Source organism: Myotis myotis, unplaced genomic scaffold (genome assembly GCF_014108235.1).
Source record: "Myotis myotis isolate mMyoMyo1 unplaced genomic scaffold, mMyoMyo1.p scaffold_m19_p_8, whole genome shotgun sequence".
Lineage (NCBI taxonomy): Eukaryota > Metazoa > Chordata > Mammalia > Chiroptera > Vespertilionidae > Myotis > Myotis myotis.
In genome coordinates this window covers 35070412-35192906 of record NW_023416390.1, presented here as the reverse complement: position 1 = coordinate 35192906, position 122495 = coordinate 35070412, and the positions used below count along the sequence as shown (strand labels likewise).

General features: G+C 53.8%; 4 protein-coding genes and 1 long non-coding RNA gene across 12 annotated transcripts; 1 reads left to right on the top strand and 4 right to left on the bottom strand.

The window, feature by feature from the left end:
* Nucleotides 1-9829: 9829 nt before the first annotated feature.
* KLHL30 (kelch like family member 30) lies at nucleotides 9830-22953 on the bottom strand. Its single transcript, XM_036320643.1, has 8 exons — nucleotides 22860-22953; nucleotides 20475-21287; nucleotides 19120-19255; nucleotides 17303-17389; nucleotides 16691-16846; nucleotides 15261-15449; nucleotides 14408-14553; nucleotides 9830-12918 (listed from the first exon to the last, which is right to left on the bottom strand). The coding sequence occupies exons 2-8, from the start codon at nucleotides 21246-21248 to the stop codon at nucleotides 12667-12669; spliced, it is 1740 nt and encodes a 579-aa protein (XP_036176536.1). The 5' UTR covers nucleotides 21249-21287; nucleotides 22860-22953; the 3' UTR covers nucleotides 9830-12666.
* A 90-nt stretch (nucleotides 22954-23043) lies between these two features.
* Nucleotides 23044-27024, top strand: LOC118661944. Of its 2 annotated transcripts, none has more exons than XR_004969540.1 (3): nucleotides 23044-23166; nucleotides 24553-24687; nucleotides 25708-27024. It is a non-coding gene; the product is annotated as an uncharacterized LOC118661944 (long non-coding RNA). The 2 variants fall into 2 exon arrangements; XR_004969539.1 differs by having other exon boundaries at nucleotides 25027-27024.
* Nucleotides 27025-27360: 336 nt separating this feature from the next.
* Nucleotides 27361-52052, bottom strand: ESPNL (espin like). Of its 2 annotated transcripts, XM_036320707.1 has the most exons (10): nucleotides 51506-52052; nucleotides 50197-50387; nucleotides 48951-49137; nucleotides 46629-46811; nucleotides 42917-43048; nucleotides 33116-33227; nucleotides 32073-32176; nucleotides 31691-31885; nucleotides 30305-30324; nucleotides 27361-30246 (listed from the first exon to the last, which is right to left on the bottom strand). In XM_036320707.1, exons 1-10 carry the CDS (start codon nucleotides 51797-51799, stop codon nucleotides 28653-28655), a joined length of 3012 nt encoding a protein of 1003 aa, XP_036176600.1. In that variant the 5' UTR covers nucleotides 51800-52052; the 3' UTR covers nucleotides 27361-28652. The 2 variants fall into 2 exon arrangements, with proteins under 2 accessions (XP_036176600.1, XP_036176599.1); XM_036320706.1 differs by lacking the exon at nucleotides 30305-30324 and having other exon boundaries at nucleotides 27361-30260; nucleotides 32064-32176.
* Nucleotides 52053-53650: 1598 nt separating this feature from the next.
* Nucleotides 53651-76408, bottom strand: SCLY (selenocysteine lyase). 4 transcript variants are annotated; one of them, XR_004969160.1, is made up of 13 exons: nucleotides 76134-76408; nucleotides 71491-71603; nucleotides 68173-68273; nucleotides 66837-67017; nucleotides 62828-62955; nucleotides 62457-62621; nucleotides 61431-61537; nucleotides 58771-58807; nucleotides 57244-57327; nucleotides 56721-56823; nucleotides 55542-55617; nucleotides 54602-54804; nucleotides 54089-54226 (listed from the first exon to the last, which is right to left on the bottom strand). XR_004969160.1 is itself a non-coding variant. In XM_036318764.1 (12 exons), exons 1-12 carry the CDS (start codon nucleotides 76220-76222, stop codon nucleotides 54073-54075), a joined length of 1338 nt encoding a protein of 445 aa, XP_036174657.1. In that variant the 5' UTR covers nucleotides 76223-76406; the 3' UTR covers nucleotides 53651-54072. The 4 variants fall into 4 exon arrangements, 3 of the variants coding, with proteins under 3 accessions (XP_036174657.1, XP_036174658.1, XP_036174659.1); XM_036318764.1 differs by lacking the exon at nucleotides 54602-54804 and having other exon boundaries at nucleotides 53651-54226; nucleotides 76134-76406; XM_036318765.1 differs by lacking the exons at nucleotides 54602-54804; nucleotides 76134-76408 and having other exon boundaries at nucleotides 53651-54226; nucleotides 68173-68269.
* Nucleotides 76409-78300: 1892 nt separating this feature from the next.
* Nucleotides 78301-114615, bottom strand: UBE2F (ubiquitin conjugating enzyme E2 F (putative)). 3 transcript variants are annotated; one of them, XM_036318768.1, is made up of 10 exons: nucleotides 114463-114615; nucleotides 109559-109692; nucleotides 99943-99972; nucleotides 96582-96647; nucleotides 91042-91109; nucleotides 88721-88791; nucleotides 87064-87121; nucleotides 84437-84469; nucleotides 82010-82072; nucleotides 78301-79559 (listed from the first exon to the last, which is right to left on the bottom strand). In XM_036318768.1, exons 2-10 carry the CDS (start codon nucleotides 109674-109676, stop codon nucleotides 79509-79511), a joined length of 558 nt encoding a protein of 185 aa, XP_036174661.1. In that variant the 5' UTR covers nucleotides 109677-109692; nucleotides 114463-114615; the 3' UTR covers nucleotides 78301-79508. The 3 variants fall into 3 exon arrangements, with proteins under 3 accessions (XP_036174661.1, XP_036174662.1, XP_036174660.1); XM_036318769.1 differs by lacking the exon at nucleotides 114463-114615 and adding an exon at nucleotides 113938-114101; XM_036318767.1 differs by lacking the exon at nucleotides 114463-114615 and adding an exon at nucleotides 112887-113398.
* Nucleotides 114616-122495: the final 7880 nt, after the last annotated feature.

Genomic DNA, 122495 nt, shown 5'->3' with positions numbered 1-122495 from the left:
TATTGACTTCTTACAGAGAGGAAGGGAGAGGGACAGATAGTTAGAAACATCGATGAGAGAGAAACATCGATCAGCTGCCTCCTGCACACTCCCCACTGGGTATGTGCCTGCAACCAAGGTACATGCCCTTGACTGGAATCAAACCCGGGACCCCTGAGTCGGCAGGTCGATGATCCATCCATTGAGCCAAATTGGTCAGGGCTATTTTTTATTTTATTTTATTTTTTAACTGATTTCAGAGAGGAAGGGAGAAGGAGAGAGAGAAATAGAAACATCAATGATGAGAGAGAACCATTGATTGGCCGCCTCCAGCACACCCCCAATTGGGGATTGAGCCCACAACCCAGGCATGTGCCCTTGATCAGAATCAAATCCAGGACCCTTCAGTCCGCAGACTGACGTTCTATCCACTGAGCCAAACCAGCTAGGGCGAATGTCTCTTTTTAATAAGGTTGGTTCATGTGCCCTTCATTTAGATGCATAAGCAACCAGTAACTGTTTTACAAGGAGAAAGTGTATGTTTACCAAAAGTGGTAGATATCAGGTCGAGGAGCATCATAAAGAGAGCTTTTGGCCGAGGGAGATTAAAAGTGTCTGAAAATTTACCTAGCTGAATTGTAATTGTACCATTGGTACATTCCACTAATCCAGAGGACTAGGGCTATAGGCACAGTGAAAATGCTGTAGAATAGGCCAAATGTTATAGGTGGGTTGCCCAGTGAATGAGTCTCTTCCGTCAGTGTAACTCAGAGGGAATTCCCCAATTGGACATTATTTTTTTTCAATAGCAATTTATCTACTGTTAGGACTGTTGCTCTCCTGCAAGGGAATGCCTCAACCCAGAAAAAATATGCAAATCATAACTAGTACATATTTGTATCACTGAAGTGGTGGCATTTGGATAAAATCCAATCATCATACCTCACATGGAAGTGGGAAATGTCCTTGGGACCTGTAGATTTGACAGACAGAGGATCTGCTATACACTTTACCAGCTACAGCGGGAGGAGGTTTTTAGTAATATTATTTATTCCATGAAATCATCAATGAGTTAGCTTATGTACAAGTTGAAGTTTAGGGAGTCGGGCCCCTATAGGTAAGATTGTTTTCTGATTGGGTCCAAACCATATCTGTTTGTCTGGCTTGAAGTTTCCCCCTTTTTGTTGCCATGCCCTCTTTCTTTCTTCTGCAGTCGTCTGTTAACTGTGAACAGCCTTTCACTTATTTAACAGGCAGAAGAAGCATTCTTGGGTCTGGGTAACTTATCTGTTCAATGCTGTGTGTAGCTGCATGATTTCCTTTTGCTTCAGAAAGTCCTGCCATTTTGAATAATTGCCAACTGTCTCATTTACTGTATGACATCTAATAATTCTGTAAGTCTTTCTGCATTCTGTATAGGCTGACCCAAGGAAGACAAGAAGCCTCGCGGCTTCCACAATATTCCAAAGTCATAAGCTACAGCAAAAACATAGCTACCATCAGTGTCAATATTGGCTATTTATTTGGCCAATTAACAAGCCTAAGTTGGAACAATTAATTCAGCTTGCTGGGCAGATCTCATTCAAGTAAATAAGAACCTTCCACCATGTCCACATGGAAGTTATTGCATATCCAGCTCAGTAACACCCCTGCCCGTCTTTCAAAGATCCATCTGTAACCAAATTAAGTCAGTATTATCAATAGGAGTTTCCTGTAAACCATTCCAAAGCAAGAAGGTAGTTAATAAGCAAAACACAATAGTAGATGCTCACCCTGCAAAGAAGGTAGTAAAGTTGCTGGGTTAAAACTGTGACATCGAGTTAAAGTACTATTAGGTGCAGAGAGCAGGAGAACTTCATGAGAAGCCCATCAGCTAACTCAGGAATCTGAGTGTGATGGGAGCTCAGTCGAGATTCAGCCAGTGGAACATCAATGAAGGGGAGCTCGTAAGTATCTCTGGTTTGTTTACCTAACACGTCTACAGCAGAGCTGGTCACCATGCAGGGAGGGAGCCCTTTGGCTGCCGAGTCTAGCTGTTGACTGTGATAGCCTTCTGGTCTATGATGATCTCCATGTTTTTGTTATTTTCATGTAACAAGGAAGAACGTTTATAGGTAAGTTGTCCCAGAGCATTAGGTAGTTCTTCCTCTGGAGCAGTGGTTCTCAACCTTCCTAATGCCGCGACCCTTTAATACAGTTCCTCATGTTGTGGTGACCCCCAACCATAAAATTATTTTCGTTGCTACTTCATAACTGTAATTTTGCTACTGTTAAGAATCGTAATGTAAATAAATATCTGATATGCAGGATGTATTTTCATTGTTACAAATTGAACATAATTAAAGCACAATGATTAATCATAAAAACAATATGTAATTATATATGTTTTCCGATGGTCTTAGGCGACCTCTGTGAAAGGGTCATTCGACCTCCAAAGGGGTTGCGCGACCCAAAGGTTGAGAACCGCTGCTCTGGAGCTTCTTCAGCTTGTTTCCTTCTGGGTCCTGGTTGTCTTGAGGGGTACCCTCTGTCACCTCCACATAGATTCTTAGTCACCTAAGAATACCCAAAACTCAAACTGGAGGCAGTAAATGCCCCTTATTTTTAGAGCTGAACAAACTCAGGTTCTCATTTATCTCCCAGAGGTTTTGTTCAGACCTCTCAGTAAGCAATTCCAACTGAAAAGCCAAAATTAAAAAAACAGCCAGCCACCTTTATTTTTCTCCTCCTGTCCCTGACTCATCTCAACCCTTAAGCTTTAGTTCACCTTGAGAATTTTTTTTTTTTTTTTTTTTTAAAGAATAGCCCAGGGCCTCCTACCTTAAAGCAAGGAGGTTCAGAATTCCAAGAAAAGCTCACCCAGGCCCTAGCTGGTTTGGCTCAGTGGCTAGAGCATCAACCTGCGGACTAAAGGGTCCTGGGTACGATTCTGGTCAAGGGTTGTTCATGCCTGGGTTGTGGGCTCGATCCCCAGTGTGGGGTGAGCAGGAGGCAGCCAATCAATGATTCTCTCACATTATTGATGTTTCTATCTCTCTCTCCCTCTCTGAAATTAATAAAAAAATATTTTAAAAATAAATAAGTAAATAAATAAAAAATGAGCAAAGGACTCAAGTAAACATTAAAAAAAAAAAAAAAAAAAAGCCCTGACCGGTTTGGCTCAGTGGATAGAGCATCAGCCTGTGGACTCATGGGTCCCGGGTTCGATTCTGGTCAAGGGCATGTACCTTGGTTTCGAGCACAGCCGCAGTAGGAGATGTGCAGGAGGCAGCTGATCGATGTTTCTCTCTCATCGATGTTTCTAACTCTCTATCCTTCTCCCTTCCTCTCTGTAAAAAATCAATAAAATATATTTTTTTTTAAAAAAAAAAAAGCTCACCCAGGTTCACCCATGCAAACAGGGAGCAGGTAGGGCACAATGGATCCAAGTTGGATCCACAGGGTGGTTCTGGGTGGGTTTCTGTGGAGCTTTGGGAACTACTCCAAGTGTTGATGTAAGAAACGTCCAAACCTATAGATAACTTTTATGAGTTTATTTGAGCCAAAATGATGACTGTTGCTGGGAAGCAAGATCTCAACAGATTGAGAAAATTCTTTGAAAAAAATGACAGTTTTACAGCTTATTTTATACGTTAGGATTAAAGGAGAAGACCTAAAGAAGGTTACATTAACTCCATTAGTGGTAAATTGAGGGATGGGAGAAAGCAAATCAGGGAAATCTCTGGGATTGGAAAAAGTAAAACAGAGAGACACATAATTCTTTTACGTGAGGGGCGGGTACAGGATCGTTAACTTTACACATTTACAGCACAGGGAGATAGATGTATGCAGAAACAATGAAGAATTCTGTCTCTTGTTCTGCTGGGAAGTTGTGCTCTGAAGGGTCTAGAAAAAGGAGATTACTCTGATAGTTCAAAGATATATAATCTTAGATGCAAAAAGATAATAGATGGGCTCAGTTCAAGTAAAGATTGACCTTTGTCAAGGAAGCTACAGCCTAGGACGTGACCGTGGCCATGATTTCTCTTAGTTCAGACCATCCTATGCGGTCACTTTCGGTCTCTGGTCTCTGAGTTAGTAGGGACACCATGCTGGCCTCCCTTGAGCTTGTCAGGTTTAGTATGTGGCCCCTTTCGACCACAATGCCCACTGCCTGTCCATCCCCCCTCCCCCAAGGTGATGGCATGAGGGCAGCACTCTGGGCTCTCTGCCCCCCGCCCCCCCGCCCCCGCCACGGGCTCCAGCACCCAGTGGCCACACAGTGCACTTGGTTCAAGCGCTGGGCAAGGCACAGCCGAGGAAGGCACCTCCTGCGGTCCTGCCATCCACACCCGGGCACGATGTTGACCTCTTCTGAGAAGACAAGGGCCTCACCCTGTCTTACTTCACAGAGGGCAGCACCTGTGACGAAAAGCAGGTGGCCCTGCTCCACAGCCTGGGGCAGGAGCCGTGGGTGATGCTGGGTCCCAGGGAATCTGGCATCACCCACAGCCTCTGCCGCTGAGCCCCTCACGCCCTGCCCCAGGGGTGGCTTCCTGTCCCAGATGGGCAAACAGGAAGTGCTCTCACTGTAGAAAAGCCTGGTCTTAGGTGTTCATTGTCCCTTGTGATCCCAACTCTCCACCTGTGGGATGTGGGGTGATGATAGTTTTTTGGGGTGGGGGTGTTTAAGGAAGAAACTACCCTGCCGGGCCTGAAAACGTGTGTCCCCGGGTGCCGTGCGTCCCACGGCTCCCCAAGGACGCCTTTCAAAGCAAATTTGGATCCCAGAGCAGTTCTGTCTTTGCCTGTTTAGCAATGAAAAAAATTACCCGGGGAATGAAAACAATTGAAATGCCATGAGAAACATGGCTTGTGTAACTTTTACTTGACACAGTCTGTGCACTCACTTCACCCGCACACATTCAGCAGTTTGATGACAATCAGGACATTTGCTCCCAAGTCTTCAGAGGGTGTCGGTGGAAAGCCCTCCAAACAGGAAGGATTCCTTGGTGGCTTCTCGTTTCCGGCCGCACGAGGAAGGCTGTCGGGAAGCCTGGTGTTGGACGTGTAATGACGTGTTTGTGTGTGTGGGGCATGTGCTTCTGTGTTGAGTATTAACATTTTGTTCACTTTCCTTCATTTGGGGAGACTTTATCTGGGACCAGAGGTCACTGAGGGTGGGATTCTCTTGGCTGAAACCTGCAATGGTCCGGGAGAGTGGGGCTCCTTCGCCCAGGAGATGCTGCTCTGGGAAGGGCCACACCCAGCACCTCATCCCTTTTCACAGGCCCCAGGGATGAGCCCAGGGAGGTGGGGGCTCGTCCAGGGACACACAGCCTGGGCTCAGACCAAGGCCATGGCCACATCTTCACAGACACGCAGTCTGCCCTTTAGGGCCCTTCCTATTCCAGCTGGTGTGAGATATGAGCTAGAGGATCAGCTCGAAGGTATTTATTTTGTATTTATTTTTATTTTTAAGTATATTCTTATTCATTTCAGAGATGCAGGGAGAGTGAGAGAGATAGGAACATCAATGATGAGAGAGAATATTTGATGGGCTGCCTCCTGCACACCCCCTCTTGGGGCTCAAGCACACAACCTGGGCATGTGCCCTGGACAGGGATCGAACTGTGACCTCTTGGTTCATAGGTCGATGCTCAACCACTGAGCCATACCAGCCAGGCAAAGTTATTCATTTATTTTAAAAAATTTTTATTGATTTTTAGAGAGAGAGGAAGGGAGAGGAAGAGAAAGAAACATTGATGTGAGAGAGATATAATAATTGGCTGCCTCTGCACACACCCTCCTGGGGATTGAGCCCACAACTCTGAGCAGGAATCGAACTGGCAACTTTTCGGTGCACAGTGATGCCCAACCAACTGGGCCACCCAGGCCAGGGCAGCTCAAAGGTTATTGAGAAAATATGGCCCTGCCTTTTCCCTAAGAAGCAGGTGCCCCATGTTTGGGATTTCCTTCTGCGGGCAGCTGGGAAAACACGTGTGCCTGGCCATTCTTAAACCCAGAGCCTCCCCCCGCTGGGAGGGGTGGGACTCCACTCGAGCAGCCTAGCGTGGCAGAGGAAAGGGGCTCTGCTCGTGGCCGGCCTCTCGGGGAGCTCCTTGGAGTCTCGGTCTCCCTGCCGAGAGCTAGGGTTGATGCACACGAGCCCTCGGGCCTGCTCTCGGGTGAGCTGGGTTCACGGTGGGTGCTGTGTGGGGCCATGAGTGAGGCCTGCGTGGCTTCTGGGCTGCTGAGCGGTGCAGGTCCCTGGGCTAGGCCGTCAGCACCACGTCACGGGGGTGTCTTCACACAGGGTCCAGGCCATGGGGGCCATGGCAGAGCATGTTCTGAGCCGAGGCCAGACCCAGCTGTGCGTCTGTTCAGCAAGCCGGATCCTTGCATGGCCATCTGGAGCAAAGGTTGTGTGTGGCTTTGAGGAGGCACATGTAGGCCCTCCCAGACTCAATTTGCTGGTCTGTAAAGTGGGCATGATAATAGCTGGTGGTCCGGAACCCTTGTCTGGGGACCACTCATAAATGAGGTGTGAGCTGACACAGCCAAGGCCAGGAGGAAGGAGGTGGCAATACTCACCCCCAGCACGGAGGCCGGATGCTTGGGGAGCCGCTTCTGGGATTCTGGCCACAGGGGCACGAGGCACGCTGCTCTCGGGGTCAGATGCCATTTGGGCTAACCTGCACCCTGGGAAGGTTAGGCTCAGACTCTGCCCCCTTGGTGACACCGGAAATGTGTGGGGACAGAGAGACCCAATTTGAGGCACATGTGATCCTCAAGATGTTTGTGTGACATCATTTCCACCTGACAGTGGGGGGCTGTGGCTGCCTGAAGGCGGCACTGAGGACCGGAGCCGTTGCCATGTGAAAACAGAGATTTTCCCAAACAGTGAACAATCCTGGTGATGTCACAGGCCTACGGAGGACCCAAATCAAATTGGTTCTGGTGCTGGGCAGCGCCTGTAACACTATCTGAGGTGACGACACAGCCTGGCCCGGGGCAGGAGAGTTCGGAGGGCGGGGGCCTCCAGGTGGGCCTCTGTGTGTTTCTGGGGTCATGTATCTAAAACCACGCCTGTCAGAGGAGGCTAGGGCTTAGCAAAGAATCACCCAACCAGATGACCCCCGAAACAGGATTTCAATGGCACTAGATGCCCCTCCCCACAGCAGCCCACGGGGCCACAGTGGGGGCAACACGGGGGATGAACAGATCCCAAGGCGGGGGTGCTGAGCGAGGGGCCTCCCCCACATGCCTTCGTGCCTGGCTGAAACCTAATCCTCATTCTTGGCCTCATGTCACGGCCTCAGCCCTGGCGGCCCTGCGGCCTGACGCAGTCAAGCTGTTTCCGCTCTCCTTTCTTCCTCCAAGGGAGGACCTTTGTGGGTGAAGTCATGGGAATAAAAGCTCCCTTTGCCCCCAAATGGTGGGAGCCTGAAGCCGACTTGTTGTGTGGCCTCCCTCCTGGTGTCCAGGCAGCCGACCATTGCTGTTTGCCAGAGCCCTCCCCACAGGTGACATCATCTAATTCTCAGATCATGTGAGTGTCCCCCTTGCTCAGATGAGGACACCGAGGCTCAAGTCTGCACTGGTCCAAGGTCCCAACGCCACCCAGTGAAACCTCGTCCAGGTCCGGCCCCCACACCTTGAGGTCAGACTCAGCTAATCCAGACTCAGCTAAGTCAGTGCACTTTGACTCAGTTCCCGCTGTTGTCAGGTGCAAGGTCAGCTGCTAGGAGCCAGCCCCTGCCGGACAGGTCCTCAGGCACGCTTACTTTTTCCACTTCTGCCTAGTGTGTCCCTTGGGTTATTTTCTGCAAATGTTATTGTGATAGGCAGTTAGATTGATATGGACTGAGTAAGGACAATGAACCGAGAAGGTCACCAGGGCAGAAAGCCCCAGGTGCCTAGTAAGGGGCAAGACTGGGAAAACAAGAACCTCGTCCCCAGGTAACCTTCCCTCCCCCAGCATGCGGTTTAGACCCTGACCCTTTCCTCCCTAGAATAACACCTAGGCCTCAGCTGTATTTCAGCTCCAGGACAGGAAAAGCAGCAAAACCAGACAAGCTACACCTTGGCTGCCTCAGGACCAGCATTGACTGATGATCCCCTGCCCTGGGGGCTGATCGATCAGAGGAGACCATGACCCTGTAAGGACACACCTGGGAAGCTGATGAATATTGTATTGAGACCCTCCCCTGAGACCTCCCCTAAGATTCCCACCTGCAAGAGAGATAAATACCCTCTGTGCCAGGGGAGCACGCCCGTGCCTCTCCCTTCCCCCTTCATCCCTGGACGGGACCCCATGAGACCTGCAACCAGGGGAGCAATGGGCATCGGCAGCTCACCCCAGGATTATCCCCAACCTGTCTCCCAGCCCCTCTTTCCTCTGACCTCCCAGGGGCCAAAGCAGCCCGGCCAGGCTCTCTTGTGGCTTCTTCTATGCTAGACCCGTCCTTGTTTCCCTTCCCCAGCTTTCATAAACGTTCCACCTAAGTGTGCGTTTGCTGCGGCAATAACTTCTTCCTTCCTTTGCTGCACTTTGTCTCTTGACTGAAATCTTTCCTTCAGGACAGGAAATGAGGTCTCATTGTCTCACCGGTAACATTATCCTGCTTCTAATAGATTAATTTAAAAAATTACACTTTAGTTCACCTTTCAATTTAATGCAAAAGGGTAGATATCCATGACTATATTTACCTATTTGGCAAGAATCAAATTATTATTATTTTTTAATTATCAGAGAATGAGTAATATTTAAAAAATATATTTTTATTGATTTCAGAGAGAGAGAGAGAGAGAGAGAGAGAGAGAGAGAGAGAGAGAAACACCAATGATGATAAAGAATCATTGATAGGCTGCCTCCTGTATGCCCCCTACTGAGGATTGAGCTGGCAACCCAGGCATGTGCCCTGACTGGGAATCAAACCATGACCTCCTGGTTCATAGGTTGATGCTCAACCCCTGAGCCACACCAGCTGGGCAAGAATCAAATTCTTAAATGTGATCGTGGCTCACCTGGGAACCAAAGGGAACTGAGCCCAAGTTGGCCGTGACCAAAATCACTCCAGCCCCTGGTCCTGAGAAGCCCTGGGGGCTCCTGGTGTTCATTCCACACAGGGAAGAACTTGCTCCACGAAGGCCTCACCACAGTCCATGTCATGCTTCACTCATCAGCTTCATGCCTGGCCGCCCTTCTGTGCCTGGTGCTGGGGCTCAGGAGAATCCACAGCAGCCACGCTTTGCTTCAGGCGAGTGTCCCGCACTGGGAGCGATGATGAGTGACACAGCCCGGGAGCGGGAGCATCCTCACCTCGTCTGTGGCTCGGACCACCCACTCAGGATCCGCTCACAGGTTCCAGGTCAGTACCGTCATCCCTCACCTAACGTCTCTGGCAGGTTCCAGGACTTCACTAACATAGACAAGAGGCAAGTTCGCACGGCATCTCATCAACACTGTAACGGAATGACACTGAATGAAACCTTATTCAAAACCTGCTGCCCGGCTGGTGTGGCTCAATGGTTGAGTGGTGACCTATGAACCAGGAGATCATGGTTTGATTCCTGGTCAGGGTATATGCCCTGATTGCAGGCTGGGTCCCCAGCAGGGGGTGTGCAGGAGGCTGATCTGTGATTCTCTCTCTCTTTTTTTTTAAAATATATTTTATTGATTTTTTACAGAGAGGAAGGGAGAGAGATAGAGAGCTAGAAACATCGATGAGAGAGAAACATCGATCAGCTGCCTCCTGCACATCCCCCACCGGGGACGTGCCCGCAACCCAGGTACATGCCCCTGACCGGAATCGAACCCGGGACCCTCCAGTCCGCAGGCCGACGCTCTATCCACTGAGCCAAACCAGCTTCGGCATGTGATTCTCTCTCATCATGGATGTTTCTCTCTCTCTCTCTCTCTTCATTCCTCTCTGAAATCAATGAAAAGAATTTTTTTTAAAAAGAACCTGTTGTAGTCAGTTTCCACTGGGCCAACTGGTTGATCTACCAAGTGGAGCAGTGCTTGAAATTGACTACAGCGAACTGTCATGTGACCAGTTCATTTAATTACAAACATTTTCATGGGAGGGTCAACTGCCTGATTCTAGCAATCACTGTCCCTGCCTAGTCCAGGGAAGGTGCTCAGTAAAAGGGTCCTGTCTGGGATGTCCTAGAAAACCCAAGTCAGATGGAAGTGGTTGGAAACATCCCCAGGCCCTGACTCACTGGGACCTTAAGGGAGCTGAGCCCAAGGAGGCTATGCTGAGCCTGGCTACGGAGGACATCGTGTGGTCACTGAAGATTGGGGTCTGCTGGGCGGGTGGTGGTGCCTCAGTTTACCCAACGTTGTCTGTGGGAAAGACAGCACGCACGCACCTGGCGGACATGAGCACCCTGGTGCTGGGGAGGTGGTTTCCCCGCCTCACCCTCGTGGGCCTGAGAATTTGGTGGGCTTTTGCACGTGTTCCAAGGTTGTCCACCCGCCTTTCTGGAAGTCCGCAGTAGCCCCAAACCTTGCATCCCTAGGACTTTGATACGGGAAGAGGATGGCTTGGCCTGCTCTGTGGTGCTCCTTGTGTGAATCACACCTGTCCCGTCACACGAGCACCTTGTGAGGGTGTGGTGGTATGTTACAAAGCTTCCACGGCCCGAGGCACCCTGGCCACCCTCCCCCGCCTGCTGGCCGCTACGCACAGTGTCAGTGGCCTGTCTTCCCTCTGATTCTGGTTGGGTTTGGTCGGGGAGGCGCTATGGAGAGACTGGGGGGCAAACATGAGAGTGAGGTTGGGTCCCTATTTTGCCTCTTCCTCCCGCTGGGCTGCAGGTGGCAGTGGGCAGTGGTGCGTTCCTTTAGCAAAGGCCCAGCTCCTGGCAGCCCTCTCTGCCCTTGTGCCTGGGGCAGAGGGTGGTGACAGCTCCGCTAGCCTGGGAGGCTTTCCAGCTCTTGCCCTTCATTAACCCTCTCCCATTGGTCAATTTGAGGCGTCACATGTTTCCCCCAGGGACCCTGAAGGACATAATTGGTCTGATCCAGCCCCCAAATAAGGGCAGCTCAGCCAATCAGAAGAGGGCTCCCACCCCGGGTATTGTCCCCATTGCTGAGGATGTGCAGGAGCAGAAAGCAAGTCCAATTCCAGGACACCAGCCCTTCACAGACCCGTTTGTGATCAAAGCAAGTCCATTTCGACCTCTGAGTCTTTGTTTTGAAACAGCGCTTGGCTGAGCACCTTCAATAACTAGAAAATGTTTCACAGAATTTTCATACAGAGAGATTCCAGGGTCCCAGAAACCTTCACCCTCATTTTCACCCACACTGCCAGCTGAATAGGGGTCCTGGGTCTGGGGCTGGTGTTCCTTTGGGAGCAGACTCCCAGGAGGCCCCTTGGTGTCTGGGGCCTGAGGGCAAACTCATTCACCGCAAGAAATGGGCATGAGAAGTCAGGTCTGGGAGCAAAGTGGGTCTGATCCTTGAAGCTGGGGGCCCAGGGACCCTCCCTCAGAACCAGGATGCTGGGGGCACCTCTGGTCCCCGGTGGGGTTCAAGGAGGAGCCCATGGGTTGGCCCTGGAGAGGAACCCCAGGCCAGAGGGAGAGATGCTGGAACTACCAGGGCCTCGGCTAGGCTGTCTGGGGCTGGAGCAAGCTGGGCCCAGGACCCAGACCTGCAGGCCTGTGACCCTGACAGAGCCAGTAACGAAGCTGGAGGGCTACTCAGCACCCAGTGAGAGCCCTTCACTGTCCCCTTGGTGACAGGCCTCATTCAGGATAAGAGGGAGCAGGGACCTGACCACCTGAGCTCTGCTATTTGCTGGCAGTAGGAGCCCGCCGGGCGCTGCCTTGCTCAGGAGGCTGGCAGGCAGCAGGCCACAAATGTGCCGAGAGGCTCCCCAGACGTCCCCACAGGATCCCTGCCCCCGGCCCCACTCCCTGCATCCCACCCCACATGGCCTCCTGCTGGGGACTTCCATTCTGAGGAAGAGCCTTTGGATGCAAACCACCCCAAGAAATAGAAATCCTGGCCAGAGAGCACCCCTCCTGCTCACCCCTGAGAAGGCTTTGCTGACCTCCCCGGAGCCCCTGTGCAGGTAGAGGACCCCCTCTCCTGTCCCCCGCACACGACTCCTTCCTCCAGTGCCTGAGTAGGTGCTGCCCTCCCAGGGGCGCAGCACAGAAAAACTGAGCGGGGTCCTCCTTTGTCCTCAGAAGCAGCCTTTGGGAAACAGGTGCCAACAAGCAGAGGCCGAGAAGTGGATGGGGGGGCAAGCCAGCAGCCACCTGAGCTGCCAGTGGGCCCTGGAGCTGGAGCTGCTGGCCGTGGTCACACAGCTGGGGGCCAGGCTGCCCACCCTCCCCAGCGGCTCCAGCGCCCGGGCCACTCTGTGTCACCCCTCGTTTGTGCACCTTCCTCTCCAGGGCCAGCCCATTGAGTTCTCAATGCTTCCCGGACCCTTGCTCCTTCCTCTGAGGTCTCAGACACCCCTGTGGGCCAGGGAGCTGCTTCTCCTTCTCTTTGGGCATCAGAGTCCCAGCCGGGGCCATGGGTTAGCTCAGAGTTGGTGTGGTGGCCGCGGAGACCAAAACCATGTCCCTCTGATGTCCCTGGTGCCCTGAGTCCAGCCCCCGCTGAGTGAACAAACAAGCAAAACTAAACGGGGTGCTCCCATGGGGGTCAGCTGGCTGCCTCTGGGGGTGCCGGGGAGCCGCTCAGTGCTCCTGGATGGGGCTGAAGGGCTGGGTCCACTTGGAGACGTCCAGGAAGACGGTGGAGGCGCAGTGGTAGAGCCAGAGGCGGGGCAGGGCGCCGTGGCGGATCCAGGCGTCCCTCCTAGGGTCGTAGGCCTCCATCTCCACATGGTAGTCACCATCCATGCCCTGCCAGCGGCCCCCCGTCAAGTACAGTGCATCACCCAGCGGCACCAGCGCGCCATTCTCGTGCAGGCTATGCAGGGACTGCACCTGTGGGTGGTCAGTGGTCAGTGTCCAGTGGGTGGCCAGAGTGTGGTGACCAGGGGATGTGCAGAGAGGATGTCAGCACCCCGCCCAACGTCCCGCCCAGGACATCAGCACACCTGGGACCTGGGATGTCACTCTGGCTCCCTGTGACGCTCTTTCCCCTCCAGCTCCTTCTGTGGGGAGTCCCCACTACCCGCCTCCCTCCGGCTCCCAGCCCAGGGTGATGTTTCCAGCCCCCTAGTGCTCCCCGGGGCCCAAATCTGCTAATTTCTGGAAGCTGGGGTGAGGGGGCGGGGAGTCCTGAGCCTGGAGCTGCCTCCAGGGTGAGGTCTGGGCTGAGACTCTGATTCTCAGCTGCTCTCTTGAAGGGGACAGATGTGGCCTCAGCCTCAGACACATGTGTGGGGCCACGTGCTCCATGGGCCCTTCACTTGGCCCCTGCACACCTGGCCTTGGCCCATGGCTTCAGGAGTGTCCTGGGTAGGGGTGTGGGTCAGGGCCAGCAGGCGCCTAAGATCCAAGAGAGATGTGGGCGCTCCTGGAAGAGCCCGGATGGCAGTAAGGAGAGGTTTGTCTGTGGCCTGCCCCTGAAGGCAGTGATGGGTGGTTATTCTCTCCCCCCGCCCCCCCCCCCCCGCCCCGCTACCCACCTCGGGCCTGGAGAGGGCAAGTGCCACTACATGGCCGGGGCCCTGCCCAGAGCAGTGGCGTGAGCCGAGGCCCAGTTGAGCGGACCCGGGAAGAAAGCCCTGCCTGGCAGCGTGTGCCCTGCACCTGCTGTGCCACTGTAATGGGGCCTCTGGTCAGCTGAGCACTGACGCCAGGGGACAGCTGTGGGCAGTGGGATCGCGGAGGCCCTGTGTGGCCAGGCCTGGGGCGGCTGCAGGAAGCAGAGCCACCTCCTGGGGCTCCAGGGACTGGGGATCTCAGGGCAGGTGGAGGGCCCAGCACTGACTAGTGCTGAGGCCACGGCGGGCTCCGGGCACTGCCCTCCTTCTCCAGAAGAAACAGGAGAAGGGTCAGGGCTCTGGTGCCCCCAAGGGTGAGTCTCCAGATGCCCATTTCCCACTCCCTGCCCTGGGCCAGTGGCAGAAGAGAAGGGGGTGCTAAGAAGCTGGCTGCTCCCACCCACCCACCGCTCAGGAATCTGCACCCTGGCTTGACTACCTCTGTGGACGGAGACTCCCCCCCTCTTGGGCCTGGCCCTCAGTGTGGCAGAAGCACTTCTGGCTGAGCCTGGTTTTGCGCCCAACAAGGAGGACAGGCCGCCCCATGCTGGGGTCAGAGCACTCAGAGTGACCAGTACTCCTCCCCACCCCCTGTCCTTGGCTCTCCCATCTCACGGTCTCAGCCCAGGCGCTGGGTCTCATCTCCCCTTCACTGTCCTCCCCTGTGGGGACACCCCCAGGTCCCGCTGTCCACAGGCCTGCTCTCTGTGGTGTCCGGGTTCTGGGGGGTGGGGGTCACACTGGGAGGCAAGGCTGAGGCCCACCTTCTGCCACAGGTTGGCCCCGGGGTCGTACACGTAGACCTTCTTGGTGTTGTCACCGACCAGGTAGAGCGCCCCCTGCAGAGCCGCACAGCGAGGCGAAGACAGGTACTTGGGGAGGAAGGGCGAGGCGATCATACTCCAGGCTTCTGTGGGGACACAGGGTCTGAGGCTCCTCCAAGTCAGCACCCCCTCTGAGCTGGCGAGTGAGCCCGTGCATGGGAGGTGGGGTCCACAGACCCGAGCCCACTGCTCGCACCTCACTTTCTCTGGACAGGTGGAGGGGTGTGGGGGGCTTGCGGGAGGGGCTCAGGGGCAGGAGGCCCTCAGAGCCTCATCCTCAGGTCCTGAGCAGGGCCTTGGTCTGGCGGCCACCCCACCCTCACCGGCACCCTGGGCCTCTCCTCCCTCTTTCCCCGTCTCCTTGGTCTGGGAGCCTGGGGTCCCACCTGACCCTGGGTCCAGCTGATCTCTTGTGGGACCCTCACACCCACCCTGCAGAATGGGTCCTAGAACATGTCCACTGTCCAGGGGACAGAACAGGGGGTGAGAGATTGGGCGGGAAGGGCCACTGAGCCAGAGACGGCCCAGCTGGAGCCAAACTCTGTCCCAAAGCGCAGAGACCGAGCTGCTGCCACTGGGCCTGGTGGGTCCAGGCCACTGCTCCGGCCCATGAGGCCAGTTCCAGGCAGATACAGCCACCAGACAGCTTCCCAGATCTGGGGCTGGGCGTCCCTGTCACTGCCCTGGCCACTCTGCCTCCAGCCCCCCTGGCCGCTAGTTGGGTGGGGCTGTTGCTCTGTGCAGGTGACCCCTCGTTTCCCCCCTGGGCCCCACGTGTTCGCTGGTTCCCCACCTGTGACGGGGTTGTAGCACTGCAGGGCCAGTGCGTTGTACTTGCAGGCGCTGGAGCCCACCAGGTAGAGCCGGCCCTGGCAGCTGGCCGCGGAGAAGTTACTGACGTACTTCAGGGCCGGGCTGACAGGTGTCCAGGTGTCTGTGTAGGGGTCGTAGCTCTCCACCTCCACTACGTCCAGGGTGGTGCCTGTGAGGGCGGGACAGGGCTGCAGGGGGCGGGGCCAAGGGCAGGTTCCCGGAAATGCAGGGCTTGGGCTTTGTAGAGAGGCAGGGACCGCCCTGCGTGCCCCAGGAGGGGAGGGGAGTGGGAAGCATGGCCTCATAGACAGATGCCTTTCCTCCATCTCAGAGGGAAGTGAGGTCCGAGAGGTGAGGGCACCTGCCCAAGGCCACATGACCAAGAAGTGGCATGGGAGGTGGGCACCCGTAGGCAGGAATTCCTACCTCCAGGATGGTAACGGGGCCTCGCAGTAAAGCCCAGCCACTCCCGACCCCTCAGAGCCCGGCACAGTGGAGAGGTGCTGGTGGGAGCCCCCAGGAGGCTGGCCCCCAGGCCTCTCATCGTGGGGGCTGTAGGTAGCCCCCACCCCAGCCCCGCAGAGCCTGGGGGTGGTGATGACTGGGCTCTGCACTGGGTGGCAGGGCCAGCCTGGGGACCCCGAGTTCCTGGGGCTCCGGACCTGTGCATGCCCTTTGCTCTTGGGCTGAGCATGACAGGCTCTGAGGGACGAGGGGCTGGCCAGCACAGGAGGAATTCGGAGTGGCCTCGGGGCCAGTGGGTCCCCTACAGAGGCCTTGGGAAACTTGCTCAACAAATGCATTTTGTTTTTCAATATTCATCCAACCACACGTGTCTCCGGGGTGACTCTGAGGGGGCTCTGGTAGGAAGGAGTTAAGGTGGGTGCCCATCCTCGGGCTGGGCCTGGTGGGGCAAAGGTGACAGACAGCAAAGGGACCCATTGTGGATCCCCGTACTGGGGAGGGGACCCCGACCTGAGGTTCTGGGATGGGAGTAGCTCTCTCTGCTGGCAGCTGGAGGCCAGCCCTTCAAGGGTCTCCTTCTGGGGACTGACTCATCCTGTTTCCTGGGTCCCTGGAGTGCATCAGAGTCACCCGGCGCTGGCTACCGCAGGCCTGAGCCTCATTCCAGGATGTCCAGTGGCACAGCCCAGGGGGAATTCTGCTGCCCAGCCTGCCCGGAAGCCCTGGCGTGGGTCCTGTTTACCCCAGACGGTGAGCTCCTGAGGCAGGAGCGGGGCAGTGCCCTTGTCGTCCCTGGGGCCAGCATGGGGGCTCTCTGGTCCCAGGTGAGGGCATGGGGGTGGGGAGCCATTGTTGCAGGATTGAGAGGCCACCAGGCTGCAGAGAGGTGGGGAGGGGCTCAGAGGAGCAGGAGGCAGCCTGGGGCGATGGGACGGGCAGCCTTACCACCGATGACGTAGATCTCCCCGTTGAGCGCCGAGCTGGCGTGGTTTGTGCGGGCCTTCAGCATGGGCGCCACCGGCCTCCAGGCTGCCTCCTTCATGGGGAAGCACCAGGCCTGGGTGGTTGACCAGGTGTCTGTCTTGGTGCCCCGAGAGCCACCTGCCAGGAGAGGTTCTGTCCCTTAGGTGCCCGTCAGCCTGGGGTCTCTGAGCCCGTGGAAACTGGGCATCCAGGGTCCTGCTCCCTTCTCCCCAGGCCAGGCCTCCGTGCTGCCAGACCCCGGGCTGGGTGGGACCATGGCGGCACAGCTAGCTGGGTGGCTCGGGCAGGTCCCTCCTGCTCCACAAACGGGCGCAAGATCAGTGGTTCAACCCCCCACCCTGGAAGCTCTGCGATATGAGAGGCAGTGACCCCTTCCCATCACACGGTGCCGTCTTGGGAGGACCCGGCTGCGGAGCATGGCAAGGCCACCTGGGGTGCGCGTCAGGCAGGGACTGTTCCCTGCACCCACGTGTGGCCCTAAAATGCCCTTGTTTTCACCCCATGAAAAGCTCTGGAAGAGTCTTGACTAAACCGTGGGATCCCACCAAGCGAAGGGGGGCCCCGTCTGCCCACCTGTGACGTAGACGCTGTTGTTCAGCGCAGCCAGGGAGAAGCCCCACTTGTGGAAGTCGGGGAAGTCTGGGAGCGGCGTCCACCTCTCTGGCAGGAGGAGAGGCAGGGTCAGCATGCCTCCGCCCCTCACACCTCCTCTGCTCCCTGGCGCAGAGTCATCCCCTCACCAGCAAAACGGTAAGGGGGTCTCCGCTGCCGCAGAAGTGGGGGCCACCCCAGGGGGTGGGGTCCGAGGCGGCCCTGGTGCTCCATGTGCATTGCCAGGCCCGGCTCCTGGTGGCCCCTGGAGCCTGGCACCCAGACAGTCACAGCACGGCCCCAGGGTGAGCCGAGAGGCGGCCAGGCTCCAGACGCTGCTCTCACACGACCCTGCAGTTGACCCCACTGACCCCAAATGGACCTTTTGGTCTGGTCCCACCTCAGTCAGAGGGGTGATGGGTTAAAGGGCCTGTTCTCTAGTCGCTAGTGGGTTATAACAGAAACATCATTCATTCCCGAATTCCTCACGCATTTGCCTTGAGCCCCTCCTGTGCTCACGTGAGCCGGGGCACGCAGGGGACCAGACGTGGGCCTGCATTGGGCAGAGTGGCCCACACCCAGCTCTCATGCACCAGCTGTGTGGCCTGGGGAAGCCTGGCCTCAGTTTCTTCATCTGTGGAATGGGGATAATTCCCGGCTCCCAGGGATGGGGGGACAACATGAGATGCCGTGTGTCTGTCACACAGCCACTGCTCAGCCAAAGGTAGCTTTTAGGACAGAGGAAGGCACCTGAGTCAGACCTGCCTTCGTGGAGCTACATGAGGTCAGCTGAGGCAAGGATTGCTTTGAGAAGATAAAGATGAGACAATAAAGGTGGGAATATTTAAGACCTATAAGTGGACACATTTTGGGTTTTTAGAGAAGGCTGTGGGAGAGACAACCTTGGGGATGTCCCTTGGAAAAGTCTGTTTATTGTTGACAACAGTTTTCAGAACACGCAGAACTTCGGGCCTTGCTGGGCAGGGGCTGTGTGCCCTCCTGACTCATGTCTGTGCCACCCCATGGGGATTGCCCAGGAGTCAGTCACCAGGCCTTTGCCTGCCAGCATCCCCCCTGCCACCCTCCCAGTGGGATCCGAGGGACAGCTGCTTCGGGGCTGAGCCAGCCGAGCTCATTTTCTGATGTCAGGCCCGAAATCCCCTCTCGTCAGCCCCTGACCTGGGACAGCCGGCCCCAAGCCCGCCAGCCACTGACGCCATGGGGGTGTCTGGGGACCTGCCCAGCAGCCCCGGGACACCAGCCAGCCTGCATCAGTGTTGCCCAAAGATCTGCCTGGGCCAATGTGCCCTCCCCACCCCCCCTCAGGAGAGGCACATCCAAAGGGCAGGGCTGGACCCTGTGCAAAGGAGCCCATTTCACAGATGAGGAAACCGAGACCCAGGGAGGTAAAGTGACCTGCTCAGAGGCTGCAATTAGAATCCCATTCGGGCAGATCCAGAACCTGAGTGCTCACCCCCCAGGCTGCCTGCACCCCACCCTGAGGCCACAGGGGCACTGAAGGCACAGGGCACCAAGAGGAAGCAGCTGCCAGGTCACCCATCTCATACCGTGTGGTCTGGGCAGCAGAACCCCTTATTGGGGTCCCATGGCCTAAAAGACAAAACCAAGGGCTTTGGCCGAAGGGAGAGGGACTTGCAGTGCCCCCCACTGTCAGCTTCCCCTCCCCCAGTCTCGCCCACAGCCGAGGCCCAGGCACGCCCAGCATGGGCCTGTTGTCTGTGAACCTCACAAGGGCTCCTATCGGTGGCAGGCGGAGCTCTGGACGCTGGAGTACTCACTGGCTTTGGTGTTGTAGAAAGCGAAGTTCTCGAGATGGGGGGCGGGCTCCTCGGCGCCCTCCTCAGCCTCCTCCAGGGCCCGGCCGCCCACCACCACCAGGACCTCCTCCAGCTGCTGGGGCAGGGCAGGCAGTGCCTGTGGGCCAGGAGGGTGCAGTCAGAGGGAAGGGTGGCGGCTGTCCCTGCGTTGGCAGGCCTTGGCGGTGTTTTCTGAGGCAGGTAAGTAGCCTTGACATTTGGGGACAGGGGTCCACAGGTGTGTTTCTGTGTTGGTGCACATGTGTGGGTGAGTAAGGTTCAGTGTGTAGGCCTCTGTGTGTGTGCCCATGTATGTGCGTGCTCATGTGTGTGCCCATGTGTGTTCCCGTGCACATGTGTGTGCATGTGCCCATGTGTGTGCATGTGCCCATGTGTGTGCATGTGCCCATGTGTGCATGTGCCCATGTGCATGCCCATGTATGTGCGTGTGCCCGTGCATGTGCCCATTGTGTGCATGTGCCCATGTGTGTGTGTGTGCCCATATGTGTGGTGACTGCATCAAAGCACAGAACAGCGAGAGGTAGGGCAGCTGCCCCTGTGACCTGAGCGTGAGAGCAGCTCTCCTTCCAGTGGCCACCACGCACCTGCCAGAGGTGTTCCTGCACCCACCTTTGGAACTGACCCCAGGCTGTCCCCAAGCCCCCAGATAAGCCTCCCCCTGCACCTGGAGCCCTGCTCTCCTGGGCCCCCATGTGCACACCCAACTCAGATAGCCCTGGCAGGTGAGAAATGCTGAAATGGCCCCACCCTAGTTGGTAAGTAGCCACTGTCCAGAGCTCCCAGGATCTAAGGGTTCCACTGGCTCTCTGGCCCCTCCTATGGCTGCCCGAACCTCCCTCCACCAGCAATTACAAGGCGACTACCTCACGGGACAGGGCCCCCAGCTGGCTCTACCCCGGGGCGGCCTTTGTGCCTGGCGGTACAGGGCCACCTCACACCTCATCCCTGGCCTGAGCACGGTTTTGTCTCCAGACTTGGTTGCTGAGACATCCTCTGGAGCAAGGCCTGAGCAAGCAGCAGGTGGACTTGTCGGCTCCCTGTCCCAGCCACACCCTGGCCTGTCACTTCATCAGGACCTGCCCTGCCTGCCAGCCCCACTGCCAGCAGGATAGGAAATTGCAGCCATGAAAGCTCGAGCAGCTTCCTAGGGGGCAGGTGGTAGCCGGCTGCCATGCCTGCCTGTGTTCCTGCTCCCCTTCTCCTTACATTTGACACCCATGGGCACAATCTGTACTTGGGGGTGCGTGGTACACTCTCCATCCCCATGCAGGTGGAGTGTGTGAGCTTCCCCTCCCTGCTCCCCCTTCCCCACTCACCCCATCATGGCCCTGGGACAGGGCTGCTTGACACGCCTCCGACTCCAGGATGAGTGGCTCTGTGGCCAGCAGCTGCTGCACGCAGGGCCTGGGCACGGCGTCCAGGCGCACCAAGCTGAGCAGCTCGGGCAGGTGGGCGGCCCGGGCCTGTGGGTCGTGGCGCACCCAGCGCAGCAGGGCCTCCAGCCGGCTTTGTTCTGGCTGCACCTGCAGCAGGTCGCTGGCCAGACAGGTGGCCAGCCGGTCTTGGGACAGCTGCAGGAACTCGTCCTCCTGTGCCACCGCCTCAAAGTTCTCCCGTAGGAAGGCCCAGGCCTTGGCCACCACGCCCAGCAGCCCCTGCTGCTCCCCGAACTCACAGATGCCCAGGCAGTTGGTGGCGTCCAGCTGCTGCTGCAGGTACCGGCCGCAGACCTTCTGCACGGCGGGGAAGTGGAGGCGCGCGGCCGTGCGTGTCAGGGCCTCCACGTTGGCCTGGGTGATGGTCAGCCGGCCCGTGTACACGAAGTCCACCAGCTGCCCCACCACGGCAGCCTCCACGTCCCACAGCTCCACGCGGGCCGCGAAGCTCTCGGCAAAGTCGCCTGCGAACATGGCGTGGAAGTAGGGGCTGCTGAGCGCCAGGAGGCCGCGGTGGCAAGGCAGCTCCCGGCCGCCCACCAGCAGCGTGACGTCGGCCAGTTTGGGCTGAGAGCGCAGCCGCTGCAGCCCGTCCAGCATGTCCTGGGCGTGCGAGGGCAGGTGGAAGTCCAGGTCGTCCACGTTCCGAACCATGACTGCGGAGCCAACGCGGCCAGCCCCCGGAAGAAGCTCCTGGGGCGAGAAGGAAGCGGGTGAGCTGGGGCGGGTGGTCTCATTCACACCAGCCCTTCCCACCCTCCACCTGGCGGCTTCCCCTGCTCCGGAACCGCATGGCTGGGGAGGGCGTTGGGGACATGGAGAGGCTTCCTGCCCCGCCCTCCCTGGTCACACGGAGCCTCGCCCGGCTACGATCCTGCTGGTGTCCTGGGGGAGCCATGGCTGTCTCTGGCCCCAGCTTCCTCATCTGCAGGTGGAGAGGCTGATGGTGGAGGGCTTGTGTGGTCAGTCCCTGCAGGAGCTCCCACTGACAGGCCCCCGTGCGCTTGGCCACATCCCAAGGGTGGCTCACGCCTTCGCCACACAGACCTGCCTGTGGGGTGCATGCTCTTAGCATCCCTTTTACAGATGAGGAAACTGAGACACAGAGTAGCACTTGTTTATGGTCACACCGCAGGAAGTGGGGGAGCCAGACTGGGGAACCCCTGCTGAACCCCCAGGTTCCCGCCGTCTCGGGTATAGATTGGTAAAGACAAAACCAGGTGAACTTCCTGGAGTGGGATGTCACAGCCCAGTGTTCGTCCGAGTCAGCAAATCCGCTTCTGGGCTTATTTAGTTATGCGCATGTTGATTTATGTTCTTCTGATATTTAACTCTAAGAAAGCCTCCCCAGAGAAGGAAACAGTTTGCATGGAGGCTTTCTTCCAGAGTTACCCACAGCTGCAAGGAGCTGCACCCCAGAGAAACAGTCTGTCCACCAGGGGGCGCCTTCCGCAGCCGTCGTCCCTGGGGACAAAGCCCCAGAAACAGAAGCTGGGAACTATGCAGGCCTGTGGGGTGGGGAGGCCTTGCTGAGCTGACGGTCCCTCCCCTCCCCGCTGGTGCCCCTCCCCATCCTACAGAGCAGGGACGGACCCAGGGAACCCACCTGGGGTCCTGAGCACCTTCTTGGGCTCATGCCGGGACAGGACGGGTCAGCGGGCCCTGCCTGATACCATCCCCTCCCTAACCCCCAGGGAGGCCCTCTGGCTGGTGATGGCAGCTCTGCCCTCTGAAGGGGGGTGAGCTGGAGATTAGTGGGCCAGCCGCTGTCCCCAGGCCTTGCATTCCTGTCATTGTTGGGTTCCTTTGGCCCACTGCTACCATGACGGGCCCCGGGGGCGGGAGTGCCCAACCAACATTCCTGTGGGGCCAGAGCATGGTCTGCTGACACCTGCCACCCGGCAGTAACAGCTCAGGGTGGGGCTTCTGGAGGGTCCCAGCGCCTCAACCGGTGCCTGTCCGGGCCAGGGGTGAGGTGGGCTGAGCAGGCAGGGCAGCAAAGGAAGGGCCTTAATCCAGCTCCAGCCGAATGCGGGGCGCTGTGGCCCTGGCTGCAGTTGGGGTGTGGTCCAGCCTCCCCCTTGCTGGGCACAGAGGAAAGTCTGAGTCCCCACCCCACCTGGAGGGCCGGGCTTGACCATGATCTGGAGTCTCTCAAAGTGTCCAGCACTGTGATTGCCAAGCCCACGGACGTTGCCACCGTAACCCACTATCTCCCAGTCCCCCTCCCCTCCTGCCCGCCCGCTCCAGAGCCCCCGGACCTACCTCTCAGTGGGCCCCTGCACCCCGTTGCGGAGGACTCGGCCGAGAATAGGACTGGCCAGCTGGCCGAGGGGCATGGAGGGCCTGCTGGGCTGAGTGGCCACGTGGGGCCGAAAGGGTATTTTTAGCCTCTGTCTGCATTGGAAGGGGCGGGGGGGGGGGGGCAGGCGGTGAGGGATGGGCCGGTGGGGGGAGGAGATCGGTGTGGTCTCCGCCTGGGCTGTCCACTCTGAAAGCCCAAAGGAGCCTCATCACGGCAGCAAGGCCGAGGCCTCTGGGACCAGGGGCCGGGACGGAGAGCAGGACGGGGGTGAGTCTGGGCTTCAGCCCTCCCTGTGGGCTGACTGAGGGCTGCGGCTCCCTCCTCCTTCCTTGTCTGGGAGATGGACAGTGAGCCTGTGCTGGGGACCCAGGGGGGCACCCAGAGGCCCCAGCTCGGCTGACGGCACTCGCTCCTCCACGGTTCCTGACAGGCACCTACGTGCCTCTTGCTCTCTGCCAAGCGGGACGGAGGGCTGGTCACAAGAAAGGCAGTTGGTCAGCAAAGGCTTCCACACGGGAGTCCCTGGTGGCAGCGGGGCCGTCTCGGTGGCGAGGGTGGGGAGGGATTCCCCAGTGCCCCTCCAGGCTTGTGGCGGGGACGCGGGATCCTGAGACCTTGACCCCATTGTATCATGGCCTTGGCCTCGGGGCTGCCGTGGTGTCTTTACTAGTGTGAGAGCCGAAGAGGGCCGAGAAATGGGTCATCTCAAATCCAGCAGCAGGGCCTCGCGGCAGTGCTGGTACACACGGTCACGGTCACGGGGGGTCACGGGGGCCTCGCATCGAGGCCGCCTGCGTTCTGGCTGGGACACCGAGAGGGGTCTCCGAAATTTCTCAGAGCAAAGCTTCTGAGCCGAGGGCCTGCAGGGACCTGTCAGCCCCCCCTTCCTTCCCAAAGGCCTCACTAACACAACCGTTTCTGGGTGTGAGGGGCCACGCCAGGTTGGGCCAAGTCTGACAGAGGCCTCCCAATGTCCACTAGGGACTGGCCGATGCTCTTTTTAAAAAAATATGTTTTTATTGATTTGAGAGAGAGAGGAAGGGAGAGGGATAGAAACATCGATTGGCTGTCTCCCACACTGGGGATCAAGCCCGCAACCCGGGCGTGTGCCCTGACCAGGAATTGAACCAGCGACCTCTTGGTTTATGGGTCAACACTCAACCACTGAGCCACGCCAGGCGGGCTGGCTGATGCTCTTATAGTGCCGAGGGGCCTATGGCCCGCAGGGGGACAGCCCTCACTCCTGGCAATGTTAGGTAATTTCTCCAGGGGAGCGTGGGTCTCCTGCCCCACCGGCACGGCTGCTGGCCCTGCTGCCTGCTGAGGAGATGGTTGTGAGCTCTCAGGGTGCGTGCCGTCCAGTGGGAGGCACAGCTGCTCCACAACGACTGCAATGAGTGATTAGCTAACACATGTTCCCTGGGCGCGTCTACACTCGCTCACTCACAGGTTTCCTGGATCTATGCTGCCCTCCTCAGCCCAGCACGGCCCAGCGCAGACTACCCAAACTCAGCCCAGCGCAGCCCAGCCATAGCCCTGGACAGTTTCAGGACTCCCCCCAGCCTTGGGCATTAGCATGGAAGGGGATGGTGGTGGAGCGGAAACAGAGAACTCAGTGTGTGCCGGCACCACCCCTCACCTCCCTGTTTGCAGGCAGAACACCAGGGCTAACGCTGGAGGAAGTGAGGACAGGGTTCTGATGAGAGGTTGCTGTCACCAGAGCCGCCCAGCTTGGGCACTAAATGGAGACCTTCCCGGGACATGGAGGCCCAGCCCCTTGAATGACAGGTCAGTTTGGGAAACTCGATACCAGGGCTCAAACCAGATCCTCATCAACAGATCACCACTCGGTGGTGCCCATTTTTAAAAATACGTTGCTGGTTTCTTTTCATGACAAAAACCACACATGCTTATTGTGGAGAATTTGGAAAACACAGAAAAATATAAAGCAGAAAATGCAGCCAGTCAGACAACCCCGTTAACACAGTGGCCCCTGCCCTTTCCGCCTTCCTCTGTCATTAGAGTGGCTGCGGGCAGGTGCCTGAGCCCGGCGTGGTCACTAACGTCGCAAGCACTGCTGATGGGAGCGGTCTTTGGAAAGCCTGATTTTAACTCTCATCCTCATAGGGACCCACCACACCTTAGGAAGCTGGAGGCGCTGTCCAGTCACCTCACTGAACAGATTCGATTGGGTGCATAGTGCCACCTCTGATTACTTCCTGGGGGAGATTCGGAGAGCGAGACCACCAAGTTAAGTGTGCTCACCTTGCAGCCCAGGGTCGCCCCGTGTGGGCGAGTGACGCACTGTCTCGCGGGAGGTATCACTGTCCCTGTGCTTGTCTGGCGCCTGCATGCCGTGAGCCTCTCCTGGCGCAACCAGGCCCTCCCACCCCCTCTGCCGGCGTCTTACGGCCTTATTTGCTCAGGGTATCTTATTCCGTCTGGGATTTATTTGGGGCACGGGGCCATAGGTCATCCCCCCCAATTAGCTGACAACGTCCTCGGGACTATTATGGACACTCCCTTCTTTCCCGAGGACGTGCTGCAGCATGTGTATCTCAGGGCAGAGCCTTCTGGGGGAGGTGTCTCACCTTCCTCTGGTCTGTGGATCCGAGGGACTGTTTTCTGGGGTCAGAACCAGCTGGTTGGACGGACGATTGCTCCATAATTACGATCTCTTCCCATCTGAAATTTCCTTGTCGGTTGTATGTGTTTGTTGCTGTGGCATAACAAATGACCCCACAGCCTAGTGTCTTAAAACAACAAACATTAATGATCTCTCACAGTTTGTGGGTGGTTCTCCTTCAGGATCTCTTTGCTGGCACCAAGCAGGCACCGAAGGCTGGACGGGGCCGGTGGCCTCCGTTCCTCACACACGGGCCTCTGCACAGGGCTGCTCCCAGAACGGCAGAGGTTTCCCCGGAGACGGGAGCAGCGAAGGTGGGAGTCTTGAGACCTACTTGATATCAAGACTGGGAAGGTCACTTCTGCCCTGACCAGGAATCGAACTGCTCATAAGTCTACGCTCAACTACCAAGCCAGGCTAGCCGGACCCTTGGTTGATTCTTCTGCGTGCCCTGACCAGGGACCAAATCTACCACCCTGGTGTATTAGGATGACGCTCTAACCACTGCACACCCGGCTAGGGCAGCTGGGGCCTTCTTGGGGAAAGGTGGGCTTGTGTTGAACCCGCGCATCGGTGCACAGGTGCCGGGTTCATCCGGCCACGAGGAGGGATATTCTCTCACTGCCTCTGGCAGTGGTTTTCTTCTATGCGCCCTGCACACGCTTACGGCCAGCGAGAGCACAGGGCTCCCTCTCTCCCGTGTGTTTCTAACTCACCGGGAAGCCCTGGGGTTCACCTTGTTCTGGGTCTGGTCACCTCACTGACGTCTGCCGTGTGGGCAGGGGCTCTGAGGTCTGCAGACGGGCCCTATCGGGCCAGTGTCTGCTGCAGGGGACCCTGCTCCCCACACAAGAGCTGCTAGTGGGCCGGGGCTCAGGCTGCTGAGCATCAGAGTCACCTGGAACGTTGTGAAAAGCACCAGCTCTCCCAGCACCAGCCGAGGCCGAGGGGCTCAGAACGGGCGGGGCTGCCCCAGAACAACACGTTCATATAAACCCCCAGGAAGCAGGGTGTCTACTGAGGCGCTTTCTCCCTCCTTCCAGGCCGCAAACCTGGGTGTGAGCCTCCACTTCACCCCTCTCCTGGCAGCCCACCCCGACCCCATGTCCTCCCAGAACCCAGGATGCTGTGAGGCACCCCCTGCTGGCCTTGGTCCAAACCCCTGCTGGGAAACTTCGGTCCAGAGGCGGAGGGACTTGCCCCAGGACACAGCGAGTGGGCAGGGATGTCCCAGTGAGGTGTCCTGGGCCCTGCCCAGTGCTCTCCTGAGCACCTGAGCCAGAAGACCACCTCTGCGGCCAGGCCTTGTCCACCACCCCCCACATCCTGGCCCCTCTGTTGCCCGGCCCTTAGAACAACGAGTTCCTGCAGGCAGCACAGGGATGGAGTCATCGAATGCCCACGTTTCCTGGGATCCCCCCCCCCCCGGGGCTCACGCAGCCCCAGGCAGCTCCCATCTGGTTCCATCAGACATGCTTTGGGGCCAAGAGCTGGGAAGCAGCGTGGAGGTGTTTGTGGGAGCCCAGGGTTGGCGCTCTGCTCATTGGAACCTGCTCCTTGAATAATGACCTCAGGTGGGCAAGTGTCACTGTGGTCTCAGGACAGAGCCCTCCCCCCCCCCCCCCACACACACAGGACCTCAGTCTGCCCTGACTGTGACCCTGGGAGGGCAGGTCAGTGCTGCACCCGTTTGCAGAGGAGGAAGCGGAGGCTCTGCGGGGTAAGGATGGTGACGCCGAGATGAGGACTCGGGTCCTGGTGCCCACCCAGAGCTGGGACCCGCTCTGGGCACAGGCCGCTCTCCCCGGGGCAGCAAGCACAGCGTGAAGACCAGCCAGGAATGGGAGTCTTTATTCAGCAAATCTGTGTCCTCTTTCCGGGCCTGGCAGCCTTGGCCGCCCAACACTCCGACGACATCTCCCAGGTGTCTCTCCCTGTGGGACCCCGAGTGGGCTGGCTGGGAGGGCTGTTCCATCCGACTCGTCTGCTGTGCTTGTCGGTCAGGGGCCTGGCTGCAGGGAGGTGGCAGCCAGAGGAAGTCCTGAGGCCCCTCCCCACACACCGCCTATTGGGGCTGTGGAAGAGCTGCAGGAAACCCTCCCCAAGTCCCCTGGGCAAACCCCACAGCCTGGGCCCATCATCCTGCTGCCCTGGGGCCCGGACAAACCATTCGGGGCTCGTCCGCACCACCTGTTTATGAGATGCTCTGTTCACCAGAGGCTCCCTGGGGGGACCTACCCCCTTTCTCAGCTTCTCACGGAGAAGGGTGTGAGTGACACCTGGGCGGCCACAGGAGAGGCTGAACCTCATCGCGGCCAGGCTACTGTGCCCTCTGCCCCCCACAAGTTCTCTGGATCTGGCAGCTCACCTTTGAGGGCGGGGCAGTGCCCCTCTCTGCTCAGAGCCCTTTTCAGCCACTGCCTGCATCACAGCCGTCCCTGCTGCCTGGGCCACGTGGCGTGGGCGGGGCTGTCAACCTGAGGACAGGAGCCCCACAGGGAACCAGGCCCCCTGGGACTCCCGGGGTGGGTGCGTGTGTCGGCGGGTGGCTGCGGGTGACCGGTATGCACCCGTGTGAGCACCTCCCTGAGCCGGGGAATTCCGAGGGCAGTTCTGACAGGAAGGCCTCTGCCATTGGCTCCTGTTCTCTCCACCCTCCACCCCCCAGCTCCTCTCGCATTTCCCAGAAAGAGAGGCCAGGGGACGTGGAGGGGCAGCCTGAGCTCAGCAGCAGAAACCGAGGCCGGACCCTGCAGGGCCACCAGCCCCGGAGAAACCGAGGGGCAGGACACGCAGGCACTGGGAGGAGGACCCACGAGAACATGGGCTGGCATCCAGGTGCGCAGGGGACAGTCGGGCAGAGGGACCTGGGGCTGGGACAGGAGTTGGTCAACTTTGGGGCCGAAGGAGAGCAGAGCGGAGAGGCCTCTTTGGGCCGGTGGTGAGAAGGATTCTGAGGCTGAGCCCAGAGCCGAGGAGGAAGGATTCAGGGCAGGCCTGGAGGGCGCTAGCACGCTGAGTGTCTGCCTGCCTGGCGGGCTCACCTGGCCACCAGGTGGATGAAAAAGGACAAGAGGAGAGAGAACCGAAACCACCCCAGGGCCCTCGGAAGGGGCTGCCGGCCCTCTCAATCTCCGAAGCTGAACATCTCGGCTTCTTTCTCCTTCCAGAAGGCGAAGCTTCGGTCGATGTAACCGCAGATGTCCTCGCTGTTGAAGCTGCCCCGCTGGGAGCCGGACCCCAGCCGCTGAGCTGCGGGCTCGGGGCCGCCACTGGGGCTGGTGGTGTGGGGCGGGGGCCCGAGAGGGGTCAGGCCTGACTTGCGGCCAGGCTCAGCGTCCCAGGCGGGACTGCGGTTGGCGCCGAAGAAGCGGGCTTTGATGTCCTCGAAGCCATCGGTCCAGGCCCGGCGGCCGGAGGCCACCTCGTCGGTCACGGCCTTGTGGAAGGCCCGCGCGGCCTCCCAGCCGTGGGCGCCCAGGTGCTCGAAGACCTCGAAGCAGAGCAGGTGGCGCATCTTTCTCTCCTCGGCGGGCAGGTCGCACTCCAGGAGCTGGAAGTAGCCCAGCATGAAGAGGTCCAGCGTGAGGCTGCCGTAGGGCACGGGCGCCCCGTCCACGTGGGGCAGGAACTGCTCGGGAGACAGGAGGCCCTGGGGCCGCCGGCTCAGCCGCCGCAGCTGCCGGGCGGGCACGTGCGCCAGGATGGCCTTCCAGTTGCCCAGCAGGTGGGTGATGATGGTCCGCTGCTGCCATAGGTGGCCCAGCCGAGGGCCCTCGCTGGGCGGCAGGGAGGGCGGCGGAGGAGCCCTGGCCACCACCTGCCCTCGCGGCCCAGCGCGGCGGGCCTCCAGGGTCCGGCAGGCAGCCGTCTTGAGCGCGGGCGTGTAGGCCGACTTCTTCCAGTGGCTGAGGAACAGCATGACGATGCGCTCCTTCCGCAGGTTGGCCAGGTCAGGGCTGTGCCCGGCACCCGCCTCCGACGGGGCCTCCTCACAGCTGATGCCTGAGTCGCTGGCCTCCTCGGTGTCGCCCGGCCCGGGCTCCCCTCCGATCGGGCTGCCCCGGGGCTGCGGGGGGGCGGGCCAGCAGCCTCTGGGGCACTGCCCAGGCGGGGCCCCTGCCTCACAGGGTCCGAGGTTTGGGATGCAGGGCAGGCAGGGGGCCGACTCGAAGTTGCCACGGAGCGTCCGCACAGACACCCCGCACTCCTGGATCTCACGCTGGGCCTCGCTCTGTGGGGGGCTGGCCGGGGCCTCCCTGCTGGCCTCTTGGGGGGGCTGCACGGCCGGTTTCTCCTCACCCTGCACCAGCCCGTTCATGCCCTTCAGCAGCAGCGACATGCTTCGCACCAGCCGTGCCACATGGCTGCACCAGAAGGGCAGGGGCTGCCCGCCGGGCACGGCCTCCACGGCCACCTCAGGGCCCGAGGGCTCGGGCGCCGGGCCGGGGGCTTCCTCACCCTCCAGCCCTGGTGCCCGGGGCAGGAAGTGGCTGTTGACGGTGATGCTAACCAGGGGCTCGGGCAGCAGGGCCTGCAGCTCTGCCGCCAGCTGGCCCAGCTGGCTCTCGTACTCCTGGCAGCGCCTTCGCAGCTGCAGGTCGGCGATCTGCTTCTCCAGGTACACCAGGTCGTCCTCCGTCAGCAGCTCCCCGAAGGGGCCCAGGATGGCCTGGTGGGTCTGCGAGTACCGCCAGGCTGCCTGCTCCGTGGGGCCCGCGCTCCCGCTGTCCTCCTGGGCACAGGGAGGGCCGGTCAGCGGGTGCTGGGAGGGCATGCTCCTTCCTGCTGGACTCAAGCTCCCTGAGGTGGCCTGCTCCCGGTGCCCCTGGGGAGCCCAGCCCTGGACACCAGCTGGCTCTTGCCTGGACTGAAGCTCAGGGCAGTCTCCCAGCCCTGTGGGGGCCCAGCCTTCCCCTTCAAAGAAGGTGGGTGTCTGTTCTGCCTAATCTCTCCCCCTCATCTGCCCAATGTTTAATGCAAGGATCTCTCTCCTCAGAGCCCTCCTGCTCCTCCCGCCAAACTCCAGAGCCTTCTGTGATGGAGGGCGGCCTTGGAGGGCAGCAGCCTCAGCCACTCTGCTCTGGGTTCTCCCGATGGTTCACCCCAGAACCCCTGTCCCTCCCTGCCCCAGTGCTCACAGTCTTCGGGGGACAGACACGGAGGGACCCTGAGCTGGGCTCCCTCTGGGTCCAGGCCGGGCCTCTTGATTACCTCTCAGAACCCCTGGGGGAGGCGCCCATTTCACAGGTGAGCTACCGCCTGGCTGTCAAGAGGCCTAAACTATCTGGTGCCAGGCACGCTCTGCACCAGGTTCTGAGAGCCAGTCAGTGGGTATTTAGCTCAGGAGCCCGTGGGCAGGGAGGGGCCACGGTTCTGGGAGGGGCTTTGACGTTTATTTCCTGTTAATGAACTGAAATAGCCGCACGTGACGGGTATTATTGTTCTGCAGGGGCTGCTCCACGGCAAGGGGTGCAGAGCACCTCATTCAGACAAAACCGTGTCCCTCCAGGGTAGGCCTCTAGGACCACTGTCCACACGGCAGGCAGAGGGAGCCTGCCCAAGTCCACCTCAAACCACAGCCCTTCTCTGCTCAGATTCTCTTTTCTTTTTTAATCCTCACCAGGGGATAGTTTCCCATTGATTTTCAGACAGAGTGGAAGGGAGGGAGGAGACAGGGAGAGAGAAACATCGATGTGAGAGTGACACACTAAACCTAGCCTGACCAGGGCCAGAGACCGAACATGCAACCCCAACCGAGGTATGTGCCCTGTATGGACCCGTGGAATGAACCCGTGACCCTTGGGTCCGCGGGCGGACGCTCTAACCACTGAGCAACCGGCCACGGCTCCGCTCAGACTTCCAAAGGCTCCCCTGAGGCCTTGCAGCGAGAGGTCCTGTAATATCTGCTGTCCCTTCTCTGACCTCACCTCTGCCCATTGTCCCTCATTCGCTCCACTCCTGCCTCCTCCTGGTCCTCCCTTGGGCCAACCCATTCTGCCTCAGGACCCCACCTTCCATGTTCACCTGCCAGGACAAAGCTCCCGCCCAGCCCCTACCCTGCCCCTGCCCCTGCCCCCGCCCCCACCCGTCCTCTATCCTCTGGCTCCACCCCTCCCCTCCTGGCTCCGCCCCTCTCTCCCCATCCCACTGGCCCAGCCCCACCTGAGCTTCCCGGGCAGGGTCCGCGCCCAGGCGTGCCTGCAGCTTCCGCACCATCACCTGCCGCTTCCACTCGGGGATGGGCCGGCCACGCTCATCACGCGTGGGCACCAGCCCGTCGAGGTCGCCAGAGGGCAGTCCATCCAGCTGTAGTGCGGCCAGGCCCTGGGGGGTATCCCCGGCCGCTGTCTCTGCCCCCTGTGCGAACAAGAGCAGGTAATTCAGGTGGGGAATCGCTGGGTGAGAGGCAAGGAGAGATTCCTCCAGCTCTGCTGTGTCTGGCCGGGAAGAAGTTGCTCAGAGTAAGCCATGCAGACGGGCAAACAAGTTTGCAGAACAGAGATGGGAGACAGAGATGTGGATGGTGAGGACGCACCGTAGTGACAGCCATGGCGCTGGTGCTGATCCCCAGGGGGGCTGCGTGGGTCATCTGCTCCCTTGGAAGAGGCTGGTCAGGCTGGCCAGGCCAGGCGGGGCTGAGAGACGCTGCTGCTGGGTGGAAGGGGAATCTGGAGTCAGAGGGGCTTCCAGGGCAGGGGCCTGGGGAGCAGAGACCTGGGACCTGGGGTAGAGCTGGCCTCCCTGAAGGATATTGGATTTGGAGCCAAAGATCCAACTAGCCCCGCTTCTCCCAGAAGCACCCAGGGGCGTGCACAGGCCTCCAGAGGCTGGCTGGTTGGAGAGCCTGCATTTTATTGTGATGGTACCATTCCGCGGCCAGTTCTCACCCTCTCCCCAGTCCTGCTACAGCCAGTGGTCTGGGGACCTGATGCCGCCCATTGAGCCACAAAGCCTGTCCTGTCCCACCCTCAATGCCCTGAACCCACACAGAGGCACACACCAGGGCCCCACCCTGATGAGAAACACATTCTGCGTCACCCCCGGGCCACACAGCCCTGCCTGGCGACAATGTACCCCATGAACTGCTGCCGCCTCGCTACGTAGGGGCCTGCGAACATTTCTCAGCCGCTCCGTTCCATTTTGATACATGCAGGTCCGGGTGGGGGAGCAGTGTAAGGACCGTGTCCCTGTCCCTGCGGGTGCCGGACAGCACAGCAGCATGTCTGTAGGGGATTCCCCTCGGACTACGGAGGCCCAGAGAGGGAGGGGGCTGCCCATCACCACACAGGCAGGGCAGTCAGGCCCCAGGGGCCCAGAGCTCACAGAGGGACCCTGACTGGGCAGGAGGCTGTTTAATTGGTCTCACTTTAAAACAACAAAGACAACAAAGGAAACCTGGAAGAAGCTGGGGGTTGGTCAGTGGGAGGGGGTGACCCCAACCAGGTCCTAAGTATCCTGAGCACAGTTGCCTGGAGTCAGCTACCCCGCCTCCCCTTCCCCCCTCAAAGGCCCTCGGGGGTGAGGCCAGCAGTGCCCACTCCTGGCACCCACGGCCCAGGCCCGTGCTCCCTGGAGAAGTGTACTCACAGGTGGGGCTCCTGAGACCTGAGCCCCCTCTTCCATCCTCTGGGGAGCGCCTCGCAGCCGACAGTGGAGGAGGGGGGAATGGTGGGGGTGGGGGTGTCATCAGGAGCAGCACCTGGAGGTGGACAGACCTGGTCAGCGGGAGGCCCAGGTGAAGGTGCGGGGTGTCCAGGCTACTCTGGCCCATCTCGTGCATCTTAGAAAGGCCTGGGGGGGGGGGGTCAAGTGTCCCTCCAGGTTCTGCCCCCATGTCTCTCCACTCCCTCCACACCGGGTGACCAGGGCTCCCAAACACTCCCCCACTTGTCTGAGTGCCACCACTCAGTGTGCCCCCCAATGCCTCCACCACCACCACCACCACCACCACCAGGGAATCCCTATCTCAAGGCCCAGCTCATGGGCTCCCTCTAGAGCAGCGGTTCTCAACCTGTGGGTCACAACCCCTTTGGAGGTCGAATGACCCTTTCACAGGGGTCGCCTAAGACCATCGGAAAACACATATATGATTACATATTGTTTTTGTGATTAATCACTATGCTTTAATTATGTTCAATTTGTAACAATGAAATTGGGGGTCACCACAACATGAGGAACTGTATTAAACGGTTTCGGCATTAGGAAGGTTGAGAACCACTGCTCTAGAGGCAGCTTAACTCGGCAGCTGCAGTGCTGGGTTAGGACCTGGTGTCCAGCTTGTGCTCACAAGAGAGGTGCGCACACACCACCACCACCACCACCACCGCCCCCCCCCGCCCCCCCAGACTGCCCCTGACTTCTGTGCTGAGACGAACCACCTGGAATGGTCCCCTTGGAGGAGAGCAAGTGCCTGGCCCCTGGGCTTAGGGGGAAACCACAAGGAACTCTTCTTTAGCCACAAGCAGGGGCCATGCGCTTGACCACACCTCAGGGCGGGGGTACTGTGCCCAAGACCTACCAGCAGTGTCCAGGCTGCCCTTCTGGGCTGCCTGGAAATAGACACCAAGATTGGCCCTGGGAGCCTGGGGTCTGGGAATCCATGCTGGGGGCTACTGGGTCACCCCCCACGTCACCCCCACAACCTGCCCCGTGTCTGGGGCAGGGCACAATCCTGTCCTTGGCCACCGCTCTGCCCCCAAGCACTGACGGGTGAGCAGCCAGAAAGAGCCTTGGCCTGGAGGTGCCCCCCCCCCGCCCCCCGCAGCTCAGCCTTGCTCAGCCTCAGCTTTGGCATTGACCATTGGGAGCCAAGATTCCTGGCCGAGTGGACTCATGGGGCTGGCTGAGCAGGGGCCCCAGGCATGCAGGCTGCCCTGACACAGCAGGTGTTGTAGCAGCAGGACTGTGCTCACCTCTTGCCTCTGCCTGTGCCGACTTAGGTGGCACAGAAATTCTCCAGGAGGACGCCTGAGCTGTCCCCCAGGACCCCAGAGCCTTTTGGTTTAAAGCTGAAAGTTGAAGGCTATCTGGCCCCGTCTCTCAGCTGGTGGACGCCTGGGGTCCTGCAGGGCCAGTGTGCCTCGGTGCCGCCTGGCATGAGGCTGCCCCATTCCGTCTCAGCTGGTAGGGCTGCACGCTGCCTTCTCTCCAAGCACCCTGCCCTGGCCAGCAGACCGCAGCTCCACACCCCTCCCGCCAGTGGGCCCCTGGGTGGTGCGGGAGAGAGTCAGAGGACGAGGACCTGGTGAAATGAGCTCATGCGGGATGCGTGGCCGGGCCGGGGCCCACACTGCAGTTGGGTGTGACACGCAGCCAGCTCTGCCTTGAAATTCTTCCTGTTTAAAAGGCGAGGGGCCTGCATTTTCACTTCACACAGAGCCTTGCACGGGGAGCCCTCACCATAGGTCTTCACCCACTACCTCGGCTCCGAGTCACACGCCTGTCCAGGACCCTCCGTCTGCCATGGCCACTGGACAGGAACACAGCCTGAACCCCGTCTGCCCGGCCACCACCCACCTCACACCTCGCTCCTTGCAGGAATCCGGGAGCCCCAGGGCACAGCAGTTGGGGAGCTGCAGCAGGCACAGGGGGTGGTCTGCCCGGAGCCAGGAGGACCTGTGGGAGTAGGGGCTGGGCTGCAAGCAGGGAGCTGTGGTGTCCTGGGCTGTCGGGGCTGTCACAGCTGCTACCCCCAGGAATGGGAGGCGTCGCATGAATATTTGAAGGCAGAGGTGTCAGGTGGCCAGGCGGGCTGGGGCCGCATGTGGGATCCCTTACCCGGCACCTTAACCTTCCACAGTGCAGGACCCAGGGAAGCGGACCCTCTGGGGAGGTGGGGCACCTGAGATCCCGGTCACATGAGAGGGAGAGACCACTTGGCGGAATCCCTCAGTACCTGCACCCCCAGGACAGCCCCGGGCACAGAGGGCAAGGGGCTTTCTCAGGGCCCAGCAGCTGGGACAAGGCGGAGCTGGGTCCCCAGTCCTTGCTCCTGCCAGGACTGGAGCCCCTCGAGTCACTGCTCTGTGATTGGGCCCAGGGGCACCCGCAGTGGAGGAAGAGGCAGGCGGTGGGCCTCTCGCACCTACTAAGGAAGCCACATCCTGGCTGCTCTTTTCCTGGCGTTTCTCAGGGCCGTGTTTGCAGCGGGGACCCAGACAGAGGTGCAGGCTGCTTACTGCTTGCTATAAAACAGGGCTGCCCAGGCTCTAGGGTCCTCGGCTGTGATGCAAACTTCCTGTGCGCAGAGCAGCCATCTGGGCCCATATCACACAACCCTGGGACTTGGGGGCAACAGGACCCAACAAGACATGACGCTTGCCCTTCACCCTGTGCCGCAGACCCAGGAGTCTCATGTCGTCTTCCAGCGTCCATGAGGCAGACAGAGCCCGGCTTAGGAGCTGCAAACAGGGTCGGTCAGATGCCGGGCCCCAAGGCAAAGCTATAGAGCAGTGGTTCTTCACCTTCCTAATGCCGCGACCCTTTAATACAGTTCCTCATGTTGTGGTGACCCTCAACCATAAAATTATTTTCGTTGCTACTTCATAACTGTAATTTTGCTACTGTTATGAATCGTAATGTAAATATCTGATATGCAGGATATATTATCATTGTTACAAATTGAACATAATTAAAGCATAGTGATTAATCATAAAAACAATATGTAATTATATGTGTTTTCTGATGGTCTTAGGCGACCCCTGTGAAAGGGTGGTTCGACCCCCAAAGGGGTCGCGACCCACAGGTTGAGAACCGCTGCTATAGTGGTTTGTGGTGACAGGCTGATGGACAGAGGAGGGCTGAGCAGGGGCCCTCACCAAAGGGCCACTCCAATGCCTGGCCCCACCCAGCCAGGACAGGGCTGTGGGCTTGCCTGCCGGCCCTGCTCCCGGCCATCCTGGGAGCCCAATGGAATCTGCTCTGGGGGAGGGGCAAGACCTCCCTTCCCTCAGCAGTGTGCGGGCACAGCTGGATCGCAGCTGCCCTTCATGGGGCAAGAGTGGAGGAGGTAGGGAGCTGGAACTTGCTCGGGAACCCAGGGGAATGGACTTGGGCCTCCATGCAGCACCTGCAGCTGGGGGGCCTCTGCCACCCTGTTCCGGGGACTGAATCCTGCTCACTGCTCCAAGGAGCAGCTCTGGGGCGGTGCCCTGGGCCTCAGTTTCCTGGAAGAACTCTGCAGGTGCTGGGAGTTAAGGGGAGAGCCTGGCACAGACCTCGTCACTGCAGTGTCACAGTGACCTCCGAGTTTCAGCTAGGACAGGGGCCTGCTGCCGTGTTTCCCCGGCAATGGGCGTCCCACATCCCTGCATTCCTCACTTCTGCCTGGACAGGAACCAGATCTACAAGGACCAGAAGAAGCGGCAGATGGTCCCGACCTGTGGGCTCCTGACAGTGGGCATGTTACCCCCAGGTTGGGCAATTGCCCCAAGGCTGGCGCCTTTCCCATGGCCTGCAGTGTCCTCTGCTGTGTTTTTGGTGAGATTTGAGCAGTGCTGTGCCGACCATGCATTATACATTGAGGACAGCTGTCGAGCCGGGTTACAGGCCTGTAATGCCACCCGGCCGGCAAAATCATGACCCGCAGCTGGGCTGGACACCGGTCACCAAGGCTGAGATTCAGCCAGGCCCCTCTCTTGGAGAAGAGGCTTCCGGGGGAGGCCTTGCCCTCTCTGGGCCTCAGTTTCCCCATCTGTATAATGAAGGGGTTTTAGGACCCTTCTGGACCTGGTGGGGGGGCGGGGGGAGGATGGTGCCTGCTGGGTGGTCAATGGGTGTCTCTTTTACCCTGCAACTAGGCTCCTCAATCCCATTTTACAGATGAGAAAACCGAGGCTCAGAGATACTCACCACCTGCTGGGCAGAGTCGCTCCAATCTTGGTGGTAATGAGGATGGGGCAGGGGCAAGTAGGACAGTGGATGCCATGGAGGTGTGGGGGATCCTGGTTTGCCACCCCGGGCTGCTGCTCCTAACTGCTGCCACCAGGACCTCACTCACACCCGGCCTCAGAAGAGGGAGTCAGGGTGCAGGGGGCCCCTCTAGCCTCTGCCCCACCCCTCAGTGTGCAGAGGGGCTGCCCAGGGAGCAGAAGGACTTGGCTGAAGTCAAGGTGGAGAGGTCGAGGCAGGGCCTGCACTTCCCCAGCAGCATGCAGGACCCCACTGTCCTGCAGACTGGCCCACGAAGGGGGCGCCTCCCACAGGGCAAGTCTTGCCTCCACCTGTCCAGCCTCGGTCCCCAGGCTGCCTCTCTTGGGACCCGTGGTTGTGGCTTTCACCACCTCCTCCGAGCCTGACATGGGAAGAGGCCAGCGCGGGTGACCTCTGGATATTGCGTTTCCATCAATATTGTATCAGGCACACTGCCTCCTGGGCCTCGGCCCCCAGCTGACGGCACCCTCCCGCAGGGCGGAGCCTGCGCCTGGGAGCGTGAGGCAGGAGTCCTGGTGCGGGAACAGTCCAGCCAGTGGCGAGTGGCTAGCACCCCCTGCTGCCCGGTGCTCACTGAGGGAGAAGAGAGAGGCCCCAGGTCCAACCCTGAGTCCCAAATGGGCTCCTAAAGCTCACTGGACACACCAGCTCAAAGCCAAGGGTCTGCATTTGAATGCGCCATGCCAGCCGTCAGCCCAGACGCAGGCCGGAGGGGCTGTGGGTCGGAAGGAGGCAGACAAGCCCACCCACTCTCCATCACAGGTGGAGCGTGTGGATGGGCTGGGTGCCACTGGCCTGCAGGTCGGTTGGGGGCCTGCACACGTAGCCCAGGCTGGTTTGGGGAATCTGCTGCCTTGAATCGTGTGGTGTCACCAAGAAGCCAGCCAGGACCCGAAGAACCACCAGGTAACCTGAGATGGGCCGGTTCCCCACATCCCAGGTGTCAGGAGAGCACCCATAAGCCCCGTCCACCTCAGAGAGTGGGACACAGTGGCTGGAGGAGCTGGCAGATGTGCAGGAGCGGGGTATGGCAGGTCGGGGCAGAGACCCTGCTTGGACAAGCCCTGGCGGGGGACGGGCAAGGGACCCAGGGTGGGACCTACTCCCTGGCAGCCAAGCAGCCACCCACCAGCCTCCTCATCTCAGCTGCCAGGCCGACCCAGTGACCACATAGGGGCCGGGCGGGACCCAGGTGGCCGGGCACCCCTAGCGGATGGACAGTGAAGTTCCGCCCACCACATCAGCAACTCACTGAGGCCCACCAAGTCCTCCAACCCAAGCCAGGGAAACGACCTTTAACCAAACACCGAATGCTTAGTAAAATGCTTAGCAAACTACTTCAGCAGACCTGTAGTTCTTGTTTCTGAAACTACGCTGCCAGGACAAACCAGGGCACCGGCGTGTCCCCAGAGCACCTGAGCGGCCCTGAACCTTGGCCGGTGGTGGCCGGGTGCGGATGTCCCAAGGCCCAGGGCCAGGGAGGACTGCAGCCCTGCCCGCACGAGGCCTGATGGCCTGAAGGACGAGGAGGCACAGCAGCCCTGCGCGCGACCTGGCACAGGGGCATGTCAGCTCGCTGGGCCTCAGGGCTGTCAGCTGAAATGGGGTCCAGCCATCCCAGGGCTGCCCACCAAGGAGAAGTGGCAGGTTGGAAAGGGGGGGTGGGAGGCAGCCTGACTCCATGCTGACTAAACTGCTGACTCCACCCACATATCTGTCCACCCCCACCCACTGGTCTGTCCATCCACCCACATATCTGTCCATCCACCATGATATCTGTCCATCCACGCCCTTATATCCATCCATGTGCTGGGGATGGGGCCAGCAGGTCAGGCTTCTGACCTCACAGACTGGGAAGTGGCTCAGGGAGGGTCATGGTCACACGCCCAGGCAGGAGGGGGGACTGGAGGCTGCTGCCTCCTGGGCTGACAGGGCAGGCTGGGCCTCATGAAGGTCAGCTCACCAGGAACCCAACGTCTTGCTCCCACCCGTGGGTAACCTCAGCCTGACACAGCATCACCCCTGGGAGCACTGGCCATGGGGGTCCAGAGTCAGAAGCATGGTTTCTTTGGTCCAGGTAGATGGCAGCCCCCACCACAGCCCCTGTCACAGCCCCCACCACAGCCCCTGTCACAGCTCCTGTCACAGCCCCTGTCACAGCCCCCGTCACAGCCCCCACCACAGGCCCATCACAGCCCCCGTCACAGCCCCCCACAGCCCATGTCACAGCCCCCACCACAGCCCCCACCACAGCCCCTGTCACAGCCACTGTCACAGCTCCTGTCACAGCCCCTGCCACAGCCCCCGCCACAGGCCCGTCACAGCCCCCGTCACAGCCCCCGTCAAAGCCCCTGCCACAGCCCCCGTCACAGCCCCCGTCACAGCCCCCGTCAAAGCCCCTGCCACAGCCCCCGTCACAGCCCCCGTCACAGCCCCTGCCACAGCCCCTGCCACAGCCCCCGCCACAGCCCCCGTCACAGCCCCCGTCACAGCCCCCGTCACAGCCCCCGTCACAGCCCCTGTCACAGCCCCCGCCACAGCCCCTGTCACAGCCCCCGTCACAGCCCCCATCACAGCCCCTGTCACAGCCCCCGCCACAGCCCCCGTCACAGCCCCCACCACAGCCCCCGTCACAGCCCCCGCCACAGCCCCCGTCACAGCCCCCGTCACAGCCCCTGTCACAGCCCCCGCCACAGCCCCTGTCACAGCCCCTGTCACAGCCCCCGTCACAGCCCCTGTCACAGCCCCCGCCACAGCCCCTGTCACAGCCCCCGTCACAGCCCCTGTCACAGCCCCCGCCACAGCCCCTGTCACAGCCCCCGCCACAGCCCCCGTCACAGCCCCTGTCACAGCCCCCGCCACAGCCCCTGTCACAGCCCCCACCACAGGCCCGTCACAGCCCCCACTACAGCCCCTGTCACAGCCCCCACCACAGCCCGTTACAGCCCCCGTCACAGCCCCTGTCACAGCCCCCGTCACAGCCCCTGTCACAGCCCCCGCCACAGCCCCTGTCACAGCCCCCGTCACAGCCCCCGGCACAGCCCCCGCCACAGCCCCTGTCACAGCCCCCGCCACAGCCCCCGTCACAGCCCCTGTCACAGCCCCCGCCACAGCCCCTGTCACAGCCCCCACCACAGGCCCGTCACAGCCCCCACTACAGCCCCTGTCACAGCCCCCACCACAGCCCGTTACAGCCCCCGTCACAGCCCCTGTCACAGCCCCCGTCACAGCCCCTGTCACAGCCCCCACCACAGCCCGTCACAGCCCCTACCACAGCCCCCGCCACAGCCCCCGCCACAGCCCCCGCCACAGTCCCTGTCACAGCCCCTGTCACAGCCCCCACCACAGCCCCTTTCACAGCCCCCGTCACAGCCCCTGTCACAGCCCGCGTCACAGCCCCTGTCACAGCCCCCACCACAGGCCCGTCACAGCCCCCGTCACAGCCCCTGTCACTGCCCCTGTCACAGCCCCTGTCACAGCCCCTGTCACAGCCCCAGCCCCACCACAGCCCGTCACAGCCCCCGCCACAGCCCCTGTCACAGCCCCCACCACAGCCCGTCACAGCCCCCGCCACAGCCCCTTTCACAGCCCCCGCCACAGCCCCTGTCACAGCCCCTGCCACAGCCCCCGTCACAGCCCCTGTCACAGCCCCCGCCACAGCCCCCGTCACAGCCCCTGTCACAGCCCCTGTCACAGCCCCTGTCACAGCCCCCGCCACAGCCCCCGCCACAGCCCCTGTCACAGCCCCCGTCACAGCCCCTGTCACAGCCCCCGTCACAGCCCCTGTCACAGCCCCCGTCACAGCCTCTGTCACAGCCCCCATCACAGCCCCTGCCACAGCCCCCGCCACAGCCCCTGTCACAGCCCCCGCCACAGCCCCCGTCACAGCCCCCGTCACAGCCCCTGTCACAGCCCCCGCCACAGCCCCCGCCACAGCCCCCGTCACAGCCCCCGTCACAGCCCCTGTCACAGCCCCTGTCACAGCCCCCGTCACAGCCTCTGTCACAGCCCCCATCACAGCCCCTGTCACAGCCCCCACCACAGCCCCCGTCACAGCCTCTGTCACAGCCCCCATCACAGCCCCCGCCACAGCCCCCGCCACAGCCCCCGCCACAGCCCCCGTCACAGCCCCCGCCACAGCCCCCGCCACAGCCCCCGTCACAGCCCCTGTCACAGCCCCCGTCACAGCCTCTGTCACAGCCCCCATCACAGCCCCCGCCACAGCCCCCGTCACAGCCCCCGTCACAGCCCCCGCCACAGCCCCCGCCACAGCCCCCGTCACAGCCCCCACCACAGCCCCCGTCACAGCCCCCACCACAGCCCCCGTCACAGCCCCGCCACAGCCCCACAGCCCCCGTCACAGCCCCCGCCACAGCCCCCGTCACAGCCCCCGCCACAGACCCGTCACAGCCCCCGTCACAGCCCCTGCCACAGTCCCCGCCACAGCCCCCGCCACAGCCCCCGTCACAGCCCCCACTACAGCCCCCGTCACAGCCCCGCCACAGCCCCCGTCACAGCCCCCACCACAGCCCCCGTCACAGCCCCCGCCACAGCCCCCGTCACAGCCCCCGCCACAGCCCCTGCCACAGTCCCCGCCACAGCCCCCGCCACAGCCCCCGTCACAGCCCCCACCACAGCCCCCGTCACAGCCCCCGCCACAGCCCCCGTCACAGCCCCCGTCACAGCCCCCACCACAGCCCCTGTCACAGCCCCGTCACAGCCCCCACCACAGCCCCCGTCACAGCCCCCGCCACAGCCCCCGCCACAGCCCCCGTCACAGCCCCCGTCACAGCCCCCCACCACAGCCCCTGTCACAGCCCCCGTCACAGCCTCTGTCACAGCCCCCATCACAGCCCCTGCCACAGCCCCCGTCACAGCCCCCGTCACAGCCCCTGCCACAGCCCCTGCCACAGCCCCCGTCACAGCCCCCACCACAGCCCGTCACAGCCTCCGCCACAGTCCCCGTCACAGCCCCCACCAAAGCCCCTGTCACAGCCCCCGTCACAGCTCCTGTCACAGCCCCTGTCACAGCCCCCACCACAGCCCGTCACAGCTCCTGTCACAGCCCCTGCCACAGCCCCCGACACAGTCCCCGTCACAGCCCCCACCAAAGCCCCTGCCACAGCTCCTGTCACAGCCCCTGTCACAGTCCCTGCCACAGCCCCTGCCACAGCCCCTGCCACAGCCCCTGCCACAGCCCCTGCCACAGCTCCTGTCACAGCCCCTGCCACATCCCCTGCCACAGGACTGGTCATTGCCTAGTCATGGATGCTGGCTCATCCCTAGTCCCAGCGCCCAGCTAGCTGACCTGTGGGGCTGGCCCAGTCCTGGCCCGGAACCTTTTTTCTGTCAATGACATGGTGTACACAGAGCTTTCTAGCTAACTGGTCTGTCGGGTGGTGTGGGGCGGCCTTCACCCTCACCCCAGTTAGGGTGACTGGGGACCCTAAGACTTACCGGCCGGGCCGTCTCCCGCAGGTACTGGGCGCAGTCCTGGTGCCCGTGGTACTCCGCCAGGTCTGCCGCCGTGTAGCCATCTTCATCTCGTAGGGAGGGGTCCACGCGGTGGGAGACCAGGGTCTGGCAGCACTGCAGGGAGGGGCACATGTGACCCATGGCACACAAGCCGATCCCACAGTACCCACCGGGCGCCATGGAGGGCTGGCACCACACCCCCAGCTCCAGGTGGGACACTGAGGCTGCCAACATCTGAGGAACCTGCCTGAGAATCCCAGCATTCTCTGCACGCACAGCTGCCCTGCCTGGCACCAAGCCCTGCAGGTACCAGCACCCCATCCTGGATGGGAACCCAGGTACCGAGGTAAGGAGCTCGCTGAGGGCTCAGGTGGTAAGAAGGCGGCATGGCGGGGGCCCTCCCTGCTCGGATGGAGCCTGACCCCGACCTTGCCCCTTGCCCTTGTAGCCCGCGTCCTGGGCTGTAACTACAGAACCAGTTTCCACTTTTACAGCAACGCTCAGAGGGGCGTGCCACGTTTCCACAAAGAAGCTGGAACCCAAAGGGACTTGTGACAGACCAAAGTCTGGACATTTGTGAGGTGGCTGTGCCAGCCGCACAAACAGGGGGACAGAAGGACCCAGGTCAGGGAAGAGAGAAGCAGGTGGGTCAGACCCATCCACTCCCCAGAAACGCAGAAAATGGACGAGACATGAAAGTCACTTTCCTGAAGCAGAGAAGAGGCAACAAGCAAGTGAGGAATCAGCAGGCCAAGAAGACAGGAGTCGGAGGGATAAGCCCAGCACTCAGAGCGCTGATGCAGGAGAAAGTCATGACCTGGGCGGTCCTTGCAGCCTCCTGGGAGGAGGGAGACCAGCAAAAACCAGGGCCTCGGAAGGTGGGCTCTGACTCCCCACCTGCCGCTGCAGGCTGAGGGCTCCCCTCGGAGGAGAGTAAACCAGGGCCAGCCAGCCCGCGCTCCCCATCATGCAGGGGCTCCAGGCAGCCTCACGCCTGGAATATGGACTCAGATGATTCTGGGCTCGCAAGTCACACATATGCTGACAGGCAGAGGCAATCAAGACAACATCCTGGGCCTCAAATGACTCCTGAAAATCATTTCTCAAATATAATGTGCATCGTACAGTCCACAAGACCAGAAGCACCAGAAAAAAGACCAGAACACGAACAAACAGACCTGCAGAAACAGACTAACCGACTGCGATGCAACCGGGCTTACGACTTTCAAAGAAATAAAGACCAAGCTGCAAAGTACAGGCATGGAATGATAAACCATAAAAACGGACACATGTAGATTTGAAAAATGACTAATTCAAGGTGGAGAACATCCTAAGTAATAAAAGGCTAGTATGCAAATTGTCCCCTGGAACAGGAGTTTGACAGCGAGTTCGATCAGGGGGCAGAGCTGGCCGGCCAACCTACTGCATCCCCTCCCCCTGGCCGGCCTGGCCTGATCCGCGCTATTGGGGCAGGCAGACCCCACCCGTGCATGAATTCGTGCACCAGGCCTCTAGTAAAAATAATAACCAAGTTAAAGACTGAAGCTGAAGACCTGGTAAACAGGAAATGGGCTTGAAGAAGCAATCCAAAATACAGCACAGCCTGACAGAAAGATGAAGACAGAAATCCAGCAGCTACAGCCAGGACGAAAATGCAGAATGAGAGACAACAGAGTGGCTACAGAGGGCGTGTCTGAAGAGGGAACAGCTGAGAACTTGACAGACAGAAACACCAAGCACAACTCGAGAAGTCCAAACAGTCCCAAGTAGGAGCCGTCCACCTTGGTCCTATCACAGCAAAACAGTAGAAGACCAGACACAATGGACATCTTAAAAGCAGCCAGAGGGGCCCGAACCAGTTTGGCTCAGTGGATAGTGCGTCGGCCTGCAGACTGAAGGGTCCCAGGTTCGATTCCGGTCAAGGGCATGTACCTCAGTTGTGGGCACATCCCCAGAAGGGGGTGTGCAGGAGGCAGCTGATCGATGTCTCTCTCTCATCATCGATGTTTCTAACTCTCTATCCCTCTCCCTTCCTCTCTGAAATCAATAAAGATATATTAAAAAAAAAAAAAAAAGCAACCAGAGGGGAAAATATGATCTTCAAACAGTGACCCCCATGCAGACCTCTTGATGGAAGCCAGAAAGTGATGAATGACATTTTCAAAGCACCAATATGTAAAAACTGCCGTTCTCTACCCAGCAAAAATGTGCTAAAGATGAAATAAAGATGTTTCCATACAAACAAAAAGAAACAAGAAGCAAGCCCAGCCGAAGGGACCATCTAAAACATTCACTCAGACTGAGGGAAAGGAATTCCATGTGGGGTCCCACGTCACCGGAAGGAATGGGCCTGAGAGGAAAAGTGGGGTGGGGGGGATCTGTGGGTATGTTTGAATATGTCTTTATTCATGTACTGAATTAAAAAATAATGACGTCATATAGGTTTTTGAAAACTGTAGACATAAAACACATTAAAAACAGCAACCTCTCCCTCCACCGCCCACCCCTCACCAGCTCTCTCACAGTCGGGACTGTGGGGACCATCATGCTCACCCCCCGGAGGTAGCTTGTCCCAGAGATGGGGCAGTGAGGCCTTCCCCTGGTCCCTCACTGTGCCAGGCACCATTTTGGGTAGACACCTGGGCCACTCCTCACAGCTCCCCCACCCCGTGGGGCTTAAGGGGCCTGTATTACACAAGACGAAACAAGGCACCAGGAAGGATAAGAGGCCTCACAAGTTCAGACACCAGGAAGTGGGCAGCCTGGGTGCAGAGCAATGGCTCTCAGAACCCATGACCTTAACTATCACCCCAGACCGAGCAGCATCAGAGGACGCAGGGCTGGAAGGCACCCTGAGCATGAGTTAGTCCAGGGCCCTCCATCCCTAATGTCAGTCCCAGTGCCCCCTTTTTATCACAAATGTTTCCTGACGCCTCATTCAGGATTATAAAACGAACTCCATATACGAGTATGCTATAATTTACCTGCACACATGCTTTTTATTTTTTTAATATATTTTTATTGATTTCAGAGATAGAGACAATCAATGATGATGAGAGTATCATTGATCAGCTGCCTCCTGTACGCCCCACACTGGGGATCAAGCCTGCAACCTGGGCATGTGCCCTGATCGGGAATCGAACCATAACCTTCTGGTTCATAGGTTGACGCTCAACCACTGAGTCACACTGGCCGGGCTGCACAGATACTTTTAAAATAATTAGTACTCCCCTCTAACTCTAACATACAGGTGAAGAGAGAAAGATATAATGTAACAAGTGTGCACTTTGCTGTAAATGCTCAGGTGCAGTGGAACAGAGGACACAGCCCAATGGGCACATCGGGAGAATCAGAAAGGCACCCGAATGAGTAAGAGTCCTTACTGAGTGCCCAGGCACACGCTTTCTGCGCCACCTCTGCTCTCATTCACTGCCTTTGAGGCAGCACCTGTAGGTTGCAGAACACTGTACCACAGTGACTCTTGTCCAGAGAAAGGCAGAATGTCTGTGTCTGATGCAGTACTATCAGTCGGTCACCTGCCTGCCACACCAACCGGGTTGCATCTGCCCATCTGTGTATTCGCCTCCTCATCCCTCACCCGTGGGGGGTAAGTATGTGTGTGTGGATATACAGTCACTTTGAATTCCCAGTTCTCACTGATGAGTTAAACGGAAGTCCCCCGGCGCTGCCTTACCTCCATCTGTCCGTTCTCTGCGGCGTCATGCAGGGGGGTCCCACCCCAGGAGTCTCTCATGATGGGGGCGCCCAGCAGCAGCAGCCGGTCTAGGATGGGTGTGTGGCCGCCTCGAGCTGCAAAGTGGAGGGCTGTGGCCCCCTCGTTGTCCCGTGCTGTCAGGCCGATGTCAGTGAAGGTGACCTGGAGAAAGGGGGGAGAGGGGCCAGGTGAGGCTGGTTCGGGTGACCACTCCTGGGGATGTCCACCAGGAGGAGGACATGGAGCCCTGGGAGGTGACCTTGGGGGCCGGGGCACCACTCCCCAGGAAATCCTGGGACAGAGCTGGCTCCTCACATTCAGCCTGTCATCATCCCAGTGCCTGGCACCTCCAGAACAGTGTTTGGGGGGTGAGATCTGGTTTTACTGGGAGCCTCCAGTCCCCAAATCCGCCCCAGCCCAAATCTTAAGGAGAACACCTCCAGGGCGGGTTTCACACATCCAATGAGCAAAACGCTTCGAGGGCAGCTAGGAGACCACAAACAGATGTCTACAGCCTCTGGCACTGGGCTCATTTGGGCCCTGAGCTCCCCCAGCACAGATGCAGGCGGGGGGCATTGGGCAGCGGGTCCTGCCGGCCTCTCAGAGCGTGGGACTCGGACCCTGGTCATCCTGTGGCTTGGGCCCTGTCCTGCTGGCAACCACCTCTGTGAGGGCACCAGTAATCTCTAGTCCAGAGCACCCAGCTGCCGTGGGGGGATGTGAGGGGCAGACCCTGGGGTCTCCACCCACTTCTATGGGCACACTGAACTGTGGCCTGGGGACAGGATGACCTAGTCTGCCAACAAGATGTTAGGGTCTCTTCCAGGAACACCCTGCCTTCCTGAAGGAAGAGGCTGGTGGATGTGGGTGCCCCCTTTACTCCCTCTTCCTGCCTTGAATGCGGCCAACTTTCACCCCGAGGGAAAGGCCAGGGGAACAGCAGAGACAAGCCCACAGGGTTGATCCACTGTCAACGGCCTCCTGCTCCTTCTGAGGGAGGGGACGGGCTTTGGTTGTTCAGTCCACACATCACCTGCAGCCCAAGCACTGCTGGCTCATCCCACCCTCAGCCATGTCTGTGGGGACAGAGGCCTCCCACCAGCCAGCACCCCAAGGGCAAGGGTGCCCACCCTGGAGCCGGTGGGCCAGGCTGGATGGAGGCTGCCCTCCCCCCGGCCATCCTACAGGGAGGGGGGCAGGGAGTCCATCTGGAAAGGCCTTTCTGGTCTGGGGCCCCATGGCCCCAGCTGCTCCCTCCCTGGGGTGAGCCTCTGGGGGGCTCTGGGGGGCTCACAGGTCCCTCTTCCCTCCTGCCCACCTGTCCTGGGAGCCACACAGCCTGCTGGCTCACTTCATATGCGAAGCACCTGCTATGCGTGGCCCTGCTGCCAGAGACGCCAGGACCCACCCCGGGCCCAGGATCCTCCAGGTGAGGGGAGGCTGAGGTCTGAAATGGATGGGCTCACACCTACAGGGAGGGGATGTGAGGACACGCCCCAGACTGGCAGGGGCCACTTGGCAGGAGGACCCCAGGAGGAGACCTGGCCTGTGCCAAGGTGAGGCCCTGTGAGTGTCTGGGGGAGGGGCAGGAGGTGCCGGAAAAGGGAGGCTGGAGGTGACCGCCGGCGGCCTCTGAGGCTCAGGTGAGCAGCGGGGCTTCATCCTGAGGACTTCAGACAGTTGCTCACTAAACATCTCCAGAGCCCTGACTGCATGTCAGGCCCTGAGATGCAGCAGCCGGACAGAGGAGTCCCTGCCTCCCAGGGTGGGGACAGACAACCACCAAGATAAAGAAGTCAGAATTAGTGTGTCGAGTGTTGGTGCCATGGAGGAAAGACGGCAGGAGAGCAGAGGGCTGGGCACAGGGTGGCTGCCATCCTAGCCAGGTGGGCAGGCAGGCAGTGGAGGGGCCCTGAGGAGCTGCCTGCCAGGCAGAGGGGGCAGCACGTGCAAAGGCCCCTGGGGAGTGAGGCTGGCTTGCTGGAAGGGCTGGGGAGGAGGCCCCTGGGGGAGTGCGGAAGGGCTGCTGATGCCGGGTGCACAGCCTCAGCCTGGAGCTGTGCACTCGAGGCTGCATCCCCGGCCCTGCCTGAGCCTGCTGCCCACGCTGCTGGGAGCGATGGGCGGGCACATCCCATCCCCAACAGCCCTGTGGGTCCCCAGTTCCGCGGTGGGCAGACAGATCCAGGGGGTGCCCCCCACCGCAGCCAGGCCCTGCTTGCTGGGAGGGACTCTGGGGAGTAGGCAGGAGCAGGGGCCAGCCTTCCGGGGACTCCCCTGTCCCCACCCGGTCCCCCTTACCAGCCAGACAACTAGAGAGTAGTGTCCGCGGGCGGCGGCAGCATGCAGCGCGCTCATGCCGTCCAGGGCGCGCAGGTGCACGTCGGCGCCGCAGTCCTTCACCAGGAACTGGGCCAGGTGCAGGTGGCCCTCCTGGCAGGCCAGGTACAGCGGGGAGGCGCCACTGCGTGTCCGCCGGTTCACGCTGCTGTGGAGGGCGAGGTTCAGAGGGCGCTTGGCCAGGGGTCACAGGGGTGGGGGTGGGACTGATCCAGCTGAGGACCCAGATCGAGGGGAGGGAGGTCTGGCACTGGCCAGCTCCAGCTCCCTGACCCGCTGAGGGGTCCCAGCCAGTCACCTGTAGGCTTGCACAGGTTTCCCACCGCCCAAGGGAACCAGCTGAGGCCGGGGAAGTGGCGATGAGGGCTCTGGCTGCTGGAAACCAGCTCCGCCCATTCCTCATCCAGCTGTGTGCCTCAGGAGTTGGCCAGCAGGGGGCGCCTCAGGGTGACTAGCCCAGGGACCTGCAGTGGGCAGGTCAGTGAACTCAGAGCTGAGCCTACCCTGTAAAAGGGGACATTGTGAGCCGGACACTAGACATCCATCCCATCCATGGGCACCCGGGCCTGGCATTTGGGGCCGGTGTGAACGGACTGGAGCAGGTCCTGGGATTTCCCGAATCCCCTCTGCCTCCACCTGCTGCAGGGCCAGTGACTCGCTGCAGGGAGGGGCCACCCCCTACCCAAGGCCGACCCCTATCCCCTGGTGACACAGACGTCACCTTGGCTCCTGCAGTGGTGCCAAGTGGGATGTTGGCCTCTGGGGCACAGTCTTTCCCGTGTGTGTGTGTGTGTGTGTGTGTGTGTGTGGACGTGTGCGTGTGTATGTGCAAGTGCATGTGTGCATGTGTGTGCATATGTTTTAATGTGAAGTCTCTCAGTTTTCAAATGGCAGAAACTACTTTAAAAACTGCGGGTCTAAGAGACTCCGTGGCCAGCGTGGACACTCTGGGGAAGATCCACAAGGCAAGTCCCAAAGGCCTTCACCAAGGGGTGGGAACGGCGGGGAGGGGCAGGAATAAGAACGCTGTTCACTGCTGAGATGCAAGGTCTTGGGAACACATGTGGGGCCGTGGGGACAGCCAGGCTTGCCCATCCCTGTGTCCTGTCCCTGTGTGCCTGCCCACCAGCTGTTCTCTGCCCCTGGGTGCAGCCTCCCCAGGGGCCAGGCCCCCAGACTGCCGACAGGCGGCGCTCCAGCCCCTCACCTGCGGTGGGCAGCCGCCAGGAGCTTCAGGCAGGTCAGGTCCCCGCTGACAGCGGCGTGGTGCAGCGGCAGGGCCCCCTCCAGCGTCTCCAGCGTGGCTGCGTGGCCCTCTCGGAGCAGCCACTCCACCAGCACCGGGTGGGCGAAGCGGGCGGCCAGGTGGAGTGGGGAGACACCTGAGTCGTCTTGGTCCTACCGGGGCACAGGCAGGGTGGGGAATGGGTGGCAGGTCTGGACTCACCTCGCTGGGCAGAACCCATGGCCAGAGCCAGCCTGGGGTCCACCCTGCCAGGGACCCCGCCTGCTGGAAGCTTCTGTTCCCTCCTCTCCCCGCTGCTCCCTCCAAGGCCAGGGAGGCCCTTTCTTCTAAGTGAGGCGACCTGCTCAGGGTTAGAGGCAGGGCCAGGGCTCAAGTCCAGGTCTGGGTCAAAATCTGTGACCCTGCCCCATGCACAGTCAGAGCACAGCCATGCCCCTTCCCAATCTCTGCGAGCGGTCAGAAAGGCTTCCACTTGCCTACCAGTGCTGCACCAGGCTTGGCGGCCTCCTGACCTCGGCCCCACCCCACCCCACTGAGTGCCCACCCCCAGCACAGACCCTGGCCAGGAGCATTTCCACTGCAGGAGCCGCAGCCCGGGGCCTTCTCCCAGGCACAGCACGGACAGGCAGCACTCCGGCCGCTGCCCCTGGCGTTGGTGACTGGGCAGCCTCTGGCTGTGACCAGTGAGTCTTCCCTCTCCTGGGACCCAGTGGGTCCCCCATGCCCACTCGGCTCTGTCAGAGCTTTCTCACAGTCTTTCCTCACGAACGGGTATCGGACAGGCAGGAACAGGGCAAGGACGGGCCCTGGTAGAAATTCCCCCACAAGCTCGTCCTTGAACCCTGGAGACGTCTCTCTAGCATCAGGGCCACAGACTCGCTTGGGGCTCCCACTCCTGAGCCCAAGTGCCCACTGCGCGTGCCTGTGGGCCCTTTCTAGATCCCGAGAGACAGGCCCCCGGGACCAGGCCTGATGAGGACTGGCGGGACCCCCACCGGCAAGGCCAGGCGCTCCTGTGCGGGGAGGTGGGGGCGATGAGGAGACGAGGTGGTTTAGGAGGTAGCCTTGGCTTGCAAGGGCTTTGTGTTGCTGAGGGGTGGGGGGCGGGGGGGGGGGGGCGGCGAGGGCAGAGACACTGCACAGACTGAGCTGTGAGGTTTTCATGGTGAGTCCTTGACAGAAAGAGCCCAGGGCAGAGGACCGTCTAGCTCACAGCTCACTCCTCCCTCTATTCACAGGGACACTGCCTTCCGGGTTGCCCTCTGCTCACCTGCAGACCGCAGCCCCCTTCACGCACCAGCCAGCACAGCTCCGCCAGGCTGCCGGTGGCAGCTGCGTCGTGTACCGGGGTGGCCCCGTTGTGGGCCCGCTGGTTGCCGGGCAGTTTGGCCCGCTGCACCAGGAACTTGACACAGGCCAGGTGGCCGGCCCGGGTGGCGTGGTGCACCAGGCCAGCCCCCAGGGCATCGACGATGCCTGGGCCCAGGGTGCCAGCCTCCAGCAGCTGCTCCAAGGTGGCCAGGTCCCCGTCCCTGGCGGCCACGAGCGCCCGCTGCTCGTCCATCCTCCTGCCCAGCCACCCGCAGGCTCTCAGGGCTCACGCACAGGCCCGGGCTTCCTGTTTCAGGCGTGGACGCAGCTCCCAGCTCTGGTTACCCGATAAGCAGCCCACAGGGCAGATGGGAGGCGGCAGGGTGCAAGGGGCGGGGGCAGGCCTTGGGGATTGGGCCACAAGCCCTGCCTGAGCCACTCCCGCTGTGCTGAGTCGTGGTAGGGAGAGGGCACAGGGTACAGGGGAAGGGCTCACACCGTGTTGAGATCAGGGGCTGGGCACCGGCCAGTGGACACTGCCCCTCGCTGGGCCATGCCTCTTCCTCCCGTGGGGCGAGGGCCAAGGATATGTCTCAGGCTGGGATGAACTTCCCACATCCAGCCGCAGCTTAGTTGCAAGATCCTCTGAAGAAAGCAGCAGGCCCCCAGCGCCTGCTCCCCCAGCCCAGGCAGCAGCCCTGAGCCCGTGCTAGCCTAAGAAAGCCACTTGGGAGATTTGTCACGGGAGGGCAGACCCATCCACAATGGGGCCGTTCCAGGGAACTTACCACCAGGAGTGCTGGGGTCTATCGTCATGCAAGGAGTCTCCCCACCTGGAAACCTACGCTGGGTCCTGGCCCTCAGCTGACTATGCAGGGCCAGCATTGGGCACAGGGTGGACACTGGACAGGAAGACCCCAAGGGAGACTGAGGGTTTGGAGGCCCCACCTCAGCCCACCCACCAACCAGTGACCGAGTCTGAGGGGCTGGCTGCAGCTAACAGTCTCAGGTGCATATTTCAGAGCCACAAGGTGCACCTTCCAGACCTAGAGCTGGGCACCCACTGCCTCCCTGGAGGGGGACACTGCTCATCAGGGACCTGCCTTCCCAGGGCTTCCAGAGACAGTCTCAGGTGATTGTGTTATTTTTTTTAAAATTGATTTCAGAGAATAAGGGAGAGGGAGAGAGAGAAACATCAATGATGAGAATCATTGATCGACTGCCTCCTGCATGCCCCACCCTGGAGATGGAGCCTGCAACCAGGGCATGTGCCCTGACCGGGAATCAAACTGACCTCCTGGTTCATAGGTCAACACTCAACCACTGAGCCACGTCAGCCAGACTCAAGGTAAATGTCTTAAGCTGAAGGGGGACGACTCAGTGATGAGCTGGGGTTTCTGTATAAGCAGCTCATACTCTGGATCCCCAAGAGAAGTGTCCACAGGGAATACACCCCATACACGCACTGGAATATTTTATTAGTTTATTTAACCCAACAATTGTATCCTCAATGTCATCGTGTAGTTCTTTGCGCCTTAAAACTGCACATTAAAAGTGTGAATTAAAAAGTCGTTCCTATGTAAAGTCTGTGTGGACATGACATTTGAAGTGTACCAGAATCCCACAGAGCATTTGGGAGGACAGAATTCTTCTCCAGGTAAAATCAGCTGAGCAAGGGAGGAACTGGTTTCCACCTTGGGAACAACCCAGTCACATGGGCCTGGCCACCCCCAACTCAGTGTCCTGTGAGCTGAGACCCTGAGTAAGCGATCTGAGGGGAAAGGCAGGAGGGCCCTGTGGGCTCTGGGTGGGGAGGCTTGAGTCCTGAGTGACGGGCAGGGTTGGGAATGGGGGGACCTGGGCCTGGCCGTCTCGAAAGGGCTGCAAACACATACAGGGCGGCTGTGATTGCAGCAAAGACCAGGCTTCCTTTCCTATTTTCATGATAACAACAATCCTATATAATAAAATCCTAATATGCAAATCGACTGAATGGCAAAAGGACTGGTCGCTATGATGTGCACTGATCACCAGGGGGCAGATGCTCAACCCAGGAGCTGCCCCCTGGTGGTCAGTGCATTCTACCTGGGAGCACCGCTCAGCCAGAAGCCAGGCTCACAGCTGGTGAGCACAGCGCGGTGGCAGGAGCCTCTCCTGCCTCCGCTGTAAGCGGGTGGTAAGGAGCGAGGGGTCCTGGACTGCAAGAAGGCACAGGCCAGGCTGAGGGACTAGTCAATTATAAATACTAGGACTTTATCTTCCTGATAAAAATGCCACCTTCCATGAAGGGGATGCTCGCTTCCTAGGGGGAGTGTGGGCACAGCCAAAGCGTCTCCACTTCAACCCGTGCCACTGGGCAGCAGTGACAGCGATAGGCCCACGCAGGTGTGTGTGTCCCGGGCCCGTATGCCCAGGGGACCCGCTCCACACTGACCCACTTAGAGAGGGAGCTGCTGCCCACTCCGACTTTTAGGGAAGGTGACCCTGGCAAAGGCCTCGGGGGCTTCCTATGAGGTGGCCTCGACACTAGGCCTGGCCCTCCAGCCGGGCCACGGCCTGCTTCAGGTCCTGCACCACGAGGTCCACCTCGGCCCGGGTGGTGCTGCGGCCCACGCTGAGCCGAAGCGCGTTCCTGGCCACGTCAAAGGGGATGCCACAGCTCAGCAGCACCGGGGATGGCCTGCAGGGGCAAGAGACCAGCATTAGCGTCACAGAGAACAGACAGGGAAGGGCCCGGCCCCCTCTGCTCTTGGCCAGCTCCCCACCCCCTTGGCAGACATCCCCCGGCCACCCGTCTTCCAGGTCCAGCTCCAAAGCCTCCCTGGTTCTCCAGACCCCGGGGCCTCTCGTGCCGGAAAGTCCCGCACGGTCAGTCCTGTGGCTCTCCCAGCACAGAGCCTCAGCCCCGGAGCACGGACAGCCCCCAGTTCTAACATGCAGGGTTTCCAGGGCTCGGAGACATGCAGACAGAGACACAGAGAGACACACACACACACACACACACACACACACGGTGGAGCGTCTTGCATCCACAGTGCTGGAGGCTGTGGCGTACCCAAGTGTTTAGGGGTTCACAGCACACAGCACAAGGCTTTCTGCACATGGGTCCGGCCTATATTGATGGACGGAGGCAGTTCTGAAGCTGGGTGTGTGAGGCTTGCGGGGGTCCTCAAACCCTCAAGCAGGCTCCGCCTTCGTAGGCCGCCTACAGGCCAGGGGCCCAGCAGCAAGGCAGCGTGGGCTGCTGGACTTCAGCGCCTGAAACCCCAGATCCAGGCCATCGTGTACGGGCCAGGCAACGGGTGATTCATCACCTCCAGTCACCCAGCCTCAGAGCCAGAGATCTCTGCAGCCGATCCTGTCACAGCTGAGAGGAGGACCACGCTGGGCAGTGACAGCACAGCTCTCCCTGGCTGGGTGACCTCACTTCTGTTCCAGGAGGCACCACCACAGGGCCCCACCTCTACCCACAGGGCAGTGGGCACCTGCCTCCACCCTCTTCCCCTCCCACCCACCCAGGGGCTACACGGGACACCTGTGCCTTCTGAGCTGTGCTGTCAGCCCCTCCTCGTCCCTTCCACCCCCACCTCTGTGGCTGTCAAGACTGCAGGCTGCAGCTGCCGGCTTGGCCACCTGTCTCAGTTTCCTCATCTTAGAAATAGGCTTCTCAGATCACCCCCCGAGGGTCATAGTGAGCATTCCCTGAGCAGTGGCCCCTGAAAGCTTGGTGAGGAACTCTCCCATGAGCCCTTTTCTGTGGCCAGGCTGGCCTGGCCTCGCTGCTCCTGACCTGTAGTCCATCCGGTTGCCACATAGGGCTCCTGGCCCCACTGCCCACCCCTCCCCACCCCTGCCAGACTGTGAGAGCTGCTGGTCAAGCCTGGGCCCTGCGTCAGGCTGCAGCTCCTGCCCTGCCCTCCTGAGGCCCGCACAGGGTCGCTTCCTGTGTCCCACCAGGCTGCACAGCTCTGTGATGCGTCCTGGAGAGCACTTACCGGTCCCCGTGGTCTGAGTGGCACGCAGCCCCCACGCTGGCCAGCAGCGTCCTGCATTGCGCCAGCACCGAGCAGCCTGAGGAGACAGAGCACAGGTCCCCTGAGGCCGAGGGTCCTGGTGGGGACCCTCCCTGTGCACCCCCGTCTCCCTCCCCCCCTCCCCCCACCCCGCAACCCAGCAGAGGTGAGAGAAACCGCAGAGGGACCAGGCATCCTCTCCCTGGCTGTGGAGAAGCAGGCATTGCTCTGCTCATAAAACTGTCCTCAGAAATGTCGTTCCCACCATGCCTAGTAAGACACCGGGATTCTGATTAGTGGCCACACTTAGTAAGTTGTTGTCCTGGCAATAAGTTAGACTTAACCTGCGTTTTCTAAAGGTAAGACACTAGGCAGCTGCCTTCATGAAGCCCGAGGGCCCCCTCTTCTTCCACAGGTGGAGACGACAATAGTAACAAGAATCTCTGTTCCGTTCACGTTAACACAGGTTGTCAGTGATACGAAGTCTGCCCCCGGAGAAGCGAGAAAGGAGACAGGAACAGAGCTTCCCACAGTGACCAAGCCTGGAGATGCAGCCACACGCCCATCTGCCCCGCCCCACTGAGAAGGCAGCGCAGCCCAGGGTCTCATTAATGCAGCCGCGATGCTGCCCGTTCTCTGTGACCCAGGACGACAAAGCAACAAGGATCTCTCCTCCCAAGAAGCGAATGTGCGCTGTAGCTGTGGCTCCCTCGGGCCCGCCCCCTCTCCCAGTGAAGCACAGCAGGTCACCCCGGGACTGGCTCAGGGACTCAGGACAGCTATTTTCCCTGAATGGGGCAGCGTCTCAAGAACAAGGGAAACCCCTGGATTTGCACTTTCCCCACTCACAGCCAGTTTTTAAAGGTGAGCTACTCTCCCTTACCTTCATAAAACATCTTGTAAAATTTGCTGGCAAAAAAGGATCAACTAGCCTAAAACGTAGTTCATGTTTTCCCCTTCCCGAACCGCTTTAGCTGGGCGTGAAGACTGCTGAGCACCCGCACGCCCTCCTCCTGGGCCTGGAGCGCCAAGCAGTCAGGGAGGCAGGACGGCGACAGCCCAGGCCACCTGGGACAGGACAGCTGCTGTGCCCTAAGCAAGCGGCCCACAGCCCAGCCCAGCCCAGCCCCCGCGCCCTGGAGACCAGGAGGCTGTCATCACCTTGGAGCTGGGGTCCCCGGAAGGAGAAGTTACAAGTGTTGGAGAGCCGCTCAGTCCCCGGAAACTGGCTGTTCAGATGGATTTTCTTCTCACCGAATTCAGCCTGGAGAGCGATGAAATGTTCAGTTGTTCAGTGAGGGCTCCAAAGTCCCGCCCCGTCCCTCCCTCCCCCCAACCACCTGCTTGACCTTTAGACTTTCCGGGGAAACAAAACCTCAACCTCAACACATCAGATAATTCTCACTGGGTAGCACCTACCTAGACTGGCTACGGAAACAAAGCCAACAAGGAGATAAACTCCTGACACACATGAACCTTCTACACTGGTCACTAAAGGCACCATCTCTGGTGCATCTGTCTTGAGTCTGGAAAACAACCCACTGATGGGTCCCTCTCTGGGGCTCTGACTCTGGCTCCTGTCTCATGACCTACTCCCGGGGCTGAGAGTCCCCGTTCTCACTGCCCACGGGCAGGAGATGAGGCCCAAAAGACACCCACTCCCCTGGGCTGACGGGATGCTCACCGCCAGTCTCTCCTCCAGGTAGTCTCGGACGTCCCTCATGTGGGCCTCGTAAGCCTCGCAGTTCTCTGCCACCAGCTCAGCAGCCTAGGGACACGGATGGCGTCCACTTATTGCAAAGCAAAGGACCACAAAGCTTTACGGAGCAGAGGGATGATTGCTGGTGATTGACGGGGCATTTCCTCAAACTGCTCATTTCTGGAACTGCAGACAGTACTCGTGGGCTGACTGGCAGTTGAGGTAAGTGCCTAGAGTGTCACCGCACTTGATCCACAGGAATTTACTTGACCAGGCACCTCCTGAAACTGCCACGCACCAGAGCTGCCGCAGCCCATAGGGCAGGAAGAACATCAGCCCTCACAGCACGTCCTACTGTTCCAGAGAAGGAGGGGCGGACGGACACACAGGGACAGGTGGGCAGGGGTGTGGCGATGGCGTGCAGAGTCGGGAAGGGGCAGCCACCAAGGTCCAAGACCAGGGGGTAGGTGAGTGCTCCCGGAGCAGAGTGAGCAGTGTCAGGGACCGAGGCCCCATGACAGGTGGGACCTGAGCCCAAGTCACAGGGCAAAGGATTCTGGGAGGGGAATCCGACCTGCAGGGTCACCCACCACTCAGTGTGTGGAGAAGGGAAGAGGCTGGCAGGTGTCAGCAAAGGACAGGGATGACCTGGTCAAGTGGCGGTGGCCATGGAAACTGACAAGAGGCACATCCTCACTATTATCGTGGAGACTAAAGACAGGTCTGGCTGCTGCCTCAGGCGCGGGGGGGGGGGGGGGGGAGGGTAAGAGCAAGGTCAAGGGCACCGCCTAGATTCCATTAGTGAGGGCGTAGATGGCGGGAGGCTCCACAGGGAGAGGGGGATGATGGAGGAGAGAGTGGGATACATCGAGGACCCTTGGAATTTCCCTGGTGACAGGAGTATCTTTTGTTCTAATGAGGCCTCACTGGGTGGCTGCTGAGTGGGGGACCGGTCACCAAAAGACCAGGCCATTTCAGGAGCCTGGATTTTCAACCCCACCCCCCATTCTCCAGAGAGGACCGGCTGGACAGGGAGTTAAAGACCCACTGAAGCCCATAAAACCCTGAGTACGGGGTTGGGAGAGCTTCAGGGTGGGTAGACACGTGGGGCGCTGGGGGTGGAAGCCCCGGCCTTCCTCTGCATCTCTTCCCCTGGGAGGTTCCCCTGGATCCTCCATCACATCCTTTTATGATAAACCAGCGATCTGAGTTCTGTGAGCCCCTCGAGCAAATTAACTGAATGGGGGGTGGTTAGGGGAACCTCCAATTTATAGCCCGTTGGTCAGAAGCCCGGGTGACAACCTGGACTTGGGACCAGAGTCTGAAGTGTGGGATCTCCTGGGACTGAGCCCGTCTGTGGACTGAGCTACCTCTGGGCAGTGTCAGAACTGAGTCACACTCAGGACAGCCAGCGGGGGTCCCAGAGAACCGCTGGGGTCAGAGTGCAGTGAGTGCGGCAGCCGCGTGAGAGGAAGGCTGTTTCCCACCACCTGTCCAGGGTCACAGGCTTACCTTCCCGAGGCCAGCGATCATCGGGGTGTTCTCCGTCCTGTAAGATAGGGAGTCAATCCTATTTCTATGCAAACCAACCGACAAATGTCCCAGGAAGGAGTCCTGTTTATGTGAGAGTCGTGTGTTCAAACAAAGACAAAAATCACACCAACACCCTTTCTAAACACGCGCCACACAGGCCCCCAGCCCTCGTGCAGGCTACTGTCTGCCCAGCAGCGGCAGCGACAGGCCCCCGGGTCCTGCACCGGGTCCTTGGTGTTGAGGTAAGTGCCTGGAGTGTCACTGGACCAGGGCAACCACCGTCCTCCCGCTGCAGACCCACAGGCCCCTCTGTGGTCCCCACTGCAACGGGCGGGGTCTGAGAGCTCTTCCTCACTGTTCCCTCGGCCGAGGCTCAGCGACGCCTCCCCACCATGGATGGGACGAACCGTCACTAGAGGGTTGGGGCAGAGAAGGCGTTGCCAAGTCCTAGGCCCAGGCAATTTTTTTCCGTTTTTGTTTCCCCCCAAAAATGTCAGCTTTATGTTTTACGTAAGTTGAGGATCTATTCTGAGGTCATGCTGGGTAAGGCGTGGGACAGGTGGAGGCGCGCTGCTGGCCTCGACGGACATTACTGCAGCCCCAGGCGAGGGTGGGCTGTCTGTCCCCCACAAAACTGCTTTCCGCTCTAACTGGTTTGGCTCAGAGGATAGAGAGTCGGCTTGCGGACTCAAGGGTCCCAGGTTCGATTCTGGTCAAGGGCATGTACCTTGGCTGAGGGCACATCCCCAGTAGGGGGCGTGTAGAAGGCAGCTGATTGATGTTTCTCACTCATCGATGTTTCTAACTCTCTATCCCTCTCCCTTCCTCTCTGTAAAAAATCAATAAAATATATTTAAAAAAACAAAACTGCTTTCCCATCTCTGCCAAAAGTCATGGGGCATATGTCTAGTTGTGTCTATTTTGTTCCAATGGTATCCTTGCTGGGATTGGATAAACAGGAATTGTATATGAATTTGGGGAGAACTGACATCTTTACTATATTGAGTCTTTTGACCCATGACCGAGGTGCATAGCTCCATTTACTTCGATTTTGCTTTCTTTCACTGGCACCATGCTGTTTTCAGCATGAATGTCCAGTACAGATTGTGTTACAATTACATCTGAGTATTCTGAGTGATTGCAAATGGTACTGTAGCTTTTATTTGGTTGCCCATATGTTCACTCCCAGTGCAGAGAACACAAGCCCTTTCTTTCCAATGTCCCAAGGTTCCTCCTGTTTCCCTTCTGCTTAGAGAATGCCCATGAGTCCTTTAAGCACAGGCGTCCAGAGGCAAATTCTACCAGTTTCCCTTCATCTGAGAACCTCTTAACTTCCCTCTGAGCCTGTGGGACACGTGTGCTGGGCAGGATTCTGGCCAACAGTTCTGAGCACCTGCCAAATGTACAGCCATTTCCTTCTGGCCTCGTGGCTTCTGGCGGGAAATCCACTGTCACTGAAACTAATTTTCCCCCCTAGGTAAGGTGTCAGTTTTGCCCTTGGCCAATTTCAAGATGTTTCTTTGTCTTTCATTTTCAGAAGCTTGACCATATATTGTGACATGGATTTCTTTCATATGTCCTGTTTGGGATTTGTTCAGTTTCCTAAATCTGCAAGCTATGTCTCTTGCCAAACTTGGGAATTCTTCAGCCATTATTTCAAGTGCTTTTCAGCCCCCTCTTGCTATTCTCCTGGGACTTCACAGAAATGCACTGGGATCCTCTGTTATAGTCACACGGGTCCCTGAGACTCTTCGATTTCTTTTCTGTTGTTTAGATTGGATAATTCTACTTATTCTTCTATCTTTCAGTGTTTACTGATTCCTTCCTCTGTTCCTCCATTCTGCTGTTGAGCCCATCAGCTGAACTTTTATTCTCATTATTGTAGTTTTGGTCTAGTTTCCACTTTACATCTTTTTCTTTGCTGACACTTCCTCTGTTCTGTTCAGTTTCCCTGACGCATTTTCACCGTGTCTGATTTACAGTCTTCACCGGAAAATTCCAACACCTTTGTCATCTCCGTGTTGGCAGCTATTGAAAACTCTTCTCAAGATGCTGCCTGGCCCATCTCGCTCCCCGGCTGCAATGGCCTGTGCGTCTCGGGGACCCAGGGGCAGCAGGAAGGAGCCAGGGGTTTGCGTACCGCTCACCTGCAGGCAGAACAGCAGCCGTCGGCCAGCGGGGCTTCGCAGCACCTGTGCAGTGGCCGAGCCAGAGTGACAGGGGAACTGATGCTTTGTTGTTAGTCCTCACCTGAGGATATTTTTATCCACTGATATTTTTAGAGAGAGTGGAAGGGGGCAGGAGAGACAGACACATCGATTGGGGCCAGGGATCAAACCTGAAAGCCAAATACATGTCCTTGATGGGAATCGAACCTGCAACCCTTTGGTGTGCGGGCTGACGCTCCAACCACTGAGCAATGCTGGCCAGGGCAAGGCACCAACACTTTGAAGAAACAGAGATGTCCTTCATCTCCAAAAGCCTGCGGGTCTGTGAGTGCTGAATGGGGGCTCGGAGGGAGAGCAGGGCTGGCTCAGCAGTGAGGGGGCTGTGCGGTCCCTGTGCGGCGGGAGACAGAGAGAGCCAGCCCTGGGGGTGCACCCCGCCAGCAGCCAGAGCCTCGCTAACCTCCATCTTACCCCGGCCTGAAATTCCGTTCTTGTCCGCCTCCGAACAGCATGGGGTACAGAGGGGTCAGTTCCCCGAGCCCTCGGACGTAAAGTGCTCCGATCCTGGGGCCATAGAACTGAAAGGAGAAGGCGGTCATTATAAGCAAGGACCTTCCCAGGATGAAAACTGATCGCTGAGGCACAGAGACACTGCAACGTGCAGGCCCGCAGCTGTGCCTCGTCACCGCTCCGCACACGCTGGAGTCACAGAAGCCTTCGGGAGGCGGGCAGGCTGGACTGGAGTCCCAGCTGTGTGGTGATGGACTTCCCCCGATCCCCAGCCCATGTGGTTGCCTTTGTGAAAGGACAGGGCTGGAACTAGAGATCACCGAGGGCTATTTCTGGGTGTGAGTCCATGTTTTCTTATAGAAATCACATAAGAGCTTTGGTGCCGTGGTGCCAGGCCGGCCGCTCGGCCTCTGGAGCCCAGCGAGCCCTGAGCCGCAGAACCAAGCACGGGAGGCCCAGGCCCACTGCACTGCCAAGGTCTTCGCAGTGAGCCAGGCCCCCTCTCTGCCTTAAAGCTGCATCACTAAACTAAACCTTTACTTTCAGGAGCCTCACTTTAAACCACGTGAGAGAAAGCAACACTTTCTTGAAGCCCGCATCGCTGTCCTTGTGAGGAGAGTTGAGTGGGCTGACAAGGGTCTGCTGACACTCCCTGCTGCAGAGAATACATACCACCTGGCTAACCCACCTGCGTCTTCCTCACCTGAGCCCTCAGTGCCCTCCCACAGCCTTGCCTAGCTGGCCCCTCCAGCCCCTATGGGTTGGGTGCCCCATTATCCCAGCCATGGCACTCGTCAAATGACACGCTAGCTGTCACTGGCCCCCTTCTGTAAGCTCCTCTGAGCGGTGAGTTGCTGTCACCACGTCCCAGGGCCCAGCTCTCAGTGGGCCCTCAGGTGCCCTGGGTGACAGGTGATGGTAAACAGTGAGCCTCCAGGTCATGGAGCCATGTTCCCCCAGGAGGGAAGCAGGCCTCTGCGTGCGCACCTTGTGCCCCACAATCGTCAGGAAGTCCACGCCCAGGTCCTCCACATCCACGCGCCTCTTCCCCAGGGCCTGCGCGGCATCTGTGTGCAGGAGAACGGCAGGCAGCCCGGACGCCGCCCGCTCCTGGTTCAGGGCTTTAACTCGCCGGCTGATCTCAGGGATGGGCTGACGGGGGAAAAATCAACAGTTGGGTATGTGGCTTGGATTTGATGAAAACTGAATGGAAGAAGTAAGGAGACACTAACAGGGACAGACCAACAACACTACAGAATTGAAAGCAGAGGAAGAGGCCCAGCCGAGCGGATGGATGGACCGGCGGGGCTGACCACCCCCTTCCCATCGGGTCTGCGTAAAAGGGAAGAGCGACTCACCATGATGACGCCCGTCTCGTTATTCGCCAGCATGATGGTCACAAGGCACGTGGCCGGGCGGACAGCCGCCAGGACGTCGTCAGCCTCTGCCTGCCCGTTCACCGTGGACACGGGGACGAAGGTGACCGCTGAGCATAAGACACAAGTACCGAGGTTAGGAACCCTCCCTTTTCAGTTCACTTTGATACAGCTCCACAAACACATTTTCCACGGTGACAAATGTAATTTACTGTAAACATTCTGAAAACTATAAAGAAGGAATTGTCATCCCACCAGAGGTGATCGACTTGAACGCTTCCTTACTGAAGCTTCAGTTGGTGGGTTCACTCTGTGGAAGGTCTCCTTTCTGCATCTCAGGGACCCACGAACTTGACCTCCACACACTCAGCGCTGAGCCAGCGCTCATTCCCGGCACTCACTGCACAGGGAAAACAGTGGGGTGACTAAATAGAGGGTTTGGGTTGAAAAGCAAACACAAACATGAACACACCTGGAAACACTTAGTAGTTGGTGCCTTGGTTTCTGGGATGAGAGCTCGTGTGGTGGAGAAAAGCGCGTGGAAGCCTCCAACACCGCCCGCCCCCTGCAGCCAAGACAGTAAATCCAATCAAGGCTGCGTCACAGGGGAGCGAGGGCGATCGCTGCCGCCTTTTAGGGCCTGACACAGGCAAGGATGGGGGCTCCTGTGATGTCCATGGCTAACTCATCAGTCTGACCCTTACAAAAACCAGGACTGCGGACGAGGATAGTAGGCCACACACATTCAAGCAGTTATAAGCCTTATTTAAGACTGTTCTTCCTGACGTGGTGTCTTTGCTAAAGCAGACTGAGCTGGCCTCAGGTAGAGGCAGCCACTGATCTGGGAATCTGGGAAGTGATTTCCCCACCCACATCAGAAAAGAGGCTCAGAAACACCTGGCACTCACTCGGAGGGGACAGCAGGAGGCATTTATAGCACTGTCCCAGGGCTATGGCAACGCATCTGTCTCTGTCGCAATGTATTTCAAAGGAACCTGGGCCATCTGGACATTTAGAACATAATACTGATTATAAAAACAAAACAAAAAACAACAAAAGACAAACACACCCCTTTGCCCCTCAAGGTCCCTCAAAAACAAGAGAACAGACATATTTCTAAGTAAGAGGTGTCACCTATGGGTAAGGGATGTTGAGGAATCCCCAGGAAGAAGACAGAAAGACAATGGCATTAGACTAATAGGAATAGGATAAACAAACTCAGAACATTAATGTATGAATGGATCCAGTGACCATCCAAGTTCAGGGTGCACAGCGCGGAGAGCTGGGCGGGGCTGATGACTGAGGCAGGCAGAGGATTGGTTCTGGTGTCCGAGCACCCCTGCCTTGCACCCAGCAAGTGGGTGGCACCACATGCCCAAGACAGGAGGGGCAGGTCCAGGGCCTCCAGGACAGGGAGGGCCCGAGAGAAGGGGAAGAACTCACACATCTGCTATAGGACACGGACAGGAGGCAAAAGGAGGGCAGCCTGGCCAGGACTGTCTTTTCATGAAGAAGATGCTCAACAGCAATAGCCACAGGGAAATGCAAGTCAAAACCACAACGAGCTTCCACTTCACACCCACTAAGATGGCTATAACCTATAATAATAAAGCCGGGGCTGCAAGGGAAGCCCAGGTCCCGGGTGCCAGAGGGAAGCCGGTGCCGGCAGCCGGGGAAAGGAAGGCCTACTTTTGCACAAATTTCGTGCATCGGGCCTCTGGTAAACAATAAAGCCCTTGCTGGTGTGGCTGAGTTGGTTGGGCATGGTCCTGTGCACTGAAAGGTTGCCAGTTCGATTCCTGGTCAGGGCACATGACTGGGTTGCGCGCTCGATCCCCAGTAGGGGCTGTGTGGGAGGCAGCCAATTGATATTATGCTTTCACATCTATGTTTCTGTCTCTCCCTCTCTCTTCCTCTCTCAAAAAAGTAAATAAAAGCAAATAAATAAATAAATAAAACAGACAGTAACAAATGTTGATGAGAATATAGAGAAATTGGAACCCTTGAGACTACTGGTGAGAATGCAAAATGGTGCAGCTACTTTGGAAACAAAGGTTAAGGATAAACACAGTTAGCAGAGACCCAGCTGTCCCACTCCTAGGTACAAACCCAAGAGAATGAAAAGGTGTCCACAAACACAAATGCTCATACTGGCATTATCATAATGACAAATGTTCTTTAACTGATGAATAGATGAATAAAATGAGAATATTATTCACATAAAATGAGATTTACTCATCCACAAAAAGGAATTAAATGCTGGCACATGCTACAATGTGGATGAACCATAATGTTTTTATGCTGAGAGAAGCCAGGCACAAAAGACCACGTATTATTACGATCCCATTTCTATGAAAGTCCAGATCAGGGAGCCTCTAGAGACAGAATGCAGGTTAGTGGATACTTGGGCTGAGGGCCTCTATAGCATGTGAATGACATCTCCATAAAGCTGATTTATAAAGAAAGCAATTGGCCTGGCTGTCATGGCTCAGTGGTTGAGCATCAACCTATGAACCAGGAGGTCACAGTTCAATTCCCCTGTCAGGGCACATGACTGGGTTGTGGGCTCAATCCCAGTGTGGAGCGTGCAGGAGGCAGCCGATCGATGATTCTCTCTCATCATTGGTGTTTCTATCTCTCTCTCTCCCTCTCTGAAATCAATATACATATACATATACATATACATATACATATACATATACATATACATATGTAAAGAAAGCAATTGGGAGAGGTGGAGGGGGTATGGAATGGTCAAAATCCTCATTTTATATGGGGGTGGGGATATCAGCAAACATGCTTGAGCTGAAATGGAGATTATGTTTGTAAGTGATTAAGTATTAAGGTGGAAGTAATTAAAATAAAATGTGAACCACAAGAGAAACTCCAGGTGGGCTACAGCAGGACAGGACTGGGGGTCACTTTACTTTGTACTTTACACCTTTCTATAAAGTGTCAATTGTTTCTATCATGAACATGTTTACACTTTGTAAACATTTGTGTAACTTATGTAGATAAGAGGGTAAAGGCAACAGTAACTGATAACAATGTATACTAAATTGCCCTTCCTTGTGTAAGACAGAAAAAAGGCAGCAGGGATATGAGGAACTGCAACCTAAGACAAAGGTTAGACCTGACCTTCCTTCCTCTCCCCCTTAATTAAACTGGTGCATTCCGGTAAGACCAGGAGGAGGAAAACTTTTCCAGCCTTCACACAGGAAAACCAACGCAAAGGCTTCCTGGTATACCCCAGCAGTTCCGTTACAGCCCTTCATCTCTGGGATAGAACTGCTTTCCCAGATCCGCCGTTAGGTTTCCAGGCAGATTCAATAGGAGAGCTGACACGGAGAAGAAATCACTTCTTATGTAAAGGAGACTTAACCATGGCTGTCTTGGGGCGGGGGAGGGGGGGGAGGGAAAGGCTCTTACGTTTTCAAGTGAGTGGTCTTAACCTGGTATCACAGGAAAAGTGAAAGAAGGACCAGTTCCTTCTGTGTGATAATGACAGGGCCATCATCACTGCAGGCTAAGCCTGACTCATCCCTCGGACCGCCTGGCACTGCTCTGGGGAAGGCCGGGCCCCCTGCCCCAGCCTCACTGAGAGCCCCTGATTCTGACCCCCTGAAGGGGATGCCTATTTGATCCTTTTTCATATCAGAGGAGTGGAAGCCAAAATTTAATTTATTAAAATCAAACAATAAAAAGCACCATTTAGCATTTTATAAACATGTTATTTAAAAATTTATTGTATACAAGAGTCTGAAACATCACCTGCATATACCCGATTGTCATTTTTTAAGGGAAAACCTCATGGCATCTACTGACACCCAGGTGGCAGCCTGGAGGGACAGGCTGTATCCCCTACACGAGGACAGCCAGGAAGCCCGAGCACAGGAGGGTGATGGCTCACCATGTCCCCGGGGCCCCTCCCCACTGAATCAGCCAGTTGGGTCAGCAGAGCTGTCCCTGCTGGTCTAGGCTGGGTACTCACCGGCCACTTGCTCCTCCACCATGTGTTCCAGAGGCAGACGGATGGAGTCATGCTCCACAGTGCAGGTGATGATATGGGGCATGGTCCCCTCCACTGGGCTGTGCCACTTGGCTGTGTCCCCCTTTGAGGTGTGGATGGTTTGGAAATGCCTCACCACGGAGTGGATCACCAAATTATTGGACTGCAGAGACATGCAAACAACCACTTACAGAAACTGTCCTGAGGGGAGAATGGGGACAGCAACCTCTCCCATTGGGATTTCTTCATGGCTAACATTTAAGACAGAAAGAAAAAGTCAATTCCTCAGCTGCGCCCTTTGAAAGGCCCCACTGCAAAGATTTGAGGGTTTCAAACTTTCAAAAACCTCAGAACTCATTTCTGGTCAATTATACCTGCTTTGCATGTTTATGTCTGCATAAGCAACTTACGCACTTTTAAAACTTAAAATCTTCAAAAAAGACTCTTTTTCCCAGGCCCGTTGCTGGTGGAAGGTGAGCCAGCACCTCCATTCAGGGCCCTTTGGCATCTCTATCAGTACACCCTTTGACTCAGAGAGTCTATCATGGACTTGGTCCGACAGCTGCACTTGTACAGAAGCAAGATGATGGATGTAAAAGACTATTTACTATAGTGCTGTTTGTAACAGTAAAAGCTGGGGAGCCCTTCCATGTGTATCAATAACCGGACTTGTTAAATAAATTATGCAACATTATTCAACGGAACACGAGCAGATGTAAAAACACCAAGGGAACGCTCTGTGGCTGATACCAAAAGAGCAACACACTTGCTAAATGTAAAGAGGTAGCTGACGTTATACACAGTATCCCACAAACTATACAGATTTGCTTGTATGTGCACAAAATCCCTGAACAGGTACAAAGGGAAGGAGAAAAGGCTACATAAATCCACTTGTCTATTTGCATTTTACCCACAGATTATCTCTGGAAGACACAAAGCTACCAGTGTTGGTCTCCTGGAGAGAGAAATGGACAGCAGGGGAGTGGGGATGGGCTTGTGCCCTGACAGGGAATTGAACGGGTGACCTCCTGGTTCACAGGCTGATGTTCAACCACCGAGCAACACCAGCTGGGCACTCTTCTGTTTCTTGTTAAAACTGCAGCTGAAATACCTGGATTCCTGGTTGGGGCACATGCCCAGGTTGCGGGCTTGATTCCCAGCAGGGGGCATGTGGGAGGCAGCCGACTGATGATTCTCTCTCATCACTGATGTTTCTATCTCTCTCTCCCTGTCTCTTCCTCTCTCTGAAATCAATAAAAACATATTTTTAAGAAACAAAAAAACTGCAGCTGAAAGGATGAGACTTTAGAAAGCTTACCTCGGTGCCCCCGGAAGTGAAGATGATGTCTTGAGCCTTCCCGCCTATCATTTTTGCAAGGTTTTCTCGAGCTGCATCGATAATATCCTTGGCCTTCCTACCTTGAGGGACCAAAATGGACATTCATTAACGTCACTTCATCAAGTGCGGGTGACATGTTTAAAGAATGACTAGCCACGAAGGAGCGAGGGGTCTGAGTGGGTAATTCTAAAACGAGACATGCCCCGCCTGCGTAATCACAATACGTGTACCACCTAGAGACAACCCGGTGCAAGGGCAGCAGTGAGGCACTGGTGAGTCAGGGACCGCCACTGCGATCCCAGGAAGCGAGTGAGGGCCAGAAACAAAGATGGGAGGAAGCCTGGGAACTGAAATTCCCTGCGACATGCTTTTCGTCTTACAGGCGCTAGAGGACAGGGAGGCCGTGGCCATCGCTTTGCCTCCCGCTCATCCAGGCAGGAGAATGAAAGGATGGGAAGGCCCAAGGTCACGCTGCAAAACAACAAAAATAAGCAGAACTAGAACTCATGAGCCCTCAGCACAAAGTCCAATGCCCTACCTCACAGTGCAGGTCCCCAGGTTACTAGGAGGTCCCTGCCTCAGGGAAGCACCTGCTTTCAAGCAGGGCCATGCAGCCCAGCTGCCTCCCAGGTTCACTGGCTCCCAGGAAACCAGGACCAAGCGTCAGGAGGCACAGAAAGGAAGGCTCCAGGATGGGAATTCTAAAAACTGCAATGACCATTCTTACTTAAGTAGTCTATAGACCAGCAGTCTCCAAACTTTTTTGACTATTCAGTCCTATTGGGAAAAACAAACAAACAAACAAAACTTGAACAGATATATAGTGTCCCCCAAAATGAAATCCCATAAAGGCAGTGTTTATTAAAATACATTTCATTTTCAAAATTGAGCTATCAGCTGGGTTAACACTGTCACTTCTCTGCTCAGAACTCGCCATCTTAGTCAGGTGGGAGCCAGGCCCACACAGTGGCATCCACAGCCCTATGTGGCACTTTCCCCGGGACCCCCATGCCCACCCACTCACACCCCTTCTGTCACCTGTATATTCCCTGTAGCTGCAGTGCGTCCTGTTCGTCTCTGTGCAAATGCCATACCGTCAGAGATCCGGCCATCCTGCACAAAGGCAGCACCCTCTGCCCCGCCCAGCAGGCCCGGGCCCATCCTGTCTCACAGGGCCACAGCCTGTTCACTTAACACACTTGCATTTGTCAGTTCACGGTCTGCCCCCCTCACTAGAATGGAAGCCTCATGAGGGCAGGGACTTTGTTTTGTTTGCTGCTGTATCCACCAGGCACAGAGCAAGCACATGTTAAGCATGCTGACCGAATGACTAAGTTAAAATGCTCACAGAAGTCTTATTTTATTTGTCATGAAGCAGAACTTGGATCCTTGGAGGTGAGTCCAAGTCTCTAACATGAGGCCAGGCTGGCCTCGAGAGTGTCAGGAGATGCCACTGGACGGGCCCTGGGGAACTTCCAACCCAGTAATTAAGTCATTCTATCAGAAAGGTGACTTTCCTTTATATTTCTGAATTTCTACCTGAGTATCAACAGAAAGTGAACTGCGATGCATTTTTTAGTTATGGCTCTTAATTTGTGGAGACAAGGACTGTCAAGGTAACCGAAAACCCACTGACAACCTTCACTGGGCCAAGAACATCATTTCTCCTGGAGGTTTGTTCCCAAACTTCTTCATATTAATTGCTTTTTATTGGCATTTAACTGTTCTCCATATTCTCACATTTAATGTATCATAAAGCTCAATTTTACTAGAGGAAAGATCAGGGACAAGGAACTGTCCAGTTTAGCCAGACACATGTACCAAATAAACCAACAAATATGCTAATGAATGACTAGTACCGGCTTTTGAAAATGCTTTCCGTTATCAAGTTGCTATGGAATTACAAAAGTAAATGGATAAGAAAGTCCACGACAGCCGGCAAAATTGTACCCAGGTATTACAAAATCCCAGGGCAGTAGTCTGTTTGAATGTTATCTTCGGTCACTGTAATCCAGTTAAGATCGTTTATCTTTATTATCCCCAATAAACATTAGATCAGAAAGGTGCGATTTTGCTCACCAGCTGAAAAATGTCATGTAACTCTGCTGCAGAACTAGTGATTTTAAATTGTTTTCCAAAACCTCCAAGTTAATGCTCTACATCAGTGACTTTCAACCGGTGTGCTGCAAGAATTTTTAAAATGTGCCATACCTGACTATTTAATCAGGGGCACTGACCTCTTTTCCCTTAGATTGTCAAATATAAAAATGACAACAGCCAACACAACAGTAGCCGTCCGGTGTGAATGTCCTGTCTTGAACCATAAATATATAGGTCATATAACACAGTTGCATCTTATTGGTCACAACACATATTAAGGTTGCAGCTGATTGGTTAATTCTTGGTACCAGAAATCCTTATATACAAGTATAGGCACCTGATTTTTAAAAAAGTCACTTTGGAGTAAAAAGGGTAGGTAATTACTATTATTATTATTTTTGTAAATCAATCAAAATTATACCTACTTTTTTGTCAGATGGGCAAAAATACATTTTTTGGTGTGCCGCAGAATTTTAATAATTAGTTTATATGTGCCATTAGATGAAAGAGGTTGAAAATCACTACTCTACATTTACTTTTTTTTTTAAAATATGTTTTATTGATTTTTTACAGAGAGGAAGGGAGAGGGACAGAGAGTCAGAAACATCGATGAGAGAGAAACATCGATCAGCTGCCTCCTGCACGCCCCCCACTGGGGATGTGCCCGCAATCAAGGCACACGCCCTTGACCGGAATCGAACCCGGGACCCTTGAGGCCGCAGGCCAACGCTCTATCCACTGAGCCAAACCGGTTCTGGCACTACTCTACATTTAAATGAGACTAAATGAGAAATAAGAATATTTATAATTAAAGAATTTAAAAGTAATTTTCTTTTCAATTTTTTAAAAGGCCAGGATTATATTCGATCCTGATGATTTAAAAGATCTATTTTGCAAACTTTATAAGGATCAAATGAGACAGATACGTGAAAGGGCTGTAGGTACAGTTATAACTCTTAATAAGACATCCTGTTCATCTGAGAAAGGGAGACAGGGATGTATGTTAAACATTAAAGACTGTGGTAGCAACAAGGGTCAACGTACCAAGTTGGACTTCTTGAAAAAAAACCTGCCAAGAATTACAGCTAGACTTGCAGGTCACAGAAAATCTATTCAAAACCAAGTGCTCGTGTGTGGTGTCATTTCTCTGATGCCTCTGCCCCGTATCTGCCATCTGTGCGCATCTCCTAGAATTACCTGCCGGGTAAGGGCTGCTGGGATTTCCCCAGGCTTCCCGCATGGCCTCGGTCACAGCCTGGACAACCTCTGGCTCCAGGGGGGTGGTTGCGTTATAGTCCATGTAAACCCTCCTGGAGGAAAGAAAGGAGATGGGATGTGGGATTACAGGTGCACCAGGTCTATCACATCAGCAGGAGCAAATAAAGCAAGGGCAGCGAGCCCTCCACCTACACTTCTTCCCACCTGAGTAGGACTGGTGGACCGCAGGGCCTGGACTGCCCACAACTGCTATAAAGGTCAGGCCCAGGCCAGCCTAGGAAGCGGCATGTCCCGAAGGCCCTTCCTTCCCGCTTGCTTTTCTAACTTCACCACTTTTCTGTGAAGGCTGAGGCTGGGGGTGAGCCCGCACCCACCCATTCTTCCCACTCTCCCTCTTCGTCTCCCTCAGGGGGCAGGTCTACCCTGGGGCAGGCCTGCTGCTCTCCCCCTTGAACTTTTGGGTTTCTGTGCCTAGAATGACCACTGCCCCCTGCCTTACTTTTTTTGATCTTTGCTCTAACTTGACCTTCTGGTGAGGCTCTCAGCAGTCACCCACCCCCTCCTTCCCAGCAGTTTCTCCCTAGACCTGTCCTTGTTCCTGTCTGCATCTATGAGAGTAACAGGATGTCAGCTGCAGGGCTCTGCCAGTTCTCCTCACCCTTGGTGGCCAGCACTGAGAACAATGGCCGGAACACAGCAGGGGCTCCGTTTATAAGACGGCAAAGTAAATGTCACAGAAAGGGCACATTCTCAGAAAGATCCTCATCAGTAAAATTTATCTGTGTATCTTCTTACTAATATCAAAAACCTTCAGAAATTTTCGTAACTATATACATTAGGTAATCCGGGCTGATACTAGGAATTATTTTACCTGATTTTTAAATCAACAACAATGTTTAAACCAGTGGTCGGCAAAATGTGGCTCGCGAGCCACACGCGGCTCTTTGGCCCCTTGAGTGTGGCTCTTCCACAAAATACCGACTTCTGCGCACGGGCCACGAAGTTTCAATTGCACTGTCTGTGCGCGCCTGCACGTGGTATTTTGTGGAAGAGCCACACTCAAGGGGCCAAAGAGCTGCATGTGGCTCGCGAGCCACAGTTTGCCGACCACTGGAACCAATCCACACAAAGTTTCAAACAATACTAATCATGGCTATTACACAGGTACTTTGTTTTAGTTTTTAGGAAATAATAATTTTAATCTATGTCAGCATAATTCATGCCCAAACTTATTCAGCTCTGTCAGAGGTTTGGCCCTTCAAGACATCTGTCATTTTCTTCGTGAGCTCTGCACTATCTGAAAAAAAGTAACCTATCCTTTAATGGGTTCAGTTAGCATAAACAATCTAATTCTGTGATCCCTACTTAATAAAGTACAATATATAATCAATGCTGTATCATCTAGAATTGTCAAACTGTTCATGAAAGCTAAAAACACCCTATAAAACAATGAAGCTATTTTATGTAACATGTAATAGGTAGTTGACATGAAGCAAAGCTTAAATATTTAGTCTTCTGAAACTCTAATGTATTTCCATAAGCCTTTTAATCTATAATTTTATAAATATATTTTACCATCATGGAAGCCAGATATGTACTTAGCTTCTCTTTATACATAATTAAAAAATTTAGGAGGGTGTAGGCTATAATTCAGATACACTTTAGTCACAACACCATACAAAGACTTTATAATCAGGAAAGAAGATATTTAACATTATTGCTTAGTCTTATAAAACAGTGAGTTTTAACTTAATTCATACATCTAAACTTATTTATAATTTTTCCTATACTCTTCAATAATACTGCTTGGCAAGTAATATAGGTACTGATATAATTTTTTATTTCTATTGGTTGCAAACGAATTCTAATTTGTTAATCAATGCATATATTCCTTTTTAACTACTTACTACACCTCAGAATTAATCGTTCTACAGAAAGTAACTGCCCCGAGAGCAAAAACATAGCAAAGCATTTTTTCCTTAAAGATTTTCAAGGAAAATCTATAGGAACACAGACTCATGAAAAAACTAATTAAAAATTTGACATTCCATCCTGCCTTACTAACTGTGAAACAGAAAGAGACGTGTACACATGTTAGTTTATATTTCTCTGCTTATCATAATATTATACTAAGAACTACTGTAACTATGTATGAGCTATTTTCCAGCTTCTTCAAGTATGGGACACGCTACAGTTCTATTAGTGAGGAGAAACGAATAATCAATCTTAGGTAACTCAAAAGCAAAATGGGTGGCACAAAAAGATAAACTGACTTTGGGTTTTTTAATATATATCTATCTATATATTTTTATTGATTTCAGAGAGGAAGGGAGAGGGAGAGGGAGAGAGAGAAACATCAATGATGAGAGAGAATCACTAATCAGCTGCCTCCTGCATGCTCCCTACTGGGGATCAAGCCCACAACTTGGGCATGTGCCCTGACAGGAATCGAACAACAACCTCCTGGTTCATTGGTCGACAATCACTGAGCCACCTTGGCCGGGCAGGAGGCAGATACTTTTAATTCCAAATTTGTCATTGGTTTGTCGGGGGCTGGCCTCTTTATTGATTCTGCTGGTTTAGGGGCTTGAATGATGTGCTCCTGAAATTTGAGTATCAACTCAGACAGTTCTTTCTTCTGAGTAGTCTTGATTTAAGGTTTGACTGGCTTAGGTGGCTTTTCATCATTATGTCTACTTTTTGTAAAGCCTACAGTGCTTTAAAAAAATCAGTTGTTCTTCTCACAGCAAGACCAAGTCTTTAATGCATCATGAGAGATGGGAACACCTGGATCAGTGGTTCTCAACCTTCCTTTAATACAGTTCCTCATGTTGTGGTGACCCCCAATTGTTACATATTGAACATAATTAAAGCATAGTGATTAATCATAAAAACAATATGTAATTATATATGTGTTTTCCGATGGTCTTAGGCGACCCCTGTGAAAGGGTCGTTCGACCCCCAAAGGGGTCGCGACCCACAGGCTGAGAACCGCTGACCTGGATGGCATGTGGGGGCAGGGTCAGAGTGGTCTCGACATTGCAGCCCTGGCTGTAGCACAACCAGGCTGTTTCTTTTCCCACCAACACAGTCAGGCCCAAACCCAGAGATGGCAAGACAGTGCGTTTACACGCCCCCTAGTAACCACTGGTCTGACAGCCTGGTTTTTGTTTTGTTTTTTGAACCATGAATGTTTTAATGCAGCATCTTGTCTATAAATTGTTCAGAGTCACCTGACAGGTACAGGGCTTTGGGGCTTTGGGCAGTTTGACCAGCCATCCTTGGATGTTCCAGTATCAGGACACTCCCAGTCCTGCTGTGATGTGAAGCTGCAGGCGCCCCACTTGACTCTCACTTCCTGTAAGTAAGTGTCCCAGAGTTCCTCAAGCTACTAGAGTCAGCTGAGTGGCTGCGGCTTTTCAACCTATCGCCTGGCTCATTTATGGCTTGAATTTCCGAGGAACACTTTGTAGATTACTCTGCTCCATTACCTGCTACTTCCTTAAAGTGCTATCAATATTACGGACAAGCTAAACTCCATTCGTTTCATAACCAAAAGGTAAAAAGGCACCCTGAATCTCCTCTCCACTCCGTCTCCCTAGGGGACATCTTCCCAGCTCCCATTTGTTCTGTCCCAACCAGAGTAGAATGACTAATGAAAGAGATGGTCTGATTTACTCCTCATATTCGGGTAAAGAGGATTACCCAAACAACAAGTATTTAACACATTCCTGAACTGGAGGGCAAAGATTCACAAACAAGAAAATGCCACTTTCGCCCCACCCCACCCCCGCCCTAGTGGTTCCAGCAGGCGGAAGACACCTGTGGAGGACGCCCTTCTCTCCGAGTTCATCCCGACGTTCCCAGGTGCTCAGGCCAGGGGCCTGGGAGGCATCCTTCTTAATCCCTCCTTTCCCAACACCAGCGCATCAGCGGGTCCAGCCTCAGTTCACTCACTTGTGCCACCGCTTCCTCCCTCCTAGATGATCGTAGAGACCCAAAGGCTTTCCTTGCCTCCTCCCCTGCCCAACCCCCATTCCTACTCTCCACAAAGCAGCCCCGATACAATATAATTACATTGCATCACTCCCCTGCTCAAACCTCCAAGATCCGCCACACCTTTAGAATAAATACACCCCCAAGTGCTTCCTGGGCTCCGAGGCGCTGCGAGGCCACGCGCCGCCGGCTGCTCCCACAAGCCCTGCACCCCAGGCGCACGCGACCCGCGCTCCCGCCGGCCCGGATCCAGCAGGCTCGTGTGCGCGCGCCCTCGGGGCCTCAGAAACCGCCGTTCCCCCTCCCCGCGAGCAGAGCGTGCCCAGGCTGGTGCGGCCGACTCCAGGACGTCACCCGGGTTTCAGCGCACTGTCCCTTCCCGGGGCCCTCCCCGGACCACGCCTCGCATCAGCTCGTCCTCCAGCTCTCATCCCTAATCTAGGCCTCCCCGTGGCCAGCCGGCCAGCGCTTCAGCCCCGCGTGGGGCTCCTCCCCGCGAGTGATCAGCGCCCCCCGCTTATAACCTCCCTGGGCGGGACACGCCAACCCCTCGCGCCGCGGCGCCTGGAGAGCTTCCCGGAGGAGGCGGCCGGCGGTTTCCCTCGCCTTTCCCTCTCAGCGCGCACCTCTCTGGCGGGCTCTTCTCTTCGCCGCCGCCGGGCCGACTCGTCACACGCCCCCGCGCATTCCTGCTCGGTGCCGCGGTCGCCTCCATCCCGGTCCCGCCGCGACCCCGCTCCCGTTCACCGGGCCCAGGCGCAGTGCACACCCACCCAGCCCCTGAAGCCCGAACTGTCAGCTCTGAGCTTCACGAGGGGCAGCGGGGTCGCGAGGCCGGGGCGCGTCCGGATTGGCTGAGTTGCGCGCTCCGGGCCAATCCTCACTTCAGCGGCTGGGCGAGGATGAAATACTGATTGGCTGTGCGCGGTCAGGTGACGGCCCTGGGGCGGGGCACCGAGCCCGTCACAGGGGGCGTGGTCCCGACTGCGAAATCCTGGCGGGAACCCCAGCGAGGCCCAGTCTCACCCGTCGCGGGTTGGGGGCGTCTCCCCGGCTTCTCACCCTCCGGGGCCCTGCGCGAGTCCGCCGGCGCCAGCGAGGAGGCGGCGCCCGACACCAGGGCGGCGTGGACCGGGGAGAAGCCGGCAGACGCGGCACGCGGGGTTCGCCTGCGACCGCCCCGCTGGACCGGGCGCCCGGAGCAGGGCCGGGTACGGAAGCCGGCGGGCCACGCTTCTGCGTCCTCGTGCCCGGGGTCTCCTAAAACGTGCTTCCACGGCCCCAGCTGGAGGGGCCTCTGCACAGGTGGCTTCGCGTGGAATTCGGCTCCTTCACTGCGCATGGATTCGAGGGGTCCGGGGTAGAGGCTTGGGACGCAGGGAAGGTGGGTTCAGGACCTACAGGAATGCGGGAGGCCTGGGTGTGGGGCAGGGAGTGCAGAGGCCAGGGGTAACGGAGTGACTCAGAAGACAGCGCCTTCCTTCATCTGGACAGGAACGAAACCTACTCTGGATGTGTTGGTGAGACAGTCAAGTGGCAATGCCAACATTCGTGGACCCATAAACCCTAAGTCAGTTGTGTAAGTGTTAAGGGCAAAGGTCCAGATTTTTGAACTCGAATGGAGCCATGGACTGGCCACCCCTTGCATAACTGTCTCAAAGTTTATTTGCGGACCCCACACGTGCCAGGCACCGCCCTAAGCACTTTCCATGTATTCAAACTGATTTCGATGACACCCTTATTAGGAGGTAGTTATCCCCATTTTATATACAGGAAATTAAGGTACAGAAAAGCATCTTGCCCACGTTCTCATGGGTAGTGATAGAGCCAGAATTTGAATTCAGGAATGTTTTGTTAAGAAGTTGAATTTTAATTGGGCTTTTCAAGGACTTGCCCAAGGGCTGGCCTTTTTGGCTGGAAGCTCATTATCCCAACCCTGGGAGATCAGAAATCAACGATCCCCAGGTTGATGGGGCACACAGACAGGAACCAGAACTGTTACTTTGCCCTGAGTGGGGAGACCCCAAGAAGCCACAAGGCCTGGAAGTCAGGGTCCCATGCCACTGAATTGGAGGGCAAAGACTAGGTGCAGTGGGATGAGCTGGGTGAGCTGTTTAACAAGATGGGGCTTCCCTGGACAGAAAGGGATGGTCCAGTATTGTGGAAATGTCATTTTTAAAAAAATTGATCCCCGATAAAGCATTTTTCTGTCAAATATTTTGAAATTGGAATCAACAGGAACCCCTTTCAGTCTGGTCCATTTAACCACAGGCGCTGGCACCCTTTCTTCCACCTGCATTGGCACCTGTGGCTGCCCTGACAGCCCCTGTGCCAGGACTCCCATAGGGAACTCATGCCCTGGGTCACAGGGCAGAAATCAGGTGTGTGGGCGGGCCTGCTGCTGACCTCCTGACCCACCTGACGGGATGGCCTAGTGCCCGGCCAGTGAGTTCCGGGGACACTGACAAGCTCCAATGACAACTGCAGGAGCTGTGGTGGCTCTGCCTGGACTGGGATGAGGACTACTGTGCCTTCCTGATAGGCCTGCACCACTCAGATGCCACCATACCCTTTATCCAGCCCGACCCTTCCCCCTCTGTGTACCAGACGTGGTCCTGGAACCCCGTCTAATGGGCACAATTCCTGGTCACAAACAGGAAGTATGGCCTAGATTCCCCCCTGCTGACCTCCAGGTCAGATGATACTGTGAATCAAGAAAAGCACACATCAGCCTAGGTAGATGGGAAACCCAGAGGCAAGGAGGCTGTCAAACTGGAGAGTGGCAGGCAGGCAGGCAGTGGACAAAACCATACAGATATTTATTTGCATATGACATCACGGGGCCAAGGGTCTCCTGGGTGTGCTGCCTCTGAAGTGTGCAGACCTGACCGAGCATGGCTGTATGCTGTTCCGATTCTTGCCCTCCACTGCCCAGGAGACCACCTCCACTCGGGCCTGGAACTACAGCAGACTCAGAGGCCACAGGTGTAGTCTCAGTGGCATTAGACATTGTTTGGCTGCTTCCCGAGGGTTCTCCTGTCCCTCAGGAGCAAGGGTCTGGGTCTCTGATAAGCAGCTATAGTCCTTGCACACTAGGTCCTAAGCACATGACCCTCAGAAACACCCGGCCCCACTCCAGCCAGTTCCTCTGGGTCAAATACGACAAAGGGTTCCCTGCCTTTTTTTTTTCTTTTTTTTTTTTTTCCCCAAATCATTGAGCTCCAGCCTCACAGGGTTCTAAACTTCTTTGTCCCACCCAGACCTGAAAGCAAGAGCTGGTTTTCAAGACCCAAATTCTCGTTGCATTTGGACAGAATGAATAATGTCTTTCATATTTTCTTTGTATTTCTCTTCAATAATTGCTTGACCCAACATCTTTCTGTCTGCTCTATACAATGAAAATACAAACTAAAGGAGAATAGAAAAAAATAATTAAAGCATTAAATTGTACAAATTACAAATCTGTTCCAAAATATACTTACATTAAATAAAATACGCATTTCAGTAAGAGATCTACAGTGAATGACTGCATTCTGGGAAGCCTCAGACACTGAGGCAGGGCTGACATTCGTGGGAGGAGATAAGAGACTGCGCATCCAATCACAGTTTGCAGCGGGCTTGGGACCGCCCACCTGCCAGTTCTTGGCAGGTCATTGGCATTGCTGTGCAGGGAAGTGATTTGGGGGAAGGTAAGAAGCAAGCTCCGATTCTGAGTTCATTACAACTTCTCAAGCATTTCCTCAGCCTATACAGTACAGGTTCACAAAGTAAACATGTTAAGGTAAGCAGACAACTCTTTAGAGCCCAAACTCATTTTCTGGCTGTATTTATGCGGAACTCTCTGTCTACAATGGGCAGTCATGAAGAGGTTCCTCCGCAGGACATGTCACAGGACCCAGCAGAGCCAGTGGGTCTGCGGGAGCGCGAGGACTGGGATGGAGGCCCCCTCGAGAGCTGAAGATGACCCTCTAGCACAGTCCACGCTGCAGGCGCCCCTCCTATCATCTGGCGTACCGCTTAATGTAGTCTTCCACTTTGTTCCGGAAGTCCTCCTGTGGAATTCGAGAAGAGCAAGTTAGTGAGGGCAAGTGACAACTCGGACAAGTCGGAGCCACCGAGCCAAGGGCCCACGGAGAGTTCAGCCTTCTGCAGCCAAGGAGGCAGGGCCACCAGAGACCTGTGGGGCTGGTTCCCCTGTGGGTGCCCACTATGTGCAAGACACTGTGCCAGGGGTACGGGGGGCAGAGAGTACGAACAGCAGCTGGAGCAGAAGGGATCCCAAGACCTTTCATTTTGCAGATGGGGAGAGTGAGGCCCATATGGTCAAGGTTAGGACACCCGCACTTGTCCACGGACGGTGCTGCACTCAGAGGCTCCACAGCCCCTAGCAAACTCTCACCAGGTCACTACCACAATGCCCAGAAGCCAACAATACTCCCAGCTCCTCAGGAACCACAGCCCAAGCTCACTGGATGTGAAGTGAAGGCCCCAAGGCACCCTCCACTCAAAGGTGCCTCTGCTTAATCCTAATCCCCTTTGCTCTCATCATCTCACCAGGACAAAGTCCACACCTTCAGAAGACTCTGTGTGCTCAGGCCTCTATGCCTCCCAAATCTCCCTGTCCCCTGTGGGCCCTGCAACCAGACCCCCTGTGTTCAAATCTGGGGCTCTGCCCCTTCCTGGTGAGTCTCTTAGAGAATAAGGGCTAACAAGAGGCCCTCCCTCCTGTAGTTGTCAGGAGAACAAATGTACTCTGGGAAGAGTGTGGGACAATGCCTGGTACCTGGGAGGGCCACTTGGGTTGCAGATACTGTTGATTCACCACTGCCCTCCTACTCAAGTATTGTGGCCCCTGTGCTCTGCCCTGAACACCTGGAGCACATTCCCACCTTGAGGCCTTTGCACTGGCTGTCAGTCTCTGGAACTTTCCTGAGATCCACCTGGCTCACATCACATCTATAGTCACATCTTATCAGAAAGGTCTTCCCTGAACATCCTCCATAAAGTGCAACACCCATCACCCCCACCCCAACACCCCTGGCCCCCAGCCCCACCTTCCATGTTGATGGCTTATCTCTGCTCTGCCTCCTCCCACTAGAATGCACGCTGCACGGGGACAAAGACTGACTGTCCACTGATCCCCCTGGTACTCAAGCGGTCAATCTTGGGATGAACAATGACTACAAGAGAAAGTGAGCAGAGATACGATGATCGTGACTCGACATCAGGATGCAGGTCGGTCTGGGCACATCTAAGATTTCAAGTGGAGGCATCACTGTTTGGCCGACTTTAGGACCATCTGACTGGGGAGAAGTTTATTAATTGCAAACCTGCCCTTTTATCATACAAAGAATAGGAAGCAGCCTTCCAAGAAAGACAGAACGAGAGCCATCTGTATGTGCCCTACTGTTACCACTGTCTTCCCTTGACAAGGCTGAGTCCACAAGCGCTGGAATAATCGCACGCTGATGGGCCCCTGTCAGCAGCAGTGACAAGTGGAGTGAGTACAACATGAACGAAGCCTCCTGAAAAGCTCTGGGCCCAGGAGCAGCCTGCTAGGCTAGTCAGCAGTGGACTAACTGAGGTGTTGCCAGGCAACCCCCAGCCAGGGTGGCCCAGAGGTGGGCAGAGGCAGAGCCATCTCCCACACTGCACCTGTCCTGAAGACCTGTGCTGTCCCAGCCTCCTCCTCAGGTCGCCTGCCAAACCACCCTCCTCTGCCTGACCCTTCAGTTCCACTGTAGAACCCACTGCTCCCTCAAGTGCCTATCGCTAGTTTCCTGAGTCTGCACGGAACACATGCTGGGCACTCCAAGGAATCGGCGTGGTCCCTGCGAGGCTGAACAAGCTGCCAGCCTCCTCCCAGTCACACAGGCCGGCTCCCAGACTCCTGCGCAGATCCCAGGCCCTGTCCACATGCTTTGTAAGGATGTGTGTACAAGGGTATTTACTACATTACTGTAGTAGTTGGGGGAAAAAACAGTGGGAAAAACCGAGTCCCACCAGGAAGAGAACGGCTGAATAAGTGTGTAGAGCTGCTTATGAGACATTGAACGGTTCTGAAAGTAGATGAGTGACACTTCATGCATTGACTTGGAGGGAAAAAGTTAAAGAAAAGGGACTGAGACTGGAATAATGAATGTGACCCCATTCATTACACACTCACAGAGCTCTGGGAAAGGTGTGGAAGGGGAGGAGGCTGCTGGGGGCCCAGAGGGCACTGAGGGCATCATGCCACCCACGGTCCCTTCTATATTCCAATGCTGCTAAAGGTAAAGGAACAGTATACCAGATTCTACTACGAATTCTCTCTCAATAAAACACGTCTGACCTTGGGCCAAACACTTTACTGAAACCACTCACATGCATTGTGATATGTCATTATAAATTGCTTTAAATTCCAGTTCTGGATCCCACCATTCTCAACTTTGTGCCTATCTAGTCCAGAGACATAGTTATCTTTTTGCCAAACACCAGCCAGGACCTCCTGTCCCCAGCCTACCTTGTCCCTCAGGTGATGCTCTGCAGCCTCGATATTCAGTGGGTCATCGAAGTTCAGAAGATCCTTAAAGACAGAAATGCAACATAAACAAGGGGAAGATTCTGTTACTCCGCTGTGATACATCTTCATGTTAAGAACTAGGCAACTGAAACCGACCAGCAAACTGGAGAATGAAGCCCCAGGGAGCTGAGGAGTCCACCATGAAGCTCCTCTGATATGGAGCACTCACCCTGTACTTTGTTCAACATGGTGATGAATAGCTGAAGGGGGGATCATGTTTATATGTAACTGTCCAAAATGTGGTGGAAATGGGGGTAACAGCCATCACATTAATTTCTAATGCTACTGGTAACTGGAGAATGAAAAAACAGTCATTATGAGCTTTCCAAATTCAAGTCCCATTATTCTCTTTTTTCTTTCAAAATGAATCCCCTCTTCATTTTGTGATTAACAACTTTGCCTTTGTAAGTCTGTAGTTTCTATTTGGCCTTAACTGCAGTTTCCTTTCATCTTCTAATTCGCCTTCACAAGCATCACTCCCATCCTGGAACCCAGTTGAGTGCAGGACAGTGCCTTAGGCCTCGGGGTGTGTGGGGGCACCAGCCCCCTTCTACCTTAGGAAAGCCCTGGGATGGCTACTCCCCCACCCTCAAGCAACACCAGGGATTTCAGATGGGCCACGTCTGAGCTTTATACTGAGTGTTCCTCCTCTACCCGGACAGTAAGGTTTGTTTTATAAGGAGCCCCCGCTTTCCAAAGCCACAGAAGGACCATCGTAGACAACCAGATTCCTCCTAGAGCAAGTGCTAAATTTGCGGACTGTATCCCTGATTTGGAAATAAATATGGGTGTGACAAAGAAAATCTGTAAATCTCTATGGTCATTTACGGTTGGGAAATTAAACTCCAAGTCCTGGAAACACGTAAAAACATAAAGTACACATCAGACAAGACACCAGTGTGTACAAAGACCACACCAAACACACAGAATTCCTTATCTTCTTTACCTCATCTTTGACCTAAAATGACTATACTGGCTGGAATAACCATTACTGATTTAATTAGCAATCTGGATTGGCTCTTTAAAATTTGGGAGGTTTGGAGCACTTGGAGGGATGAAGGTCACACCAGACTTCTTTAAGAGAAAGAAAGAAAACTCCAAGGAGCCATCACTATTTCCTCCCCTTAATTCCCTTGCAGCGAGTTGCTGGTCACAATCATTTCAGATTCAGGGCCAAGGCACCTGGAGGAAGCAGGATGGGTTTCGGGCCGGTTCTGCTGTGGTGGAGGATACAATGAGCGTGGGCCCGTGTGCTCTCTGGCTGCGACAAAGAGGCCTGGCCGCCAGGCAGAGTTTCAACCATGCTCAGGCCCTGCTGCTCCAGAAGTAACACTTCATTCACTTACATGAAAGTAAAAAACAGAATCACAGCAAAACGACTGGGCCCAGCAGAAAATCGTCCAGATGCTCGTTCCCATTGGTATTACCTTCCCATGGAGACTAAGGGAGCTCCTGAAATCAGCAAGCGCTGGTTGCTTGTGTTCCAGGTGTTGCCAAGTGACATCAGATCAGAAGGCAAGGAAGATGAGGACTTGGAGTCTAATTTTGAAGCTTTGTTTGTTTTTTATTTTGCTGAATCAAGAACAAGAAGCCTGTGGCCTCTGATGACAGGTTGAGGGCAGCAGCCCCACCCCAGGGTGACTCTGTAGGCACATCCACTATGAGCCAGGAAGCTGTCCCTCCAACAGCCAGTCCCGTGGGCTGTCCTGGACAGCCTCATTTTCATGCAGGGACCTTAGGTTTTACCAACAGTAGCAGAGCTTTTATTCTTTCTTCCAAAGAAGTTAATTTCTTTAAAGCTCTTTTTTGATCAAAAACCCCAAGGAAAACATAACAATATATAAAATTCCAAACTCCAGCTTTCAGCTGTGCCCGTCTTAGCTTTTTCCCATGCCCCTTCCTGCCCTACAGCCCTGCCATGATGAGCTGTTTTCTAAAGACAGTGAACTCTGTTGGCAGCTCGTCACTAATACGAGAATGACTCAAAGGTTCTGGGTTTGTGAAAAGCCTCAGGATGGGTGAGCACATCCTCCTTCACTCAAACCAGGACACGTGGGAGTGAACAGGGCTATGGGCTGGGCTGCTGTGAGAGCAGACGGAGCGTGGCTGCCAGGTGCTGCCAGAAGGCCTACCCCCATGTGAGGAGACTGAAGCCACCGACCTGGCCTGGGGAGTGGGGACGCTCTGCCCCCAGACACCTCCCACATGTCACTGCAAACCCCCTCAAGGCCAGTCTCACAAAAGTGAGACAGGAAAGAGAGGTCAGTATGGACATGGTGCTGTCTTCAATCCCAGTGTTATTCTTATGGGCTCACAACAACAGTCAGGGGAACCAGAGAAGCTTGGGATTTTGGTCCATATACTTACAGTAAACAAAGAGTTTAATCCCCAAACAACATCCTGGAATGAGGAAAAAAAAAAAAGCAAGTTTCAGGCTCCTGTGCAGTCTTTCAAACTCATAAGAAATATGCATGGGACCATATCAAAATTCATCTTTGCAGACTTTGTTTTTCCCAAACCAGAATTAAAAAAACTTCTCTCATTATAACCACAGACTCTGAGAAATTCAGAGGTGAGCAGCTACAAGCAGTGAGTGTAAAATCAGAGAACAGAAACTGCCCTCCCGCAATGACGAGTCCAATCCTGGGTGGTAATAGCCCTTAGGCAGCTTCTGCCCAGGACACCCTGACCTCACAGTATGCTCACCTGTCACTCTCCGGCAGAGTCCAGCCACCTTTAAGATAAACTCTGCTGTTTTGGTATCTGTTGCCTCTTGGGGACCAGATCACCCACCATCCCACTGAGTCTTAATAATTTTGCTCTAGTTACTTCAAAAATCAAGGGAGACATTTTTTTTAAATTCAAAGATCAGAGATTTTAATTAAAATATGACAGAAACCCACTTTCTCTCTGGACTGACTTGTGATGGGCGACTCAATCAGACTCTTTCCTGGCCTTCCTTTCACCAGCTCAAGGGGCTTGTCTGTTTCAGGCCTACTCTCATTCTCATCTGATACTCTGCTAGTATTTTAATTGCCCTCTCTGCTGTCTCTCGTCTATCCACACACCCACTCCTCCCTCCGTCCATCCATCCTTCAGGTGTGAGCCAGGCCTGGGGCCAGAGCTGGGAGTGAACACCAGCACTCAGGCTGGTGGAGGGGTCTGACAGACGGTGTGTTGACGAAGCTTCCACAGGCGTGTTCTCACAGAGAACTCATCCAGGAGAGGACATGGGGCACTGCCAGGAAGAGGGACGGCAGGAGGGAGCACCTGCCAAGTCGAGGGACTGCCTGTACAGAAGCTAAGTCCCAAAAGGGCAGGGCACGCCCAGGATGTGGTGAGAGGCCAGGCCAGGCTGCTCGCGGCAGCAGAGACCACACCGCATGAGGAGCCACGGTCATGACCACAGGAAGTCTGCATTGTCCCCTGACTCTGGGACAGGGCCCCAAATGCCTTCCCTGTGTTCTCCCAAAGTGCCTACTCGGTGATCCACAACACCTGCCAGTCCCTTCTGGCCACAGAGTGGTCTGCACACCAGTCTGCAGCTGTCTACCAGGAGGTGTGGTCAGGTGCAGTCGCCTGCCAGGCCACTCTGACCCACACGTGTCTCTGGGCCTGTGTCCTCTAAGAGCGGTGACACTGCAATGTGTCTACTATCCTCTTCTGAGAGCCGAGGAACAGGAATGAGGAGGGTCTCTGAGAGACCAACCACTCAGTCAGTATATGATGGATACAGTCAGGTTTCTGTGCATTATTTTAGAAGGCGGGGCCTAAAAGTTAGTCTGCAAAGCATTGTGGGAAAAGAAGCCTGGCACCTGTAAAGGGCAGGGCCCAGGACTGTCCTATCCTGCTCAGCATCACCCTTTCGACCCGAGGGACAGCGCCCAGCAGCATCTTTGTGCATCTGGTCCAAACTTAGAAGTCGTTTTAGTTGGTGCAACTTTTATCACCCACGCACGACTAAGCCAAAGGTGCCATGTGGGGAAAACACTGCTTTTGAGAGGGGGCAGCATGTGCAGTGTACAGCCAGCTCTCAGGGCCTCGCAAACAGGCTGGTTTGACACCCACAGCCCTTTCACGTTGCCCGGCTAAGACTGTCGGCCTCAGAGTTGTTGTCACTGGGGAAGATGGCATGGCCACGGCTTTGTGCTGAGTCTGGGGTAAAGTGCAGCTGGGAACCAAGCTGCCCGATCCAGCATGGGGCAGGCGCTCTCCTGGGCAGTGTCGACCCAACACAGACAGGGCAAAGGTGACAATGGTTTGGAACCGTCTCATTAGTCAAAAATGATGGTGATTGTCAGGTAGCTGTTCACTAGCAAGTGAACACTGGCCCAAGCCTGACAACTTCTGATAGGGTGAACAGGCCCAGGAAGAAGCCCTAGGTGTCCTATGGGTACCACTGCAGAAACGCCTTGAGGGGAGGCTATAGCTGGTGGCTCACGTAGGCACCGTGACATCGGCCCTGAAAGCAACTCAAGCCTATGGTTAGAAGCAAGTGGGCCATTTATTTAGTCCCCGTAGCTCCCTTCTCCACAGCCCTCCCCAAAGCAGACCCGGCCGCTGTCCTGCCGCCCCTCCTCTGTGCAGTGTACCTCGAGGTAGCTCAGAAGGGACACACAGAAGTCACACCTCCCCTTCTACCAACTCCTGGCAACTCTCCTCACCTTTAAGGGTGAGACAACTATAGAAGACTAGGGTAGGGGTAGGCGGATAGAAAGGAAAAACAACAATTATATATTATACGAAGATGGTAAAGGGCAAAGGCAGAGAAGATGACCTGACATGCCCCCTGCATCGCAGAGAACGGGGACAGAGGAACTGAAGGGCGAGTGCTTGCCTGAGCAGCCCCAGGCGGTAGTGGGTGGTGGGGAGACGAGGGGCAGGGTGTGCCTGGCCTCCTGTGTGCACAGGACAGAGAGGACATGGCTGTTCTTACAGGTGGCTGGTTACTGAGGGAGAGGTCACCGGGCAGGGCTGTGGTCAAAGGCACCTACCTTTAATGTCCTCGTGGGGGCCCAGCCAGTGCCATCGATCGAATGTTCCCTCAGTAAACTGGAACAGACAAAGCAGAGTGGTCAGCACATCTTCACAAAAATGAACTTTCCATATTTTGAAAATTTATTACCAAGGTTCCTTCTGGTGAAAATTAGTTTGGCATTGCTGAATTATATCATACTGCTGCTTGACCAGAACCTAACAGCTCCAAGGAGATGGAGCACCCTCAGCGCTTCCTGCCCTGCTTCTCTCCTGAGCCACCACTAGTTTGCAGCTGATGCCTACTGTCCCCATGGGCATGTCCACCTTTTTCTTTTTTTTTTTTAAATATATTTTATTGATTTTTCACAGAGAGGAAGGGAGAGAGATAGAAAGTTAGAAACATCTATGAGAGAGAAACACCGATCAGCTGCCTCCTGCACATCTCCCACTGGGGATGTGCTCGCAACCCAGGTACATGCCCTTGACCGAATCGAACCTGGGACCTTTCAGTCCGCAGGCCGACGCTCTATCCACTGAGCCAAACCGGTTTCGGCCACCTTTTTCTTTTTAAACATTTGTTTAAATCCTCACCTGAGGATATATTTTTATTGATTTTAGAGAGAGAGGAAGAGAGATCAATGTGAGAGAGAATTATCGATTGGCTGCCTCCTGTACACACCTCGACCAGGGATCAAACCTGCAGCCCTACGTATGTGCCTTGACCAGGAGTCAGGCCCATAACCTTTTGGTGCACGGATGATGCTCCAACCAAATGAGACAGCTGGCCAGAGTGGGGTGTCCACATTTTTCATACTGACTGGTAGGGACTTTCACAAACAATGTAATCAGCTGCTCTTCGCTTTGGATTTTGTTTTTGTATATTTATTCTTAACCTATCAATGTTTCTGGCTTTTGTAGCAGGCTAGCATCTGCTAAATTCCTGTCATATTCTGCTAGTAATTTGATTTCTCAGAAGACAGCAAAAGTGACAAGAGGAATTCCTCAGATCTAGTTCTGAGCAAGGAAGGGGACGTGAGCACAGGTGAGAGCCTGGGGAGAAAGCTGGACCAGATGCCACTTATCACCTGAAACTGAAAGTTTCAATACTTACAGGGCAGACACTTCAGAGGGAAGATGCCTTTTAAACAGGTACGCTTTTATAAAATGTACTCTGAACTATAAAAAATAAGGCTGACATGGAGAGGAGGTACCACATATAAAGTGGGAAATGGGTGCTAACTGCACCTGTAAGAAAGGAAGAGGAATCCGCTGTCTGAGCAGCTGGGAGCAGTCACAGGCTGCGCACTGCCTTTCAAAGGTGACCAGTGTTTACCAGAGCAGAAGTGAAAGGAGATTTTCTTCCCGGATTTCATGAATGGCATTTTTCCCTTAGCTAAAATCAGCCACGTGGAGGGAATGTGGCCTCATTAAAACAGGACAGGAAAAGGGTAAAGGCTCCCGGAGGGCAGCTGCATGACACTGCACAGCCTTGGCCAGCAGAGGGCATAGGAGGCCTCAGGTCTGGAGGCAGCAGCCAGATGTGAGTGCAGCCCAAAGCCCCAGGGAGGTCTCCCAACCCTCCCAATCTGGCCCAGCTTCAAAATCTTCCTTCTAGAAATCCAAGTCTCACACACAGTGCTCAGAAATGTGGAAGACAGGAAGAAGAGGGCTCACCTCAGACATATCTCGCCCGTCTCTGTGATGTTGGGGTGCCAGATCCTGGTCAAGCATCTCACTTTGGGTGGCTGCAATGCAGAAAGAGAGGTCACAGGCCCTCCAAGCACGTCACAGACCACAGCCTCACCACGTGCCCCCCCAGTCTCTCGTTCTCCTCCTTACTAGGCATTCAACCTTGATACTGGCTCACATCACCCTTGCGGGACTGTGTTGTCACCCTGAACCCACATGTGGTCTTGCTGGTAAAGCCTGACGTGCCCCCAACAGAACCCTCTACAAGCCCCGAGGCCTGATGGTGACTGGTCCCGCTGTGAGGAGGAGCCCACGTGCACTCCAGGGGGTGTCTGCATCGCTCCTGCCCAATACCAAGAGGACCCCACAGATTCCTCAGGAGCTGCTGAGCTGTGGCTGAAAGTTACTGCTCCTGAAGTGGTGCCATTCCCTGTGTGTGTTCCTGAAGATGCCACTGCCATCTTCCTAGATGGAAGTTTGGTCCATTTACACTTACAGCAGGGAGAATGAAACGAGTACTGGGAAATAAGGCAGTCCAACATTGTTCATGATGTGGTGTGTTGAATAAAGTTGTTCTTTTAAACTATAAAAGCAGCCTGGCCAGTCTGGCTCAGGGGTTGAACCAGGAGGTTACAGTTCCATTCCTGGTCATGGCACATGCCCAGGTTCCGGGTTCAATCCCCAACAGGGGCTGTGCAGGAGGCAGACGATTGATGTTTCACTCTCACAGCATGTTTCTCTCTCCCTTTCCCTTCCTCTCTCTAAAAATCAATTTTAAAATATTAAAAAACATACTCTCTCAGCACCATCATGAATTTTCTTCCTGATTTCAAAAAACTAAGACATCACGGGACTCTAAAAAATGATTCATCCAACTATGCAAATATAGATGTCTGAGGATTACAGATTTAGGTCCAGAGTAAGTTTAATATGCTCATCTGCTTTTCGGCAAATGAATGAGAGTGCATTTGACAGGGAGATGCTAGGACAGCCTGCACTCCAGCGAGGCCTGCAGGCTGAAGCAGGAGGCCAGGCTGTGTAACTCTCCCTAATGGGCAACTGAGTAATAATATAGTTAACTAGTGGGTACCTGACTATAGTTAACACAGTGAGCAGACTCAATCACTGGCTGGTGCAGTACCTGAAGGAACCGAGCTCTCTCCCTCCTTCCCTCCCTCCCTTTCATGGAGTCCTGGCCTGCACATGGTCACCCTACCTAGTGTTAACTTCTTGTCTTTAAATATCTGTCTGCATCTGCACCCTTTTCTCCTTGTCCCTTCACACCTTCCACAGACACCTCCCTTGTCAATGGCCCTCTTAACTGAAACCTCTGCATGAGAACCGTGGACCCAGATTCAGACACACTTTCCAAACAGAACTGTGTTTGTAGACCCTGACACCCTCAAAATGAGATAAACAGGAAATAGCTAGTTCCACCGCCCACCCCAGTGGCTGGCACTGCATCGATTCATCGCAGGGCGAAGAGTATAATAATGACAGCCAGTGCAGGGAGAGGGATTCTTCAGTGGACAAACGGCTAAGCGTTAGAACACAGTGAGAGCCCCACTCAGAGCTCCGTCCCGCTGCAGGAAACACACAGGTGAGAGCCACAGAGCACTGGAGGAAGTGGAGATGAGCTATTGGGGTGCCTCTTTAAAGCATCTCCTAACATGAAAAGCTCATGAAGGAAAAGTAGACTTGACCGCAGTGATGAGACAAAAAACAAACTTTTATAGAACAACAACAGGAGATAGGAAAAAACAAGGAAAATATTTACAGCACAGCTAAGAAAACTAAAAATAGTTTCGCATACTATTTTCCAATAGAACAAAGGCTAAGCACAAAACAGCTCATAAAAAACATGAATAGCTAATAAGGAGAAAAAGTATTTAACATCCTACTTAATAAATGAAAGTTCAAATGACAATTAGAAAACATTTATTTCCTCCCAAAATGGCAAAAAGGAAAAAAATAAAGAAAATATGCCATCTCGATGAGTTTAGGAAAAGGGAATATCCAAGCACTAACGGTGAAGCTGCCAATTGGCATAAGGTCCCTGGGGGGGCGGGGCTGCTCCCATTGCAGACTGCCCAGCAGTCCTCACAAGCACTTGTTCACAAAAGCCTCTCTCTACTAGAACTCCAGATACTGCTGCTGAGTGACACTAACCACAAAACATCAGAGATTTCATGCTCAGTCCCAGGACTGGGTGGGTAACAGGGGACACAGTCCGGGGAGTGCTGGCCCCTGTGACGGCCACCCAGCCACGTGAAGGGGAAACGGGGGCTCAGGCACAGGCTACTCACCACCATGTTGTATGCATCAGGAACTTCCGTTTCAAACTGAAATTTTCCACCCTGGTAGTAACCCTCATCTATCAAAAAAACACAAAACAAAACAAAAAATTCTTTAAATTAAAAAAAAAGAAAAAGGAAACAAAAGCAAACACCATGTTAGGATATGGCAAACACAGAGGAGTAAGAGTTCACAAGAGGACTCAGGGTCCTTCGTCAGGCCACCAGATCCTGCCCGACCTGGCTCAGACACCGCTCCACTATGCCTGCCTGCTGTTGGCTCCTCCCTGGCCCGACACCCTCCTCCTTCTGAAGACTGGCTCCTCTTTTTCAGTCTCCAGAACCCTGACCTAGGCAGCCCACTCTCACCTGGGCCCACCTATTCTGCACTGCAGCACCCAGCATGTCCCCTCAACACATCTCATGACAGGCAACGCCTTATTTAAGCTGTGTGGTCACCTGTTTGCTGCTGGTCTCCCCACGAGAACGTCAGTTCCATGGAGTAAGGGACTAGTGGTGACTGCTGAACCCCCAGTGCCTGGCACATGGCTCCTGGCTGCTTAATAAAGGTTTACTAGGCAGACCCTGTGCAGGGCACTGCTCCAAGCCCTGGGGACACACCCTTGAACCAGACAGAACTGCTGCCTCGCTAATGTGCCTGGTCAACAGCTAGGGGGCGGGCATGCAGGAGGCCCAGGTTTGCAGTGGCACCTCCATGCCGCTCCCCAGGTCTGCAGACCCCACAGCACTATGCCAATGCCTTTAACTGTGCCACCAGCCACTCTGCCTCTTCTAGAGTCCACCTGCAGGTGAGCCGGGTTCCCAGGTGTAAACACTGCAAGCTGCCGCCAGCAGAGGGCGCCGGGCACGAATGTGCACCAGCCTGGACATGCCCCCACAGTTAATTAAACTCCACAATTTAACAAAATTAACCCATCTTTAAAACAAAGGTTCAACTTCCCCCAAACTATTTCTCACCAGGAACAAATCAGCAATACTACATCTTATCGCTTCCCTCAGCTGTTTACACAAAATAAACATTTAATATCTACTACTTGCATTTGATTTTGTTGTCCAACTAGCTTTCATTTTTAAGCCAGTCTTTCTGTGGTTTCTTTATTTGGTATTATGCTTAAAAGGTCTTTCCCAGCGCTGGCTGGTGTTTTCCACTGGTTAGAACACTGGTGCTTGAATTGAAGGGTCACGGGTTCAATTCCCAGTGAAGGGCACTTACCTGGGTTGCAGGTTCAATCCCTAGCCCTCATCGGGGCATTTGTGGGAAGGAACCAATTGATGTATCTTTCACATCGATGTTTCTCTCTCTGTCTATCTCCCTCCCTCCCTGCCACTCTATCTAAAATCAATGGAAAAATATCCTCAGGCGAGGATTAACAACAAAAAAATGCTACCAGAATTTAATAAATGAATTTGGTAAGGTAACAAGACACATGACAATATATTTTAAAAAATCAACTGCATTACTCGGCGGTGTGGCTCAGTGATGGAGTGTCAACCTATGAACCAAAGGTCACGGTTCCATTTCCAGTCAGGGCACATCCCCAGGAAGGGGCGTGCAGGAGGCAGCCGAAAATGATTCTCTCTCATCATTGATGTTTCTATCTCTCTCTCTCCCTTCTCTGAAATCAATTTAAAAAAAATTAAATTATCAATTGCATTTTTATATACTAATAACAAGTAAAATAGAAATTTAAAAAATACCATTTACAACAACTTCAAAAAACATGGAATCCTTAGTGACATATTTAACAAAGCGCTTGCAGGACCTATATATACACTAACACTACAAAATGCTGCCAAGAGAAAGTGAAAAAAGACCTAAGTAAATGCAGATGTTCTGCATGCTCATGGATTGGAAGACTCAATATCGTTAAGATGTCACTTCTTGTTGGACTGTAGAGAGTAGGAGAGTCGGAAATTGTCACACATTGCTAGTTGGTATATGGCACAACCACTTCAGAAAGTTTCTTAAGAAATTAAATATATCTTTCCCATGACTCAGATATTCCATTCTTTTTTTTTAAAAAAAAAAAAATATATATATGTGTGTATATATATATATATATATATATATATATATATTTTTTTTTTTTATTGATTTCAGAGAGAAAGGGAGAGGGAGAGAGATAGAAACATCAATGATGAGAGAGAATGAGAATCACTGCCTGCCTGCCTCCTGTATGCCCCACACTGGGGATCAAGCCTTCAACCCAGGCATATGGCCTGACTGGGAATCGAACCGTGACCTGGTTCATCAATCGATGCTCAACCACTAAGCCATGCTGGCTAGGCCCAGAGATTTCATTCTTAAGTGGAAATGAAGAGAAATGAAACGTATGAGTATACAAAGGATGGTAAGAGAATGTTAATAGCAGCCTTATTCGTAATATCCAAAGCTGGGAAGAATTCCAATGTTCACCAACAGGAAAAGGAACAATTATGGCACATTCATATAATAAATAAAGAGGAACAAACTACCGACACGCCAAACATGTATGAATTTAAAAACATGTTACCTGCAAAAAGCCAGAGACAAAGTATATAGGATATATAATATTCTCTTAATATATGAGTAGGTAAGATTCCATGTATATGAAATGTAAGAACTGACAAAACTGATCCATGATACTAGAAATCAGAAAGGACTTTTGGGTGGGCAGTAGGGGCTGAGGAAATGACTGCAAAGAAGCAGAAGGGAACTTCGGGAGTGGAGGAAAGAAACATCTTTACTATGTTGTGGTTAAGAAGGGGTATACCTTTTTTGAAATGCATTAAACTGTATAATTCAAATTAGTACATTTTAGCCCTAGCCTGTTTGGCTCAGTCGATAGAGCATCAGCCTGCGGACAGAAGGGTCCCAGGTTCAATTCTGGTCAAGGGCACATACCCGGGTTGGGGGCTCGATCCCCAGTAGGGGGCATGCAGGAGACAGCCAATCAATGATTCTCTCTCATCATCATTGATGCTTCTATCTCTCTCTCCCTCTCTGAAATAAATAAAAAATATTTTTTAAAAATTAGTACATTTTGTTTGTAATTTCATACCCTAGTAAATGTACTTACAAAGGAAAAACTAAAATTAAAATAATAATTATGTCCACAGCCCCCTCTGCCTAAAAGCCTCCACACCACAGTGGGGCAGGCTGAGGGACCTCCACAGACCAGCTGGGCAACTATGACCTGGCAGGCCCAGTGTGTCAAACCTCACAGGAGGCTGTGGGGGAGACATGAGCCAGTGTTTGGGGTTTTGCTTTGCTTTGTTTTGTTTCACTTGCTAGTATTTTTTGTTTTGTTTTATAAGTCCATGTGAAGACTTTGTTTTCTCCTAAATTCATTTCTTTTCCTCTGTCACCAAATTTCAGTTCCATGTTTTCTCTGAAGAGCACATTTATTTCCAAGCATGAGGGACACTCCAAAAACCACCAAAACTGAAATGTCATCAAGTTACCAGAAGCCAGTCAAAGAGCTTTGAGCTTCAAATGCAGAAGCAGCTCCTCCACCCTGAGCACCCAGAGCTGAGATATCACAGTCATTCCTGGGCTTTCAGACTCGGCCCCAGGATTACTGGCTGCAAATGAGCCAGTGTCAACACCATCTGCTTCATCCATCCTGGAAACTCTACTTCTTAGGCACATCTCTGTCAGTTTTTTCAATGCTAAAAAGAGTGCGACTCCAGAAAGTCTTTAAAAAACCAGGCTATCGGGCCAGTGTTCAGGGCTGGCAGACAGCAGCCCTGCTCCTCTTAACCAAGGGCAGGAGCCACAGGCTCATTGACTCGGTGTGTGAGGAGCACACTGGGCACACAGCTCCAGGCGACAATTGTGTCCCTGACATGCACATGTCACAAATAGAAATGCTAAATTCTCACAGTTACAGGCACAGAAACACAACTTCCTTTTTTATCTGATCCAACAGAGAATACCAAAACTATAACAAACAATTGAGCTCTGTTTTCAAGAACAACAGAAAGAACATGAAAGACAGTGTCATATACATAATCACAACATCCATGTAATTAGGGGGGAGGAAATGCAATCAAAAAAGAAAAAGAAACAATCAGAGGTTGGACTTGACACAAACCCACTCCAGTAAGATAGTGATAAACATGGCAAAGTCCAACAGGTGGCTGAGGACACAAAGCGGACTCTTGGGCAGGACACAGCCACAGAATCCTTGAGAGCCACAGACAATGGCTAGAAAGGCAGAGGACAGCCAATGTTTTTACTACAAATACACAGCTCTGAGACTGCTTACTCAACAGAGAACCAGTCTTCATCCCCACGACAATTTCTGAAAATACCCTGCACTGGTGATCTGAGTCACCATGAGTGCCCTTCACTAAAACCAGAACACGCAGTGGGTTTTATGAAGGTGGCCAAGAGTGGTCACCATTTTCGCCATTTCAGCTTGAAGTCCTGAGTCTGGCTATCTCTGGGCGTCAGTCATATGGAACAGCCCATTCAGGTTTAATCTATCCTAGTGCCACTCATCTTAGTGGAAATGGTACCAGACTGAATTTACATTCATGTCCCAGAGCAGTTTATAGAACCACCACATAGATTCAATAAACTTTTAAAACTTTTCAAGCAGATTTTGAAAATGGGATTTCTCCTGTTATAAAAAACATCTTACAGGAAAACTCTCTCCTCTCTCTCTCTGCACCCCCCCCCCCCCCCCCACACACACACACACCTACCTATCTACCTACCTATAGGGAAACAATTCCAGGGCTTATTTATGGGTCATTATCTGAATTATCTACTGAAATTCTGCATTCTTTCACTTTTAAATTAGCTAGTAACTCCTGAGTCTGTTTCTCATCCCCTCTCCATCCTCCACACACAGCACCCTAATTTTCTTCACAACATTCCCTTCCCTCTAGTTAATTCCCTTGGTCCCCCCCTTCCCTGCCTCCCTCCCTCCCATAGGCACCACGCCCACTGCCTGAGGTAATGCTGGTGCCTGTGCTGGAACCTGGAACCCTTGGAGCTGCACTGTGAACCAAAAAGCACAGTCCTCCCTCACGTTGCCCAGTGTGACCAGGGAGGAGTCAGGCACCTGGAGCTGAGACACTAATCAGTCCCAAGGAGGACAGCTGGCAATTCGCTCTGTCCACCTGTACTGCGCTCAGCTATCTGCGTAATCCTCACAACCGTCCTGGGAGATAGGGCCGTTCCATCCCACTGCGTGCTGGTGGGCTGTGGCTGAGAGGACAGGAAGTAATTTCATGGTCCCACAGCTGCTACATACAGAGCAGGATCTGAACCCAGGTAAGACTCCAGAGCGCACACTCCTCACCACACATCAGCAACCTGTCCTTGTTCACTGTGGCCTGGTCTGTCCCTAGTTACTGGAATGAATGCCTCAGATTCACAGCGCTAGGCCCTATCTGACCACAAAGTATACATCTTGTTGTCAAATGGAAAGGTCGTTAGTGTCATAAACTTAAAAAGTTAAGAGGACAAATCAAGCCAAAGATTACAGGTTTGGGCAGCCTTTAAAACTTGCTGTTTAAGAAGTATATAAGAATATTACCTGGGCTTACAGTTAGCTGAAAGCAATGAAGCTTGTTTGGATCAGGAAAATGCACTTTACATGTACCTGCAAGAGAAATAGCATGTCAGGAAGATCTGAGAGCTGGCGGCAGCTTCCATGAGGCCAACCTCGAAACACACACCCAGGTTAACGGTGTTGGATCCCCTTGCTTGTTTGATAATTGTGCCAATGTGCTAAACTGGCAAACCAGTGATTTTTCCCATGTGATTTCCTGCTACTGTCTTTTACTACTTAATTCTAAATTGAGATGTTTTCTTTCCTTTAAATGGTCACTATCAATATAAATCTTTCCACTGATTTCAAGAATCAGGCTACTTTACTTAGAAAAGAAGAAACCATACCTCAGGGAGATTAAAACACATGGATGGATAAAGGCTCACTAAACATAGGAAAACCAGAAAAAGAACCCAGGTCAAATATCTGGTCTGCTCAACTAGCACCAGTCATTCGCACCTACCACAGTAAGTGGCTTATTTGTATAAACTAATTTAGATCTCCCCACTGTAACTGGGGGTGAGGGTAGGGAGAAAAAGAAAAAAGAGGGATATAGCACGTAGCCTTTTAAACATTTTTTTAACTTGATTTTATTTATTTTTTAATATATTTTATTGATTTTTTTACAGAGAAGAAGGGAGAGGGATAGAGAGTTAGAAACATCAATGAGAGAGAAACATCGATCAGCTGCCTCCTGCACACCCCCTACTGGGGATGTGCCCGCAACCAAGGTACATGCCCTTGACCGGAATCGAACCTGGGACCCTTGAGTCCGCAGGCCGATGCTCTAGCCACTGAGCCAAACCGGTTAGGGCTTAACTTGATTTTAAAGAGGAGGAGGAGGGAGGGAGGGAGGGAGATAGGGAGATATTAGCTGCCCCCTGCATGTGCCCTGACCAGGAATCGAACCCACCACCCTTTTGGTGTATGGGATGATGCTCCAACAAATGAGCCACACCAGCCAGAACTAGCTTGTAGCCTTTTCAATCTGACATTTTAGCTGTAAGAGCTAAGATATTTAGTTAAATCTAAGCTATTTAGTTAAAATATTGGTTTGAAAGCCAATTATAAATTTTTATTATTTTTAATCCAAATTTTTAGGTAAAGCTAAAGCTACACTCTATGGGTTAAAAACCGCAATCTGTAAGATTCATATTCAAAGACAAAATGAACTGTGATTAAGTGGAAAGTTGTTGTGGTCCTTGATTAAATGTCTAAATGTGTGTAAATGTTTAAGTTGGGGGCGGGGGAGAAGACATGATGGGAGGAGAAAACAAGAAAATCACTTCTTTTTGTTTTGTTAATCTTCACCTGAAGATATTTTTCCCACTGATTTTTAGAGAGAGTGGAAGGGAGGATGGGAAGGGGAGAGAGAGAAACATTGATGTGAAAGAGACACACTGGCCCTAACCGGTTTGGCTCAGTGGATAGAGCGTCGGCCTGAGGACTCAAGGGTCCCAGGTTCGACTCCAGGTAAGGGCATGTACCTTGGTTGCGGGCACATACCCAGTAGGGAGTGTGCAGGAGGCAGCTGATTGATGTTTCTCTCTCATTAATGTTTCTAACTCTCTATCCCTCTCCCTTCCTCTCTTTAAAAAATCAATAAAATATATTAAAAAAAAAGAAAGAAAGAAAGAGACACACTGACCAATTGCCTCCTGCATGCACCCTGGCACACACCCTGATTGAAGCCCAGCACATGCCCTTGACTGTGAATCAAACCTGAGACCCTTTGGTGCAAGGGCTAATGCCCTAACAACTGACCAATACCACCAAGGCCACTTCATTTTTTCATTAGAAAAAGGTCCTTAGATAGAACATTTTAAAAGAATAGGAAAAAAGGCCCAGCCAGTGTGGCTCAGATGGTTAAACATCATCCCATGCACCAAGGTCACCAGTTCAATTCCCAGTCAGGGCATATGCCCGAGTTGTGGGCTCAACCCCCAGTAGCGGGAATGAAAGAGGCAGCCAATGGATGCTTCTCTTTCACATCAATGTTTCTCTCCCTTCCCCTATCTCTCTAAAAATATCAAAACATATTTTTTTTAAAAAGGAAAAAAGCCCCAGCCTGTGGCTCAGTTGGAGTGTCGCCTCCGTACACCAAAAAGGTTGTGGGTTCAATCCTTGATAGGTGTGTGTATAAGAGGCAACTGATTGATGTTTCTCGCTCTAAAAAATTAGTTGACCAAAAAATAAAACAAAAACAAAACGAAAAGATTCCCAGGTAAGGATTTAAATTAAAAAATAGGGAAAAAAGAGAATAGTATAATGAACTATTATACTATTAGTATAATAGTTCACCCAGTTTCAACATTTTGCCAATCTTGCTCTGTCTAACCTATCTAAATACATGATTGTTTGTTTGTTTTCCTGGAACAGTTGAAAGCAAATCATTTATAAATACTTTAGTAGGTAGCAAGATAACCTTTTAATAGAATCCCAAGATACTTCCTTCTAGTTCTGACTAAAAGAAAACTTTGAGGTCAAGCAATCCAATGACTTTTAAGACCCACAATAAGAAACAGTTTATATCACAGCCCACTATAACCATAAATACTATATATTAAAAATACTTAAAAAAACCAATATGAACTTACCCTTAGACACTGATTTCATGACTACTGAAGGATGTACCCCACGATTATCTTTCAGCTTTAGGAAATGGGCCCCCTCTCTCCCCAGTCAGATGGGCACTCTGTAACCTTCGCCCAGACTGGGAGACCCACTTGTAAAATATTTCACCCACATCACACACATCCTCAGTATCAGAACAATTTTTTAACCAAGTATGACGAGAAAAAGTTTTAATTCAAAAAAATATTTAAATGGCCAAAGCTTTCAGACTTTGAAGGTCTTAAGAAAGGAACGTTGCCATATATCACAGGTTCACTGCCTGGACAGCAGGCCTGCTCAGGAGTGAGGGCTGCACATGGTCTGAGTGGGAGAACCAAGCATGGGATTGGGACCTGGTGACATCAGCCAGTACAGCCATCCTACCTCATGCACAAAGATAAATGAGCACTTTCTGGACCAAAATGGTGCATCATCATCACTAGCAAAACTAGGGCTGTGCATTATTGATTTATAGGCCTTTTCACTCAAAGATGACGTGGGCAGATAGGAAACCTAGCCAAACGCACCTCTGCTACAGTGAGGAGAGAGACACCGCCTGCTTCGGTCAGAAAGACTCATCTCCTCCTATCAGAGCCTTGAAAATGGTCTGTTCCCTGCCTGGACAAAATTAAAGCATATTCCTACCATACATGAAATACAGGTTATTAAAATGCACAAGTTTCTCCATGCAATTACTTTTCAGAATTAATGTTGGACCGGGAGCTATACTTACAAGGTAAGTTAGCTTCAAGTTCTGCAACCTCTGTAGAAACAAAGAGATTATTGTTAATATCAGTCAATTATTCCACAATGAAATTACCAGCTCTAAATTCACAATTTCTGCCAGAACTGAGGAAAAAATAAGTAAACTAAACAAACCAAACCCTACACTTGGCCTTAAGTTTAGACTTTAAGCCAGTGGTTCTCCACCTTCCTAATGCCGCGACCCTTTAATACAGTTCTTCATGTTGTGGTGACCCCCAACCATAAAATTACTTTCGTTGCTACTTCATAACTGTAATTTTGCTGTTTTGAATCGTAATGTAAATAACTGATATGCAGGATGTATTTAGGCGACCCCTGTGAAAGTATCATTCGACCCCTAAAGGGGTGGCGACCCACAGGTTGAGAACCGCTGCTTTAAGCCATGAAGTTGCTTTCAAATATACAGTGACATGTAGGATGCCACCAAATACAGCCAAGGGCCCTTGAGCGTTTACTTTCAAAATGAAAACCATAACATTAACACAGAAATTACCTCTAGGTAAACAGTCACAGACTGTTTTCTAAAACCTTGTTCCCCCCAAATATAGAAGCTCCTCCCCTCAAAATTGATTTATTTATATACCTGTGTCTCTTCCAACTTCTCAGACCTGCCTTCCCATGATGGCTCACCTACTGTGTGCTGCACTTTTCAATGACAGAACTCCTCTGCTGGGGCCTCACCTGTGCTCGTGCCCATGCCCTTGGAGCTGCATTCCTTGGCCCCAATGCTCTCCTCCAGGGTCTATCAGTCACTATAGCAATGAAGCCCAGCACTCCTCTGCCAGCACAGAGGTACAAACCCCCAGCCATCCTGCTACTACACAGCTGGTCCTGGGGAGGCACCCAGAAGTAACTGGGCAGGCAAGTGGTCTCTGCCTCGGGCATAATAGAATGCACTGGGATCCGCTCCAGCTGTGGAGACTAAAAGGAGGAGGAGGGTTTTGAGTGGGCTCCAAAGAACAAGAAGAACTTAGTCCTGTAGAGGTGGAGGTAAGTTAGTGATGTGCAAAAGCAGAGAACACTGACAGGCACAGAAGCCATAGCAGTGTGGTGCAGCCAGGGCAACGGGAAAGGAGGCCAGGATCGTGGAGGTCCCAAGAACACGGCTTAGAATTCTAAACTGTATTCTGCAGCAACAGCAGCCAAGGAAGATCTCTGAACCAAAGTTCTTTTTTTAAAAAAAATATATTTTACTGATTTTTTAGAGAGAGGAAGGGAGAGGGATAGAGAGTTAGAAACATTGATGAGAGAGAGAAACATCAATCAGCTGCCTCTTGCACACCCTCTACTGGGGATGTGCCCGCAACCAAGGTACATGCCCTTGACCGGAATCGAACCTGGGGCCCTTCAGTCCACAGACCGACGCTCTATCCACTGAGCCAAACCGGTTAGGGCTGAACCAAAGTTCTTAAGCTTTGCCTTTAGGAAGGGCACAGCGAAGGCCAGGTGACCTGTGAGCTGGGCACTCAGATAGGCAGCAAGGGCCTGGCAGAGGCAGGGAGAGGCAGGGTGCTTGAGGGCAGAGCATGGAAGGAGCTGCCAGCTGTGTGGGGCAAGAGGAGTCCAAGATGGAGCATAGGGCTGGGGAAGCCCTGGGAGAAATAAGCTGAAGTCTGGGTGCATGACCAAGGTCAGGGTCGAGGAGCCCCTGCAGAGTGATGCCACCTGAGGTCATGAGATCAACGAAGTGGGGAGACTGGTGAGAAAAACCTCAGCAGAAAGCAGAGTACAAGAAGCCGGGAAAGTTCATAGTAAGAAATAGGTGGAAAACTATGGGGAAATGTGGTGATTCATTAAAGAGAGGACAGACTGGTCCAAGCGGAATGAGGCCCAAGGCATGGCCAGTGGGTGTGATGGACCCAGCTGAGGGCATTCAAAACAGCAGGAAGGCAAGTGGAATGGTGGAAACCAGATTTAAAAAACTAAAAAGCAAATGAGTGGTCAAAATATAAATGCTATAGGAATAAAGATTTCTTCAAGTGATGTGGGGAGGGATGGGAAGAGGAGTGGAGGGGAGGGCAGAGGCCACCATGCTTGCAAAGCTGAGTGCTGAGTGCGTTAGTGGGAAGATTGGCGGGTGGTTCTGTTCTCAGGCTAAAAATTTAGGAAACCCACAGGCCTTTGACTTCAGCTGATTAAGAATCTGGGTAGGGACATGTGGCCCACGAAATGTATCAGCTTGGGAGTCCAGGGATTTGGAACTGCATCCACAAAGTGGAATGGGGCAGGGGAGCCAGGAACACAGTCCAGGGTGTTATAGCCAATCAGTGGAGCTGGGCATGGGGAGAGCAGTAACCCTAATCATCCTCTGGCCATGACTGGAAAAGGACCAGATTTTGTAGTGAAATACAAGCCTGGGAGTCTCCCTTCTTGGCAGTGTTATGTTGTACATTCAAACATATGCACTTAACAAAACAACATCATGGAGAGCCCGTGAGAAGTTCAATAACATAACTCTCATACCGACCCCGGTGATCTTCAGTTTTGGCCTCCTGACTAGCCCACTATTGCCCTACCCTGGAGCAGGGTGCTCACGAAAGAAAGCAGGGTGTGGAGGACCACAGCACTCTGCACTCCGAGGCATCCACACCAGGTCCTCTGATGGGGAGGGGCAAGGGCCTTGCTCTGCTCCAACAGTTCACACAGGATTTCATTGTATCAGAAAAGCAGACATTTTATAAATGAGTCATTAATATTAACAACTTTAAATGTTATCTATATAATTAAACTATGTTTTTAAGGCAAATTCTATTTATATATCTTATTATACTATTATTTAACTTTTTATTGATAAGAATTTGCAAGAAATGGTTCTTGAGGCCCTTCTTTTGAGATAGATGCTGGCCACAGGAACCCGGCTTTCTCTGGGGGCCTATGCCATCTGCAGTCAGGAGAGCTCTGCTCACCCAGCTTTACAAAAGCCCAGTGAAATGTGCCCAGAGGATTTGAGGGAGAGGGCACCTAACGGAAGTGAAATGTTTGAGAAGACATTGTAGTGCTAAGGGAAGAGAGGAGGTCTGGACCCAGGGGGGCGGGGAGGTGCTGACCAGGGCATGATGATGACAGAGCCACAGAAGCAGCCCCCACACAGCTGGCACAGGCGGAGGACACCTCACTCTAGGACAGGATTCTCCACCCTGGCTGCAATGCCAATCACCTGGGGAGATTTTTCCTGACTTTTTCAATAGCTTTGGTGAGTACAATTTACACACTAAAAAACAGACCTACTTAAGTGTATGATTCAATGATTTTTAGTGAAATCTGGAGTTGTGCTACCATTGCCACAATCTAGAACAGGATGGGGAATGTCTGGCCAGAGGGCCATATAAGGCCCGAGAAATTATTTGGTCTGGCCCTGCCAAGGCATTAGGGGTGAGTTAATTAAATGTTTGACCAAATATAACAGGCCAATTTTTAAGCTGATAATTTTCTATGTTATAAATATCCAAATGGCCCTTGGCAGAAAAAAGGTTCCCACCCGTGATCTAGAACCTGCACAGCAAACCCTGCCCCCTCAGCGGTCCTGCCAGGCCAATACACCAGAAGTCCTAGGTGGGTCCAGGCCTCTGAGTTGCTACTCTCCCAGGGTACAGGAAACTGCTGTCAGCTGTAGTACCAAGCTATATTTATACACAGCTGGTTACACAGACAGACTTAACAACTTCATACTGTAGTCTAGACTTAAATTCCTAAAATGAGCACTATGCTTGCATTTCCACGTTCAGTGTGACTCACTCAAAGAAGGTGGACAGGGCCAGGGAGAGCCCTCAGACCCAGTCCAGCAATGACCCCCACCACAGGCAGGACATGTGCAGGCTTCTGGTCCAACTGCCAGTACAGCAAGGAATACCATTCTAGCCCTGGCCAGTTTGGCTCAGTGGATAGAGCGTTGGCCTGTGGACTGAAGGGTCCCAGTTCGGTTCTGGCCGGGGGCACATGCCTGGGTTGCAGGCTCAATCCCCCCCAGTAGGGGGCGTGCAGGGGGCAGCCAGTCAATGAATGATTCTCTCACTGTTGATGTTTCTCTCTGAAATCAATAAAAATATTTAAAAAAAGAAAAAGAAATACCATTCTGGGGGCACAAGGACTTCAATAAGGTACTCTAATTCAGCCCAGTATACAAGACAAAACGAGCCACAGAGGCTCACACGGTGTTGCTCTCAGGGAGCTGTCACAAATGACAATAGTTTCTCTACATCTCCGATGATGGCAAATACTAGTCATTAACATCAGCAGTTACCACCTTAGAATCCATGTACACTAAGACTCTGACCAAAGAAACAAGTGGACTGCTTTACATGTTGAGGCCTCTTGGAAAAGCAGCCACCCTTCCCCGCATAACCTTAGTGCCAAAGGACATGACCCCACCTGTTCCGTAACAAGAAATTCAGGTATTTTTACACTGCTTAAGGCAGGGTTCCTCAAAATTTTTAAACAGGGGGCCAGTTCACTGTCCCTCAGACCGTTGGAGGGCAGGACTATAGTTTAAAAAAAAATTATGAACAAATTCCTATGCACACTGCACATATCTTATTTTGAAGTAAAAAAACAAAACGGGAAAAAAGACGGAACAGACATCACCCAGAACCACAGGAAAGCTGGCTGAGGGGAAATTCTTCAACTAGAAGGAAAGAGAACAGCATACGAGACTCAGAGGAGGCGCAGTGCGGAAAATACAAAGATGCAGAGGTGCGTGCGGAGCGGGCTGGTGGCTGAGGGCACGGTTGGCGTTTTCAATCGGGAGGGAGGCTCAGGCCCTGAGGTCCAGTTCGGGGCGAGTCTCTAGGGACCCAGACTCAAACGGGAGAAGCGGGACTGTCTGGCATCAGTCGGAATGCGAGGGCAGCTTTCTCTCCGAGGTTTGCAGCAGTTGCTGGGACTCTGAGAGGCAGAGCCTCTGGGACGGGACTGAGAGCAGCCATAACTGCTCCCTCCGCCCGTCCTGTTTGATCCCCTGTGACCCTGCCCCGCCCAAGCCCTGCACAGAGCCATTTGCCAGATAGCCTCAGGCAAACGCTAGATTAGCACCTCCCCAGAGGACAGAAGTTTTCCCACTGCAGACACAGCTGACTCTCACAGCCAGTTGGCCTGGAGGTCAAATCCCCCCAGCATTAACTACAACAATCAAGGCTTAACTACAACAAGACTGCGCACAAAGACCACTAAGGGGTGCACCAAGAAAGCATAAAAAATGCGGAGACAAAGAAACAGGACAAAATTGTCAATGGAAGATATAGAGTTCAGAACCACACTTTTAAGGTCTCTCAAGAACTGTCTAAAAGCCGCCGATAAACTTAATGAGATCCTCAAGAAATCTAATGAGACCCTCGATGTTGTGATAAAGAACCAACTAGAAATTAAGCATACACTGACTGAAATAAAGAATACTATACAGACTCCCAACAGCAGACCAGAGGAGCGCAAGAATCAAGTCAAAGATTTGAAATGCGAAGAAGCAAAAAACACCCAACCAGAAAAGCAAAATGAAAAAAGAATCCGAAAATACGAAGATAGTGTAAGGAGCCTCTGGGACAGCTTCAAGCGTACCAACATCCGAATTATAGGGGTGCCAGAAGATGAGAGAGAGCAAGATATTGAAAACCTATTTGAAGAAATAATGACAGAAAACTTCCCCCACCTGGTGAAAGAAATAGACTTACAGGTCCAGGAAGCGCAGAGAACCCCAAACAAAAGGAACCCAAAGAGGACCACACCAAGACACATCATAATTAAAATGCCAAGAGCAAAAGACAAAGAGAGAATCTTAAAAGCAGCAAGAGAAAGAAACTCAGTTACCTACAAGGGAGTACCCATACAACTGTCAGCCGATTTCTCAACAGAAACTTTGCAGACCAGAAGGGAGTGGCAAGAAATATTCAAAGTGATGAATGCCAAGAACCTACAACCAAGATTACTTTATCCAGCAAAGCTATCATTCAGAATTGAAGGTCAGATAAAGAGCTTCACAGATAAGGAAAAGCTAAAGGAGTTCATCACCACCAAACCAGGATTATATGAAATGCTGAAAGGTATCCTTTAAGAAGAGGAAGAAGAAGAAAAAGGTAAAGATACAAATTATGAACAACAAATATGCATCTATCAACAAGTGAATCTAAGAATCAAGTGAATAAATCATCTGATGAACAGAATGAACTGTTGATTATAATAGAATCAGGGACATAGAAAGGGAATGGACTGCCTATTCTTGGGGGGGAAAGGGGTGTGGGAGATTCGGGAAGAGACTGGACAAAAATCGTGCACCTATGGATGAGGACAGTGGGTGGGGAGTGAGGGCGGAGGGTGGGATGGGAACTGGAAAGAGGGGAGTTATGGGGGGGAAAAAAAGAGGAACAAATGTAATAATCTGAACAATAAAGATTTAATTTAAAAAAAAAAAAAAAGAAAACTGGGTTCCATCAATGTAAGAATCATTCAAACCTGTAGAGAATTTTATGGTTTCATTGCCAGGAGGCAAAATGTCAATTAATTGAGATAATGTCCAAAGTACGAGAGTTTGATACCTTATTTTATACATTATAATCAAAAGAAGATCCAAGTGGGTTACATGAAATCCATTGGTGATAGATTAGGGAGCTGGGAGGAAGGAAAGCATGGAAACCCCTGGGATAGGATGAAAAGTAAAATTATAGCCCTAACCAGTTTGGCTCAGTGGATAGAGTGTTGGCCTGTGGACTGAAGGGTTCCAGGTTCGATTCCGGGCAAGGGCATGTACCTTGGTTGCGGGCACATCTCCAGTAGGAGGTGTGCAGGAGGCAGCTCATCAATGTTTCTCTCTCATTGATGTTTCTAACTCTCTATCCCTCTCCCTTCCTCTCTGTAAAATATCAATAAAATATATTTAAAAAAAGAAAAACAAAACAAAACAAAAACAAAACGGGAACAAATACAATATCTGTATTTGCATGTGGCCCGCGGGCCGTAGTTTGAGGACCCCTGGCTTAAGGTTTCACCTGTCCCAAGATGCTAACACCTTCACCGCACACTGGCCCTGCCTTTCTGGGAGGCACCTGGCAACTTGCACAATTCCGTGGCTGCACAACTTCCTTCTGAGAAATGAGACTCTTTTCCTTTCTAACTAAAGATCAAACCACAGAGCCCACTTGAAGCATGACTGCACAGAAAGACCAGATGAACCTGCACTCTCTCCATGGCGGAGAATGAGCAGACTTGCCCAGCCCTGTGACAGTACCTGGCCCTGAGCCTGGCACACACAGGGTGCTCAGGTAGCGCTTGACAAACAAGCACACTTGTTGGCAAGATGGCAGTGAATGTCCTGAGGCATGAGGAGCCTTTCTCCTGAGATAGCTGGGGACAAAGGCTGCACACAGATTCATTCCTTTTAGAGCCCCTGATTCCAGACCTGAGCTTGAACTCATTCAGCTCAGTTCCAAATCTCCACACTTAACAAAGACTAACATAGGCAAAAAGTGTCTGCCAGCCTGCCTGGTGCCCCTTGAGGGTCAGAATCAGTAGACTGATAACAAGCAGGCACTAAGTTTGCTGAGTGGACAAGTGAAGGAACAGGGACAGACATACGCCCACTGCATGAAAAGGGCCACCTTCTGAAAGACAAGAAGTCAGCAATTCTGCCCGAGGGCTTTTTGGGGAGATGGGAACACCATCAGACTCAACAGCCCCACAAAGGTTCAGTAGGAGCGCAGCACCAACTGCCCTTTGGCCGAAAGCACTAGCTCCCCAGTCAGGCTGTCGTGAGTTGGGGCCAACAGGAAATGCACAGATCTGACACCCTCTCCCCAGTGTCCCCAGCTCACAGGGTTCAGAGCAGGCAGTGGCCCTCGATCCTAACCCAGACCACTGGATTGTTCTACACTCCCCATTTCTGGCCTGGAGGACATCCTTGAGAACCATCCTGGGGGTTCAAATGACGAGCTGGTGTGGTGAAGGTGTCAGTATGGTAGAGGGTGGGCGTGGCGGCAGCACCTCACTTGGCTGGGCCCTTTAGGACCTGAGTTTCTTTCCCAGATGCTAGCTGCTCTGAGACAGGTTCTGGTGTATCCAAGGAGAACTGACTCCAGCCTTCTGTTGTCCTTCAGAACTGGACCTCTCAGGTCCTGGAAGATACCTCCTGCCCTTGGAGTAGGGGCGAAGTCCAGCATGGCGAGCCCCAGCGGGCTACCCAGCTATGTCAGGGCTGGATGTGTGTGGGAGCCTCTCTTCTCTGCATTTGCACTTCTGTCCTGCTCCTTCGTTCCTGCTTGCTAGGCCTGCCCAAGAGCCTGCCCTGCCCCAATAGGTGGGTCCAGCTGTCCTCCTGCACTAAAGCTGCCCTAGCAAGTTTCTCAACCTCCTGAGTCCAGCTTCAAAATGAACCACCACCCAGCAAGGATTAGCAAAGGTCAAACTAGATTTGCACTAGAAAGTGCCCAACAGAGGGCCACTCTGTTGTGCCCACCCTCCACTCCAAGGACCACAACACACATCAAACCCTTTTCCAGGTGCTGCCCGGCTCCTGCTCCTCTGCAGATGGAACCCCTGGGCTAGCACCCGGAAAAGAGACTCAGGTCCTAAAGGGCCCACCCAAGTGAGGTGCTGCCACGACCCCACAGGATAAAGCTGCTTAGCAAACCCACTGCAGTCCAGCGCTCTCCCCAACAGAACAGGCAATGCCAAAACGTATAAAATGATTCTTACTCTACCAGGAGGCATAAGCCAGAGCTGAGTCAACATTAGAGGGTAGCAGAACAAGGAAATATGCGCCCCTGAACCTGAGGCCTTCCTGTTCCCGTTCCTTCCCAAGCTGAGCACTGCTTTGTTTCTGAGAAGGCCCAACACAGCACGTGTGTACACAGCGCATGCACACGCATGGCTCCCCTGCCACACTCAGTGTCAGGATATCAAATACCAGTCACCCCCCACGGTGTCTGCCTAAAGGAATACGAACACAGGCAGTTCTAACAAACTACTCACAAACCAAGTGCTTCCTAGCTCCTCACACTTAAGAAATGAAAACACATGTCATAAGCTCTTTCAAGCAGGGACTGTTTCTCCCTCCACTCTGTAGTCCTTGACCCTAGGAAACTGCCTAAGCACCTGAGAGCTGTAAGTCTGTGCAATGAGTGATGCAGAAACGGCGCACAACGCATGTGAGCCACAGCTCTGGGACAATGTGCTGTTAATTCTGCAAGGGGAACTGTTTGCACAGGCTCTCCTCAGGCTTTGACTTAACTAAATGGAGAAGGATCCTAAGAGATTACCCAATACCACACCCTCCCTTGGTGCTGAGGAGTCCAGAAGAAACAAAGACCCCTCTCCCAGGAGTCTACAATGACAGCCGAGACCAGAGTGGTGGACCTGCTGACTCTCAGGACTTTACTTCTCCCACCAGCACCCTGAGAGCCCCATAGAGAATACTCCAAGTACGTAAGACACACCAGTTTCTAATCCACTTCCTCACCAGCAGCACTCCCACAGCGCACAGGCTGTAAGTAATAAGGGGTTACACTTTAACATATTTTCAAACAGGCTGCTTCACACCCCAACAGAGCCCCAAGCCATCCTTCACGTTGTTGTGGGATATAAAGAGCTCACATGGGTGTCATCACCTTTAACGAGCAGTCTGTCTCTCACAGACACCCTCCGCGTGGAGTCAGAGGCTGTGGCTGACGTCCGGGACCCTTTGAGACCATCATCCCGCTTCAGTTTGCTCGCCAGCGTCAGCATTACTGCTGCCTTTACCCTGAAAGACAGATGGAAGCTCGGTTAAGAACACGTCTCTAGACAGCAGCTGGAGACTGACCACAACCATGTAAGTGGTTTTCTTTTCTTTAGTTGTAGAAAAATTTAGCATATTAGCTACATGAAGGCTGGATTCCTACATAATAGAGTTGGGTAATCTCTACACCATCCTCTACAAGTCTAATTTTTTAAAGTATGAGTTAAATTTTTTAAAAGGGATTTAACACTCACTGGGTGCCAGGCCCTGGGGTATGGTGGGGAGAGAGCTCCCAAGCTCACAGTCTAGGGGAGCCTCCACTGACGGGTTCCCCTTGGGCTCACCACTGTCCATGTAAGTCTGCCCTTCCCCACTGCAGGGACATGCATCTGTGTGTGCCCCGCATGCTGGGCCCATGGCAGACTGGGGGAGGGGGGTGTCAGCCTCTGGTGAGGAGAGGACACTGTGATGCTTTGCTTTCCTTCTTCCTTTAAGAAAGGCGGGGCTAGAACCTTAATAAGCATGTTCACATTTATTTGTTGTTTTTTATTTACATTTTTAGGCAATATCAACATCAAGATTAAGTTATAACGAATGCCCCAAAAATAGATTCTCTTTGCTGGCTGCTTCCAACCCATCTGTGTTTCAGATTCCCACTGAGAGCTCACAGGTAAGAATAATAAAGACGAACACAGGCGATGCGCACCTGACTGCTTGGAAGAAAGGGTTTAAGAAATGTCACTAAATCTGTACAGGTATCACTGTCCTTTAGAACAGCAGTCGCCAACCTTTCAGACCTCATGGACCACCGGCTGGCGACAGCTGCTCTAGAACCTGCCCTCCATTTCTACATAAGATGCCATTCACCTGCTATGCCTCCTAGTTCTTACTTGCTTTGGTACAGCTGGAAAGGGACTCGAGCTTCTTCTGACTATGGACACAAATTGGTCACCAGCCCAATATTTCCATAATTTCCTGCATTACCTTAACATCAATTCCTTTCAATACCACTCTGATCATTTTCAAGAGAAAATGATCTAAAACTTCAGAGGGCCCTATCTGGTTTTGCTCAGTGGAAAGAGCGTCGGCCTGCGGACTGAAGGGTCCTGGGTTCGATTCCAGTCAAGGACACATGCCTGGGTTGTGGGCTTGATCCCCAGCAGGGGACAGGCAGGAGGCAGCCGATCAATGATTCTCTTTCATCACTGATGTTTCTATCTCTCTCTCTCCCGCTCCTTTCCTCTCTGAAATCAGTAAAAGTATATAATACATAAATAAAAATTTTAAAAACTTCCAGAGGAAAACTTGATCCAAGCACAGAACTTTTAGGTTGAGGCTAAGATCTTTAAAAGCAAAATATGTATAAGGGTACCCCTCCTCCCTGAGTATTTTTTTACCATTTTAACCCAAGTCCATTACATAGCTTCTCACACTGTCTTCTATATCCCCCCAGAGACTGTAAGGTTTTATTTTCTACTAGAGGCCTGGTGCATGAAATTCATACAAAGGGGGAGGGTGGGACACAGGTCCCTCAGCCCGGCCTGCATCCTCTCACAATCTGGACGCTGGCTCCTAACTGCTCACCTGCCTGCCTGCCCGATCGCCCCTAACTGCTCTCCCCTGCCTGCCTGATCGCCCCTAACTGCCTCTGCCTCAGCCCCCCACCACTGTGGCTTTGTCCAGAAGGATGTCTGGAAGGACATCTGGTCTATCCGGTCTAATTAGCATATTACCCTTTTATTCGTATAGATTATTTGTACCATGAAAACAACATATTAAATATCTTCTGAATTATGACCTCTGCAGACACACACATGTGCAAACACACACATGTGCATGCGCACACATACACACCTCTAACCCTTAAAAAATCACTGGTCTAAATGCTTCAGAAGATAGTTCAACTACACATTAGGTTTCACAAGCTATGAGAATTTCAAATCTGAGAAGGCCTTCTACTCCCACTCGCACTTTTTACAGATGTGGACGCCCAGACCATGGCCTGGGGACTAGCTTGTCCTAGGTCACTCAGCTGCCAGCAGCAGTCACCACAGAAACACTAGTTTCCCTTCTGGAGATGATGGGAACATTTTCACCTTGAGTGTGGTGATGGTTCCAAAGGTATAAATCCATCCAGCAATTTGTATACTTTAAAAAAGGTGAAAACACACACCAACACTAGCTTTTTCATTCCCATCTATCGTCATCTATGTAGAGGCATGGACCACAGTCAAGGAGCACGCCTTTTCAGCTTTACCCAGAGCAGGGGCTCCCAGTTCAGTTTATAAAGCAACTTCACAAAAGGGGGGGCACTGGGAATGGGAACAGAATGAGAATACCTTTCCGTGCTGCAGCCCACAAGCTACCAGAGACAGCTCTTGCTTAGCGAACCCCACCTAGAATGATCCATCAGGCACCCTTAAGCAGATCTGGACCACAAGGCAGGGCTTGCTTCCCAGTCAAGCCCACTGCCATGCACCGAGAATGAGCACATCAGTCCTACCACATCGTCAGGGCCACCCGAGGACAATGGCCAAAACAGGCATCTGTCACTTGGGGTCTGGCTGGAAGCACTTGGTTTTTATCCTCTACCTGACCTTGGCAATGAAATATGGAAAGAAATAAAATAAAAGCACAGCACGTATAGAGCTCAGCAGGCAGCACATGAGGAAAGTCACGAGAAAGAGCCCCGTGGAAAAGCCAGGGCATGAGCACATGCCTGGTCCACACCCAGCTTCCTGGGTGGGCCTACACTGAGGGAGCCACTCAGAGGGCCCTGGCAAGACTCACCGCACCAAGAAAGGCTCACACCAGCACTCTTCTGTGCCCCTGCAGTCTAAGGACTCTGCTTAGTTCTTTCATAACCCTATTGCCCCACACTCAGTTCCTCTCTGGGATAAGCCCACACTCAATTCCACTTAGGTTCCTGGCTTGAGATCTTCAAGTTTGTGGTGCTTGATAAAACATACGGGGCACTGGCTGTGCAACATATAAAAGAAAATAACACTGGTGTTTCTTCTTCCACATAAGATAATACAGACTTACTTCCCTAGCATTCTAAGAAAATTAAGGATATAATGACCATCTATTTGTCCACCACCTATATCATTATCACGTGTCACTTTAGGGATAAAAGGTCTAATTTGGAAATGTGTCCATAGATGCTAAATTAACACTAAACGAAGAGCTTTGAAGAAAAAATAATTATTCAAACTTGCCAAGAGGTTTGCTGAACAGCTCCAATTGATTCAGAATGCTCTTTTCCTTCTTCAGTATGCTTCATACCCTGAAGATCTGGTTGAAAAACTAAACTTCCCTTTCCTGCAAATTACACTCTGACTAAACCAGCACTTTCGGAAACAGATCAGCAAGGAGCACGCTCAGTCTCTAAATTCCACACATTTCAGTTCCTCCTTTGGGTGGGACTCGATTTCAGACTGCCATTTACTAGTTCCATCATCAAGCAAGATGGACTCAGCCCGCCTCCGAGTGCTGGCAAAATCAGACCGTCACCTGTGCAGGGACACTGGGGCCAGTCAGCTCACGGTGGGGAACTCCTGGTTTACAATTCTTCCTGCCATGTAACACCCGTCTAAGTGTAAAAGCTGGGACTGAATGCAGGCCACTAGGGAGCAACCACACCAGCTTCTCCGGCCAGAGAGGCCCAGAGCTGGACCCAAACAAGTCCACACCCCCCTCTCCTCCTGCAGAAAGCCAGGGCCCAGGCACCTCCCAGCAGGCCCCGGAGTCCCTCGGGTTGGCTGGTCAGCCTTTGGAGTGCAATCCATTTATCTTCAGCAGGAAGCCTGCCCCTTCCTGCACCCGACCACCTGAAAGGCAGGTAGGTCCAGGCGGAGGCCCTCAAGTCCCCCAGCAGCTGGCCGGGTGCTGACTTGTCTCTGAGCACCTCTCCCGCCTGCACCCTGTCCCTGCCTCGTCCCAACCACAAGTCCTCTGCACAAGGCAGGCCTGCCTCCTCCCTGCTCCCCAACACCACCCAGCATGTCATTTCTGGAAGCTTCTGCTCACGGGGATGCCCAGGTCCGGAATGCCCTCCTTCCCTTCACCACCCAATCCCACTCCTTGCACAGGAAGAACACATTCCCGCCCGGATTCCAGCTTCTCCGCGAAGCCTTCCCCGGCCGCAGCCATCCACCCAGACCCGCTCCTGCGCCGGAGGAATGCGGCCAGGGGCGGGCCCAACCCCGCGGGGACCAGTGGAGGAAACCGAGGCGCGCCGAGGGCAGGGCCACGCCCAAGCGTACACACCAGCGGCACCGGGTCTGGACCCGGGACCGGCTGCACCGATCGTTCCAAGATGTCCTCCGTCCTCCCTCGTCCTCTCCTCCGCCCCCGGGAACAGCTTCCCAGCTCGCCGCGGCCGCCCCCAACTGCGTCAGGTCCCGGGCCGACTCCATGGCGGTCGCCGTCGGACTGCCGCGTCCGAGTCCCGCTCCCGCCGCCACGTCGGGCCAGTGACCTTGGACCGGCGCCCGGCGCTCCGTTTCCTCGGGACAATGCGGCCAGCAGCACCCCCACGAAGGCGGGCCGAGCGAGGGCGGCCGTGTGTGCGCCCGGCACGGCTGGTGCTCCTGCGGGCGGCCCCTCCAGCTCGGCCAGCGCCCCGGCCCCGGCCGGTCTCATTCACGCCGCCCGCCCGGGAGCAGCCGCGCGGCCTGAGGCGGCCCCGGCGCCGCCCGCCCTCGGTCCGCCTGGTGCAGCAGCGCCGCGGAGCCGAGCCGACCGCAGGCCCGCGACCACCCCTCGCCCGCCGCGGGGCCGCGCGCTCCTCACCTGGACACCTCGAGACAGGCGAGGCGGGACCGGCGCCCAACACCATGCCCGGCCGGCGGCGGCGAGACGCGGCCCCTCACAGCCGCACCGGCTCCGGGCGGCGCGACCGGAAGTAGCGGGGCGGAGACTCGGCCCCTCTCGTCCGCGGCTGCTGGGACTGCGGCGGGCGCTTTAAAAAAAAAATTCAAAGCCCTGAAGAACTTTATTTGGCGCACAAAAGGCGAACAACTGCGTGAGCTGAAGGCGGTAGGGCCTCGCTCATTGGCAGAGGGTGCGGCCGGGGGCGGGGCGGATCCCTCGGTCCTCGCTGATTGGCGGGTGGTGGCTGGGGGCGGGTTCTTCCAGTCCTCTGTGGAGCCTGCGCTTCCGAGCGCCCGGGACGCTGCGCCTTGTTACTGCGTCCATTCATTTCGCCCAGTGCGGGGCCTGCGCTGCGTTTCAGAGACCCGCGCTGCGCCGGAACTGACCGCCTCGGTTCGCGTCCCCGCTGTGTGCCCAGCGCAGTGCCCAGGATGCAGAAGACCGGGCCTTCCCCACCGCCTGCAGTGGAGGGGGTGAGAGGGCGGGGCGGTCAGACTGCAAACAGCCACCCACCCTCGGTGTACGGTGGCGGAGGCTGCAGAGGAGTGGCTGGGCCCTTTCCTGTTCTTGTCTTACTGGGTTATATTCCTTCTTTCATCTTTTACACTTTTGTAAAGTGCTTTAGAAGTCTTTCAAATTGTACAAACTCTTCTCACGTCCACTTGTGTGATTGGTGATAAGGGGCGGGGGGGGGGGGGGGAGCAGCGCTCCGGCAAGGCTCCTGGAGGAATGCGCCGTCTGAAAGATGAGGCTCACCACACAGACCGGGAGGAAAGAGCCAAGGAGTTGGAATTGTGTTTCCAGAAGCCCCGTTGAAAGGTTTTAAACAGTGGAGTGACCGTGTGGTTTTCTTTCTAAAAAAGTCTTCTGGCTCTGAGTGAGCTGGTGGGCGGGGAGCCAGGCAGAGAGGAGACCAGAGCCAGGAAGACCAGCGAAGAGCACGGCTCATGGTATTCCTTCTGTTTGGAACAGTTTTCCCCTTCTTCACCCAGCTAACTCCTCAGTTTCTCTAAGTTTGCAGAGGTCGTACAATCCGTTCCTCAGATCCCACTGCTTTTTCCTGCAGCTGCACGTCTGTGATTCTTTCCCCTTCCAGGCTGGGGCCCCAGAGCCAGCAAAGCCCTGGGAGAACATCGCACCTGTCATCTCCAGGAAGCATTCCCAGGAGGTTGCTGGCAGCACAGGGGCGGCCTAGGGTCCGGGCATTCAGGAGGTCTTGCTGAGGGTCCAGACAGGTGCCTTCTACCCAGGGCTCCTCGTGGCACACTCTGGATGCTGAACCCACTGTGGCAGCAATGCACGGCTGCCCATGTTTCGTATTTTGTGTAGTACCTATACTTTCTGTTACACTAGGTATCGGATGTCCACTTCAGTGAGTGCTGTGGGCAAAATGCCACAAAACACTGTTTTCCCTAAAAAACAAACAAACCAAAAAAAAAAAACCCCACACAGTTGAAATGTATATCCATTAGTTACGTGAACACCGGAGTGAACAAGGCAGGAACGATCTGGAGCAGCCATACCATGTTCTGAGCATTTGTAACGTCCAGGGTGGTGTCTGTGATCTGCATCTTGGGCTGCAACCCATGAGACCACACTGGCGTCACCCAAAGCAGTCACCTGGCATGTCAAGGCAGTGCCACCTCCAGATAGAGCCCCCCCTTGCAGCCACAGCTCTCTCTCCCTGTACACTGGGGGGGAAAACCAACATTCTGGTGACTCCTTTCCCAACTCATGACTAAAATCCCACACCCGCACTTCGGTGACAGCGATGCTATGACATCTGTGAAGAGGAGTCATCACTCAGAGTGCACCTGGACCGCTGCTTGCTCTGCTGGCATCGGGGGACTTGGCACAATCCCTTAGCTGGGCGGTAAAAGTCCTAAAAGCCTTCGAATCTTTTGACCCAGTAATTTCACTCTAGGGATTGGCCTGAGGAAGTAAGCCAAGAACAGAAAAAGCTCTGGCACAAAAATTTCCATTGTGTTATAGAACTTGGAAGCAACCTCAGGCTCAGCATTAGGGGAATGGTTAACTAAATTACTGCTCATTTACTTACAGAAACATTACACAGCCATTAAGCTTGGTCATTACACAGATTCTGTAAAACCACAAACATACTTAACAAGTGAAATAAGTACCATTCAAATTGTTTAAATACCATGACTACAACTCTGGAAAAGACAAATATATGGGCAGAAACTAGAAGTAAATAAACAAAAATGAATATTTTTTGTGTCCAGGTGGTAGGATTATGAGTAACTTTTCCTCTCTTTTTAAAATCTGTCACTTATTTTGTTTATATATTATTTTCATAGCAACACAATACAAAGGTCTCTTTTAAACACAATTGATCCTTAATTCGGAAGACCGGTCTTGTGCAAAATTAATGATTTTAATGCTGCTACTCACTAGCAAAATAAATATGGAGAAGCTTAAAGCTTCCCTGGACAGGTCATTTAAAAACGGGCAATGCAGCCGAAACCGGTTTGGCTCAGTGGATAGAGCGTCGGCCTGCGGACTGAAAGGTCCCAGGTTCGATTCCGGTCAAGGGCATGTACCTGGGTTGCGGGCACATCCCCGGTGGGGGATGTGCAGGAGGCGGCTGGTCGATGTTTCTCTCTCATCGATGTTTCTGACTCTATCTCTCTCCCTTCCTCTCTAAAAAATCAATAAAATATATTTAAAATAAATAAATAAATAAAAAATAAATAAATAAAAACAGGCAATGCAAATCATGCTTAGAAAGCCTTCCTAAAGTCCAAGAAGAAAACGTCACTTTGGAATAAATAGTGACTATTAGAGATATTATATTAGTTTTAGGTCACTTCCACGTGGCAATAGAGTTGCCTCTCCATGTGCTAACCGTACAGCACATTCAGGTCCATTCAATGAAATTCTGAACATACATTTTTTACAGGAAAACATGGTCTGCTGTGTCAGTCCCCAACACGTACTGCCGGGGAAAGCACACACTACCCACATCTGAGAGGCAGGAGAACGGCCCTTGGGAATGAGAACACAGGTTATGATGAAGAAAGGATGGAGAGGGCATGTACAGTAGGCTGAAGGAAGATTCAAAGATATCCATCCTCACTGTTATTACCTAATATTATTCTGGAAGTTCTGGCTAACTCAATAAGGCATTCCCCAGAAATGGAAGATGATTATTAGAAAGGATGAGACATGACCATAGCATAATGAGACAATGTAAACAACTCCCTAGACTATCCAAGAGGCACCTGAAAAATGTAAAGGTGAATAAGAGATAAACAGAGTGACCGACTAAAAAGAAAAAGAAAAAGGTATATTTTCCATACCAACAATAGCCAATTAGAAGTTTATCAAAAAACCCATTTCACAATGGCGGAAGGAAAGACAAGTAAAATATTTAAACTTCATGACAAATAGGCACGATCTGGATTGTGAAAATTAATAAAGGAAACCTCAACTAAAATTGGACTCTGGAGGGCTTGTAGAGTGGGTTGTCACCCTACCACTCCTTATCACTCCGAACATGAAAAAAGTGGGCCTTGCATCTCCAACAGGAAGGTGTGCTATCTGCTTTACCTCCTCTGCAGGAGGAAGGAAGATTTTCTTCTTGCCCAGCAACAAGCCCAGCCAATGGAAAACACCACAGCTCAGCCAATGAGAAACTATCATCACCCTGAACTCTTTCCTTCAATGAACTTTCAATTTTCTTTGCTTATGAGGTCCTTGCCCCATGTTCCTTTCTATAAAAGCCTTCCTCAGAGTATCTCTCTGCTTGCTAGACGAGATGCTGCCTGGTTTATAAATAATTTAATAAAACCAATTAAACAGGATAAAACATTTTACAAACTTTATGTCTCTCAAAATGTCCATGGCAGATATACATTAGAGCTCACATCCTGTGAAGGAACCAGCCAAGACCCAGCTGAGAGGGGAGGGTAGGATCTGAGGCCTGGGAAGGCCCCAGCTAGTCTCTGGAGGAATGCTCAGAGGCCGCAGGGGATGTCAGGTGGGGAACAGGTGAAAATGTCACTCTATCACTGCTGCATTTTCAGCAGTGACAGCTGGGAAGCCACTTATGTCTTCACCACAGGGCGCTGGGGAATAAAGGATGGGGCTCACAGAGGTTTGTCAGATCTCCAGGCATGAAGAAGTGCTGTTGACCTTAAAACTAAAGGTCAGTTTTACCAGCATAATGGGTTTACATGAGAACAGCCAGAATTGCAATTCAGAACAAGCAAGCTATAGTAAAAGCTATAAGCAAAGTCCAATAAACAAAAGAGAGGAACGTTATTTTATGGGAAAAAAGGAGAAAGTGGGAGAGGTTGAATCAAAGTCCATTGGAGACAACGGATAGTTCGGGGAGATGACAGTTTTTCACTGGCTGAGTTGCTGGGGCATCTGATATCTTGTAGGAGACACGACATCCATCTTTTCCTATGGGGTCTATAACTAATGCTTCTTTCCTGTGAACAATTCTATTGGGGTCTTTGACAATTCTTTCTGTAACTGACATGACAGGTTGTGTGAGAGCTCCCCCTTCTGGCCTCCTGACTCCATTTTGGTGTGGTTTCTTTTTATTAATTTTCACTTAATTTTATTAAGTTTCTTTAATTAATTTTCATTTATTAATTTTCCATTTTTGTATATCATAAAATGGAAAAATGAGTGGCAAGGTGACATGAGTAGTACAATGGCATTTTTATAAAATAGTCTGTTTAGATAGAGATAAGTTTCCAAACTATCAGAAAATATTTACCAGTGTATTGTATTAGTTGGCCAGGGCTGACTGAAGAAAGCACGGTAACTGGAGTGGCTTAAACAAACGAAATGTATTGTCTTGTAGCTCTGGAGGCTGAAAGCCCTAGATCACAGTGTGAGCAGAGCTGGCTCCATAAGGACTCTAGAGCTAAATATGAGAGATGCAGTACCTTCTAGAAGAACTCACAGAGTACTTTCCCCAGTGAAGGCAAAAATTCCTTATACAGAACACAAAAGCACTAACCATAAAGGACAAAAAGGATACATTGGATTACATTAAAATTTAGAATTTCTCTTCAAGTGACACCATTAAAAAGACAAGCCATAGAGTGGAAGAAGATATCTGCAATACGTATATCCCACGAAGAATTCGTATCCTGAACCTGTAAAAACCTTATCCATCAACAAGAAAAGGCAGAAATTCCCAAAAGAGAATCCAGCACCAGACGGACAGGCCATGCACCAAAGAGGTGATTCGAAGGACAAGAAACACATGAAACATGCACCTCCTTGCTAGTCATCAGGGAAAGGCCAGAGGAACCACAACATGACATCCCTTCACACACATCAGAATAGCTTAAATAGCAAGAATGGGAAATACCCAGCCTATGGGGCACTGGCAACTCTCAGACCACTGAGGGCAGTGAGCACTGGTGCGTTGGCTTTTGGGAGTTGGTGCTGTCTCCTAAAATTGAACAAATGCGGTCCAACTCTGGGTGTAAATATACATATAGTCACACACACAGAAGTACTTATCATTCCACAACTTACGTTTTTTAAAATATGTTTTCATTGATTTTAGAGAAAGGAAGAGAAAACAAGAGAGTGAGAGAGAGAAACATCGATGTAAGAGAGCAACATCAGTCAGCTGCCTCCTGCACGCCCCCCACTGGGGATCAAGCCTTCAACCCAGGCACCTGCCCTAACTGAGAATTTAACCAGTGACCTTTGGTGCATGGGATGGTGATCAACCAACTGAGCCACACCTGCCAGGGCACAACTTGTGTATTTTTAGCTTCATACCATGCTTTTTTTAAAAAAATATATATATATATTTATTGATTTCAGAGAATAAAGGAGAGAGAGAGAGAGATAGAAACATCAATGATGAGAGAGAATCATTGATCGGCTGCCTCCTGCAAACCCCACACCAGGGATGGAGCCCGCAACCCGGGCATGTGCCCTGACCAGGAATCAAACCGTGACCTCCTGGTTCATAGGTCAACTCTCAACCACTGAACCACACCAGCTGGGCTTCATACCATAGTTTTTTTGTTTTTTTTTTCATACCATGTTTTGAAATCTATGCATATTGCTATGTAGAGATCCATAGTGTTGACTCTAATAGGTGCATAGATATTCATATATAAGAATATTTCACATTATTTATCCAGTTTCCTATTGCTGGGCATTTAGCTTGCTTCCCATCATTTGCTGTTACAAACAGAGCTGCAGTAAACACTGACAAAAGCAATCTAGGGTACAGGTAAGAGGTTTCTCCAGGGCCTGCCCCCAGAGGAGAAAGTGCTGGTCGATGAAGCAGACACATTTCCAACTTTGCTAGAATTACCAGATTGGTCTTCTAGGTGGTTATACTATTTACCATGCCAATAAGCAGTATGTAGCAGTTTGAATATCTAGTAACCTCCTGGTATTGGGTATGAAATGGTCTCCCATTGTGGTTCTAATTTGCATTTCCCTGAATGCATTAATTTGCATTTCCCTGAATTTGTGCATCCCTTCTTATGTCTCTTGGCCATTCAGACTTTTCCTTCTGGGAATGGCCTCTTTATATCTTTTGCCCATTTTCCATTGAGCTGTTTATCCTGCCACCAAAATCACCTTATTCTTATAGTTTTATATATAAAACTATAGCTAGATAACTTATATATAAAACAAATGCAGCCCAAAGTCAGAAGGCAAAAATGAAAATTAGAGCAGAATTAAATGAAATAGAGAACAAAAATACTATACAAAATTATAATGCAACAAAAAGCTGGTTCTTTGAAAAGATTAATAAAATTGACAAACCTCTGGCTAGGCTCACCAATAAAAAAAGAGAAAATACTCAAACAAAATCAGAAATGAAAGAGTAGTTACAATGGACACCACAGAAATACAAAGGATCATACAAGGGTACTATGAAATACTATATGCCACCAAATTCAACAACCTAGGAGAAATGGACACGATCTCAGAAATATATACACTCTGCCCGGTTGGTATGGCTCAGTGGTTGAGCACTGACCTATGAACGAGGAGGTCACGGTTCAGTTCCTAGTCAGGGCACATGCCTAGGTTGCAGGCTGGATCCCCAGTGTGGGGCATGCAGGAGGCAGCCGATCAATGATTCTCTCTCATCATTGATGTTGCTATCTCTGTCCCCGCTCTCCCTTCCTCTCTGAAATCAATAAAAATATATTTAAAAACAACAACACAGAGCTCATGTTAAAGGGCGAATCTGGAGCTGAGAAGTGATAAATTCATTATTGGCACCAGTAATAACAACTTTCTATAATTCTAACATCTGTGTCAACTGTCCACCACTTGCAATCGATTGGTTTTTGTCTTCATTCCGAGTCAAGTTTTCCTGTTTCTTTGCATACCTGGCAATTTTTGCTTGGATGCCCAACATTGAATTTTCCCTTGTCAAGTGGTGGATATTCTGGACTCCTAGAAATATCCTTGCGCTTTGTTCTGGGGCACAGCTAGGTCACTTTGACACAGTTTGATTCGTCTGGCTCTTGCTTTTTTTTTTTTTTTTTTAAATATATTTTATTGATTTTTTACAGAGAGAAAGGGAGAGGGATAGAGAGTTAGAAACATCAATGGGAGAGAAACATCTATCAGCTGCCTCCTGCACACCCGCTACTGGGTATGTGCCCGCAACCAAAGTACATGCCCTTGACCGGAATCGAACCGGGGACCCTTGAGTCCGCAGACCTACGCTCTATCCGCAGAGCCAAACCAGTTAGGGCGTGGCTCTTGCTTTTAAGAGCGGAACAGACCTAACTGGTTTGGCTCAGTGGATAGAGCGTCAGCCTGCCGACTGAAAGGTCCCAGGTTCGATTCCAGTAAAGGGCATGTACCTTGGCTGTGGGCACATCCCCAGTAGGAGGTGTGCAGAAGGCAGCTTGATGTTTCTAACTATCTATCCCCCTCCCTTCCTCTCTGTAAAAAATCAATAAAATATATATTTT

Excerpts from the sequence above, each read along its gene's own strand:
- UBE2F (XM_036318769.1), bottom strand. The coding sequence starts at position 114,086 with ATGGAGTCGGCCCGGGACCTGACGCAGTTGGGGGCGGCCGCGGCGAGC. Across the intron at positions 96,648-99,942 it reads ACTTGAAGCTAACTTACCTT|GTACATGTAAAGTGCATTTT; the intron begins GTAAGTATAGCT and ends TTTCTCTTGCAG. Across the intron at positions 91,110-96,581 it reads TCAGCTAACTGTAAGCCCAG|ATGAGGGTTACTACCAGGGT; the intron begins GTAATATTCTTA and ends TTTTTTTGATAG.
- KLHL30 (XM_036320643.1), bottom strand. The coding sequence starts at position 21,248 with ATGGTTCGGAACGTGGACGACCTGGACTTCCACCTGCCCTCGCACGCC. Across the intron at positions 19,256-20,474 it reads TGTCCCAGGGCCATGATGGG|GCACTGCCTGCCCTGCCCCA; the intron begins GTGAGTGGGGAA and ends CCTGGCCCACAG. Across the intron at positions 12,919-14,407 it reads GGGCCAACCTGTGGCAGAAG|GTGCAGTCCCTGCATAGCCT; the intron begins GTGGGCCTCAGC and ends GACCACCCACAG.
- ESPNL (XM_036320706.1), bottom strand. The coding sequence starts at position 51,799 with ATGGACGAGCAGCGGGCGCTCGTGGCCGCCAGGGACGGGGACCTGGCC. Across the intron at positions 49,138-50,196 it reads CTGGCGGCTGCCCACCGCAG|CAGCGTGAACCGGCGGACAC; the intron begins GTGAGGGGCTGG and ends CGCCCTCCACAG. Across the intron at positions 32,177-33,115 it reads AGGTCTCAGGAGCCCCACCT|CAGCGTCTCTCAGCCCCGCC; the intron begins GTGAGTACACTT and ends TCCACCCAGCAG.
- SCLY (XM_036318764.1), bottom strand. The coding sequence starts at position 76,222 with ATGGAGGCGACCGCGGCACCGAGCAGGAATGCGCGGGGGCGTGTGACG. Across the intron at positions 55,618-56,720 it reads CCGGGGACCCCAGCTCCAAG|GCTGCTCGGTGCTGGCGCAA; the intron begins GTGATGACAGCC and ends CTGTCTCCTCAG. Across the intron at positions 54,227-55,541 it reads CACTCAGACCACGGGGACCG|GCCATCCCCGGTGCTGCTGA; the intron begins GTAAGTGCTCTC and ends TTGCCCCTGCAG.